A 138749-nucleotide genomic window follows, 5' to 3' on the forward strand; every position below is an offset into this window, starting at 1 on the left:
AGTGGAGATGACACACACAGACTTTCAAGGGCTACCCCGTCCTGCACTATGTTGTTCAGAATGCCTGGCAGCCTTATAGCACCTGGCTCAGGATTACTGGGTCAGTGGGTGAGGCACGTCTTCCTTTGCTTCAGTGGTGAGGGTCCTGCCTTTGTTTTGGGGTTATTTTGTTCTTTTCCGTCCCTTCCTGTTTTTCTGTTCTGCATTGTTGATTCTGTTACCTATCACCTACTCCTCAGAGAGCCCAGCACAGGAAGAAATCTCAGACATGGCCTGGTCCAGAGGTTCTGAAACATGTCTGAGCTCACTGGAGAGCATTTACAAATGCAGATTCCTGGACACAGAGATTTAGATTCTGTAGATCTGAGGGGAGGTACCCAGGAATGTGCATATTATGGAGGCCCTGGTGGTTGGGAGGCAGAGCCAGGTTTGAGAACCTGAGTCTGGTCCAACCCCTTCACTCAACAGTCAAGAGAACTAGATCGTGGATGAGGGCAAGCGTCCTGCCTGCAGTTACGCAGGAAGGAACTGGCAGAGTGGGGATTAGAGCCAGGTGAACCTAGCTGCCACCCTTGGACTGCGTCTCCTGGGAGAAGAAAGCCAACTTGAAAGGTGACCGAATCTCTGGAGCCTGGAACTGATAAGAAAAGTCACAAGACAAAAGGTGGTTTCAAGATATAAGTATTTGAAATTTCTAAAAAATTCACTTCCAAAAAAGTAAAAGTCCATTAACGATGAGAAGTATAGCATAGTGGAGGCAATACTTAGAGCAAATAAGACAGCAAGTCAATATGCTTGTAACATTTATCTCATCTATCCATCTACCCATCCAGTTCATTCAAGTTAATCACGAAATCACCAAGGCTTTAATTGAGTAAATAAAGAGCTTAAATGTGTACACAATACAATTATTAGCAAACATATATTTAACGGAAACTGTGTAATCTGGTTGGTAAACTTGAAAATGTAAATTGAAAAAAGGTACCATTTATACATTAGACTTTTTCCAAACTATATTTTTATATACGTACATATGTGTACATTTATAGAAAAGGACTAGGAAGGATACACACAGTCTGATTGCCTCTTCATATCTATTCTCTCCCCTTTTAATGAACTGTCCCTTCTATTATGGGAGACTGGGGTGGGGGAAACCAGCAGCGTGCTCAGTTTAGAAACGATGCTTCCCAGCCTCCCTTATGGAAAAGGGTGGCCAATTAGAAGCAAGCTGATGTCATGGGGCAGGGAGACTTTAGAAGAAGCTCTTTAGATGAGGCTGATTCACTGGGAAAAACACACGGTTGCCCCTCCAGCCTTTCCCCTTCCTGTTGCCTGGAATGCAGCATGATGGTTGGAGCTCCAGGGACTGTATTAGCCCAAATGGAAACTGAGGATGGAGAGCATAAAGAGATGGAAGCCTGGGTTCTGTGTGACCAATGAGCGTGGGTCTATCGTGCTAGTTCTGAAATGCTTTGTCCAGACTTTTTCTATGTGGAACAAGAGTAAATGTATTTGTTTAAGCTCATAGTACTTGGATTTTGTCATATGCAGTTAAACCTAAACTTAACTGCTGCATCAAACGTCTGTGGAAGTGGAACTTTCAAACTTTGCTTTCTGTGCTGTGGTATTGCCTGCAGTATCATTACTTCTTACAATAAGAATGCATTGGGGTATTGTTTGTATAAGCATCTGTTTTGGAGCCCCAGATAGCTCAAGTTGAGTGTCAGCCCCCCACTTCCTAGCTACGTGACCTTGAGCAGTCAACTTCTCTGAGCCTGTTTCCTCAGCTGCAAAAATGGGCATGATAATAATCAAACTTACATCATTGGGTTGTCGTGGAGCTTAAATGAGCTAATGCAGATAACATTCCTCGTACGTGTCTGGCTTACAGCTATTATTGTTTGCACTACATTATGCTACCACCCCTGGCTGGTTTGGCTCAGTGGATTGAGCGTCGGCCTGCGAGCTAAGTGTCGCTGGTTCCATCTTCCAGTCAGGGCACATCAGAGAAGGAAAACTCTGACTCCAAAAAACCTCCGCTGCCTTGTGGCATACCTCTTCAGGGGAAAGGCTAAGGGAGTAAACCCCGACAGAAAATCCGGAGCCGGAGTCCCTAAGGCGGTTTGACGTTGTAGTCAACACCGGCAACTCCTGCGGCGCACCTGAAGCCAAGCTGTATTGACTCCGTCTTTCCCTTGGACCCTTCAGCTGCGAAGAGAGGGGGGGTCTGCTGCATGGGCAACAGCAGACCCTCCATATCACCCTGCCCAGGCTCTGTAGCTTCAGCTTCACTGGAGAGGACACTTCAGCGTCATCGCAAGATGTCGATTCAACACGGGAGGAGACAGATACCGTGTCACTCCCGAGTTGGACTGCACAGCCATTCTCGGCGGTGCAGATAGACTCTTAAGAAGCTACACCATCGTCTCTCGAGACGGACGGCTGCCGACGACGACATTATGCTACCACATGGGCACCAGTGGTGGCAGAACCAATTTAAAAAGCCCAGCACATGTTGTTGAATGGAAGAAAAAAAAAAAACAGGTTGCAAAACTGGAACATAAGTATGATCCCTTTTGTAAAAAATTATTTTTATTTCTACATCTATATGTATATTTAGGCATGAAGAGATGTCTGGAGGGATGGTTATCCAAATGTTAGGAATAGTAATTTCTAGGTAGTGGAATTTTTCTTTCTTCTATACAGTTGTAAAAGAGCAAAAACATTATAAGTTTTGAGCAGAAAAAGAAAAAAAGAAAAACCCTTTGTTAAACAATATTACAATTCACACCAAGAATTATTAAAGCATCCATGCCCTTTGACCTAGCTATCTCACTCTTGGGAACCAACCTGAGGACATAACTCAAGTGAAGGAAGGCGCTATGTCCATAAAAACATGCACTGCAGCATTATTTAGAAAGAGGAGAACGGAACCACTTACGCGACTTACACAAGGGTAATGACTATCAAATGATACTCATTGGAACCCTGTGCAACAATGTAAATGAGAAAGATGATGGCCGTCTGACAACATGGAAGATTGCTCATGGCAGGATGAGGAGCAGAAAGGCCAGGGTGCAAGATGAGACCTGTGCTGGGAGCACTGCTGGGCCAAGATTCTTCGTGTGCTTGGACGAGGACTGGGAGGGAGCACGAGGAAATAAAAACAGTTTAATTTGTTGGGGCCACTGACAGTGGGTGATTTTCTTTTCATTTAGAATTCTAATGTTTATATAACATTGTTCGTATAATAAAAAAAATTGACTTTAAAAATCCCTGCAGGGAAAAGAAGGGGGAGCAGGGAGAGAAAAATAGAAGGGCGGTCTGGGACTCTCCCAGAAGTGGGGGCGTCCGGATAAGAGAGGTTCAGAGGCAACACACTGGCAAATATTTCGAGTTCAGTCTTCTACCTGGGTGGCCTCAGAGGCTGCATCCCCTTTGCTTTCTGACTTGAGTGATCAAGTTAGGGAGGCAGTATGTGAGCTGATGATAAAGCTAGGGTTAAGAGTGCTTTTCAGATTGGAATCATTTGGAAAGATGGGTCATACTTGCTGTTGACAAAATTATAGAGAAATGAGAACACTAGCAAGAAAATTATAGAGAAATGAGAACACTAGCAAGCTGACAAGAGGGTGAACTATTTCCAGGGTAGTCTGGTATTGAGTGTCCAACTGAAGGGTTTGTATCCTCAGTCAGCAACCCTCCTTCTCGGGATTTATCCTACACCCACAGAAATGATCAAGCCAGTGCATAAAAATATTTACATAAGGTGTTCATCACAGAGTTTGTAAAAATAAAAACTTAAACCCTCAGTTTTCACAAAAAAGGAAACTGGTAAACTAAATGTTGGCATACCATGCCATGGTACCCTGTGAAGCTACACTAAAATAATAGAGTACAGACAGGGGGTGGAGGTTATAAGGGGACTAAAAGGTAATGTAAAAAAATATGTACAATAAAAAAAAAATTTTTAAGTAAATTAAAAAATAGGATGTAGATATAAATTTGATGCTCACCACATATTAGCTAGAACGAGAAGGGTCCAAAGAAAGATGTGTATTATCTCCTTTTTGTAAGACTGTATATCTAAATATGTTCATTTGCACATAAGAACTTTTGCCAGTACATACACCAGACTCTTAACAGTGATTAATCTTTGAATGGCGGGATTACAAATTGTATCAGTCAGTTTAGTCTCAGTTATGCTGCAATAATAAGGACCCCCCAAATGTACTGGTTTACAACAGTGAATGTGAATTTCTCACCCCCGCTCATGGCGCTATGGTTGGCTGCTCCTCTGCCCAATATCTTTACTCTAGGACCCAGGCTGATGACACAATCTCTATCTGTACATTGCAGGTCTCTGTGGAAGAAAGAGAAAATGGTGGACCGCCTACTGGCTCTTACAATTAGTGTAGGCAAGCCTCTTGGTCCTTCCCAGATTCAACAAGGCAGGGATAGATAATCCTCCACAGGCCTTCAGGAAGGGGCACTTGAGGAAGGTGGGAAACATTTTGAACAATAATACAATCTACTACACAAGTTACTCATCCTTGTCTTAGTCCGTTTGAGCTGCTATAACAAAAGTACCAGAGACTGGGTTACTTAAACAACAAACATTTATTTCTCATAGTTCTAGAGGCTGGGATGTTCAAGAGCAAGGTACCAGCAGATTCAGTGTCTTCTTTGTCCTCACATGAGGTGAGGGAGATCTCCGAGGTCTTTTTAAAAAGGGCACTAATCCCATTCATGAGGGCTCCATCCTCATGACCTAATCAACAGCCAATGCTCCACCTCCCAGTACATCAGCTTGGGTATGCAGTCTCCACATATGAATTCTGGGGGCACAAACAATTTTATTATTTAAGTCCTTCTCTTTGCAGAACGCAGTTCTGTCCTGGCTACCCAGCACCAGGTCAAAATGGCAGCTTCAAGCCTGAGGCATAGGGGCCAGAGAGAGGTCAGGATTCTGCCTAACTTAAGAGACCCACAGTAAGTATAATGATGTAACAGAAAGTTCTGGATGCCCATAAATGGAGTCAAGTTAGAGAGCCTCTTTAGAATGTAAAATGAAAATTATAATAGCTGCCCTGCCTCCTGTACACTACTTGGTGGTGGTGGGGTTCAATCATGGGGCTCTAAAATTGTTAATGTTCCTGTAGGAGGAAGGTTTGGTCTGTCAGGCTGTAACCACACACTCAACATATTACATTTTCCCAACTCCTCTCATTACCAAAGTAATTTATTCACCCCTTAATTATGTTCCTGTGCTTTTTAGTAGGGCAGATGAAAAACGTCAATTAAAGTCTCAATATGAAGGATCCCTTTGAAGGATGAGCTGTGGAAGAAGGCTTGGGTGCATAGGGAAGTAGCTATGTCTCTGTGCACACTGATGTTTCTCTCCCTCTCTTTCTCCCACCCTTCCCCTCTCTCTGAAAGTAAATAAAATATTTTTTTAAAAAAATTAGATTCCTGGGTCCTGATGGGTGTGGCTCAGTTGGTTCAGTGCTGTCCTGCAAAGCAAAAGGTCACTGGTTCGATTCCAGGTCAGGGCACAAGCCTGGGTTGTGAGTTTGGTCCCCAGTAGGGGCATGTACGAGAAGCAACCAATCAATGCGTCTCTCTCACATTGACGTTTCTTTCCCTCTCTTTCTCCCACCTCTTCACCCCACTAAAAATAAATAAATAAAATCTTAAAAAAAAAATTAGATTCCTGGCCTCCACCTTCAGGAGATTCTGATTCACCTGGAGAGGGTGGGACCAGGCTGAGTCACAGAAGTTGATCCGTGCCACCCCCACCTGGCCCTGGCTCCTGTCCAGGCTGTCTGCACAGGCCTAGTGAGCAGGGAGCCTGGGTGTCTCAGGTGGCATGAGCCCTGGTCGCTGGGAGAAACCTGAGCAGGCCCAGGTTATCTGATGGCGCACTCGCTCTGGCCCCATGCTCACTTCTTGAATATCAAGATCAGGGGAAGGCTTGGGGAGAGGCTCCCCTGGGCAGCACAGGTCACCCTGCAAGCTGCCGCAGGGCCAAGGAGGTAGTAAGAAAAACACATTTCTTCTTTCGTCTCCCAGCCCCTCAGAACCAGGTGTGTTGCAGCCTTCCACAGTCCGCCTGCACATCCTCACTGAGAACCCTGAAATGTATCTCTTTACACATCTATCAACTTGGTGGTGAGTTCCTCGAGGGCTGGGACAGGTCTTATTCCTCTGTGCGTGCCCAGCACAGTGCCTGGCACACCAGCAGGGCTTGCTGAATATTTCATGAATAAATGAGAGGTAGTAACACTTACCACGTTACCTTGGGTCACAGAAGGACTGATATTCACACCGACTAGGCACACGGGAAATACACGTGCTCACTTCTAAGGGGCGGGGAACCCCATCCTTAGTCACCCAGCCAGAGGCTGAGCTGACCACACCCCGATTTGCAGCTGTACTAAATTTCTTTTAGTATCCCGGTGCCCTCTGATATGAAAAATTATGAATTTTCATAGGAAAATGGCTTTCTGTCACATACATATACATAGATTCTGCACACTATTTCTGGGTTAAGAGGATCAGCCCTACAGAAAGGGAAAGCTGGGCGGGGCAGGGGAAAGCAATGGGGGGAAAATGGGACAACTGTAACAGAACAATAAAAAAATGGGGAAGAAAAAAGGGAAAGCTCTTTTTACATGGATGAATGCCAGTTAATGAATGTAGCTGGAATGATAGAAACTAACATTTTGTAATCCTCAATCTAATCATTGATTTAGGCAAGGATCAGTGATAGATGCTAAAATCATTGGGTAAATAATCGTCAGGGAACGAGAAGAAACCTCAGCCTAAACCAAGCCTCTTATTCCCAAATCAGGATTCCACGCTCCATGAAGGAGCCCAAAGGAGAAGACCACAGTCAAGACAGGCTCCAGACAGTCTTATTAGGCTATTTAAATAAAACCAGGTGACCATTTCTGCAAGTAAAAGGCCAGGGGAGAATTACCAGGCTCTGGGTCTTCTCCAGATTCTTTTCCCCTCCCCTTTCCCTGCTTGCCCTGCCCCCCACTTTCACTCTCTCAAGGAAAAGGCTGCAGGGAGAGGGGGCTGGGGAAGGAAACTCAGGAGGATCTGTGAGGCTCCTGACACCCCAAACATATCCTGGTTGCCATCAGGGGTAAGAGTTGCTCTGACCTTTCCCACTGTTCTCAGAGTCTAGCAGGCCACTGTGCTGGACACACACGTGGGTCCACCAGCATTCTTCAGTCTCGTCTGTCCTGCCCTGTGTTCTATGTCCTGGAAGCCTGACAGCTAGATTCCTGAGAATCTCTTGCCAGCCAGGATTTGCTTTAGAGGCCACGAGAGAGGCACTTGCAGAAACCACTACTCCTTCTCTGGCAGCGGAGGGCGCACTTGATGCCAGTTCCCAGACCAGAAAGGTCCTCCCATCCACTTCACCGTGGGTGGTCCCCTGAGGATGCCAAGGAAGCAAAGACCAGAACTGAGATAGCGCGCCTGCCAGGGGAGAGGACTATAGTGTCAGCCCAGCCCCAAGCCCACCTGGGATGCAGGGACATCTGTCACCCTCCTGGCGCAGGGGAGGGCGTTTTCAGCTGCCAAGCCTCTTGAAGTCGAGGTAGAAGGGTCAGCAACAGAGAGTCCAGCACAGCCAGACCTTCCCAGGAACACCGAAGGCCCCTGGAAAACCAAGAGGCCTGGATGTGACTGCCTCATCTTACCAATTTCAATGCCCACCATCTACCAATGCCACGGGCACCCACAGGCCCCTCCTCATTGGTCTTTCTCGCTTCTCCCTGGTGTGTAATCTGTAGCCAGGGCTCCCGGGATTCCTAACCACCCCTCCTCACCGCCGACGCACCTGCGATCCAGCAGCAACAGGCCCTGCTCCAGCAGCGCGTCCACCTCCTTGCTTGCTCCAAACACGTCCCACAGGGTCAGCTGGGGCTCAAACTGCTGCCAGTGCTGCAGTGACCAGAAGGGTCAGAGGTACAGGGACCACAGGATGGGTAGCTGGTGGGGCTGCTCTGGGCCATGTGTCTGGGGTGTGGTGAGGGGTGAGGGAGGGTTCAGTCCAGTCCAGGGACCTCAGCCAACTGACTCATGCACACCAGGCCTAGGCCAGTGGGTCAGCAGGGACGTGGGCCCCTTCACTCCACATTCAGGCTGAAACCCAACTCCCAGCCAAGCCAGATATCCCTCAGCCCCGCCTCCCACCCCATGTGCTCAGGGTATGGCCAGGACTTTACAGCCCTGACTTCATCCAGAGAAGCTCTAAGTTTGATTGATCATCTACTGCTTTTCCTACTTGGGCTTTCAGTGCTACTTAAAAACATTTGAAAACCCTTAATCTAGTCTCTTCCCCCACACAGCTGAGAAGACTGAAGTTCAGAGAGGTGAAAGGACGTGTGCCCAAGGTTGCGGTAGAAGGGCACTAGAGCCTGGGTCTCTGCAGCCTTAGTCTAGGATTCTCACCATTGCATCACACTGCCCTGGCTGGACTAAAGCCCACCCTCCAGCTACCATCACCAGAGGAACAGGAGGGTGAGGGTGTGTGTGTGTGTGTGTGTGTGTGTGTGTAAGGAGAAAGAGAAAGATAAAAGGATTATGCATGGCTTAGGAGGAAGCAGTGTGCCAGAGCCCCTTGACCCCTTACCTGGTGAGTGATCCCCACGTCTGTGCGTAGCCCCATTGCCAAAACTTCCTCCAGCCTGAAAGGAAAACCATCGAGGAATCTTAAAGAAGAAACTTGTGCCTCTCCTAGTCTTCAAATCCTATGCTGGGGTGTGTGTATGGGGGGCTTATGAGGATCATGCAGTATGGGGCAGGGCAAGGCAAGAAATAAAAAGGTGCACATGCCTTGGCTGGATTGAGTGCCAGCCTGCGAACCAAAAGGTCGCTGGTTCGATTCCCAGTCAGGGCACATGCCTGGATTGTGGGCCCGGTACCCCAGTTGGGGGTGTGAGAGGCAACTGATGGATGTTCCTCTCACACATTGATGTTTCTCTCCCCCTCTTTCTCCTTCCTTTCCCTTCTCTAAAATTTAAATAAATAAAACTTTTTTAAAAAAGAGTGAACATGGAGGTGGTTTGGGGGGTGCAGGGGAACCCCAGGGGAACAAGGGGAAGAGTCCTGTGCCCTCAGATGCTCACAGCTCCAGGTCGCTCAGGGGGAGGCACTTCCGGGTAGCGTGACCAAACAGCATCACCTCTTTCATCCAGTTGTCAGGCTCCAGGGTCTGGATCCGAGCCTCCCGAGCAAGGCCCCCGGCCCCCTGGGGTACAAACCGCCCATGGGCCCCTGGTAACATCAACAACCATACCCACTTTAATATCAGCTAACACTGTGTGCCTGTCAAATGTTCAGTGAGTGGTTCTCAAAGGGTGGCCCCTGGACCAACAGCACCTAATGAGCTAGAAAGATAAATTATTGGGCCCTACTCCCGCCCTGTACAATCAGAAATTCTGGAGGTGGGGCCCAGCCATCTGGGTTTGAACAAGCCCTCCAGGTAATTCTGATGCATGCTAAAGGCTGAGAACCACAGTGCCAGGCATTACCAAGCACCTCAAAATACATATTCAACGGCTCTAAGGCATATTTTTTTTTTTTTTTTTTTGTCACATTTTAATTATGAGGAAGCAGAGGCCTGGAGAGGTTAATAAGTGGCTCAAGATCACACAGCCATGACATTCCACTCCTGAGTCATCCCTTCTTTGGTTCACAAGGGACTCACCAGGCCCAATGCCAATGTACTGACCGCACTGCCAGTAAGTCCAGTTGTGGGTACTAAGCGCCCCCTGTGGGAAGGGAGGAAATAGTGAGTGCACAGCAAAGCTGGTAGCCCTGTTGCTGCTCAGGTAAAGGGCACCGGTTAGAACGTCCCCCACCTCAGGCCTCAGAGCACCCACTGGAGACCCTTCTCCCCATGGGGCCACTTTCCCAGGTCACACCTTAGCCAGCCCACTCCCTTCCTTCAGCCACTAGCCCCAGGACTTACATTTCGGGCGAAGTTGGAGACCTCATACTGGCGGAAGCCAGCCTCCCGAAGAACTGCCCGTCCCTCCTGGTACATCTCAGCAGCGAGCTCGGGGTCTGGGGCAGGAAGGGCACCCTGCTGCACCTGGGTGAAGAGGGCAGTGCCCCGCTCCAGGGACAGCTGATAGAGGGAGATGTGGTTGTCACAATGACGCAGCAGGTCCTCCAGCTGCCTGAGCCATGGCCCCACCTGCTGTGCCGGCAGCCCCAGCATCAGGTCCACAGACACACGCCCGGGGAATAGGCACCGGGCCTCTGCCAGGGTCCGCAGCGCATCGCTGGCCGAGCGTGTCCGCCCCAGCAGCTGGAGCTCCGTGTCATCCAGGGACTGGGGAGAGAGGGCCCGGTGTAAGCACACAGGCCAGCTCAGAGGGAAACAAAAACATTTGACTGACCTTATGTAGACACAGATACAAGTGAAAACGCAGAACAAGGCAGGCAACTGGAGGGCAGATGGTCAAGCCAATAGCAAGGATCTACCCTTCACTGCAGGGTCACGATGTGCCAAGCATTTTTATGCAGCGCCTAATTCATCCTCATAACCCCCCAACATTCACACCATTTTACAGATGAGAAAACTGACTTCCAGAGATGTTATGTAACTTGCCCAAGGTCATACAGTGGCAAAGTCAGACCTGGAATTTAGGACTGTCTGGCTCCAGAGCCAAGAGCCTTTTAAAATTTTACTTTTATTTTGAAATATTTCAAGTTTATAGAAAATTTAAAAAAAAATTCAATAAACACCTTCATTTAGATTCATCAACTAACATTTTGCCACATTTGCTTTGTCTCTATAAATATATACATGCATTAGTATGATGTTGAATCACTTGAGAGTAAGTTATAGACCAGCACTGTCCAAAAGGACTTTCTGCAATGATGGAAATGTTCTACATCTGCACTGTCCAATACAGTAGACATTAACCACATTTAAGATAATTAAGCTTAAATAATCACCTTCCAAGTGTTCACTGGCATGTGGTCAGTGCCAATATTGAATGTTTTAAGAGAACAGAATTAGCCACTGGGTCACATTTGCAAACTTGTTTAAATTTAATTAACTTAAATATCGTATCCTTTCACCCCTAAATACTGAAGTGTGTATTTCCTAACAATAAGGACATTCTCTTACATAACCACTGCCCAATTACAGAGTTCAGGAAATGTAACACTGATACAATGCCATTATCTAATACATAGTCATATTCAAATCTGGCCAACTGTCCCAATAATGTTGACTGTAGTAATTTCCTCTTCCCACTCCACTCCAGGATCCAACCAGGGGTCACACATTGCTCTCAGCTGTCATTGTGTCTTTAGTCTCCTTTAGTCTAGATCCTTAGCCTTTCTTTGTCTTTCATGACATTGACATTTTTTAACATACCAGTTGTTTCCAAAATGTCTCTCAATGAAGAAATTCTAGAGATCTGCTGTGATCATTGTCCTTATAGTTAACAAATGTTTGGTGTATACTGTATACTAAAAATTTGTTAAGAGCTTAGATCAATCTCATGTTATCTGTTCTTACCACACACACAAAGTCTCTTAATTTAGGCTTTCCTGAGGTTTCTTCGCAATTAGATTCAAGATAGATATGCATTTGGGGCCAGACCATCTCAGAAATGATGTGTCCCTTTCAGTATGTCCCATCAGGACAAGGCTCTGACCCCAAATTCTACGGTAAGTGGTACATATATCAGAAGTGGGGGAAGCAACACTGGATATGAAAACACAAAGGGTCAACCTGAGAGGAATATTCTCTGTCACCAATAGGCAAAACCGAAACTACCTAGTATGGTGCTGAAGTCTTCCCTGCCTCCAGCCTCCCTAGTCATAAGGAATGACTCACAGCTCCCCCAAAACATGCAAGGCTCTTCCTTATCTTGTGTCTTTTCCTCCCACGCCCTCTCCTCTGGTGAACTCCTTCAAACATCACCTCTCCAGGAAGGTTTCCATGATTTCATCAGACTGAGCTGTCCTTCAGTCTATACTCTGAAGGCCTTTCGTAGAGACCCCCTTTATCATGCTGCAATGATCTGACCACCTGTTTGCCTCCTCCTGTATCTCCAATCACGTAACAAGTCCTTTTTGAGCATCTATTGTGTGCCAGGCACTAGGGTGGGTGCTTGGAATACTGTGATGAACAAAAACGCATGCATGCTCCCTGCCTCACAGAGCTTGTGGTCTAGCACAGGGGCAGACAATTACATAGTTACAAAAGTGTTACCATACACCTTTCAGTACCTACTAGGCCCTAGCACCCAGAAGGAGCTCAGTGAATGTTTGCCTAATAAATGAATGTGACCAGAGGAGAGACAGTACTGAAGGTATGGGGTGGCTAAGATCAGTTACCTGGAGGCCAATGGACAACCTGTTGACACCTGCTGCCTCAAATGCTGCCAGCCTGGAGGCTGGGGCAGAAGTGGGGTTGGCTTCCAATGTGACTTCGGTGTCTGCAGGCAGATGAGTTGCCTGGGCCACTGCCTCTAGGATGGCAGCCACAGTGCTGGGACTGGCCAGACTGGGGGTACCCCCACCAAAGAACACAGACTCCACCCTGGGTAAAAAAGATGGAGAGGATGACACCTGGGCGAGCCGTCCCGGATACCTGAGGTACCTGTCCTACCCACTCCCTCCAAGCCCTGCCTCTAGCACCCTAGTACCCACCGCTGCACCCCGCTGAGCCGCAGCAGCGTCTGAGCCTCAGTCACCAGGCAGCTCCGAACAGCAGCCTCCTCCACGCCGCGGGGGATGTACTTATTGAAGTTGCAGTAACTGCAGCGCTTCTCGCAGTAGGGCCACTGCGGGCAAAGTGTGTTTGAGGGGGGCGAGGGGACTCCAGGCTGCCCTGGGTTCACTCGCAAGGCTCAGTCTCACACATCCCCATCCCCATTCCAGGTCTGTCAACAACGCCTCCGTCATCTGAGCCACACAACAGTCCCCCCGCCCCGCCCCCAGGCAGGTCGGACTGGGATTATTATGCGCACTCCAATAATACAAAACTGAGTTCAGAAGGGAAATCACATGGTCAAGGGCCACCGAGGTGGTGAGTACCAGAGACTTCTGGTCCCCAGACCCAGACGTTTCCCTGCCAGGGCACAGGATTCCATCTAAGGCCTCGCCTACGGGGCAGGGAAAGTCGGCATGTGGGCTCACGAGTGGCAAGTCACTATGTGGGTTCCGGCCTGCGTGGCCGCGCCCCCTAAGCTCATCCTCCTCCTTCCTACTCACGTGGACGTAAAGCGCCGCGCACTGGCTCGGGGTCACAGGACTCAGTGATCTTCCCACGCCCTCCGCGCGGCGCCGCCTCTGGGCCACTTTGACCGCTGCCGCCCAGGCACCCGCCCGCGCACCCGCCCGCGCACCCGCCCGGGCCCCGGGAAGCGCCATGGTGCGCAATGCGCCGGGACAACCTGGTGCACGGAATTGGATCCGAGCCCGAGACGCATCCGGGGCGCACAGTGTGCCAGAGCCAAACTGGTTGGGCCGCCCCAGCGGAAGGAAGAGGGGCCGCGTGACCCAGCGCGGAGTCAGACGACGCTCCGGTAGAACCCGGGGCCTCGGGTCTGCGGCGCCACCTGCCGGGCACCTATACACTCGCCGCAGTCACCCGGCCTTTCCCTGGCGTCTGGGAGAAGGTTATGGGGTGAGCTGCCCGCCTTTGGCACCTTGTCCCGGGGCGAGTTCCCTGACCCATCTGGGAATTCTTATTTCGTTCAGTGAATTCCGTCACATTTTATGTGCCTGGCGGAGAGCTGGGCGTTGGGGACGTCAGAGGCGTAAGACCAGGTCGCAATACAGGTGCATAAGACAGGAGAAGCAAACCAAGAAGAGACAACAGGCAACCGATATTAATTCAGCATGTGCTGGATACCAGGGCAGTCTTCTCTGTGTTGTGGGGCAGTACGTTACAAGGGCCTCAGAGTCAGCATGGTAGGAGAGGACATTGGGCTGGATGTTGAAGGGGCAGAAAGCCCCAGGGAAAGCCACTAGGCCAGGAGATTAGGCTGTCATCTCCTGGGTCAGACCACTTCCGCCCCTACACTTGCTGGTGGGAGAGTCAGGGATGGTATCTGTGAGAGAAACAGAGTTCAGGTGAAGGGCTGGGAAAACAGGCACCTAAACTGTCCCATGATGTTGAGAGCTCATGGGCTTTGGAGTCAGACAACTAGGTTCTAATTCCACCTTTGGCAAGACATGGAGCCACCCTGAGTTTCTGTTTCATCATTTGTGAAATCAGACTAATGTCTACTTGACAGGGTTGTTGGGAAGATTTCAAGAAAGTGCCTGGCACTCAGAGTATCCTAAACTTATGTTCATTTTCTAAAAAGTAAAGAGCCCTGACCAGAATGGCTTAGTGGGTTGGTCATCATTCTGGTCAGGGCACATGCCTGGGTTGTGGGCCAGGCCCCCAGTTGGGGGCATGGGAGAGGCAGCCAATTGATGTTTCTCCCTCACAAGAGGAGCAGACACACTAGGGGGTGAGGACTGCAAGCAGGAAGAACTATTTTTATTTCTTGGGTCAAGTTATAGCCTCTTTATCTGGCTCTGCCCATCAGAGAAGCTCAGGTCCATTAATAAGAAAAATAATAAAAATTGGGTTGTTTGAGGGGGTGGTGAGAGGAGGAGAGAGTAGAGAGATGTGAGATGACAGCAAAAGAGTGTGGAGTTTCTTTTCTTTTTTTTTTTAAATATGAAGGATTTTTTTTCCCATCACCATTTATCCCCCTGTACCCTCTTACACATTCACCCTCCACCCCTGTCCACCCTGGAGTTTCTTTTTAAGGAGATGAAAAGTTTTAAAATTGACTGTGATGACAGTGGTACATATCTGTGAATATGCTAAACACCAATGAATTGTACACTTTATTTGTTTTAAAAAAAGGGTAAGATTTTTTAAGTTGATTTCTAAATTTTTTAAAAATGTATGTATTGATTTGAGAGAGAGAGGAAAGGAAAGAGAGGGAGGGAAAGAGAGAGAGAAACATCAAGTTGTTGTTGCACTTATTGATGCATTCATTGGTTGGTTCTTATATGTACCCTGACTAGGGACTGAACCCACAACCTTGGCATATCAAGATGATGCTCTAACTGAGCTACCGGGCCAGGGTTTTATTTATTTTTAGAGAGAGAGAGGGAGGGGGAGAGAGACACAGAGAGAGAAACATAGATTTGTTGTTACAGCTATCCATGCATTCATTGGTTGATTCATAGATGTGTCCTGACTGGGGAATCAAACCTACAACCTTGGTGTATTGGGACAACGCTCCAACCAACTAAGCTACTCATCCAGGGAGAATAGTACACTTTAAACACATAATTTAGAGGGTATGTGAATTATATCTCAATGAAGCTGTCATAAAAGAGAACAACACTTCTTGCTGGACTAGTCTGGTGACAATGTGAAAAAGAAATAAGTATAGTTTTTTAAAATATGAGCTATCAAAGAGATTGAATGAGGATTAAATTAAGTAGACAATGCCCACCAAAGTGCTTAACACCATCATTGATAAGGAATAGGTCTGAAAGCGCTAGTTTCCCTTTGGCTTCTTCCCTTCTCCTTCCCATAGTAGCTGCCAAGAGATCACACCAGCAAGAGATCAGCCAAAGAAAACAGAAGCTCTTTATGTCAAATCACAAAGACAGAGGAGGGGAATGTGGCGAAAGGGCAGGGAGGGCCTGGGAGGACCCCCTCCCCTTTATTCACAGGTTTAGATGCCGTTCCATCTGCTCTCGAAGCTTGAATTTCTGGACCTGGAGGAAAGAGAAAGGGGTGAGCCAGGCTTGTGGCTTCTGCCAGCTAGGGAGACCAACCATCTTGGTTTGCCTGGGACTGAGGAGTTTCTTAGGCTAAAGCTGGGGAAACTTTGGGGCAAACCAGGATAAGTTGACTAGTTGGTCATCATACTGCCGGACTCTTACCTATTGCTGAGGGGAGCAGAGGTGGGGCTGCCTGGCCTCCTGCACTTGGGCCCCAAGCTACCCTGCCCCTCCCTCATCTTCTTCACCTTACACACCTTTCCTGAGACAGTGAGGGGGTAGTCAGTGACAAACACAATGTATCGGGGAATCTTGAAGTGGGAGATCTGCAGACCAGAGGGAGATAAAGGATGAGGCTGGGTGAAGGTCATAGGGCTGGGGACGGGGACAGTGGGCTGAGTGGTTGGCAGGGAGAGGGGGTTGAAGAAACAAGCACCATCATTTGGGGGTGCACTGAGTCTCCCACCTTCCCTTTGCAGAAAGCCTTCATCTCTTCTGGTGTGGTCTCCTCCCCACTCTTCAGCCGAATGCAGGCGCAGATTTCCTCCCCCATCCGGTTGTCCTTCACTCCCACCACCTTCCAGCGTCACAGACAGATATCAGACATCCCCATCCCCATCCGTGTTTCCTGCTCCTGGGCGCTCACCTGGACTGGGTACCTCACCTGCGCTTCCTGCACCTGTGGGTGGGTGTGAAAGAAGTTCTCGAGCTCTGCAGGGTAGATGTTCTCGCCACCCCGGATGATCATATCCTTGGAGCGGCCCACGATTTTGCAGAAGCCCTGCTCATCCATGGTGGCAATGTCTCTGTAAGGAAAGGCCAGAAATGGCCTCTTGCCTCTTTGCCTCAGCCATCTGGCTTGCTCACTCATTCATAAGACATTTATTGAGCACCTAATACGTGTCTTGCACTGCTCTAGACTCTGGAGGATACAACATGAACAAGACATTCCCTGGGACTTACAGTCTAGTGGGGAGGCAGAAAAAACAAACAAACCAATACCTATAATACACTCTCTCAACATATCTATACATATGCTTTTCATGGTTGGCTTCTTTCCTATCAGTCAGGTCCCAACTCAAACACTTCCACCTTAAGGAGGCCTTCCAAACTAAGAGAAGCTCCCCTCCCTATTAGTGGCACTTTCTTTCCTCTCACCCTATTTTATTTTCTTCATTTGTATCCATGTCTGAAATTATCTTATTTGTATCTGCCTCGCTCCACCAGACAAGTGAGAAGTAAGAGTAGGATCCTTCTCATCTTGCTTTGCCCTGGGCTGCCAGCATCTGGAACAGTGCTGGCACATGACAGGTGCATAAGAAGAATTTGTTGAATTAACAAATGAGGGGCTAAATCTTGGCTCTGATTTTGCCGACACTGGTGTAGTGCACTGTCCTGGGTACTCTCATCAGTACCACGTTTGATCCTTCCAGGAGCCCTGTGCGCTGATTGTGATCATTCCCAGTTTACACATTGTGAAAATTAAGACTGTGAAGGGACCATCTTGACACACACATTCTCCCTCTTCTAGTCTCATGTTCCCAGCTCAGCCTCAGGACCCCCAGCTTCCCCTTAGCAGCCAAACCCTCCGCCCTGCCCTGCACTCTCACCCTGTCCGATACCACTTGTCGAGTCTAATTACTTCCTCAGTCCTCTGGGGCTCATCCCAGTAGCCCAGCATGACGCAGTACCCTCGGGTCCACAGCTCTCCGGGTGTGTTCAGCTCTGCTGTGGTCCCCGTCTCCATGTTCACGATCTGGGCCTGGGACAGGGCAGCTTTAGGCTGGGGTCTCCCACCCTCTCATTTCAGGGTGGAGTGGGGGTACTCAGGAATGGGTGAGAGCTTTGCCTTTCCTCTCCCCAGTAATGATGCCCCTCTGGCTCTGCCCAGCATGATCCAGGGAAGAGAGGCAAAGACCAGAGTGGATCCTTCAGTCAGACACCCAAGCTGGGCATGCAAGAACAGGTGAGGCCCATACCAGGCGTGCTAAGGAAACAGAGTGAACAGGAGCTGCCACAGAGAAGGCCTATGGAGGGCCAGGCAGGCAAAAGAATTATAGACTGTGCAGAAGAAAAGGGACTGTTCTCTTATTTCCCATTGAGCAGCAAATAGAGAAGCCAAAGAGGGTGGTGTGGCCAGGTCATGTGAACAGGAGAGGCAGCAGAGAGGCAGAGTATGAAAGCCTAGTGGAGAAATAAGCCACAGCCAACGTGAAAGGGAGGCTTAGCCTGTGTGTGCCTCAGTGTCTGCATCTGTGAGATGGGGAGAACTGTGCTGGCCCTGTCAACCTCACAGGTGGGCATCCCACAGAGAGTGGCAGCAAGGCTGTCGGGTGCATGGGAGGGGCTAACGCCACCACACACTCACTCCAGGGAAGAGGGCAGGAAAGGTCTGCACCAGGATGGCACTGGCTCTAGGGGAAGCAGCTGCTTGGGCACACTAGCAGTGACCCCAAGGATGCAATGGCACAAGAGGGCACGGGAAACCAGGTATGGGCTGGCATAAAGCACCAGTGTTGAAGCTGTTGGGAACCTGAGAGTGGGAGAGGATCTGGGTCTGCCTTGAGGTGCAAGGGACCCCGAAAGGGACAGGCTGCTTAGGAAATTCAGTGTTTATGCCAAATGAAAAGAGGAACTCTGTTGAAATGAGGGTAGGGGGTCTGCAGGAGAAAAAGAGCTGTGTAGGAAAAATCTCTGTGCTTTGGCTCCTCTTTGAGGCTGTCCTGGCTGCCCCGAGACAGACAGTGGGGCTTGGCAAAAACACACCTCAGACAGGAAGGGAGGCTGTGGAGAAGTTCCGCTGGCATCTGCTCATGGCCACAGCTCAGCTCTTCCTCCCAGGCCTCAGCCCACAGAGAAAGCCCCAGGCCAGGCCCAGGGAAGACCCTGCTGCAGGGAAGCAGGGGTACTCTCTGTGGGATGTGGGGCCTGGGGGTCCTGTTCTGGGGCTCACCTCTGTGTGAGGCATGATTCTGCCCACACTTTGTGCCTTCTGTTCCACGGTGTCCTCAGGAAAGTTCATGAAGGTCACAGGACTGTTCTCTGTGGTTCCATAGGCAACCTAGAGAGTCCAGGAAGAATGTTTGGAGGGAGCTGGCAGATGGCAGAGGGATGGGGTGAGCAACTCTGGGGGACTGGAAGGAACTCAAAGGAAAGGGGAGGGCAGCTGAATGGTGGGGAGAGGCACAGTTGGTAGAGGTCAGGGGTCAAGAGGCAGAGGTGCTTGGACATTGAGCTGATAACAAACAGGGACCCCAGATGTGAAATGGATAGCAGGGAAGCCATGCTCTTCTAGCCAGGGTTCTCTCAGTCTCTCTGTTTCCCTAGAGCAGCCACACGCTACAGTCTGTGGCTCTCAGAGTTACCCATGCCCAGCCTCCTCCCCCCATCCCCAGGCTGCCTTAACCATCCACCCTGATTTCCCCCTCTTCCAGGCCAAAGGTCCCCTAAACGTGAGTGATAAGAAAGCCAGCCTGCCTTGGTCCAGCTGGGAGCTGCAAATACATACCCCCCACCCCCACCCCATCCACTGAAATTCAGGACGAGTGCCTGGCCTTGGGGTGGGTGCCCCCAAGTTCTGGAGAGTTTCCTGTGAATTTTAGTTCCATCCAAATAAAAATACAGCCAAAGCAAGGATTTCAGAAGCCAGTAGCCCCCTGTCTCCCCCCCCCCCCCCCCCAACCTCTAGTGGTTGGAACATCCTGAGCAACAGAAAACCAGAAACCAGCCTTAGTGGAGCCTAAATACCATCAGGGAATGTTCTGGGCCAAGTATGACCCTCATCTAGAGGCAACTGGGTGAAAGGGACTTAAATGAAGGGCAGGCCTCCACACCTGGGCACTGGGTGAGGGGAGGGCTAGCCACTCCATATGCTGTCTTCTTTCCAGTCAGCAAAGACACCAGACCTTTGTCCTCTATGATCCCCCGCCCCACCCCTATTTCCTCTGTCAGCTGGCATAGCTCAGGCACAGCTGGGATCTGGAGAGACCTGGGGTCCAGTTCCTCCCTCACCCCCCAACACAGACAACATTCCCTGCCAGGCAGCCCAGAGCTGAGCTCCGGATTGCCCACCCTCCCCTTTCCACAGGAATCCGGACATGGTGGCTGGCAAGTAGACACAGAGAGGCCTGGCAGGGCTGCCCACAGGACCTGAGCTGTCCAGGGCTGGTCCCTTGTAGCCAGGACCTGGCCCCCTTACCCACTCCCCGCCCCGCCCTCCCAGTCCTGGGGCCACTGCCCAGGTGTGGCTTCTGCCAAGTACATCTTGGCGCCTCTCTGGCCACCACCTTGCGGATGGGAATGAGGGGATGGGATATTTTAAGGAGATTAAAAAGGGGTAGGGGTGAGGTGTGACTGTGCTTGTTTAGTTGCCCGGACACCCCTGCCTGTGGTCTTCAGGTGTGTTTGTGAATCCTGCGGGTCACTCCCCACCACCACCGCGCGCGCGCATACACACATTTTTCTAATTAGTCTTCAGCCATGGCAAAAGGAGCGTGGTTGTAGGAGAAACTCATGCTTCGGGCTGGTAGAGAGGACCCCGAGGCAAGTCAAGGGTGAGAAAGGAGCTCCCATCTCCCCGGCTGGCTGCGTGTCTAGCCAGAAGAGGGAGCCCGACGCCAGGGCGGCTTGCTCGCTCCGCCAGCGCTGCACAAGAGCCCCATTAAAGCGCCGCCGGCTGGCCAACCGCGGCGCGACTCGCGTCCGGCTGTCCGGCCCCGCTTCCTCCCTCCCCGGGTGCAGGGCACCCGGCCCAGTGTGCATGGGTGGGGGCTTGGGGGTGGGCATGGAGGCTCGAACTTGAGCAAACAAATACGTTCACGGAACGCCTCCATCCCTGCGGTGTAATCACAGGGCTCTAAACACTCCTCTGTCTCCCCCCACTCCCCCCCTATCCTCCCCCCACCCCCCAAAAAAAGCATGGGGAAAGGAGCTAGTAGCTCTGGAAAGAAACAGGATCTGAGAGCAGGGGATGAGGTTGAGGGCCACGGTCCCAGCCTTGCACGGCTGCCAGCTGAGGGAGGGGCCCCGCCCCGCCCCCTCCCAGTGGAGGGCGGGGGCGCATCACCGGGTGGGAGGGAGTTAAGCCCGGTGGCCTCGACACTCCACGTAGGAGCTGGCTCCGCTGTCGGTTGCGGTCAGAGCCACCGTATAAATAGGGCGGGAGACCCGAGCGTCGAGGACTTCCCGCTCGCTGCCCGTGCCCCGCCATCGTCGCCGCAGCTGCCCCCAGCCCGGCTCCAGGCGTCTGGCCATGGCCACTGCCTGTCCCATGCTCTTGCTCAGCCTCGGCCTCCTGGCCGGCCTGCTGCCGGCGCTGGCCGCCTGCCCCCAGAACTGCCACTGTCACGGCGACCTGCAGCATGTCATCTGTGACAAGGTGGGACTGCAGAAGATCCCCAAGGTATCAGAGAAGACCAAACTGCTCAACCTACAGCGCAACAACTTCCCCGTGCTGGCTGCCAACTCGTTTCGGGCCATGCCCAACCTCGTGTCGCTGCACCTGCAGCACTGCCAGATCCGAGAGGTGAACGCCGGGGCCTTCCGCGGCCTCAAGCAGCTCATCTACCTGTACCTGTCCCACAACGACATCCGTGTGCTGCACGCTGGTGCCTTCGATGACCTGACAGAGCTCACCTACCTCTACCTGGACCACAACAGGGTGACCGAGCTGCCCCGAGGACTGCTCTCCCCTCTGGTCAACCTCTTCATCCTGCAACTTAACAACAACAAGATCCGCGAGCTGCGCGCTGGCGCCTTCCAGGGAGCCAAGGATCTGCGCTGGCTCTACCTGTCGGAAAACGCGCTCAGCTCCCTGCAGCCGGGAGCTCTAGACGATGTGGAGAACCTGGCCAAGTTCCACCTGGACAGGAACCAGCTGTCCAGCTACCCCTCGGCTGCACTGAGCAAGCTGAGGGTGGTGGAGGAGCTGAAGTTGTCCCACAACCCCCTGAAGAGCATTCCTGACCATGCCTTCCAGTCTTTCGGCAGATACCTGGAGACCCTCTGGCTGGACAATACCAACCTGGAGAAGGTGAGCTCCCGGCTGCAGAGCTCTGCCCTGGCTCCTTCTTCTCTGCCTCCAGGCCCAGGAATCCAGGGCCTCGACTGGGCACCATTCCCTCTCCCCGAAAATAGCCTCTGGCTATCTCTGAACCTCTGGCTATCCCCAAGGTGAAGAGCTCTGTCCCTCATCTTGTCACATCTTCACCTTGCCCAGCTGCCCCTGTCCCTAATCTCAACCACTGCCCTTCTAGCATTTCTACTTATAAACGGAGCTGGGACTGCTCTGGCCCCACCAATGGCCCCTAGGAGGTATGTCCAATGCTCCCAAACCCCCTGCTGTGGGCAGCAGCCACCTCTTCCTGTTGGGCCTTCTGCCCCTCCTCTGCTGTTTTTCCCGTCTCCAGTAAACCTACCACCCCATAAAGGAAGGTTTGTTTATTGAGGAGACTTCCAGAGGAGCTGAGCAAATCAGGCCCACAAAGAGACCCTGTTCCTGGAGGGGGGCGTGCATGCGTGCTGTGGTGGTGGGGGGGGGTGGGGAGTTAGGGGGAATAAATGCCTGAGGAAGACCTCCTCCACGCCCCCTAGAGGCCCTGGTGGATTCCAGCCCCCACCACCACCACACACACACATATTCAACTGCATTCTCAGGTCCATTTCAGCTGAATGGGGACCAGGGGATCAGAGGCTTCCCTAGATTGCAGCCATGGCACCCAAGAACTCCGTGAAGGACAAAGGCAAGAACCACACAGGTCCCCAGGTGTCTCCCTACAGGGAAGACTAAATGTGCCTCACTGTCCCCCAGACTACTGACTGCTCTTTGCCCACCCCAGTCACCAGGCCCATCTCCTGGCTGCAGCCTCACTGAATCCTCCCTCCCTTGTGATGCTCGGCGCCTGGCCAGATGGGGCTGCCTTGTGCCTGGGTGGAATCTCTTCTTGGAGCTGGAAAAATTGCTCTGGCACAAGGGTTTCAGCCAGGAGGTTTGGGCAGACACCAGGGCAAGGTGGGGGAGACCGTCATCAGAACAGTCTGGTTAGCAGAGAACTTGACACCCCTCCCTGGCCCCTGGCATGGAGATGAGGACAGAATCATACCTTGAAAGCAGCCAACCTTTGTCTTCATGGATGGAGCCTGCCCTTCTATAGCCTGGCTGCTCCCCAGCTGAAGTCAGAGTCTCCTGTGCCCCCCACCCCCAGTGCCAGAACAGCCTTTCAGTGGGCAGCCCAGCAAGGGCAACAGGGACGGATCTGGGGCAGGGGAGGCCAGGCAGGATCTGTGACGCCTGGGCCAAGACGTGGGCACCAATAGAACGTTTCCTCTGGCGCTGTCCAACCTGGCCAAAGGCTCCACCAAGGAGGCTCCACAAATAGCTTCTGGCAGGCAGTGAGGGCGCAGTGAGGACAGAGCTGGGGGAAGTCCCAGAACCTTGAGGCCGTGGGGAGCCTGGGCCCACTGCCCATCCCACCAAACACTGACCAGCTTCACCATGTGCCAGCTTGGGCCACTGAGGCCAAATTCTGGCTGCCTCCCCAGTGGCAGTGTTTGTGCAGAAAGTGTGGTGCCAGGGGCAGAGGAGCTGGGTGTGGTCCTGCAGCTACTGTTTATTCCCTAGGGTGACCCTGGGCAAGGGACTTAACTTTCGTCCCATCTGCATATGGGAAATAACCCCAGCTACCTCAAAAGGTGGTTTCATGTATCAAATCACCAGAGACAACTTAGTCACATTGTGACACTCCTCAAGGGGCTACTGCTTATGTCCAGGGAAGGACCCTGCCCCTCTGGGGCCACAGAGCTGGGAGAGGCTGGACACCGGGGCTAGGGTATTCACTCATGCCTGCCTTGCTCCCCAGTTCTCCGACGGTGCCTTCTTGGGTGTGACCACGCTGAAAAATGTCCATCTGGAGAACAACCGCCTGACCCAGCTGCCCTCTAACTTCCCCTTTGACAACCTGGAGACCCTCACTCTCACCAACAACCCCTGGAAGTGCACCTGCCAGCTCCGGGGCCTCCGGAGGTGAGAGCACCCCCATGCCCAACCCCAGAACTCGCCCTCATGGGATGCAGTGGAGACATGCTGGTCCTTCACTAAGAGATCCTGCACATGTGACCTATATCTGCTATCTGATGGGGATGGGGTTCTGCGAGTCCTTACTCTCGTAAAATGAAGATGACTGTTCCCAGACTGCCTGGAGCCAAGTCAGTCCTGGCCCCAGAGCTCACTTGTCCCTTCCCCCATCATTGCCACATCTCTTCCCCAGCCCCAGCATCTCTCTGTCCCTCCAGGTGGCTGGAAGCCAAGACTTCCCGCCCGGATGCCACTTGCGCCTCGCCCGCCAAGTTCAGGGGCCAGCACATCCGTGACACAGATGCCTTCCGCAGCTGCAAGTTTCCCACTAAAAGGTCCAAGAAAGCTGGTCGCCATTAAACAGGTGGGAACAGGGCAGGCAGATTCTCATTCCCCTCTCCGGAGATTCTGAAAAGTAGGAGGGTGTCCCAGGGTACTCCCTCACCGTAGAGGGTCATGCAGACCCTCCAGTTTTGCAGGGAGAGGAGGGGGATACTGGGACTCCCTTTTAAAGAGGAAAATGATGCTGCCCAGGGCTCCCACCATTCTCTCCAAGCACCATCCAGGCTGCTGGAGTCCTGACACCGATCCTTGCCTCACCGCAGGTCCTGATCCAGCCAGTCCTGGTGACTGGTTTTTGCCTTCCTCTGGAGAAACTACTGACCTCCCACCTCTGACCCCACCTTCTTCCACAGCCTCTGCTGATGCACAGAGCTGTCCATACCTAGACACGTCCTGGCAGGGGGATGTGGGACTCCAGCATGAACCCAACTCCACCATCTCCACCTGACAGTGAGGGATCCATCACAGCTGGTCCCTCCACCATGGTTTCTCTCAAAGAAGCTGTTGCCAAGACCCGCAAGTCCTTCAGAACCAGAACTGGGTGGTCATCAGGATGGCCACCCTTCCAGAATCCTCCTTCTGTCTGCACCCTTGACCCTTCCACTTGGAAACAAATGTCAGGTCCTTGCCCCATCCCTTGTCTCCAGAAAGGGTCTTAAGCCTGTACTCCAACTCTGCCAGCCCCTGCCTGCCAGGATGCTCTCGCAGGATACTGGTGCTTTGCCAAACATCCCCCATGCTGCATTTCCTCCTCAGATTTCTATAAGTATAAATTTATGTATGTATAATATTCACTCCCCGTTGTTCCCTTATCTCCATGACTCACCAACTGCTGATGAGGTCAGATTGCATTTTCTCACATCTGCTTTCTGCAAGGAGGGTGGGCTGAAAGGGTCTACCCTGGAGACCTGACCTGGGCTCATCCTCACTCCCGTACATCTATTCTCATCCCAGGCTGGCCTGCCTCCCGACCCCAGCCCCAGCTCCGGCCATCACTCACCACCAGCTCCCTTGCATTCAGCTTGTTGACGATGGCTCGGATCAGCTCTGGGGGTGCAGGGGACCCAGCAATAAAACCTGAATCAAAGAGAGGGCTGACACAGTTCCCCCCTTTTCCAGGCCCAATGAACCCCCTTGCCTGCAGCTCTTTCTAAGGAAGAACATTCCCCATCTTCCCTGACCCTGGACCTGTTCCTACACTTGGCAGCTGGCCTTGGGCTGGTGTCCAGCATTGCTGGGAATTTGCCTCCCTCCCATCCATGTTTCTACAATGACCTTCTCAGCCCCTCAATAAAGGACTGGGTGTACATCTAGCTCACCCGGGCCAATCCTGGCCTGGCCCCCCTTGGCCCCATCCCACCTCCACACATGGCTGAGATGTCGTAACTGAAGAAGTCTGGCTGGTTCAGAATGTCCACATACATCGTGGGGGTGCCATACAGGAAGGTGCCTCTGTATAAGGGGGGTGGTGGCATCTCAAAATCAGGCTTGGGAGTGAAATTTAACTCCCTCTTCTCACCCACCCCACCTTGAAGTAAGGGCCAAGGCCACAACTGTGGGAAATGGGCAGGAGAAGCTCTTTGGAAAAAGGAATTGGTGCTCTCCTGGGGTCCACCACTACCCTGTCTCCATTTCTCCTGGCTGGAGGGAGGAGACATCCTGGAGAGGGATCAGGTCCCAGGAGTGAGGAATAGGGGGGTCTCATGAGCCCACAGGTAGCTGCCCACTGATGCCCACCTCTCTCTGCTGATGGCCTCCAGTGCCTTCTTGCCATTAAAAATCGGAGAAGACAGGATGAGGGTGAGACCGTGTAGCACGCTCACCATTGTGCCCCCCACAGAACCCATGCAGTGGTACAGGGGGGCAGGCAGGATGATCCGCGACTGCTCTGGTGTCTGGAGATGGAGGCAGGAGACTAGGTCTATCCTGGAGCCAGAGGCCCCAGAAGCTAGTTCTTCTAGAAAGGAGGGAGAGCCCAGCAAGATCCTCACCCATGCGGGGTGCCAGTAAGTCTTAGCCAGCACACTCCTCACCTTCAAGTGCAATTTCAAGCGCTCCCCTATGATGTTGGAGTTGTTGACAATGTTGTAGTGGGAAAGGGTGGCCCCCTTGGGGTTGCCTGATGTCCCCTGATAAGACAAACAGGTGACATTTTGCCTCTTTCTCCTTCATGCCCTGGGCCACTGCATGGAAGAGCACTGGACTGGGAATCAGGAGACTGAACTGTTGCCCCAGATCCATGCATTCATTCAGTATGTGTTCACAAAGGTTTACCACATGCCTGCACGGTGCCAGGTGTTAAGATCTAGAAATGCGGAAGATAAGGTCTTATAAAGTGGCTCAGAGAACTCTGTGGCTCAGGAGCAGAGTCCCCTTCTGACCCTCAGTTTCCCTATCTGCTCAATGAGGGGGCAGGCTCTACTAGCTCTGACCTGTGGTGGCACAGTGCATTTGCCCCTGTGTTGGGGACAAGGGAGCCAGGGGAGGGCGGCATCTGTAAGGATACCAGTTGCTGATGTTTTCCAGGGCAGAGGGAACAGCTAGGGCCAGCCCCAGGAGAAGTGTCTACACTCCTGACCTCATTAGCTGTGTCCGCACTTGTGGGGAAGGGTCACAGAGGCAGGCGGGGTTAGCATGCCAGCTGGGCCTTGGGTCCTGAAGACCTTTGCCTTACTGAGGTAAACTGGATGTTGACAGGGTCATGGCAGGACAGGAACTGCTGGGCGTGCCGGAGCTGGGCCAGATGCTGCTCTCTGCTTCCGGCTGCCACCACATCATCCAGGAGCAGTGTCCCTGGCAGAGGGGTGTCCACTGAGATGAGTGTGGTCAGATCTGGGAGCCTGGGGGTAAGGAGGATGGAGGAAGTCAGGGACTGAGGGAGGGTGCGCGGAGACAGCAGCCTCCTCCCTGGGGGTAGGTAGGGGCTGAGGGGGCCAGGATGCCAACCCGGGACATCCCCACCTGTGACTCTTCAAGGCCCCCGGCTGGGCCTTCTCCAACTCTGGACAGATCTGCTTCAGGATGTTATAGTATTGCTGGGTCTTGAATTGCTTGGGGAACACGAGGGCTTTGCAGCCCACCTGTGGAAGGGGAGTCCCCCCACCCCAACCAGTCAGCAGAAAGCCCCACACTGGAGATCTGGTGGAGTCCACACTAAAAGTTTCTCTCTCTCATACACACACACCACTACCCCAATATACACATGCACCAGCCTCTAATATACCCACACTGACTCACACACTACTGCATGACACATGTATGTAGCACCACCTCGAAACACATATCAGCTTTGTATCTGCCCAACTACCTGTTCCTCCCACCCACTCAGAGCCTAAGGAAGGACTGACTCTGGGTATCACCCAGCTGCACATGCCCCCCCCTCCACCTCATCAGCCCTCTATGATCACTGAAAGCCCCCTGCTCCAGACACCTGCCCAGCCCTGCCCTCAGGAACAGATCCTACCTTCTTGAGGGTATACTCCAGCTCCATGGCCTGGTAGGCTGGGTTCACAGATACCTGGTAGAGACAGCAAGGGTACATCAGTGTCCTGGGCAGACCCTGTCCGTCTCGTTGCCCCTCTACCCTCAGGAGGCACAGAAACATGGTGTAGACAGAGGTAGCACCCTGTCCCTTCGGACCTCCTTGGTGGCTTTAGGAGAAAGTTACCCAAATACTCATCCAGCACTGATTTGGTTCTGAGGCCAAGGGGCCAGCAGGTTTCCTCTGAATGATGCCCTCCTGCTTACCCAGCTGTGCCAGGCCAGCCCCTCCTCACCAGAATGATGCCCGCCTGAGCTGTGGCCAGCTGCATGAGCACCCATGCAAAGGAGTTAGGTCCCCACATGCCCAGCCGGTCACCCTTGCGAAGGCCAATACTCAGGAGCCCAGAAGCAGCTTTGTCCACCTGGTGTAAACAGACAGGGCACAAAGGGCAAGGTGTGGGCAAGCAGGAAGGGGCCATGACTCCCACCTCAGCCCTTGGCCCAAGGGTTCACATCAGGACCACCCAGATACAAGGGACAGGCCTCAATGGATCTGGAGTGGGACACAGATTATACAGATTTAGTCAGCACCCCAGGAGCAACTGATGCAGGAGGCATCCAGGCCACCTCTGCCTCAGCCCCTTCCCCATCTCCTGATGTCCCTTGGGGTTTCCAGGCAGCCTCAGCACCCTGCCCCAGTCAGGTACTGCTCTTGTGGCTCCACTCAGCCAGGGAAGACTGGAGACTAGCGCCCGCTCACTTGAAGGGTTCAAGGTCAGGACCCACCTCTTCCTTGAGCTGGGCAAAGGTCAACCTGATGTTTTCATGGAGGATGACCAAGGCCTCTCGGTCTGGGAACCTCTGTGCTGTGGTATCCAGGCAATGTCCTACGGTCTTGTTGATAAGACGAGTTTTGGTGCAGCCCTGGACGTAGCTAAGGCCTCCGATGGGCAGGGTGGCAGAGCGCTCCACCTCTCCGGAACTGTGGGGAGAGGCACCATGGGCTCCACTGCCCTAGGTCAGGCCTCCCAGGCACCAAGGGAGGTACCTGTTTACAATGTGTTAGGGGCCACTGACGATACTGTGGGACCCACCCCACCCCCAGGGACCATTGTCATTGAACTGAAGGGCTGCTTCATACTTGGGAGATCCAGACCAGAATCTGACTTCTTGTCCTTAATCAGAGAAAAGGTTCTTTTCTCCAACCTACTCCGCAATTTCCACTCAGTGCCAGTGGCCTTGGAGCCCTGGTGCAAAAACACTGGAAAAGGAAACTGGACCGTGGCTGGTGTGGCTCAGTGGCTTGAGTGCCAGCCAGCCTGTGGACTGAAAGCTTGCTGCTGGTTCAGTTCCCAGTCAGGGCACGTGCCTGGGTTACAGGCCAGATCCCCAGTTGGGGGCGTGAGAGAGGCAACCAGTAGATTCTCTTGCACCGATGTTTCTCTCCCTCTTTTTCTCCCTCCCCCTCTCTAAAAACAAACAAACAAACAAACAAACAAATAAATAGATAGATAAAATATTTAAAAGAAAAGAACACTGGCACAAATCACATTGCTTTGACTCAACAGAGATTTTGCCTGAGAGGGCTAAGAACGATGGCCTCATCCTAGACACAACACCCTCCTGACAAAAAAAGCCCCTGGGCATTTGTCAAAACCCATAGAATAGTCCAACTCAGGGACTAAACCTTAATGTAAACTATGGACTATAGTCCATAATAATGTATCAATGGCGGTGCACTGATTGTAACATACTAATGCAATGTTAATAACAGGGAAATTGTGTCAGGTGGGGTAAGTATATGAAACTTTAATTTGACCTGCTCAATTATTCTGTAACTCTAAAACTGTACTAAAAAAGTTAAGTCTATTAATTATTAAAGAAACAAAACCCAAAAACGGCCTCCCAAAGTCCAAGTATCACATGCCTAGGCCTGCGTGTGCTCACTTGCCCACCCTGGAGACAGCTGCTGGGCTCCCAGCCAGACCTAAGTAGGAGCGTAATGGGTTTCAGGCCCTGTTCCCATCAGAGAGGGCAAGCTCCAGGTTCCAGTTGCCTAGGACACCTCTGGGCCACCACTGGGTGGCATGGGCCCTGAGGGCCAATCCCAATGACTCAGTTTTGCAGCTGCTAAAAATATTATGGCTCTCTTTTATTGGTTGATTGTTTATGGTTTGTGGAGGAGAATTTCTGGGAAGAATAAGGTTTGCAAGGCAGGGGAGAGCAAAACTGGGTTACCCTGTCAATGGAAGAAGAAGCCGCTGCCATCTCACAGAAGGGTGGGTCACAATGCTGCCTGATGAGAAGGTGGCCCTGACTTGACTCCTAGACTAGAGCTGGGGGTGAGGATGAGTCACTCAGTGGGACGGCTGAAGTCTGCATGGAGCAAGCCAGCACTAGGCTGGGGTTGGAGGCCCGAGGTCCCATCCCAGGTGTGCTGCTGGCTGGGCCAGTGACTGCAACAGACTTCTTTGGCATCCCATGTCATGCATCTCTGGTTTCAACTCCTGGAACAGTTCCTTGCGGGGGGGGGGGGGTGTCTGTCTGCTCAGCGACTTCCTCAAGACTCCCCTTCTGTAGCTGGACAGTTCTGGGAGGCAGCTGTGCCCTCTCAGAGGTCCTGGTGAGCAAAAAAACCCTGGTGGCCTGGGGTGAGGACGTCAGGAAGACAGCTGATACTGGCTTCTCTTCCTCACTCCTCCTCCCACTCCCTCACTCCTGTTTCCTAGGATCACAAACAAACCATCTGCACCCAAGTCCTTGTTCTCAGGGGAATCCTAATTAAGGCATAGGAGCTATGCTCTCTAGGCCTCAGCTTCCCCACCTATAAAGTCTGGGGACTGAATCAGTGGTCATTCTTAAGGGAATGTTATCTAAATTACCCAGACATGTGGCGAGCCACCTAAGCCAGGTGGTTCCTGCAGGTATGCTGAGCAGAAAACAGCCAAGACCTACAGGGCTTTAAGGTCCTGTGAGTCTGCACTCATTACTGTCCATAGGTTGACAGACCTAAAGAATGCTGAGGTGGTTCCCAGTGGGCACCATGACACCCCTCAAGAGAGGCTGTGTACTCCAAATCCGCACCTCCCAGGCATACTGTGGAGGGTGAGGGATAGAGTGAAGAAATAAAATGGAGTCAATACAGTCAAGCTGCTAAATTACTGAAATCAAGTAGTTGAGGCATGAGGAAATGATTTATTCTTTTTTTAAAAGATTTTACTTATTTATTTTTATTTATGTTTTACTTTATTTTTTAGAGAGAAGGGAAGGGAGGGAGAGAAACATCGATGTGAGAGAGAAACATCAACCAGTTGCCTCCTGTACGGGCCTCCACCGGGGGGATCAAACCTGCAAGCCGGGAATGTGCGCTGACCAGGAATCAAACTGGTGACCTTTTGTTTTGTGGGACGATGTCTATCCAACTAAGCTACACTGGTTAGGGCAAAATGATTCTATTCTTGCTTTAACTCGCCCAGGAACTTCAAGTTTTATGTAGATATCCCTATTGATAATGCTCCGGTTACCCCCTAAAGGACTAAGGAAAGAATGTTCATGTGTCCACTGGATACCTTGAAGATTACTATTTTGGGACAACCCAGAGGCTAAGAATGCAGGACTGGTTCTTCTCAAGAAGGTAATTTTTACTACAGGAACTCTTAGTTTTTCATTCTTTAGAACACTCTGTGTATTGCCTAGTTGTGTTTCCAGTTTGCAAACCCTAAGGGCCTTGAATAAAACTTTATCATTTATTTCTAGCCAAAGCCTCCTGACTCGTTTATGCTAGGTCAATAAAGGCTCTCATTTTTGCCCTCTGGGAAACAGAGATGCTCATTTCTTTGGGTTTGCAAAAGTGATAGTTGCAAAAGCAAGCATGTGCAGAGAGCCTGCTTAAGAAGACAGCCAACACAGGGAAAAACAGGACAAAAAAACAATGGAGAGAGAGAGAGACAGAGACAGAAACAGGAAGTCACTGTGGCCAAGTTAATCCTGAGGCTGTGGAATCCCTACACAGCCCTGTAAGTCTACCTACCTCTGGACTTTTCACAGTCAAAAGCCAATAAATTCCCTCTCTAAATTTAACCCAGTTTTGGGGGAAATTTAGCCAAACTCAATTTGTAACAACATGGATGAACCCTGAAGGACATTATGTTAAGTAAAATAAACCACACACACCCCTGACTGGTGTGGCTCAGTGGATTGAGCACCAGGTTCAATTCTTGGTCAGGGCACATGCTTGGGTTTGTGGGCCAGGTCCCTGGTTGAGGGTGTGTGAGAGGCAATCGATTGATGCATATCTATTGCACGTGGCGGTTTCTCTCCCTCCCTTCCCATCTCTCTAAAAATAAATAATATCTTTAAAATAAACCAGCCATAAAAGACAGATATTGCACAATCTCACTTATATGTGGAATCTAAGCTATTAATTAAGGAATGCCAGTTTAAGTTGGGTTTCTGCTGCTTACAGCAGGTAAATCCTAACTACACCTACATTTTCCACAGTCAGTGGCTAAGCACCACCTCACACAGCCCAGCACAGTGCAAATCTCTGCCAGTTTAATGAGCTCATTGTCAACAAAGCAGTGAAGGTGGTGGTGGGGGTTCTGCTTCACAACAGTCATCCGCCTATTCTCACAATGACCCAGAGTCCTGTTTGGTTTGGAACTCGGTTTTCTCCTCTTTCATCACAGTTTTCAGACTAGACAGTGGCCTAGTTGGCAAAATGAACAGGATGATTTACATGCGAAAAACAAAAACAAAAACAAAACACCAGTTCAATTGTCACATGTGTTATCTCCTTTATCTTTATAGCAGTTCTGATAGGTGCTGTGACAGAGACCCCCAATAACCCCTTCCTCCTTAATAATACACTCTCAGATGTTTTGCTGGCCATGCGGAATAAAGAACACATGGTCATGCTTCCCCAGCAGGTGATCTGGCCCACAGGTGGATTTTTGGCCAATGGGATTTAAAGAGAGGTAGTGGGTGCAACTTCTAAAAAGAATCCTCAGAAAATAAGGCTCATCTTGTCTTTCTTCTGGCCAGCTGGAATGCAGCTTGTGACAGGAAACGGCAGGCAGCTCTCTTGGACCACCTGGTGAGCTTGGTTACTACAGAAGGGAGCTGGAGTCTGGCAGCAGGATGCGCCATGCCAGCTACAGACTAGCTGTTTCCCAGAAAAAGTAATTCTCATCTCCTTTGAGCCACGGTTTTCTCTCCCCACCTTGCTTTCTCCCCGCTCCATGTAATCTCCCTTATATTCCCTCCTTAATTTCAAATGCATAAGAGAAACTGCAAACTGTTATTCTCTGAAGCTTTTATTCAGTCTGATGAGATCTTGCTTTCAGGCATATCCTCTTTTTGGATCAAATACATTTTTATAAAAATTCCCTACAGGTTTGGATGTTCTTACATCGACAATGCTACACAAATCTTAAAAAACAAAGGTAGGAATTAATGATCTCTTTATTGTGTAGGTAGGGAAAGTGAAGTTCAAAGAGGCCACGTGGACTACCCAGCTGGTAAACAGTTGAGCCCAGAGTGAGGAATCCAGGATAACCACCACACATTCCACCGGCTCCGGAAGAAAGGAGTGGGATAGGTTTTCCTGTTCTTCAGGTTTTGGATTTGCCTGCTGCCTGATCACTAGAGATTGTCTAATCTCAATTTTATTTCTCCCACAATTGTTTACTAATTGAACCCAAGAAACTGAGCCTGGAGTATGGTGCGACTGGGGTGGGAACGGGTGGCTCCTTCAAAAGAATTAAGTTTTAGAAACTCATATCAATGCAATTTGCTCATAAGCTTCAGAACCACTCATTTCAAAAGTCCAAGCAGAAGTAGAACTGATTCCACTTCCCTCCTTTCTCTAACACACCCCGAAGGCTTGGGCAAAAAGGGTGACTACTTCTTTCTCTACTCTTACAGTGGCAGCTCTTCTATTTTAACCTTAAAACAATTTGGTTTTTAGGAAAAGTTTTTTGTTTGTTTAAATGTATTGGAGTTGGAGGAAGACAGCCAACAGCCCCAGTTGCTCCCAATTCAAAGAACTAAAGTAAATACAGGTAGGTTTATAGTTGTTTGTATGGAAAATAACACAATAAATTCATAAATAATAATATTGGAATAAACTGTGTTTCCAGTACTCACAACTGTGAACCTACTTTTGCGCCACCCTGTATTCATTGAGGCCTCAGCTACTAGGATGCTTCCTACAAAATACAAGGCACCAGGTGGAATTGAAGCTGTGAGGGAACTGGAGGAAAAGCACAGCCCCGCCTCATTGAGTTGGCACAGGAGAACTCAGGCCCAGATCTGCTGCCAAACCTGATTTCATAAGAAAAATCAGAAAACAAGCTTTTTTTTTTTCTTAAAGAACTCTCTTGAATTCTCATTGTTTTATTCCCAGTGCTTCACAGTACCTGGAATGTAAGAGATGTTTAACAGAATGACAAAATGAATGGGTTATAATAATGCACATAACAACCCAATTAAAAAAATTAGCAAAGAACTCAAATAGACAGTTTTCCAAAAAATAAAATAAAATGTACAAATGGCCATGAAGCACGTGAAATGCAAACTAAAACCACAATGAGATAATACTACACACCCACTTGGAAAGCTATGATTAAAAAACAAAACAAAAAACAAGTACTGGCCAGCATGTAGAGAAATTGAAATCCTTGTGCCCTGTTAGAGGGAATGTAAAATGGGGCAGCCACTGTGGAAACAGTTAGGTGGTGGTTATCCAAAACATTAAACATAAAATTACCACATGACCCAGCGATTCCATTCCTAGGTATATACTCAAAAGAATTGAAAACAGGTGTTCGAACAAAGACTTGTACACAAAGTTCATAGCAGTACCGTTCACAATCGCCAAAAGGTAGAAACAACCCAAATGTCAGCAATGAATGATGGATAAACAAAATGTGAAATACCTATATCATGGAATATTATTTGGCCATAAAAAGGAAAGACGTAATGAGACATTCCAAAACGTGGATGAATCTTGAAATAATTATGCTAAGTGAAAGAAGCTAGACACAGAAAGCTACATATTGTATAATTTCATGTAGATGAAGTGTTGAGAATAGGAAAATCTATAGAAACAGAAATAAATGAGGTAGTTGCTTAGGAAGGATAGGAAGATAGAGAGATGACAGCTAAGAGTACGGGGTTTCTCTTTAAGGTGATGAAAGTGTTCTAAAATTGACTGTAGTGGTGGCTTCACATATGATAATAATTACTGAGTTCTACACTTTAAAAACAATGCACATAATTCCACTTCTAGGCATATATCCAACAGAAATCATACATGTGCTCACCAAAAGACAGGTACAAGAATACTTGTTTCATCTTGAATATATAAACTACCCAGATACCCATCAACAGTAGAATAGATAAGTAAATGATATTTGTTATTTGCAAGTGTTATACAGTAATGGAAGCAAATGAACTATGGCTTCTCCCAAAAATATAACTGAAATTCATTAATGTTAAATGAAAGAAGCCAGACAGAAAACTTTATATATTGTCTTATTCCATTTATATGTACCAAACAGGCAAAACTAATCTAGGCTGTTAAGAATCAGGAAGGCAGCCAACTGAGTGCTGGTTATATGCGTGTGTACAGTTTATAAAAAATTTATCAAGTGAGCACCTAAAATATGTCCCCTTTTCTGAATCCATGGTAAACTTTAATACAAAGTTTAAAAGAAAACCCTTCTAGGGCTTAACCTAGAATTGATATAGTCATATTTATAAATAAAATCTTGTGACAGATTGAGGCATGTATTTACCATTCTACCAGGAACATAAAAGCAATGGTATCACTTCAGTGCAAAATTCATATATACATTAGTCAATAATGCTAGACAAGCCTAGCCAACACATCTGTTTGTGATCTCTGCCTTGGAAATTACTCAAGAAAAGGAATCATCTCTGGCTATTATCAATAAGACAAGTAATAACAAATGTTGGAGAGGATGGAGAAAGACAAGAACCCTCGTACACTGCTGGTGGGAATGTAAATTGGTGCAGTCTTTGTGAAGAACAGTATGGAAGTTCCTCAAAAAATTAAGAATAGAGCTAAAATATGACCTAGCAATCCCTCTTCTGGGTACCTACCTGAAAAATTTGAAAAAGTTTGTTTGTAAATATATATGTACCCCTAGGTGTATTGCAGCATTATTCACAATAACCAAGACATGGAAACAACCTAAGTGTTCTTTGACTGATGATTGGATAAAGAAGATGTGGCACATATTGTCGTCGTCGGCAGCCGTCCGTCTCGAGAGACGATGGTGTAGCTTCTTAAGAGTCTATCTGCACTGCCGAGAATGGCTGTGCAGTCCGACTCGGGAGTGACACGGTATCTGTCTCCTTCCGTGTTAAGTCGACATCTTGCGATGACGCTGGAGTGTCCTCTCCAGTGAAGCTGAAGCTACAGAGCCTGGGCAGGGTGATATGGAGGGTCTGCTGTTGCCCATGCAGCAGACCCCCCCTCTCTTCGCAGCTGAAGGGTCCAAGGGAAAGACGGAGTCAATACAGCTTGGCTTCAGGTGCGCCGCAGGAGTTGCCGGTGTTGACTACAACGTCAAACCGCCTTAGGGACTCCGGCTCCGGATTTTCTGTCGGGGTTTACTCCCTTAGCCTTTCCCCTGAAGAGGTATGCCACAAGGCAGCGGAGGTTTTTTGGAGTCAGAGTTTTCCTTCTCTGATGTGCCCTGACTGGAAGATGGAACCAGCGACACTTAGCTCACAGGCCGACGCTCAATCCACTGAGCCAAACCAGCCAGGGGTTGTGGCACATATATACACTGAAATACTACTCAGCTATAAAAAAATTAAAATATTGCCATTTGTGACAACACAGATCAATCTTGAGAGTATCACATTAGGTAAAATAAGTCAGCTGGAAAAGGACAAGAACTATATGATTGCACACATATTGGTATATAAAACAAAAAGCAACAAATGAACAAACAAAGCAAATAAACTCATAGACACGAACAACAGTATAGTGTTGTGGTTCTCACAAGAGAAAAGGGGTTGGGGAGGATGAAGAGGGGAAAGGGGCCAACTATATGGTAATGGAAGAAGACTAGACTTTGGGTGGCGAGCACACAGTGGGCTATACAGGTGATGTGTTATAAAACTGTACACCTGAAACTTATATAATGTTATTAACTTATATATATAATGTTACCCTAATAAATGTAATTAAAATGAAAAGAAATAATCTCCATTTTCCTTCCTGGAGTATCAACGAATAAAATAGTTTATGTACCCTCTGCCCCTCTGTACAGTTCAAAGTACGCTGTGACTATTGACTCAACCTATCTGTTTCATATACAGATGCATGTTTTCCAAGTTCAAGAGCATAGAGCAATTTGCTTTTTGTTTAGAATATGGCTTTGGTCCAGAAGGCAGCCCCCAATTGGAATGTTGCTTCAGTGGGGAGCTAGAGTCCACCTGATGACTATCTGCTTTACAATGTCATTTCCAGGAAGGTCTATAGAGACTTTTCTTTTTATTTTTTTAATTAATTATTTATTTATTTTTAGAGAGGGGATAGGAGAAAGAGAGGGAGAGAAATATCTCTGTGTGGTTGCCTCTCACTTGCGCCCCCAACTGGGGACCTGATGTGCAACCTAGTCATGTGCCCTGACTGGGAATCAAACCAACGACACTTGGCTTGCAGGCCTGTAGAGACTTATAATGACAAGTTGTGAATGTAATGACTCTGATTTATGAAAAAGGTGGGCACTCTCAGCGGGAAAGGGCAGAGATGGGTAAATCTTCTGCAGTGTATGTAAATTGCAAGGAATATTGAGCAGCTCCTCTGTAATGCTGTCATACGGTTTTTCTCAGGCAAGTTGTTCCAAGGGCTTTTATTCCTGTCTTACTGGTGGTGAAAAGAGACAGAGAAGTTAAGCGACTTGTCCAAGACGCCGCAATCAAAGCTGATTAGGTTCTTTGAGGAAGACACGGTGGCAGCTGCAGCAGAGCTCTGTCCCTCTTGTGCCTGCTCCTGACTCACTGATGTTTGATGTTCGTTCTCAGAGGAGGAAGTCGCTCAGGAAGCCGTGGCTTTTAAAGATGCCAGAGAGACACCCCTGGAACCAGAGGTGGTGATTCACCGAATCAGAATAATGCTAACCAGCCACAAGGTAAAGTCTTTGGAGAAGGTGTGTGCTGATGTGATCAGAAGCACAAAGGAAAAGAATCTCAAAGTGAAAGGACCAGTTCAGATGCCTACGAAGACTCTGAGAATCACTACAAGAAACACTCCCTGTGGGGAGGGTTCTAAAACTTGGGATTGGTTTCAGATGGGGATCCACAGGACTCATTGACTTGCATAGCCCTTCTGAGATTGTTAAACAGATTACTTCCATCACTATTGAGCCAGGGGTTGAGGCTGAAGACACCATTGCAGATGCTTAAATCAACCTTTTGAATAAATTGATTACTTGTTAAAAAAAAGTTGATTGAAGCATGCTTATCAATTGGATGACAAATAGCTTTCCAGTAAAACAGACCAAGTGACACTAACACATGAAACACAATGATGACCAGATCTGCCACAAAGTCACAGAAGAAGAAAGACAAATGGCCAGTCAGCATAAGAAAAGATGTTCATGCCACAAATCAAAGCAAAACAACCATGAGGCATTTGTTCCCCAAGAGAGATCAGCAAAGATGAAACATTCTGATATTATGATGTTTGAAACTTACCTTCAAATGGTAGGGGAAAAAAAAGTGTATGTATATTTCAAAAAGAGGAAAAGGTGAAAGAGACCTATTCCCCAACCCTCAGCAGCTGATATTTTAAACTCTATCTTTTCGGTGATTCATCTGGGTTATTATGCCATTGGGTCCAAAAAGCTGTACTTCAAAAATCATCTACAGATATATATTGAAACAAAATTAATCTGCCTAATACTGTGATAAGTGAAAAGTCATAAGAGGGGAAAATATGACAAATCATTTATTTTTTGCCCAAAGTGAAGATTTCTGTCTTTCTAGAGGAGTCCACATTTAATTTCAAAATTCCATGGCAGGTATTCTTGCCAAAGACTGTTCATAGGCAACACAGAAAACTAAATAAGAGTTTGTCCTTGCCACCAGAACTGGTTTGTGTTTTCCTTGGCTTTAGGCAATCAGCGCAAGAACTTATCCTAGGATCGGAGGAGAGGACTCAGCAGAGAGCACATGGATTATATTGCCTAAATAAACCTCCCTAACTGGAGAAGATTAATAAAATGGCTATTCGTTTCAACAAAAAACAAGAATGAATGGTAACACCAAACGTTTGTAAGGATGTGGAGAAATCGGCTAGAGTGCAAATCAGTACAATATTTCTGAAGGGCATTAAGTACAGAAGCCATTGAAGCCTAGGAAGCTGATGCTTCAGAACCCTTCACCTCCCCCAAGTGCTGGGATCTCCTGGGAATTGGAGAGGGGAGGCTGACTGCAGGTCAAGAAGTATCTATAGATCAGTATTTCTGGCAGATTGCCTAAAGAGATCTCGAAAAAAAGAGATTGGATGCTCTCTCTGCCTATGGAGTGGTCTGCTCTCAGTCTCTGCTTCATTGATAAACTTTCACTTTAAACTCTAAAAAAAGAAAAAGAAAAAAAAGAGACCTGGCCTACCAACTTGTTGCAAATTCTTTTCTTATTCCAAATTAATATTCAACTTGCACTAAATTTGGTATTTGTAATTTTGTATTCTTTTTTTATAAAGAGGGTGCCCCAAATTGGATAAGTCTCAGAACCCAAAATTCTAGTTCTCTTCTTATTTAGTAATAACTAATAATGTTTGAATATGCATACTCTTTGACCAGCAATTCCACTTTTAAGGATCTATTCTTTAAAAAACAAAACAAAAAAACCCCAATGAATGTTTAAAAGTATGAATAAGGGCATATATTTCTGCTTAGCAAAGAATTGGGGGAAATTTTTTATTTCTATGGGGAAGGGATTAGATACCTAGATGATGAGACATCTGTACAACAGAACACTAAACCGTCGATAAAAATGAAGACACTCTTTGTATATTTAATGATATGAAATATGTCTAATATATTTTAGGTGAAAAAGCACATTTCTGAATAATGTAAGCTGACATTTAATAGTGTATCCTCATGCCAGCTCTTCCAAAACCTCCTGTGATCTTCATAACCACTCCCTGACCAAGAATCGTACTCACTTTACAGATGAGGAAATGAGGCTCAAGGAAATGTAGGTAAGCAGCTAATCTGCAATTCGATCCCAGGACTATCTGGTTCCCAAAGCCTTGATACAATATGAAATGAATCTCTGCAGAGCCTTAGGGCTTAAAGGGGGCTTCCATGTATGTCTCATTTGAACCATCTATAAAGAGGATTATCTCTTTCCGTGGATGAAAAGGCTCCAGCTCTGGTGGGTGGCAGCCCTGGCCCCGTCCTTTGTGTCCTGCTCTTTATGCTGCAGCCCATCCACAGCCACCCGTGGGGGCCCTGCAGTGGCTGCAGCAGCCCACCTGAGATTGATGGGGCCCTCTGATTGCCACAGGCTCCCCCCACTCCCCACCTATGAGCCCTCAAGTGCATGGTAGCCCTTTTTGTTTTATTGTGGTATCTGATTCATTCCCTTCACTGCCTCTGATCTTATTGTCCTGCTCTCCTGGTTCCAGCTTACCTCTCCTAGAACAAACTGTAATAACTTTGCGTCCTAACGGCACAGCTGTTTGGGTTCCACGAGCCCAAAAAGCTTTGTGTCCCAGCATCAGCTCTGCCCAGTCCAGCCTGGCCTTCAGCAGGAGCTGGACAGATTTTATGGCTGGCTGGTTCAGGGAACTCCAGTGGAACAGTTGTTACATTCTATGAGCTGATTAAACTAAAGTCCAGGCTGGCGGCCTCTCTGGCCACCAAGGATCATACAGTCCTGACAGTGTCAAGCAGAGACCACAGGCAGAGGTGGGCCCTGAGTTGCCATGGGAGGCAGGGACAATCAGGACCTCTGCTGGGCCAGAAGCTTATAGGTAGATTCTGCCCCTGCTGGAGGCTGGAATTACCCCTTTTTAGAAATGCTGGGGTCCCACCAAAGTCTGGGTATGTATCAGTAAAGCAAGGCATTCTGGGATTATGCAAGACTTATTATGAGATGCAGGAAGGGACTTTGCCAACCAGGTACTGAGTCTGTCCATGGGGTTTGTCTTTAGATATGAAAAAGAAACTTAAAAGATGTCAGGGTAGTTCCTGGACCATTCTTTTACATAGCTAACCTATTGATAATTGCCATAATTCTGGTAGGGCTTAACTCATTGGAACAATTTGTTCTGGTAGGGCTTAACTCGATGGAGCTGTTTTGGGGACCATTTTATTCTACCTATTTCATAGAATACATAAAGAACTCTGAAAACTCAACAGTAATAAAACAAACAATCCAACTAGAAAATGGACAAAAGACATGAGGAGACATTTCACCGAAGAGGATAAACAGATGTAGAAAAAGCACATGAAGAGATATTCAACATCATTAACCATTAGGAAAATGCATATTAAAACCACAGTAAGATATTATTATAGACCTATCACTATAAAAGTAAAAAATAGTGACAATACCAAATACTGGCAAGGATGATGATCACTCATACATTGTAGGAGAAAATGTAAAAATGGTATAGTCATTCTGAAAAATCAGGCAATTTCTTTAAAAACTAAACATGCAACTACCAGATGAACCAGGAATTGCCCTTCTGAGCAATTATCCCAAAGAAATAAAGAATTGTGTTTCCAAAAAAATAAAGACATATTCATATAAAAACCTGTACATTAATGCATATAGCAGCCGTATTTGAAAGAACTGGGAACAGCCCAAATGTCCTTCAGCGGTAAATGGTTAAACCAACTACACATCCATATCAAGGGATACTGTCTAGCAATAAAAAGAAAGAAACTATTGATACACAAAACAACCTAGATGAAACCCCATAGAATTATACTGAATGAAGAAAAAACAATCCTAAAAGGTAAACTGTCTGACTCTATTTACATAACATCTTTTTAAAAAGATTTATTCATTTTTAGAGACAAGGGAAGAGAGAGAGTAGCATCAATTGGTTGCCTCTCTTGTGCCCCGAAGCCGGGATCTGGCCTGCAACCCAGATGTGTTCCCTGACTGGGAATCGAACCAGTGACCCTTTGGTTTGCAGAATGACACCCAATCCACTGAGCAAGACCAGTCAGGACTACTTATATAACATCTTGAAATGAAATGACAAAATCATGTAAGTGGAGAACAAATAACAAACTGTTAGAGGTTATGGAGGGAGGGAGGTTGGAGAGAAGTGGGTGAGCCTATAAAAGGGAAACCTGAAGCATCCTTGTGGTGATAGAAATGTTCTTATCTTGTCTGTATCAGTGTCAATACCCTGGACGTAATTCTTTGTTATAGTTTTGCAAGACGTTACTATTAGGGGGAAACTGGATAAAAGCTATATGGAATCTGTTTCTATTACTTCTTACAACTAGCCCTGGCTGGTTTAGCTCAGTGGATTGAGCGTCGGCCTGCGAGCTAAGTGTCGCTGGTTCGATCTTCCAGTCAGGGTACATCAGAGAAGGAAAACTCTGACTCCAAAAAACCTCCGCTGCCTTGCGGCATACCTCTTCAGGGGAAAGGCTAAGGGAGTAAACCCCGACAGAAAATCCGGAGCCGGAGTCCCTAAGGTGGTTCGACGTTGTAGTCAACACCGGCAACTCCTGCGGCGCACCTGAACCCAAGCTGTATTGACTCCGTCTTTCCCTTGGATCCTTCAGCTGCGAAGAGAGGGGGGGTCTGCTGCATGGGCAACAGCTGGCCCTCCATATCACCCTGCCCAGGCTCTGTAGCTTCAGCATCATCGCAAGATGTCGATTCAACACGGGAGGAGACAGATACCATGTCACTCCCGAGTCGGACTGCACAGCCATTCTCGGCCGTGCAGATAGACTCTTAAGAAGCTACACCATCGTCTCTCGAGACGGACGGCTGCCGACGACGACTTCTTACAACTGCATGTAAATGTTCATATCTCAAAATAAAAAATTTAATTAAAAAATTTCTTAGATTATATAATATTGGGGACTACAAGGTGTAACGGGGCTGCCCAGTTCAGTGGACATGAAAGCCAAACTGTCCCATTGCTTTATGCTGAGATGGCCCCTTGACACATTTTTAAGACCTATTCTGGGGCCCCCACTTCTCAGCTTGCTTTTTGCTGCCATATCCAAGAAGTGAAATATTGGGCAGATAAGACCATGTCCTTTGTCCTATGGCTATCCAAGAAAGCTAAACTGTTTAATGTACAACATACACTTTCATGAATTTTTGCCAAGGTCATTGCTCCTTCCAAAAGCATCTCTTGGTTTTTGAGCAGAAGAAGCCAGACACAAGAGTATATACTCTAAAATTTGAGAACAGGCAAAATTAACCTGTGGAGATTATAAATGAACAGTGGTAGCCTCTGGCTGGGGAAGGGAATGGACTGGAAAAGGGCATGAGAGAAATTTCTAGAAGTGTGCCATTTATCATAAATGGTAGCTACTAGTCACATGTGGCTCTGGAACACTAGTCTGAATTGAGGTGTCCTGTAAGTGTTATAAGATTTCATGAAAAAAAAAAAAGAAAAATATTGAACTAGCAATTTTTAGAATATTGATTACATGCTGAAATGATATTGTGGTTACACTAAGTTAAAGAAAATATATCATTAAAATTAATATCACCTACTACTTAATACTTGTTAAATACAGCTGCTAGAAATTTTTAGATAATATATGTGGCTCACATTGTATTTCTATTGAATGACACAGTTTTAGAATGGTGGACAAGCTCTATATCTTGGAATGTTGAGTAATGGGTGTATACATTTGTTAAAATTCACTGAATTGTCCATTTAAGATTTGTACATTTTACTATGTGTAATTATACCATAAAGTCTAATATCTTTCCACCACCCAACATAGCCTCCCTGAAGGAGTCTACAGCCTGCAAAGGACACACAATACAAAGAACTACCAAGTGGTAAGAGCTACAATAAGGTTTGAGCAAGGTACTCTACATTGATGGAAACTTCCATTTTAGCATCTCGAACAAAATTGCTGGTATATGTGTGTTTGTGAGTATGGAGAGAGAGCACACAGAAAATATTTTGAGTCCAGTAGACAAGAAGACAGAGGACATTTTCAAAAGCCTGAACTACTTGGGGACAGGAGACATTCATGCTGCAGATTTTCCCTTGGGCCACTTGTATGGGACCCCCAGGGAAAGCGCACAGAAATCAGGATTGGGGGCTGATTCAGGACACTTGCCCCTTGATGGGGTCACTAAGCTACATACAAAGTCTGGATCTTAGCTGTCTAGGATCAAAACCCTTGACGTTTTCTGTTCACTCACAGAGGACTAGGGAGAAGCACAGAGTAACACTTCACCTAAGTATGAAGGCTGCATACATCATCCACAGCCCTCTTGGATTCATGGATTAGGTTCAAAGCCCAGTCTCCTTAGGAACCACAGAATGTCTACAGAAATGTAGAGTGCTTCTTGTCAAAGTGGCCTACTTTACAAAGATACTAAGGCCCAGAAAAGCTGAGTGACTTGCCTAAGCCAGACTGAGTTAGAAGTGGTAGGGCTCAGACTTGTGGTCACCTGACTCCAAGCTGAGAAACACACGCACGCCAACCAGTTTCAAAAAACATGCTTTGTAAGCTAGAAACACAACTTGTTTATTTAGGAAGGGGAGCAACCAGCAGGATTGCTGGTACTTGTCATTTATAAGACATTCCCCTAGCAAGGCCAACTCAAGAGATGAAATGACATCTTGTGCTTTTGGTTTGTGTAGCAAGAATCAGAAGAAAAAGAAAAAAAAACAAAAACAAAAACAAAAACAAACATATCCCTTAATCCAAACACAGCATAAGCACAGGCTTTCCTATCAACACACTGCGAGCAGCTCCACCTTGGTTTAGGCAGCTGCTCCTGCCAGAAAGTATCCCTCCTCCTCTTCAGGCAAGGTTATTACACTGTGGGCCTTGGGGTCATTGCAGGAATGTGCAAAGTCATTGTTTCACAAGCAGTACCTGTATCATAACTCATCACTACAATGAGTTGAAGCTCTCCTAGGCACCAGGCTGTGGGTTAAGAATTTTCTTACGTAACTTCATTAAATCCTCACAACAACAGGACACATGAGAAAAGTCAAGTTCAACTTCAGTGCCAAAGTTACCAGCTAGAAAGTGGTTCATTTGAACCCAGATCTGTCTGACTCTAAAGTTTCTCTCTGTAGATTGAATAAATAAAATAATATCAGGGAGCTTAGCAGGGCCTCATTCCCAGATTCAAAAGAGTTCAAGAATAAGCAAGATTACATACAAGTCTATAGACTTCGTACTGCAGGCCTCTTTAGGAAAACTTTTCTAAGCCTATTTCTACAAATCAAATTCTATCCTGCTTCAGTTGACATCATCCCTGGTGTAGCACACTTTCTGCCTTAAGTCAGTGAATCTACAGTCTTCCCCTGCAGGTGCCTTTTAGACAAAGAACTCAGTGAAACCAAGTTTGTATCCCCAACCACACCCTCTACTGTAGACTGTACACCTACTTGGTGCAAAGCACTTAAGAGTAACTAAAACTGATGTGTACTGTTCACTGACTGCAATGTCCAAATTTATCATTTACTTTCTATAGTTACGTTTAGAGTGGAGAACCTCCCTTGTATAACGCATAGGGATAGCATTACCAAATCACTTGTCAATCATTTTTTGGGAATTGAGAAGAGTCTACTTTTTGCAATTATTATGGTTTCCATCCAAAACACTTCCTGTCTTCATACAATTCCCTCATACATGGATAGTATTTTATAGTTTCCGATAATGGTCCCACCTAATTACAGCCACCCACTGGAGGGTAGTCCATGAAGGCCACTTACTCCTCTGCCCCAACCATTAGCATCAAGTCTCTGGTGCCCCAGGTCTGAGCATCACACCTAATTCTGAGAGGCTTAAGTCACTGTTCTCTCTGTCTTTCCCAGCTCCAAGTGCTCCCAATGCCCTAGATCAGTGATTTTCAACCTTTTTCATTCCATGGCACACATAAACTAACTACTAAAATTCTGCAGGACACCAAAAAATACATGATCATTTTGCCAATCTGACAAAAAAATAGGTATAATTTTGATTCATTCACACCTGATAGCTATTGTTGTGTTGGTGATTGTCATTTTTTCACTTGACAATCTAAGGGAAAAGATGTCAGTGTCTCTGACTGAATAGTCATATATTGCTTGTTTTAGAAATTCTTGTGGCAGACTGGTTGAAAATCACTGCCCTAGATGGATGCAACTAGTCCCCCTTTAGAGATCTGGAGGAAGCCTGTTCATCTCAGGTTCATTGAGGAATCATTTGGATTGCTCCCTCCAGGACTCTCTGAAGCCCCAGATTAGGGACTTCCTAGGGGAAGGGGATGTGGTTGCAAGGGGAAGTTGCTGGTGGTTCAGGAGATCTGGAGAGCCATGGCCAGCTTCTTATTTCCTTCTGGGGAAAAGGCTCCAGACAGCCCTGACTTTGATGGAGAGAGGAGTGGCCAGAAGATCCAAGGACTAGACTTGTGGCTAGGTAGAGACTACCATCTTGGCAACTGGCCAGGAGAGAGACCCAGGTACAAGAAAGAGGCCACTGAGAAGGGGATCCTCTCCTACTTTCAAATCAGTTGGAATTTCTACCCAGATATCATTTGAAGGTCCTCAGGGACCAGCCCTGCCCCAAAGGAAAGACCAAGAAGAGCAAGCCTTTGTCAATCCAGCAAGCAGGTAGCATTAGTGACATATTCGCTATGCTTAGAAGTTAAGTAATGAGCCAAAGGTCGTATAGTAAATAGATGGAGTGCCACGGCTGTAACCCAAGAGCAGTCTTGATCTTTCCTAACAGGTGAAACTGGAAATCTGATAAATAACAGGCTTGGGTGTTGGGCAGCAAGAAATTGGGCTGTATGGGACCAGATCAGAAAGAGCAAAGGACAGAAGTCCAGGAGATTTGCATACCATTTGACTTGGAACACTGAGTCATGATCGTCTTGATTTATGTTTTTCCCCACTAGACTACAAGTTCCTGGAGGACTGGGTCCAATGGCTTCTGCAGCCACAGCACCCACCAGGTGCTTGATTTGACATATGTCTTAAGAATGTCTATTGAATGCTTGAGACTCTTGAGGGTTTCTGAATGGGAAAGTAGGAGTGGAAGGGATGGGGAGAAATTAGGCCAAAAGATTAGGAAATCTTATCTCTCTGGAAAAATAGGTCTTTTCATGACACAGAATTTCTCTGAGGCCTGGTGCCCCTACCCTGAAATTGCAGGCCGGTAGCAGGACAGTGACCTGTGTGGTTTACACACACACAAAGTTAAAGGTTGGAAATGTTGCCAGGTGTCTAGAGATGGCCTGATTTAGCATCATGAAACATGTATACTTTGGGGGGTAACTTTCCTTAGAGCTCTCACAGTATAAGAGGGCACCCAGGGGTCCAGAGGTGGGGCCTGGAGGCCAATGGGCAGCACAATGGCTGAGCTTGTCTAGGGAGGCACTTGGAAATTGTGAGGGACAGACTGGGAGAGAACCCAGCTCTCTGCACCAGAATCCCATCTACTGACCAGGCTTGAATCTCGGTTTCCCCAGAAAGTTAGGCGTAGTGATCTCAAAGCAAGTTCAAAACATTGTGATCTTGGAATTCTAGCCAAAAGAGGAGTTTGTATCTCCCACTAACTCCCACCATTTAAATTTTTTTTAAAAAACCAAACAGTTCTCTCAGATGAGAAGCCTCTTTGGGCTTCTCTTCCCTTTTTCATGCCCACACTCTGAGATCTGGTGTCCAAAACTGTGTGCTGACCCCAGACTTAGTACCTTGCCCAGCTGAGTGGCTGGGCAGGCTCAGTGGTGTCCAGGCCTATGAGGTGGTAAAGGTAAACATCACCACTGATAACACCCGTGGGAGCCCAGCTCTGCTTAAGCAACACACTTTCATATTCGTAATCTGACAGAAGGGCAGCATTACTTATTATACTGCTATAGAGGCAGCTGAGAGTCCCCCATCTCCCAGCCCCCAGCCCCCCCTTTACGCTGAGGACAGAAGAAAATAGGCCCAGGATATAGCAAGGACCAAAAGCAGCGTTTGTCAGTAAGTAATGAGGAGAGAAGAGGCTGCTGAGTTTAGTGGCCTGAGATGGGCGAGATGGGACTGAAAAGCCCCAAGTTTATCACTGAAGAGGGTCCAGCTCAGAGGCAGTGCCCTGGGGACAGAGCCAAGGCCTTGCCCCTGCCCTTCTCCCTCAAGCTAGACTGCTAAAGGCCCACGCTTCTGGCCCTTTGCGTGCCCATGAACCTAAGACTTAAAGAGTCCTGCACCAGAACCCGGAGTCAGTGCAGACTCACTGCCAGCCACCAGCCAAGTCCCAATCTGCAATAGCCAGGCCATTATTTCCTGTTGCCTCTGTGGTAGGTGCGGGGTACCTACTCCCCTCTAGCGCCATCCAGAGGTGCAGCAGCTGCAGGCCTTCCAACCCGAGTGGGATCGGCCCCCATCGAAGCCCTGCAGGAACCCCACACCCCCTTCCGGAGACTGGCCCGCCCCCTCTCTTCCCCAGCGCCGTACCTGAGGGGACGGACGCCCCACAACCTTGCTTCCTGCCAACCCCGAGAGAGGACGGTGCGGATCCCTAGCACTCCCGGGGTCCCGGCGCACAGCCTCCCGAGGCGCAGCATCCCGATGCAGACTGCCATGGCTCGCTATGCCAGTGTCCCGGCCGGAGAAAACTTTTAAAGAGAGCCGAGGCGGGGCGAGCGCGGGCACGCGGGGAGGGTCGCCTCTGCCTATGGGGTGCGGAAGACTCGGCCCGGCCTGGAGGGGCGGGGAGGGGAGGGGCGGGGCGAGGCGTGGAGTGGAGAAAACGGCTCCGCGTCCCGCCACCTTCCTCTGGGACCCGCGTCCCTCCCCCTCCCCCTCTCCAAGGGTTGCCCTGATTTCCCTTTGAACCCGAGGGCCCCTGGTTGCAATCCAAGGCAGGTTCCCCTCTCAGCCACCAGGGACCTGGGTTCTGGAGCGCAAGATCTTGCAGACTTCTGTAGAGGGGAGCTAGCAGTGCATGAACGCGCGGTGGGTGGTGAGGCACCCCTTCGTGGGACCGAGATCGGTTTAGCGAGCGGGTCACGTGCTGTCACTTCCCCCACACCCTCAGGGTTGTGCTCCCAAGGCCTTCCAGCTAAATCAGAGGGCGGAGAAGGGGGTGGGGATGGAAGGGCGCCCGGACAACAGCAGAGGCCACACATGAGCTTCAGAAGAGAGGCCAGTTAGTACCCTCGTCTCCCATAGGGCAGCCTCCCATCCCTCTCCCTGGGCCTCTGCCTTCATCCCCCCACCCGTACAGTAAGGTGGTCTCCAGGCATACTGCAACCTGTGTTTCACCGTTCCTCATCTGCCCACTGGGGCATAGTCCCCAGGAGCTGCCCCAGGTGTAAATGAAAAGCAAGCTATCTCCAGACTCTTTATGGTCCTCTGAGGCTCAGGTGTGGCTGCAGGATGGAGAGGTGGCTGCCCATCTCTGGTCCTGGCTGGAAAAGGTGGCACTGGGCACCGAAGTGGCACACGTGCCAAGTCCACACTGTCTGTCTCCAGCCTTGACCCTTCCTCCAGAGGAGAAGAGGGAGAGCAATAGGGGGAAGGAAAAGCCCTGGCAGGGTGACATGTCTTCCCATGACCCAGAGGTGGTGATAAAAGCTGGACTAGACAGAAAGGACAGTTCAGCATGGGGTCTGGCCTGAAAAGACCTTTGCCCTTGTCTGGGAACTTTGGATCCAATGAGAAGGAGACTCTGCTGCTCCTCTTCATGATCCTGAGCGTGACCTCTGATCACCTGGCTCCTGGGGAGAGTCTCCACACTTCAAATTGTGTGGGGAGGGAGCAGAGAGGAAGACGGAGGAGCAGAGTAATTGTGAGGAGCTCGCTTGCAAGGGGTACGCCTTCCTGACGAGCCTAACTCACTGACTCTGATTGTCCAGCCCAAGCATGTGGGGTGAGGGCCAGTACCCCAAGTCTGGGATATCAACCTGCCTGGCAGGCTCTGCCACTAGCTTGCTGGGTGACCCTGCGTAAGCCGTTGCCCCTCACTGGGCCTGTGAAGTGAGGGGTGGATACTGATCTTGCAGGCCCTTCCATGCACCTTGCTAGTTTGAGGGTCAGTCTTGGGGAAAGGGAAGGATGAGTTCATCCTTGAACTTTGCTTCACTGTTGGCTCTTCACATACTGGGTTTTTTCTGCTTTCCCAGAAACACATGTCATGGAATCACAGCTGCTGGTTTCAGGATACCTCCCACAAGTCAGACTCTTCAAGGATGTTATTTCTGGCCCACACAATCATTCTGCAAGGAACAGGCATGTCTTGGAGTTTGTATCTGTTTCAATGGGTGAAGAAACTGAGACTCAGAGAGGTTCTGCTACTTGTCCAATACCGAGGTGAGCACAGTGAGCACAGGCCAAGGCTCTGCACATACTCACGTTGTGACTTTGGGGAAATCGTGCAGTCTCAGCAGCCTTAGCTGTCATCTTTAAGACAGGAGTAGTAATATCAGCCGCATGCAGAGGGTTGGGGTAAGGATTGAGTACCGTGGTACTGTACTGGTGATACTCGACCAGTTTTTGTTACAGAAACAGGGGAGTCCAAAAATCCCCGGAGTTTGCGGCTGGGGGATGGGGAGAAGGAAGCAGCTTTCAGAATGCCTCCACACACCCGAGGCTGGTGGCTGGTGTCTTTCATTATGCAAAATTGCTTGGATGCTTCCAAGGCCTCAGGTGGTTGGGAGGAGTCTTGAACCAGGGGACTGGTATGGAAAGCACACAGAGCCTACGTGGGGTTCTGTGAATGGTCAGAACTGTTGGCAACACTCATGCGTCAGAGGACGCAGTCAGGGATATATAGGCAGCTGCGAACACTTGAGGGGACGGCGCGCTCTGGGGCTGTCTCCCTCGCTGGCGGGTGTTCGCAGGGGTGCTCTGAAGAAGGAGAGGAGATCCACTGGGTTTACAGAAAGAAGACAGTTTGCAAGGAGGCTGAGAATCCCGGCAGTTTTGTATTGAGAGCTGAAGGGCACCATAGCACAGAAAGGACCTCCCCAATCAGATTGAATGATTGGCAGCCGCTGGTAAAGCTGAACTGTGTTTGGGAAGTAGGGAAACGGTGTTTCTGACCTTCCTAAAACTGGCTAGATTTGGTAAGGGGAAGGCAAGGATATGTGTAACTGTTAAATAAACAATTTTCTTTTCACTCAACTAAAGTATTAAGAGTTGTAATTCTGGCGACAGGCAATCGGACCCCTAACTAAAGAGCCCGTGGGTTTGTTTTCAATTGGAGCAGCCCAGGGGTTCTGTAACATTTTCAGTGATAGTTTCTTTTGCCATCCTCTCCTTCTTCCTATGTCTATACTTAGAAACATTTCTCTGTTAGGTGCTGCAAACCTTTTTTAGGAGAAATTATTTTTCATCTCTGCAAAGCTGTGAGAGTCCTTGTAGACACTGGTTCCGTGGGAGGGGAGGAAGGCTGGGAGAAAGGACAGTGAAGATACCTGATGTATAAGTCCCTGAGTCTTTGTTTTGGATCATGTTGAACAGAATTCTTGGGTCACTTTGTGGGAATGGGAAATAGGGCATATGAATCATCTAGGCCCTTCAACTTTTCTCCCTCTTCCTTCAACCATCTCCATTCCTCATAGCTCCCCAGGGATCTTTGTGCCTGAACCCAGCACATCTGTTGTGTGCTGGACAGGACTTGCACAGTTCATGGTCCCTATGATTTTGCGAGAGACAAACATCGATTGGTTGCCTCTCGCACACACGCTGATGAGTATTGAACCCACAACCCAGGCATGTGCCCTGATCAGGAATCAAATCTGTAACCCTCCAGTCCATGGGACGATGCTTCAACCAACTGAGCTACACTGGCCAGGCCTGATTTTTTGAACTTCTTATTACCAACCTATGAAAAAAGTTCAGAAGATTTAGTTGTACAATAGGAAACAATGTAAATGCTATGAACCCAGAAGCCACACCTGGCTGCAGCTGAGAGAGAAGGGGCAGGAGATAGGGAGTGGAGACAAATATCCTTACCTTAAAAATCAAGGTGTCAAGAGATTCTGTCTACCCATGATAGAACATGAAATAAAGGAGTCCGTTATTCAACATTACAAAGGCAACCAGTGTGTATACACAAAATAACAATGGAACTAATTACGAGGACTTGGGGAGGAGAGATGAAAGTGCAAATCTTTACCTATCAAACAGAAAACCAAGAAATGGCTGAATAAGTATATTGTTTAGAAGTAAATAACAGAAGAAGAAGATAAAAACAGAAATGGCTAAAATAGTTCAAAATGGTTCCCTTGGGACTTGAATAAACATTTTTCCAAAGAAGAGATACAAATGGCCAATAAGAACATGAAAAGATACTCAACATTACCAGTCATTAGGGACATGCAAATCCAAACCATAGATACCACCTCACACCCATTAGAACGGCTATTCAAAAGAACAGAAAACCACAAGTGTGGGCGAGGATGTGGAGAAATTGGAACACTTGTGCACTGTTGGTAGGAATGTAATTGGTGCAGCTGCTGTGGAAAACAGTATGGCAATTCCTCAAAAAATTAAAAACAATTCGTCACATGATCTAGCAATTCCACTTTGGAGTATGGACTCAAAAGAATTGAAAGTAGGAATTCAGTCAGACATTTGTATAGCAATGTTCATAGCAGTATTATTAATAACAAAAGACAAGAAGCCCTGGCCAGGTAGCTCAGTTGGTTAGAGCATCATCCGCACAAGCCAAGGTTGCGTTTCAGCCTCCCATCAGGGCACATACAGGTGAATGCAGTGTTTCTCTCTTTGTCTCCTTTCCTCTCTCCAAAATCAATACAATAAGATAAAAAGAAGTAAAAGACAAACAACCCAGATGTTCTTCAATGAATGGATAAACAAAATATGGTATACAGGGTGGGGCAAAAGTAGGTTTATAGTTGTATGTGAAACAGTTTATTCTTGTATTATTATTTATTAATAATTGTACCAGTTTCCATATGAAAAACTGTAAACCTACCCTGTATATATACAATAGAATATTATTCAGCCTTATAAAGGAAGGAAGTCCTGACACACGCCACAACAGGAATGAACATTGAAAGCATTACATGAAAGTGAAATGAGCCAGTTAGAAGGGGACAAAAATTGTATGATTCCACTTATATGAGGTACCTAGAGCAGTCACATTCATAGAGACAGGAAGTAGGGGTTGCGGGGAGGAGGCATGGGGACTTATTAGTGTTGTATGTGGACAGAGTTTTAGTTTGGGAAGATGAAAACGGTCTGGAGATGGCTGGTTACACAACCATGTGAATGTACTGACTGCCACTGAACTGTACACCTAAAACGTTTTAAATGATAAATTTTACTTATGCCTGTTTTACAACAATCACAGAAAATGGTTCTCTAAATAGGTCTAGGAAGGGATCCTGACTAGCACCACCGATCACGTACAGGGACTAGTTTTGTGAGGTTTTCACCCCGACGCAATGAGTGCAAAGGGCTTACATAGGCCGGCAGTCAGCCTCAGAGTTAGACCTGGGAAGAACCCAGCTCTGCTTCTTTTCCTCTCAATGACCTTGAGCAAACGTCTTCTCTCTGATGTAATTTTTCATAGCTCTGTTGTGACTGACTGTTTCTAAGTAGTATAGGAAAAACATACCTTTTTTTAAATCAGTTTTTTAATTGATTTTGAGAGCGAGAGAGAAACATTGATTTGTTGTCCCACTTATTTGTGCATTCACTGATTGATTCTTGCATGTGCTCTGACCAGGGATTGAACCTGAAACCTTGGTGTATTGAAATGAAGCTCTAATCACACGAGCTACCTGGCTAGGGTGAAAAACGTCCCTTTTAAAGAATTTCCTGCACTGTATGTCTGAGAAGTGAGTGGTGTAGTAAGAAACATGGCAGTCATGAAGAAGAGGTGGGAAGAAAGGAGAGACTGGTGGCAGCCACATACAAAAGAGAGCAGAGTAAGATGAGGAAGAGAGTTTTAATTTTGAAAGGAGAGATGACAGTGACTTGGAACATAATGCTTATACTTTGCCAATTAGATCCAATACCAAAATAAAATCAAACAGTAGCCAATACCCCCCAAAAAAAGACTAATAAAAATTGTTTTAAAAAAGAATGTTTCTGATTTTCAAATGGAAAGTGAAAATAAGGAACTTGTTCTGAACTGCTGTGCAGAGTAAAATTATTTTGATCACAACTAATAATTGATGGCAGACACAGGCATATGTGGTCTTAAACAATTAGTATTTTCTTGCTGACAGCCCCAAACTGAAAAACTAAATAAGCTGCAATCCCAGCAGCTGCCAAAAGTTGTGAAAGCCTTGCTTTCAGAAAGAATGTAGGACAAAAATCTTTCTTTGAATGATTTCATTTCTAACTTGAGTCAAAGTCAAGAGCTAAAGTTAACTGTAAAGTCTTGGCTAAAGACCCCAGTGTCTTGATAAATTAGAACAGACCTTATTTATTTTCCTTTCCTTATTCATGGTTTAACAGATATTCATTGAGTGCTGACTTAATACCAGGCACAATGCTGGGCGCTTAGGCTGGAGATATGAACGAGACAGGACATCTGTCCTCAGGGAGCTCACTGTCTAGTAAAGGACACCAACTCTGAGACTGACAATGCAGGCGGTATGGCCAGTGCTGTGGGAGTGGGGGCACAGGGGACAGGCACCTACCTCAGGCATGTCGCAGTTCTCCCAGTCCGGAGAAAGGAGTAGTGTATTAGTTTCCTATTACTGCTGCAATAAATTACACAAATTTAGTGGCTTACCCAGCAAAAGTTTATTCTCTTACAGTTCTAGAGATCAGAAGTCTGAAGTGAGTCTTATGGGACCAAAATCAAAGCATTGACAGGGCTGGTTTCTTCTAGAGACTCCAGAGGAGAATCGTTCTTTGTCTCTTTCAGGTCCAGGTGGTCCTTGGCTTGTGGCTACAGCACTCTCATCTCTGCCTCCGTGGTCACATTGCCTCCTCTTCGATGTCCGGTCTCTCTCTGCCTTTCTTATAAGGACACTTGTGATTGCACGTAGAGCCCAGCTGGATAATACTGGGCAATCTCTCCATCTCAAGATCCTTAATTTAATCACATTTTAATTTATTCAGTCAGTCCCTTCTGATGGATTCAGCTTTAAATGCAATCTTAATCATATATTGAGGACTCATATTCGTTTGTATCTCTTTCCAGAATGTCTATGTTGTTCCATTGATACCTGTCTATGACAATGTTAGACTCTTTTGAGTTTTATTATAAAGTCTAATATTTGGTTAGGCAGGAGGACTGTTGTGGCAATTTTTCTGCTTAATGAAGTGTTCTTGACAATTCTTGTACATTTATCCTTCCATATTAATTTGATTTCCTCCTCTTATAACTTGCATGCATTTAAAGATCATTTTTACCTAGTTCTAAAAACAAAACCAGGAGCACTGGAGATCTTGTTTCCCAGCATTTGCCATCAGTTTTAGCTCAAATGCATTTTTTAAAAAAAGAGCAAAACACAAATATTGTTAGGATTTCTAATTGTAATTGCTTTAAATTTGAAGCTTATTTGGGGACTGGCTGATTTCCAGGAACATGGTGTATATCGCTCCACATGCGAAAGTATTTAAAGCAAATACATAAATTTGCTTTAAGTAAACAAGTAAACTATCTAAATAGAGATCATTTGTTTTAAAAAGTGCTTTGGGGACTCCAATCTTCAAGGGTACCTGAGTCTGTCTTTACTTCAATCCACCTTTGGCTGTGATGACAAACCATGAATGGGGCCCAGCTGCCCTCAGAAAAGTGGACTCATGCTGCCCAGTGCTATTTGGTTTCTTCTCATGTGTCTCTCTGTGGGTCCTTCACACACACTCTCATTTTATTATCCCCATTATACAGAGGGAGAAACAAGTTTGGAGAGGTGGAGTGACTTGCCAAGATCACACTAGAGCTAGCAGTCACAATGCTGGCCCCGTGCCCAACGTTTTACCAATAACAACTGCCTCTTACCCTGGCCCTGATCTTTGGCTTCCTGAGCTCCCCAAACAGCATTCAGACACAAGGTGGTGCTTGGCTTGGGGGCCAGTCTATTATTCCAGAGAAAAAAGCTGCCAACAGATGACAGGTTTCACTTTCTCATGACTATGCAAGTTGACAGCCTTAGGGGCACAAAAAATCTTTCTCTAATTGAACAGCTGTTGTCAGTTCCTCATTTTGCTGCCTCACTTCTCTGGGCTGTGTGTCTTTTCTGGTCTGAAACTGAGGCACTCTTCAAAGCCCAACTTAAATGCCACCTCCTTCGTGGAACCTGTTCTGATTTCTTCTTTCTTCCTAGGCTCCTCCTTCTTTCCATGGTGGGTATGACCCATCTTTTTGAAATGGATTTACTTACTTGCTGTGACTGTCCTTAACAGTTAAGTAGATGACTTTTCTGAGTCTCAATTACTTCCTTTGTAAAACTGAAACAATATCTGCCATATACGGCTGTTGCGAGTTAAGAGAAACAATATATGTAAGTCACAGTCCTAGAACACAGAATGATGTTATCACTTATATCCCCACAGCCCTGAACATTCACACACAGATTTTCTCTATGTGTGCTAGAACCCTTATTATTTCTACCTATAAAAGTTATTTGTGTTGACTGTGGGCTCCTGTGAGAGGGTCTTAGGGAAAATAGGGTGTAGTGAAAAGAAAGAGGATTTGGAATAAAAGGATTTGGGTCTTCTCCTCAACCAGCTATGTGACTGAGGTACTTCTCCTCCCTGACTTTCTTTCTTCGTAAAAAGGAGGTACGCAATAAAATGTCCCATAGTTTTTTAATGTACATTATCAGAGTAATGGATGCTACAGGGCTTTAGAGATTGCCAAGTGCTACTGTCTTACTACCCAACTGCCCTTGTCTATTTCCCAAAGCTCAGCACAGTGACTCTCTGGGAGCAGGAGGAGTATGCACGAGGATTTATTGAACGAGTGGACCATTGCACTGACTTCATTTGGTCTTCACACTTCCCCTCTGAGATAAGTCTTAATATCCCCTTTTCAAAGATGAGCAAACTGAGGTTTGGAGTGGGCAACGGGCTTCATTCATGCATTCAACAGACACCTGAATGAGCAACTACCATGCATCAGACACTCAGATACTGCGGATACAAAGACAAAAGCCCTGCTCCTCACAGTCCACCGTGGAGGGCAGGCACATAACGATAAACATAACACAGGACAGATTATGAATTATAGTTAACATTTATTGGGTTCTTACTAAGTGCCAGTTAGCGCGCAAGCTGTTTCTGTGTTTCACTCGTTCAGTCCTTTCCAAACTCTAGCAGCGAGATAACCATTATTATGCCTGTTTCACATGTAGTTACAGATTAGCCATGGTGATTGCTTAAAGGTTTCGCAAGTAGCAAGACGCAGAGCCAAGATTATTACCCAATTGGTCTAGTGCCAGAAACCCCGCCTTAGTCACCAAGCTCTACCACCTCTGACACCAAGGCAGCATATGGGGCATCGGCAGAGCCCCAGGGAGGGACCCCTCACTCAGTCTGGGCTTCACTGGGTGGTTGGGGAGATTTCCTGAAGGACTGAGGGTGTAACTAAGCAGAGGTGCGTGGGGAAAGCGGGTCCCTTCCTGAAGAGGAAAAGGAGGCCACCTGCTGGAGCTCTACGCGGCATACCAGGCGGGCACGGGCTTATGGGGAGGCTGCATGAGAAAGCAGGGCACAGCCTAGAAGGGAGAGTGACCCATAGCTTAGAGGTAGCTGAGGTTTAAAGGGCTCTGGCTAGATTTTTAGAAACGTCATCCGGGCAACTGGGTAGAGTGCATGAGAAGAAGAGACACTCAGAGTAATCCCAGGCGCAAGCTGATGGCGGCCTGAACAAGGTCTGGGGCTGTGAGGAGGGAATAAGAGACATTCAGAGGTTGAATTTTCCGGATGATAATTTGGGGATTATTAAATAGAGGACAGGGAGAATTTTTCAAAGGACACGGTTTCTGCTCCTAATCCAGGGGAATGGGGTGATCTCATGAGGTCAGCTTTGGATGCAGCCCAGGTCTTCTGGGTCCCATTCCCGTGCCCTTTGGCCTCCTGGCGTGGTCAGCTACAATGCCCGCGGGCATGTCACCGAGTCAACAGGGAACACGGATGCCCCACCTCTCTGGCGTTGATGGCGACTGCAGTGCATTACCCTAGGCGTCAGAGGGCGCTCCCGCACCTGCTAGGGCCACTCTGGCCCAGCCCGTCTCAGTGGTCGCGGAAGGTGACGTGGACACGGAAGTGGTCGTCGTCGGGGCGGCACCGGTGGGAGCAGGGCGCGGGGATCAGAGTACGTCGGCGGGCAGTAGGGCGGCGGACGCTTCGCACCTAGACCGGCGGAGGACGCAGACGTTGTCGTTTGGGTGCGAGTCCGCTGCGCCCAGGATCAGCTTCTCAGGCATCTCCTGTAGGTCGGAGCCCCGGAGCCAGGACCCGCTCAGCCGGCGTCACCATGACCAAGGCCGGTAACAAGGGCGGGAATCTCCGCGACAAGCTGGACGGCAACGAGCTGGACCTAAGCCTCAGCGACCTGAATGAGGTCCCGGTCAAGGAGCTGGTCAGTACAGTCGCGCGAGGCCCAGGCGTCCACCCGCGACTGGTGCAGGCCCTTGCGTGGGCTGCCTCCTTTCTCATGCCTGTTTTCAAGTCATAAAATAAGGTGGGGAGGGTGGAACTGTGTCCCCGGGGAGGCCTCGTCCGGCCCCAGTGTTCTTCCTCGGATGTACACGTGTCACTTTGGCGCAGTTCCAGAAGAGGGGGACGGCGCGGGGAGCTGATTGTCTGGGACTGGGATTTGTACAGGTCAAGAGTGATCTCCCCCCATCCCATTTAGGGTTTTTTCACAGCGCCCAGCTTGGCGTTCGACCCCAGGTAGGCGCCCACGGGGCGGTTGCTGGATGTATTCAGAGAATGAATGAATAAATGAATGAATGACTAGGTCTGAGAAGGAGGCCTCCGGGTAAACCGGGGTGTGGCCCAGAACCGGGCTTTCCTAGGAAGCCTCCAATCCCAGTTGGCCGCCTCAGCCTTGAGGCGTCCGTCCTTGAAAAGGTCTCAGTGCTTGGTTGGCAAGATCTCTTGCTTACTGGGCTGGAACTGACGGGAACCCTGGGGCCCGTCCCTCCACAGTCCCACCCAGGAAACTGGCCTGAGGCTCCTGGGAGATTACGCAACTAGTTGCCAAAGTGGAGTGAGATCGTTCATCCCTGCTTTTCCCGCCTGGCTCCCCACCTGCGCCCCCTCGCTGGCCTCACTTTGGGTGAGATGGACTCTTCTCACTGCCTTTGGCACTTGACCCAGCCTTCCCTCTGCCTTGGCTGTGTAGTATGGAGGTTAGCCTGGGGTTCCCAGTTAATATGTCAGCTCCGTTCCTTAGGAGCTGCGTGTCCTTGGCAAGCTAGTTAACTTTGACAACTAGATTTCCTCATTTGTAAAATGGTGGTAATAGTTCCCGTCTCATGGAGGTTGTGAGGATTCAGTGAGATTGTAATGTGAACTGTTCGGCAGGTAGCAAATGGTGATATTTGTAGCTGTCACAACGGCTTTTTCCCCCGCTGTGATATCTAAAACGTTTCTAGATGGTCAGGCTTTATTCCTGAGACTTTCTGACAACTGGGAAATAGAGGTTGGCCCAGGGTCCTTAACTGAGTACTTGGCTTCTTCCCCACCCCAGGTTTCCACCTGGCCTGTGGATTGCTGTCTGAAACCGTTTGCTCCAGGCATCTGGTTGGTGCAGCATTGCCCTTAGGGAGAAAGAGTCAGTTTTGCTGAGCTTCTCCAGTCCTGAACACCAGGGAAAATGGAGATGGGCCGAGAGGGCCTCGCCTTCACTCTGATATTTACTCATTTATTCATTCAGTCATGAATCAGCCAACCTGTATATTGAGTGCCTACAAGGCCTGAACTAGGGCATATGGAAATTGCAAAACTGTATTAGACACAGTCCCTGCTTTGAAACCTAATAAGGAAGGATACTAAAGAAAATATTAGAAGTGCTAGGGAGAATTTCTAAGAATCTGTTTACTTCCTCCTTGGATGTTCCACAACCAAGCCCCTATTTGCATTCTTCCCTCCGTTGTGGTTGACCAGCTCATTTTCCCTCTCCTGTCTCTAGGAACATTATACTTTAGTGCTTTTTAAATTTTTTTAAAGGCCTTTCCTAATCATGGGAACTGGTAAATGCTTCTTTAGCAGATGTCACTGAATCACTCCATGTGTTGATTTGACATTTTGTTCTCATTCCCTTTCCTAGGCTGCCCTTCCGAAGGCCACCATACTGGATCTGTCCTGCAATAAGCTGACTACTCTACCGGTAAGACTGGCAAGCAAGCACGATTCCTTCTAGAGCCCTGATACTTCATCTTCCTGTTTGGGGGAGTTGTGTCATAAGGCATAATTTTAGGATAGGCCTGCAGGCAGGCTTTAATTATATCTGAATGTGTTGGGGGTGGAGTGGGGTGGTTCGTCTCAGTGGGAAGGGAAGCAAAGGTAGGGGCCTCATTCTTTAGAATAGTGGGAAGGTCAGGTAATAAAACCAAGGTCAACGACGGGATGCTGGCCGAGTCACTTATGGGCTCATCTTTTTTCTGCCTTTTTTCTTTTTAAAAAAAAAATAATTTACTTATTTGTTTATTTATTTTTAGAGAGGGGGGAAAGGAGAAAGAGAGGGAGAGAAACATCACTGTGTGGTTGCCTCTCACTCGAGCCCCCAACTGGGGACCTGACGTGCGACCTAGTCATGTGCCCTGACTGGGAATCGAACCAGCGACACTTGGTTCACAGGCCGACAATCCACTGAGCCACAGCAGCCAGGGTTTTTTCTGTCTTATTTTATTAGTTGAAAGCTAGTTTACCTCCCTCTGGCATAGAGGAGGCTGGAGACCTTCATAAACTGCATTTCAGGGAGAAAGCTGTTTATAAACAGCCTCCCTCTACATAATTTGATGGAGAACAGGAAAAAGTGTGGTTTTATGGGGCTTCTGTATCATTATTCTTTTGATCTTTAATTACTTGTGATACTTTTTTGTTCAGCACATTCAGCCTATGGTCAGATCCTTTTGATTTTTCTTGTTCTCCTTTTACCAGTTCTCCTTTTGCTCCACCTGTGTAGGCACTGGAGTCATTCACCCCTTCAGCCTCTCCTGGGTAATGGATGCTCTCTCCTCCATAGCGTTGCTCCTTCACAGTCAGGCCTACGTCTGTTGTCATTGTTGCCTTTCCCATTCATTATCCTGGCCAGGTCACTTCTTACCATTCTCTGTTGGGCTGTGGCACAGGAATTGAGTTCCAGAAGTTGGTAGTTTCTTCACTGGGTCATTAGACCATTCTCAGTATTCACCTGGACCTCACTCACTGCCTTAGCGTCGTCCCGCAGCTCATCAGGACCTTTTCTAACACTGAAGAAGGCATCTGAGGTCCCAATTCTTCCAGGAAGTATTTTGTGCCTAATTAGAGAAGGGCAGCAATTCCTTGCAACCTGACACCTGCTGTACACTTTGTCTGATGGTCACTCAGCACTCCTAAGTGTACTCTTCAGTCTGAGTTCAGTTGTCTTGCCTTCCTCTGCAGTGCCCATATCCTGGTGTAGGTCCCTGGCATTTATAAGTCCCCAGAGAACACGAATAGTGCCTTGTTAGCTGAAGTTGGAACATCACTTCAGATTGGTGCTGAGAAGGGCTTAGCTGATCTGTGCTGAAGAAGAGCCAGGATATGGATAGGGTGGGGCCTCAGCCCATTCAGTCAGTCATTTAAAGAACATTCATGGGCACCTGTGTTATGTGCTATAAAAATAAGAATAACACTGGTTATACAAGGGGTGCTTGATCTTTTTAGAAAAATGGCTGGTCTCACTGTTTTGACAGCTCCTATGGAAGGGTGTCGTGGGAGAACAGAATGGTTCCCCAGTAACTCCAATAGCATTGTGGAGGACAGGTTAGAGGGAGAATCGAGGGTGAAGGAACCCACTCTTATTTTGTGCCTGCTTTGTGCTCAGCCCTCTTACATACCCATTTCACTACTTACCACCAGGAGTGATGCTTGTTATGTCTGTTTTCATTTGAGGTAGAATAGTTTGTAAAAGGGAGAGTCAGGATTTACATATAGGAGCCTCTGTCTTGAAGGCTCCTGTACTGTTCCCTCAAGGAGTGTGAGCCCCAGGGTTAGGTGTTCTCTCTTTGGGTCCTAGTCGGATTTCTGTGGCCTCACACACCTGGTGAAGCTGGACCTGAGCAAGAACAAACTACAGCAACTGCCAGCTGACTTTGGCCGTCTGGTCAACCTCCAGCACCTGGACCTTCTCAACAACAAACTGGTCACCCTGCCTGTCAGCTTTGCTCAGCTCAAGGTAACCAACCATTCATGAACTAATGTTTCACGGTCAGGTGTGACAAAGGGCTCAGGGACGCATGGAGCATGGCCTTCAAGAAGGCTAACTGATGTAGGTGCTGCTACATGGCTTTCCCTACAGCTGAGACATGGGGGGCTCTTTTCCTCCTCATTTTGTTTCACTTTGAGGGACTCTGTGTGTGAACTTAGGCTTAGCCAGCCTCTCTGTCCTATCTCTTAGAGCCTGAAGTGGCTAGACCTGAAGGATAACCCCCTGGATCCTGTCCTGGCCAAAGTGGCAGGGGATTGCTTGGACGAAAAGCAGTGTAAGCAGTGTGCCAGCAAGGTAAGCACAGAGCTCCCTGGGGTCTCCTTCATGTACTCTCCTGGCACTTGCCTCTGCCTCCTCTTGTTTTCCCTCTGCAGGTACCTGTACCTGTGTGCTGATTAAAGCACTCAGGTCTCAGTGATATATGTCTACCATGAACCTGGCAAGCAAAGGGACTTTTGTTTTTATGTTTACTTTACAAGAAGTAGAACAAAACTATCTCTGCTCTACTGCAGGACTTCAGTTCTTAAGAAACCAGGACCTTCCATGATCCAACATTTTGCTATCAAGTATTATTTGAATGGGACAAGAGGGTTGTGGGTGGTGGCCTTTCTGAGTCACAGTTATTGTAGGAATTTTGATAATGAAGGTATGGTTAATATTTGTGAGTTTATAGCTATAAACAGACATATCCTTTGCAAATCTTGCATTTGATTTCAGTAGAGTCATCTGACATAGGAAGTAAAGGCAGCATGGAAGGCAAACATAGCCAATCACCCTGAAGATGCCTCACATGGCTCTTAAGAACAGCACTATACCCATCTCTGAAAAACTCCCAACTATAGTCTTTTTTTTTTTTCCCCCACCAGCTTGATTTTATTTTATTTACTTTTTTTTAGAGAGAGGGTAAGGGAGGGAAAAAGAGGAAGAGAAACATCTATCGGCTGCCTCTCGCACTGCCCCCAGATGGGGACCTGGCCCACAACCCAGGCATGTGCCCTGACTGGGAAGTGAACTGGCAACCTTTTGATTCTCAGGCTGGCACTCAATCCATTGAGCTACACCAGCCGGGGCCCCACCAACTTTAGAATGGATTGCTGCTGCTTCAACTGAGCACTGGATGACTTTGGCTATGTTTAGGGGGCATGGTGAAAAAAAAAAGACAACTTTAAATGCTAGAATTAATGTAAGTGAAATGAGTGTATGACTCAAGAGTAATGTCTTTTCCTATCACTAGCTTAGGGCTTCTAGCTGAGAACTGTACAGTGATCAGTAAAACCTGTTTTGAAGACATGGTGCTTTAGAGTGACATTTGTTTCAAAGACCAATAGTAGCTGCCGCGGACTGCTCTCCCTTTGTCCTGCATGCTTCATGTGGTTCATAATCCTCATAACCCTGCGAAGTAGGTATTCATATCTCTGACATGAGAAACCATTGTGTACATGCCTTTCATTTGCCCGTTTATTCATTCAACAAGTAATGCATTGAACCATGAAATTGCTAATATTTTATAGTTTGTGACTTATAAAAATAATCTTTATTGAGTGCACAAGTCTCCAGTAGTGCTCACACATATCCAGACAAAGCTCCGGGTAGCACAGTGCACCGTGGATGCGGTAACCAAAGCCACGCTCCCGGTGCTGCTGCGCCCGAGCTGTCTCCGGCGGCGCACCTTCAGGCGTTGCAGGGGACTGGCGTGGGTCAGTCAGAATGAGGTCACTTGTCTCCGGGAGTTAGTTTCGGTCTCATCTCATGTGCTCATGGGTCAGTCATAGTAACTGATCAGCGTGGTACATAGTAAAGCACCTTATAAAGACAACTTGTTCAGCAGTATTCATCAAGCACTTACTGTTTGCTGCGGACTGGGATAGGTAGACAAAATCTGCCCTTTGGGCTTACAGGCTAGACTAGAGGAGTCTCTCCCATTTCTGAACTTGCTGTGTTTTCAAATGATGAACCTCTGATATAGGGGTAAAAGCGACATCTCTCAAACCCCTCAGTTTGTTATGTAGCCAGCTGTACACTTCCTAACCAGCTGAATGGTTGGTGCTTATTTAAATTCAGAGTTCAGAGTGACACGGACTTGGAACTCGGGCTCCCTGTGTGCATCATGCTTTATCTTCCTCCAGGTCCTGTCATTCCTTGTTGAGAAGCCAGTTTTTAGGAAGCTTGATTCCCTTCGGAGAGGTTAGAACCTGAGTTGCACAGGACAGGGTTCCTTGTGGCTTCAAACCAGGCTCTTGGAGTGTGCTACTTTTGCAAGTCTGCCCCAAGCCCTCTCGTGATGGGTGTGTGCGTGCCTGAAGTTTCCACCAAGTAAAATAATTACATTTGAATACCTGTCTGTCCTGTAGGGTGTCTAGTGTGGTAGCAAAACAGGCCATTTGCTGTCGTAATTTAGAATAGTTTAGGTTTTCCTCTCTTTTTCATTGATGCAGTAAAGAAGATGAAGTAAAAAAGCAGTAGTATTTATTGAGTACATATAATGTGTGGGGTTATGTTGGCAGCTAGAATAAGTTACATAATTTAATCTTTGCAACAGGCCAGAGAAGTCTTATCTCCATTTTCCAGATGAGAAATCAGCTCAGAAAGGTTAAGCCACTTGCTAAGGTCACACTGTTAGTAAGTAAGTGGTAGAGTCAGAATTGTGTTTAGCTCCAAGCTTACACTGTCCCCTACATCCAAGGAATGCCAGCTTCTAAAAATTACAAACAGACCTAAAAAAAAGTCCTTCACCCCTTCCCCTAACCATGCCCATTGTGAGAATCTCTGAGGTTGTTTTAGAGGTCAACCATGCCCGAGATGATGAGGCTTCGAGGGGCTCAGGGCACCTGTGTGTCGAATGGCGTTTGGGCAGAATGGCCCCTTCCCTTTCTCCCAGAGCTCTCCAGCCTCTGTGTGAGGGAGCGGAACAGGCTGTCTGGGACTGCGGAAGATCTGAACTGCCAGCAGGGCTGCTTTCTAGCCATGCAACTGGGAGAAATCGCCCAGTCGGAATCTCGGTTTTCTTTCTTTCGAAATGGGAATCCAGTTAGTTGTTTATCAAACATGTATTGAGTGCCTGTAATGAGCTAAGCTCTGTGCTTGCCTGCAGACAGGACAGTAGCCTCTACACTTAGGAACTCACAGTCTTATGACTGAGCTAGATGAGAACAATCCCCAGGGCTGGGGGGAGGGGAACCTGAGGTAGCCAAAGGAGGAATGTCAGGAAAGCATCTTGGGGGAACTGGTGTCCCTGCTCGTCACAGAGTTGCTGGGAGAATTATATGAAATTATGCACGTCAGAGACTATAAGTGGCAGGGTTTTTACAGATTCCAGTTGTCATTGTGTTCACAAACTTTTTCCTGAGAGGTATAGTGAACTGGCTCATAGACTCTTCTCCAAGGGTTGGCACTAAGTTAGGCTACACAGAGGATTAACTCAGTTAACTCTGCATTGCTTCCAGCGCCTGCGGTGATCTGGGATCCTGGGAATAGCAGCCTTTTGAGACTTGCCCTGAGTAAACTTGTAATTTCACACTACTGCGTGGAGTAGTTGAGCGCCCTCCTCTGCCTTTGCAGGTGTTACAGCACATGAAGTCCATGCAGGCGGATCAGGAGCGAGAGAGGCAGCGGCGGCTGGAAGTAGAACGAGGTAGGTGGCCATCCCCGCTCTAGTCCTCTGCCAGGTCCTGACCCCAGCAGCTGGCTCTGCTTCAGCAGCTGGAGCTCAGCAGAGGAGCTGTGCAGAGCAGTGGGGAGCAGTGTGGGGGTGAACAGCATTATCTTTGTCTCACGAACCTCTCTCCAGTCATCAGTGGTTTCTCCACTGAGCTCCAAAGTCACGTTCAACTGCTTGTCTCTGTGTTTGGAGGATTAATAGGCATCTCAAATTAAGCATGGCTAAAACAGATCCCCTTGAGCCCTTTGCAGTGCTCCTCCAGAGTAGAAAGTCACTATCTCTGCAGTCATTCCAGCCAGAAATTAGAAAGCTGTCCATGATTCCTTTCTCCTGGTACCCTACATCCAGTGTGTGACTTTCTTCACCTCCAGTGCCACCACCGTAATCAAGCCTCTATGCCGTGGATTGCCATAGTACCTCCCAGCCCTGTCCTTTCTCCGTGCTTGTGCCCTCTGCAAAATCATTCTCCACACAGCAGCCAGAGAGAGCTTTTTAAAACAAATCAGTTATGCTGCTATTTTCTTAAAACCTTTTAATGGCTTCCAGTTGAACTTAGAATGAAATTCAAACTCGGTAGCATGGCTGACCAGGCCTGCCATGGACCAGGCCTGCTTATTTCTCTAGTCTTGACACACACACACACACACACACACACACACACACACACACACGGACCAGGCCTGCTTATTTCTCTAGTCTTGACACACACACACACACACACACACACACACGGACCAGGCCTGCTTATTTCTCTAGTCTTGACACACACACACACACACACACACACACACATACACACACACACCACCACCACCACCCCCCAGGCCTGCTTACTTCTTCAGTCTTGACACACATACCAAGCCTGCTTATTTCTCCAGTCTACACACACACACACTGCAGTTTACTTCAACCACACAAGCCTCTGCTGTCTCTCAAACACACCAAGCACAGTCTCACCGTTGAGGCTTTGCTTGCTTTCCCCATCTTTCCATGGTTGGTTTTGGGTAATTCCTCATGTCTCTGCTCAGATGTTGCCTTAGGTTAACCTTAACCCTTTCCGAACCACCCAAACTAGAATAGCCATCCCGCCTGTCACTCTCCATCACATCTTGTTATTTCCTTTGGCACACATCACTGTCTTTTTTGGTATTTGTTCACTTGTTTATTGTTTGTCTCTTTTTCTAGAAAGTAGATGACTTAGGCACTAGAACCTGGCTTGTCTTCACCGCTCTATCTTGAGCACTTAGAACAAGGCCTAGCACACAGGCGCTCTGTCGCTGGGCTGGCTGAGTCCTGAGCCCCTTACTGGAGGACTCCTGTGGTTAGAGGAGGGATGTATGTGGCACTGATTGCAGGCAGTCCCTTAGATCAGAACTCCCAAGTTGCGACTGTCCCTGAGACGTGATGGCTACTGGGACGCCTGTGTTGACTCTGACCACTGCTGCTTTCATTTCTTGATGGCATGTTCTCGTGTGGCTGAGTGTAGTGTGTTCTTGGCCTTCACAGTGCCCAGCTGGAACTAGAGCTTGTTTGTTCATGGAGAAGCAGTGGAAAGCTACAGTACTTATAGTACTCCTATTCAGCTTCATGATGGTTCAAATAGGCTTTTAAGCCTTAAAAGGACATTTAGCCACCATTTGTGGCCTTCTGGCTTTGGAAAAATGTACTTCAGATTTCCAAATAACTCATTTGGAAATGCATTTTTAGAACCCAATGATTTGTACATTGGGTGCTGCATATAAACATCCTTGAGCTGTGAAATAAAACAGAATGAGTTAAGTCTAGACATGACAAACTATTAGTGTCGTTTTTTCAGAAAAACATTTCTGTCATCTCTAACCCTGAACCTGAGGGCTCACTTTCTCTTCTTACTTGCCCTCCTCAAGCCACATTCCTTTCGGAAGCTTGGAGAAATAGGAATCCCATACTCAACGCCTCCATTGTTTCTTCTCTGAGCTGAGTTGTATGAGGCTGGCATTGCTGTGCTTTCTGAATCAGTACGTAGTTCTGGAGGAGCACCCAGCTCGTCACCTGTGCCTTTCTTATGCCCCTCTTGTTACGTCACCCTAATCTCTCTGCAGCTTGTGGCCAGAAACCTCTTAATGAGTCCTTTCAACAAACTGAGAGCAGCTTATTATTTTGCAGGGAGGGCAGAAATACCTGTTTCCTCTTATGCATTGTTTGTGACCCGTGGCATAGGGAGAGGGAGGCTGAAACTATACTTTGACTCAAGAGAGTATAATTCCCCACACTGGAAGGTGTGGAGAGAGAAGCCATTTTGGGGTATATTTTCATGTAGAGGCTGAGAAGAAGCGGGAGGCCAAGCAGCGAGCCAAGGAGGCGCAGGAGCGGGAAGTGCGGAAGCGGGAGAAGGCGGAAGAGAAGGAGCGCCGGAGAAAGGAGTATGATGCCCTCAAAGCTCCCAAACGGGAGCAGGAGAAGAAACCGAAGAAGGAAACGAATCAGGCCCCGAGTAAGTTTTCCCTCTGTTGTAAAGCTACGGCAGGGTGCAGTGGGGAGACTCATGTTTGTGTTCAGGCGTGGATGAGCGAGCTGGCGAGCGAGCTCGCAAACCTGAGTCAGGTACAGTAAACCCTACGGCCTGGAAGGACCTCAGAGGGTTTGCTTACAAGGAATCTCAGAATCCTCAGGAGCAAGTGGCCAGCTGGCTTGTTTCCCCAGAGCCAGAGGTGTTTTGGTCAGGTGTGGCTGAGAGCATTATCAGAACGGGGAGTTGCACTGTTTTGTAAGAGAGATTCTAAAGTCATCGAGAATGGTGAAGGTTGAATTTGGTCACATGACCCTTCAAAGCCTGTCACCTCACCCGTGAAGTACACTGGGTATGTTTTGAGTGCATAGTGCCGTCTTAGTAAGGCCAGCACTGCCTATGGTTTCCTTTCCAAGTTGGAACAGATCACTCTTTCTGCCTGAACTCCAGGGGAATCCTTTGGCCCAAGTTCAGAGAGCCATGTCGTATAAAGACACACGTTAGTGTTTTGCCTGAGTGTGTCCAGTTACACTGTGTAGTAATGTGGCTCCCTGTACTAGGGAGGATCGGACACCCTGTGGGCCCAAGGGCTCCCCAGAGGGAGAGTCCCCTGAGAGGGAGGAGCTCTGAGGACCTGTGGCCCTGGCCCTGCTTACCCTCGCTGGCCTTGAGCAAGTTGCCTAACCTCACCACCTTTTTGTTTTCCTTGTGTAAAATGAGGATCTTATCTCCTCACAGAGTAGTGATAAGATTAAGTGACAAAATCTGTGTGACAGGATCATGAGTTCTTGGCATGTAGGTGCTCAGTCAGGTTTTTAAAAATTTTGCCTAAAAATCTCAAAACTATTTCTTTCTAATTATAAATGTAATAAATGTGTTCACTGCAGAGAATTTAGAAGTTCTATCTGTATCGGAAAATGGCAATCCCCTCTAATCCCTCATTCTCAGCAGTAATCACTGTTAATAACATAGTGTGTAACCTTCCAGGCCTTCTTTTTATATGCATCTTATACAGAGTGCGGCAAAAGTAGGTTTACAGTTCTTCATATGGAAAATAATACCATAATTAATAAATAGCAATACAAGAATAAATTTTTGCATACTCACAACTGTAAACCTATTTTGCCCCACCCTGTATAATTATATTAACAATATTAGTATATCTCAGAAGTGTTCCCCAAGTGGGCAGCACTCTGTCCATGCTTGATGCTGCCTGACAAGCCCCTCCCCTGATCCCGAGGGGCCTGGATCATTGCCACGTTTTTGAGAACTTAGGACCCTGGGGACTGTATGCTATGTGAGACATCCAGAATGAGTTCCAGTTTTGAATGTCTCCCTTGAGGTCCAAGGAGAAGGCATTTGTATTTGTCTCTGCATAGCACAGTTTTTCAGAGCTCAGATGTTCTTAAAACAGTTTTCTCTTCAGGCCTGAGGAGTTTTCATTAAAGAAGAGGGGTGTACGTGAATGTACGTGGAGGAGACTAACATCAGTTGGTAGACTGTGGGTCTCCTCAGACTGACTGAATTTTTTTGTCTACTGTGACTCTTGTCACTCCAGAATCCAAGTCTGGCTCTCGGTCCCGTAAGCCACCACCCCGGAAACAGACCCGGTCCTGGGCAGTGCTGAAGCTGCTGCTGCTGCTGCTGCTGTGTGTGGCTGGTGGGCTGCTGGTCTGCCGGGTGACAGAGCTGCAGCAGCAGCCCCTCTGCACCAGCGTGAACACCATCTACGACAATGCAGTTCGGGGTCTGCGCAGCCACCACATCCTCCAGTGGGTCCTGCAGACCGACTCTCAGCAGTGAGCTTGTCCTTGACACCTGCTGCCTCCCGGCCCTGGAGCTTGGATTCCTATGGAATTGGGTTCTGCTGGACACAACCTCTTTTTAGCATCAGACCTACCTGCCGTCATTAAATGGCTGCTGATTGGTACTTGAGACCTCCTCTTTGCAGGACTTCTTTGTTCCTTAGTCAGGATTCCCTGGTGGAATGAGAAGTGGAAGGTGGGGAGAAAAAAACCTGCATGCCTAAAGGAATAGGCTGGGGGGTGGGGAGGGGAAAAAAAACAGAGCCTTTCTAGTTGTTACACAAAGCTATGTAAAGGCAAGGCTCATTTCTGTCACTACATTTATACTTTTGTATGTCACAGACCCTTTCTTTCATTCCTCCCTGGGCAGCCAGGGCAGATCAGGAGGCAGTAGGTTGTTGTTGGGGACCAGGGGAACACCATACTCAGCATATCTAGCTAAATTGGAGGGGAGGGGCATACCTATTTTCTTAAGGATCTCAGGCATTCAGACATTTTAGTAACCATACAAAACCTCAGGCTGAGAAAGGGACTAAGACTATTCAGGCAAAAAGAACACTTGCTGATAAGGAACTTGAGGCCTTCCATGACTTGCTACAGTATCACAGTTAGTTTGAGAGCTGGACCTCCACTTTGGTATCCTTTTTCCCTTTCCCATCATTTTGCCTTCCTTATAATGTCCTGATAGACCAGAACTCACACCAGAACTGAGTATTTCAGCCAGAGTATGGAATCTTTCATGTAGATAGACCCACAAATAGAAATTTCATAGCTATGATGGTCTTGGACAGCTCCTGTGGAGTCCTGCCCCTAGTTATGTGGCTTCCATAAAATGCTTCGATTTTAGAGCATTAACTCACCCCAATTGCCAGTAAACAAGAAGGTAGGCCTTTGCAAAGCCACACTGTCTGTGACAGCTGTTAGTAGTCAGTGTGACTAAATACCTCAAAGGCAACCTGAAAACGCAAGTGTCCTAGACTAAGGTTTAGAATTATTTGATTCTAGACCTAGAGCTATACTTATGCAGTGAAGGGAAGGAATCAGGTAGCATCATGGCATTTAAGTGGCCAGGAACTGTGATGACTGGTGTGAATAAGGGCAGGACTGCCAATCTCTTGTCTGCCAGAGTTTTCTTGCTCAGTGACCTCCTTTGCTTCATCTTTGACAAGAGCCGGATGAAGGGACCAGAAATGGCCATGTCATGGTGCTCATTCATTGAAATCTGATTGCAAGCTCCTTGCCTCTCCCCCAGGAGAGCAAGAACCTGTTATAATCCAGAGATGAAGAGGATGAGGTCTAAGCCATAGTGGCCCAGTTGGATAGGACTGCCACTTGTGATTGTCCCGATATTGGAAGAAATGACTTTTCTCCCCAAAGGATAGCTCTGCTGCGTAGGCCCACACCTTACTTGAGATCACTACACACTCCTTTAGTCTTCCTCCAAGCTCCAGAGCCATTGGTACAAATGCTTTATTGAAACTAACCACATAGTACATAAAATAAGACTGAGGATACAGAAGTCGGCATAGTGATCAGACCCGTTCCCTGGCTGGCGAGGCAGCGTCAGTGGGTCAGAGAAAGGCTAGAGCACACTGAGCCTAGTGAAACCAATCCACTGAGGGCAGTTCGTTCATGATCTCTACATATGATGATGAGGTTTTTTTGGATTTCTACAACTATTAAATGTGTCTGAGTGGTCTGTCTGTGTTCCTTTGTGTTTTGAGGGCTGGCTGGGGCAGGGGTGGCTCGTACATGGCAGTTAATTTTTGCAAGGAGAGGGGCACTGAATGCTGGTAAAGGTAAATGCACATACCTCAGCCAGTTGACAGGAAGGGGGACTTTCAAAGATGACACCTAGGAGTCTGTTGTGGACCTGACCCAGGCTTATGCTACAGGAAGCACTTCCAATCTCTTCATTGCAGTCATGTCCCCAGGTAGGTGAGTTGGGAAACTCCAGCTTTTCCTGTCCCTGAGGGCTAGCTTTAGTCTGCACTGTCTAAAGAGAGATCTGGCTGCAACGTGGTCATCTGAAGATAGATACGCCTAGACAGCTCTGGTCCAACACGGCGGGAGGTAGATGTCACACCTTCCCCACGGCGTACCTGTATGTCTGCAAGCAGATTCTGGCATTCTTGCTCTGAACAACACCGCCTATAAGCCTGAAAGTGGAGAATAATCTTAATGCCACTCCATCTAGTCACCCCCTCATCTATGAACAAGGGTGTGGTGAGCTTGGGTCAGGGAATGAGAATCTGTCCTTCCTCCTGGGCCAGTGTTAACTTGGATCTCCGCAGACCTGCACTACTGACCTACAAGGCCTTCTTGGGCCCTCAAATGCTACCTCTGAAAACCCTATGGGAGTCCCACTAAGGCATACCTGCACCAGGAGCTGTGGGGAGGGATAGGCGGCCACAATAGCACTGGCCATGTCCAGGCTGACACGGTTTAGCTGCTGAATCTGTCTCCTCCAGACCTGAGCAAGTCCCCTGCCAGCACGGTCCACCTTTGCCCCTCCAGCCCAGTCGCTCTCCAGGCAGAAGGAGAAACTAGTTTGATCTCGGAGTTTCCTGAAAACAGCACAGATGAAGAGCTGTGAGTCATTGGTTACTTTCCTGCACCTGTCCCCTTAACTGGGAACTTAAATCCCTCCCTCCAGTGACCTCAGAAGAGGTGGACACAATGTTATATCTTGCTCACTTTAATCCCAGGCAGTGCTAGTTGTGGAGTCCCCTAAAAATGTTTAGTCCTTTTCATGAAAAGAGAAGGTACCAGGAAAGTATGAGAATATTTTATGTTGAGATGGGTTGCATTGACCAGAGGCAGCGCACAGGGCAAACATGAGGGACTGGACATCAGGCAACGTGCAATCTAGTTTCAGCTCTAACTTGCTAAGAGCTTGGTTATGTAGGTCTCTTCAGGCCTCAGTTCCCTCAGGTAGAAAATGAGGGCTTACACTAGATCGTCTTGAGGTCTCATTAATTTTAAATTCTGACTGAATACTCCTTGAGCTAAGTAGGCTAAAAATTTTACTTTATGAGAGCCTATCACGTGACCTGGCCTATAATGAATCCTGGTAACTTGGCCTACTGGTGAACCACCAACCTGCAGAACACAGACACATAGGCTAAAGCAGAATACTTGAAAGGGACTGGGCTTGAGGGCTCTCCTAGAATTGTCAGCATGAGGTCAGCTCCTGCATCAAGCTTGAGGGACGATGGACTGACAGCGGAGTTCAGGGGAAGGGACATCTTTGGATACTAGAGCCACCGTAAAGGACCAGACCCAGCAGAGGGGACGGGATTTGCCGGGGCACTTACTTGAAAGGCGCCTCAGCCACAGCCTTTGTGAACGCACACACAAAGTCGGCCAGCTCTTTCCAGCTCTGCAGAAGTCGAGCCTGGGCGTGTGTGTGTAGCTGCAGATCCACCAATGCCTAAACCCAAAGGCAGATAGACTGGAATGGCGGCAAGACTAGTCTGAAGTCGTTCTCCCCTCCCTGTTCACTGAGGCTGCACCCCTTGGCTCCTCTTTGGCCCCTTCTCTCCTACTCAGTACCAAGGCAGAGTACTGGCTGGCAGGCATTTCAGTGTTTCTTAATAGCAAATTGGGTTACATCAGAGTGGGTGCACAGCCTGACTCAGGCAACAGGACATTCTTACCTTCTCCATGTCTACCCTGGACACCATGGGTGCTGTGTTGGCCTGTGGTGGTTTATTTTTCTTCTTGGCCTGTTCCCTGTTTGCCGCTCCCTGCTTCTTTCTCCTTGGAGGATTAGGAGCACTGGAGCAGGGGAGGAAATCAAAGAAGGACGGTGCCTTCAGGCTGAGCTGAAGCAGAAGAGTGTGAGAAGACTGGACCAGAGCATCCCACAGGGCTTGGCAGGGATGCTCTTAGCCAGAGGGACTGAGAACTGGGATGACATTCACCCCAGTTGGCCCAAGAGCTGCCCCTTTTGATACTAAGTCTTGAGGACAAATCCAAACCTAAAGCATTTCTCCAGATCCACCATCACCAGTGACAGAGCTTTCCCTGCTGTCCTTGCTGTGATGTCAGTTACAAAGCTCTGAAGTGTTTCCTTTCCTTTCTCGGTGCTGCCTATACTTTCCTGCATAAAGGGGCAAAGACTGCATTAATGCTCGCTCCCTCGATTACGCCCCCTGTCCCATGCCTCAGTACCCACCCACCCTCGCCCCCCAGCTCTGCCCACCTGCTTGAGGTTGTGGATCATCAACACAAATGCCTCTGCAAGAAGCAGCACCAGGACTATCGGCTCTTCCACCCAGCTCTCCTCTCCATCCTGCCAAAGCACATAGGAACCAGCAGAGGCAGGCAAGTGAGCAGGTGCTCACCACCTGTGAAGCCCAGGCCTTCTGGGTGAAGGAACTCAACCCCACCAGCCTAGCCCATGTTGCTTTATTCCTTCCCTTCTGGAATGAAATCACAATGGCAAGAACCAATAACCTAAGATCCTGTCCTTTCCCAGTCCTCAACAATTCAGCCTTGGTATATTATACTTCAAAGGCAGTGGATAACAAAGGAACACTAGTGAGGTGAAATAGGTTGAGAAAATTATGAGATAAAACAAGAGAGTAAAAAATTAATGTTCAAAAGAAAAAATGTGTCATTGTAGACTCTTGAAAATGTGGGGTAGAGTATTTTGGATTAGCAGATGAGAGGAATGGAAGGTACAGGAGCTATAGTAACTTGGGGTGCCTGGGCCAGGAAGGAACATGTACTATGTGTCTACTTATGTGCTCAGTGCCTGGTCATCTCACTTAGTCCCCACAGTAGGGGTGGGGGTGCTGAAAGGGACATAATAGTGTCCTCATTTCCTCATTTTATATATGAGGCACAAAGTGATGAAATAATTTGCCCAGAGTCATAGCAATCAAGCCACAAGGCTGTTACGCAAACACAAGCCCACCTATTCCTAAAGCCCACTTAGAATCAGGAATCCTGTGCAGATTACATTCCCTCTGTCCCACAGATCCACTCTCCACCTTCCCCACTCTGCTCTCTGCCCTAAGAGATCTCTACAGACCTCACAATGTCTGCACACCCTCTGGCTGGGTAAGGCCAGTGGCAAATCCAGCAGGAGATTAGAGGGAAGGAGGAGTGAAGTCAGGGTATTTCTTCCTTTGGCTCCCTCCCAATAGGGTCACCTAGGATTTTCTACACTCCTCTACTGGAGGTCAAGCTGCTTTCAAGGTGGTCCTCTCCACATTTCTCTGCTTTAGGATTCTGGTAACCACTTCCTCCCCTCATCCCTTCAGGCCTAGGCATAGAAAGAGCTATGGTAACCTGGTGGTACCCAACTAGAGCGATTTTTCCCCACACGGAACATTTGCAATATCTGGAGACATTTTTGATTGTCACAACTGGGAGGGGTTCCACTGGCATCTAGTGGGGAGATGCCAGGGAGGCAGCTAAACGTTCTACAATGCACAGGACAGCCCAGCACAAGAGGATTACCCAAAATGGCAACAGTACCTGAAGTGCAGAAACCCCGAGTTAATGCTGTTATTACCCTGAAGAACTGCATTATCCTTTGTAGTTTCCTTGTACCCTGCCCATGCCTTGGAAAACAGTCCCCTTATTAAATCCTCCTCAGATTCTCCTGAGTGTACCATCTATTTTCCCACTGGGGCCTTGACTGATGTGTATAAGGGGGTGGGGGTGGGGGGGACACAGCCAGGAAACCCCTACCGCAGCCGGCCCAGCCTTTCTCCTCCAGGTGACGCTGCACGGCACGGCCTGTGCCTCAATCACACAGCAGCACTCCATGGCCTGCAGTGCTCCGAGGAGCTGCCCCCCGCCTTCCATCTGTAAAAGCACTGCAACAACAGGAAGGGGCTGTCAGTGGGTGGCCCAGGAAGCAGAAAACTCAGCACAGAGTGAAGACAGATGCTAGAAAGACCTGGATCCAGCACCACAGTGAGGTGTTTTAAGCACTCCTCCGGCCTCTGGGCTCTTGGCCTGTTAACCAGTGCTGCCTCCTTTTTCCTTTGCGATTGCCTCAGGATGTTTTCCTTCTCACTTGCTTGTCCCCATGGCTGGCATCCCTTTGAACCTCTCCTCTGGACCTTCTGACTGTGCTTGGTTCTCTTCTGAGGTGGGGGAACCTCAGCATTTGTTTTTGTTACTGTCAAGTTGTAGCTCTGGAGAGGGCAGGTAGCTTGGTTGGCTGGAAGCCGATGGCATAGATTGTCTATCACAGGGTCCTTGTCATTTGATGTACACCTCTCTGAGATGGAATGGAGGGGAGCATCAGGGATCTTTGGAAACGGCTGTTTTTTCCAGTCATGTGATGCTCCTTTGTTATTTTTATGATCCAAAATGCTTTTAACTGGGGAGCTAGAGTCCTCAGGGCTCAGCTGCTTGTGGGTCAAAAACTTACATGTAAGCCTCTCAGCCAGGGGAATAAGTTCCTCGTCATCCTCACTTCCACTGCTTTGCACCCCGACTGACTGCGTTTGTGTGATAGTTTCAGCTGTGTCTGGGACAGGTGGTGGATCTTTCAACCTTGGTGATGGAGGAGAGGAGCCCTCAGAATCTGAGGTATCAAGCACCACAATCTTCTCTTCCCTCTGAGGCTGTTTTCTCTTTGTTGAAGATGGTTCCTTCTTCAGAAAGGCAAATACCGGCAACTCCTCAGAATCGCTCTCAATGGATTCCGGTGACAGTGCTGAGTTCTTAAGAGCCATCGATACGTGCTATCAGATTAATTCTCTACAAGACAAAGAAAGGTGAGACACAGACTGTGGCATTCAATTCAGTCCACTAGACGTGTTCTATGAACAAGCTGTATGGAGATAAATATCATATAGCAAAGCAGAGAAATAAGGCATGTCCCTAACACATTCCACCTGGAACTCAGGACAGCTATGCCTGTAGTCTCAAAGCCTTTCAGTCAAGGTGAGATATAAGCAACGTGGAGATTAATAAATACAAAATATTAATGGGGTAGTACCACGATTCACCCCACCTCCTTACACTGACCTTTGCATTTGAAATGGAGATTACAAAAGCCATTCTTTTCTAAAAAATTGAGATGCTGTAAAATCTATCCATTTAAAGTGCACAGATCAGTGGTTTTTTGTATATTCACAAGGTTGTGCAACCATCACTACTAATTCCAGAATATTTTCATCAACCCCAAAATAAATCCCATCGCCATTAAGCACTCATCCATTTCCCCTTTCCTTCAGTCCTTGGCCACCACAAATCTATTTTTGCCTGTTTCAGATATTTCATATAAATGGAATCATACAATATGTGGTCTTTTGTGACTGGCTTCTTTCACTTCGCATGCAAGGTTCACTTATGTTGTAACATGTTTCAGTACTTCATTGCTTTTTATGGCTAAATAATATTCCACTGTATAGATGTGACACATTTTATCTTTCCATCACTTAATGGACATTTGTTTTTTTTCTGATTTTTTGGCTATTATGAATAATGCTGTCATTGAACATTCGTGTAAAAGTTTTTGTGTGGACATGTTTTCAATTCTCTTGCATATGTACCTAGGTGTGCAATTGCTGTGTTGTGATCAAGTCATTCTTTGAACAAATATATACGTATACTAACACTGGAGGTATGAGCCAAGATGAGCCCTGTAGTCTTTCTGGGCCTCACTTTCTTCTTTAGTAAAAACAACAACAACAACAAAACAGGGATAATGACAATACCTACTTCATAAGGTCGTGAGAAGCAAAAAAAGAACCGCTCGTCTTCTACAGCGCTCAGCACAGTATCTGGCACACAGTATGAGCTCTGTAAAGTAAGCTCAATGACTAGGGAGGAACCTCATCCCCGGCCCTCGCAGGCTCCTGCAAAATGAGGGTGTGGAACACTTGAGCCCTGCAGGGCACGTTCCTCTTCTAAGAACGCTCCTCAGTTCATCCATACGCCATGGCAAAGGCCCAGGACGCCCAGGCCACCAAGCCCCTGGGGAGCAGTGCTCAGGAGGAAAGCCCAGCCTTGCCCGCTCAGCCTTACCCACCGCGTCCACAACCGCAGCCGCACCAGGAGACTCAGCGCACCTGCGACTTTTCCCGCTGCTCTTTCAACTGCCACGCAGGACCCGGAAGTAGATCTCCCGGTAGCGGAAGTAGAAGGTGTCTGAGCCTGGAAGGGTGTTTAGGGCAAATATGGCGGCCGCGGCGGCACCGTTGGCGCTGAGGACGCGGGCAGCTGGTAAAGAGGCGCGTGGCTATTACCGGGCGAGTGGTGGAGGTGGAGCGGAGACCTTGCAGGCAGCCTGGGGTCAGGGGTGGAGGTCTCTCCCTACGTGGGACCCTGGTGCAGGGGCGTGGAGAGGAGTGTGCGGGGCCCACGAGGTTTCAGGGGCAGCTGTCGCCGATCACGTGACATCCAGGGCGCAGAGCTGTTGGTGGGTGTTGGAGGAACTCCTGTCCTTTCCCAGCCTTGCTGCAAACCACAGCTTCCTTAGCGATTGGTGACATGGGCTCGCCGCTTCCCCTCTCTGGTTTTGTTTGGACACTTTGAGTTACTAACATTGGCACACGAGCTCAAAACGTTCATCTGTTCGCTCAACAGATTGAGGTTTGACTTTGTGCCAGACACTGTGGGAATTTCAGCAGAAGAGAAGACATAGTCTCTATCTCCAGGACGGTTTTTTCTAGTGGATAAACCAATAAATGAGCACGTAAATAAAATGGTGCTGTGAAAGAAAGCGCACGCGCACGTTTGTGTGTGTCTTTGTTGAGACTGGTGGTCAAGAGAGCCGTCTAAGGAGGTAACATCTAAGACCTGAAGGATGACAGGAAGCTTAGCTCTGTAAGAGAGTGAAGGGCAAATGAGTGACCTGACCCACATTTTGAGGAGCAAACTGTTGTTCTTATGTGAATCTACAGAGTAGGGGAATGGAAATGAGGAGACCAGATGGGAAGCTGTAATAGCAGCCCTTATGAGAGATGATTAGCCAAGATGTTAGTGTCAGTGAACTTGGAGGGAAACGGATGGATTTGAGATCTGCTTTGGAGGTAGACTCCACAGAGCTTGTTGGTGAACTGGATATCTGAGGTGAGCAAAGGGAAGGAATAGGCAGTGGCTCCTTGATTTCTGCCTGAGCGACTGCATAGGTGGTAGCATCACTTACCTTGAGGAGAAGGCTGAGGAGTAAGGTGAATGGCAAAGATTTGTGAATGAGATATGTGGGTAACGCAAAAGCCCGGTTGCTGCCCTGGCCGGTGTGGCTCAGTGGATTGAGCGCTGGCCTGTGAACCAAAGGGTCGCCGGTTAGGTTTCCAGTCAGGGCACACGCCTGGGTTGCGCCAGGTCCCCAGTTGGGGGCGCATGAGAGGCAACCACTCATTGATGTTTCTCTCCTCTCCCCTCCCTTCCCCTCTCTCTAAAAAAAAAAAAAGAACAAGAAAAGAAAAACAATTTCAACACCCAGTTCCTGAGCTTAATATGTGAGTGAGTGAATAAATGAATAGGTATTTAAATATAGGTAGACTGTGGTACTGGGCATTTAATATGTTGTCTGCCTCAGTCCTTATCTCTGGTCCTTTGCCCCAGTTAGTCTCTGTTCTCATTAAAACTTCAGAAACTTAGGCTTTAGGAACTCTGAGCTTATAGGCTCCAGACAGCCACAAGCTTTCTTATACCTGGCATGGCCCTGATTAACCATGGCTGTGGACTTCCATCTTGGCTATCATGAATTTTAGTTCACTTTCCCTTTTAAAACAAATGCTGTTGAGCACTTTGGAATGAGTATAGAGAGGTCAGATTAACAGGGCAGAGTGTCAGTCTTCTTGGTTGGACTTGTGCTTGGTGGGCTTGCTGAAGAAAGAGTCCAGCCTTCTGAAATGGCCAGGATCCTGTGGGAACCATCCTTAGAGAAGCTTCCCTTTTTGTTTACAAGTATCTGGTGCGCAGTGCACGGGTGGATGGCTAAGGTGGTGGGTGAAGCCAAAGCAGGAGTCTCTCTCTTGGGTGTCCTGTTGCTGGGCTCTGCAGTCTGGCCCCTCCACAGTGCAAGGAGCCCTGAGGGCATGATGGTCAGTGAGGCTGAAATGGGCAGTTCTGTGGCGTCTTCTTGCTGACTTCTAACTCTGTGTTGTTCGTGCCTTCTCTACGGGGCTGAGTGCGTGGAGGCCCAGGGCACATGGTGTTTGGGGTGATTTTTCCCCCATTGATATTTTACTGCCCTTGCCTCATGCCCTGGCCACACACAGCACACATACACACATCTCATGCCGTGCTTACACTCTGGACAATTCAAGGAATGACATGTCTCAGCTATGGGAGAAGGCCAAGGGCTTCAGACACTCCCTGAAAACCAACACAGTCAAGTGGTATTTCTGTCCACGTGTCTTCCTCACCTTCCCTGCCACTGCTGCCTCCCACCTCTCAAACTAGCAAATGGCCCACCGAGGCAGAGAAAGAGCCTGTCTGAACAATATTTCTGTTCTCTCCGCAGTGACAGCCCTGCTGAAGCCCCCTCAGGCTGCAGCTCTTGCTGTCAGATACGCATCCAAGAAGACAGGTGGTAGCTCCAAAAACCTTGGTGGAAAGTCACCGGGCAAACGCTTTGGCATCAAGAAAATGGAGGGTGAGGGTATCCCCTGACTTCCATTTCCCAGCGGTACCCTACCCGATTCCCCTGGCCTTCTTTTGAAAAGCAGGAAAAGCGTGCAAGAGCCTGGCCCGGTGCTCTCAGCTTAGTTCACCAGAGCAGTTGGCTCCAGATTAAAGAGTCATATAAAACCGAGGCAGGGTGAGGGTGGGGCCTGAGGAAGAGCAGATAGTGTGAACCTGGGGCATACAACTCAAGAGAAGAGGCTGCTGGTTGGGGGACAGGGATCTGCTTACGCTGGGCCATCTGGGAGTTGGTTTTTTCCAGGGGCAGCCTTAGAGGTTGGTGTGCAACATTTGGGCCAGGACAGTGTGGGCGCCATCATGTTTTCTTAGCAGTTTGCTGTGCTGCCCCATAGTCAGCACACTTGTGGACTTCTCTTTTAGGTCACTATGTTCATGCCGGCAACATCCTTGGGACTCAGCGCCACTTCCGCTGGCACCCAGGTGCCCATGTGAGTTATTTTGTGTCACGCCCCCCTCCTCTACCCCCACCCCGCTTTTTTTTTCTGGGACCACCTCTCCATGCTTCTAAGCACAATAATAATAATAAAACAGTTGCTTTTTTTTTTTTTTTTTTTTGGTGCTTACCAAATGCCAAGCATTGTTCTGATTCCTGGACCTACATCATCTCATTTACTCCTTCCCCCTTCCTGTGAAGTAGATAGTTCTCTCCTTTTTACAGGTAAGATGCCAGAGATTCAGAAAGTGGAGGGACCCATGTAACAGAGCTGGGATTTGAACCTTGTCTGCCTGACTCTCAGATCATTGTGTTTTGGCTTGGTATAGCACTGGGTTCCTTTCTAATCCCCAGTTCTTGGAGAAAAAGATGCCTAGTGATTTAAGTTATTTTTCTGAATCTTCAGAAACTAATTTTAATTTATTCATTTTTCTTTATTTCTAAGAATTCCTCCTTTGCATAAAGTTGTTCCTAGATGGCTGAAAGATAGCTTGAATTTGATACAATAGAATTGAATGTGTATATCAGAAACCAGGTCCATACCAGGCAGGGATTTCAGTTCAGCAAGCTGAGATTACTTTCTGAGGTAGGAAAGTTCTTTGGTAACAGAGGTCTATAGTGTATTCTTCACATTATTTTAAAATTAATTTAGTTTCTTTTTGTAATTAGTGCTCCCACACCTCACCCCTTTTTGGGCAGTTTTAGTAGGAACAGAAAGACTAATAGTAACCTATAATTTCAGAAATACTAATCTATGTGGGAATTGTTTGTATTTATGTAGCTTTATCTTTTAGAACTTGAGAAATTGACTATGTTAACTCTTGGTACTGGCTAAAATAATGGCAACAATAATAAAAGCCAACATGTTTTGAGCTAAGGTGTTCTAAGCTCTTTCTGACTGCTGACTCATTTAATCCTTGAGGTAACCCGATTAAGTAGTTAATATTATCCCTGTTTTGCAGATGAAAAAACTGAGACTCACTAAAGTAACTTGCCCAGATCAAACATAATAAGTAGTAGTGCTGGGATTTGAATCAAGCATCCTGGCTCCAGAGTCTGTTCTTTTAATCAAATAAATAATAAATAATGCTGGACTGCCTGGGTGAAAATTGTCACACATCCAGTCTCAAATTTTAAAAGAAAAAAGCTAAAATGTATACAGTTAAAAAAACTATGTCCAACACACAGTTTATTTAATCTTTTTGCTTATTTCTTATCTGAAAAACAGAGTTAGAAAGAGTACCTACTAAACAGGTGAGAACTAAGTGAGTTGATGGATATAAAAGGGCTTTATTATTATATATTAGTATTATAAAAGGGCTTGGAACAGTGCTTACCCATGGTAAGCACTATATATAAGTATTATTTGATATCATTATTGTTTCATTAGCATATACATTGTCCCTATAGCTTTGGTGTATTCTTTCCTTAAAGCCTAAACTTGATAGATCACTATACTAATGAAAACGTATGTCAAACTAGTGTTTAATATAAGAATTCCAATATTTTTGAGGTCTATCTGAAACAAGCTCCCAGGGGCAGTGAGTAGAGTAGGGGCATTTTCCTGGGCCTGTTTTGGGGGTCTGTCCAGCATGACTTCTGGCCAGTTGCACAGACATGGGTCTAGGTTAACAGCCGTTGGAGACTGAGCAGCCACCCAGATTGGCTGTTGTTTTCTTTTCCTCCTCTGTTATGGAGTCAGCGAAGAAGTAGAAGGCAGGGCAGTGTCAAGCAGTAGGAAAGGGACCTGAGATGGAGCTTTCTGAACCCTTCCCTTTGGCCCCAGATCTTGACCATTTGTCTGAAGTCTGTTCTGCAGCCCCAAGATGGACCACCTACCTGGCTTCCCCCGTAGCTGAGCAGGTCTGTTTTGCAGGTGGGATTAGGAAAGAAGAAGTATCTGTATGCTCTGGAGGAGGGGGTCGTCCGCTATACTAAAGATGTCTACGTGCCCCACCCCAACAACTCGGAGGCTGTGGATCTGGTCACCCGGCTGCCCAAGGGTGCTGTGCTCTATAAGACCTTTGTCCACGTGGTTCCTGCCAAGCCTGAGGGCACCTTCAAGCTAGTAGCTATGCTTTAAACTCCTAGTCGAGGCTGGTGGACAGCTGGAGCCCAGGTGACAGAAGCAGGTGGTACCAGAAGTCAAGAGTTGGGGTGACGACAAGGCCTCCTAAGGAAAAAGTCTATGAAGGGACTGGCTGGGAAACCCTTTGGAGACCTGACCTCAGGCCAGAAATAAAGTTAACTGGAGTCATGAGTCGACGCTATTTGGGGACAAACCTGGAAGGAGCTGCTTATTGATCTGTTGGTCTTCCTGCGTATTCTCTACTGCACACCAAGGGGGAACCTCCAAACTAGAAAGAGGCCTGTCAGAGTGAACAAGTGATGAGAGGGGACTTTCTTTGAGGAAGGGGTTGCTTTAGCACCATCCCCCAGAGGGGAAGAAAAAGGAGAGCTTGTGCTTGAGGGTATCACTGCTACTTCCCCTCCTGGATCCCACAAAAGTTGGGCTGGGCCTTGGGAGGAGTGGGTAGGAGGGGCCAACAGAGGAAGCACCTGGATCATGTTCCTTTTCTGGAGCCACATTCAGAGGGAGCTGGGTTAGCAGTCCCAGAAATGGCCACATGGCAGACCTCTTCCTTTCTCTGCTGTCCAGGGCAGAAAGGCGCCATCTACCCTGGAAAACTAAGATCCTTCTAATGATGAGGTGGAGTGAGTGACAAATGGGCTACTTCCTGCTCACCTGGAGAGACACACCAAGCTCATATTCTTTTCTGGTTCTTGGCTCATCACAAACCATAAACAGCAGCAAAGAATCTGGCTTCAGGAATATTAAGTCTGGGTTTGGAGCGGCCTGGGGACAATCTTTCATGGTCAACCCTACCCAAGACCGTTAGAGGTTTGGCTTCAAGTGAAAGGGTCAGGAAGTCTCAGCTGGCGCCAGTGATCATCCTGGTTGTTGGAAGAGCTGAAATAGGGCGGGGGGAGGTCCTGGGGATCATGAAGGATGACTCAAAATGGAGCTCAGGATTTAGTCAGAGAGCAGAGCCCAAACTTCCTGTCCCCATGTCCTTCTCCCCATCCCTTTAGTTCTCTCCACCGAGTCCAAGGCCCAAAGCTCAGACCCTCAGCATTTCTGAAATGCACTGGGGTATGAAGAGATTCCACTCCTTTCTGAACACTAGCTCATTCTCTCGTCATTTGGCAGCCATCTCTGATGATCTTGGGAGGGAGAATCAGAGAAGACCTCCTCCTGTCCCCACCTCTCCATACTCCTGTCTGGTGCCCAGAGTTGGAGTGGGTAGGAAGGGGAAGAGGGTGGTCAAAGCCTGAGGAGGCTGCAGGCCAGAGAGTTTATTTTGCTTTCTGTACCCAGGATCCCATATGGTGCTCCATCCCTGGGGAAAGGACTGACAGTACTTTAGTTGCCACCTTCCCCTCTCACAGAAGCCATGGCTCTGGACTGTCCCCTGGGAGCTAGGGAGAAAGGGTGGGCCTCCAGTTGCTTAGAGAGCTAGGAAAAGACCATTGTCTTCATCAGCAGCTCCCAGCACTGGGTCCTGTTTAACATTTGCCAGGAGGAGATTGGCTAGTATATTGTTAACCCTTTCCACACTGTTGCCATGGCCCGGAGGGAATCCATGCTGGGAAATGCAGAGTCCAGAGAGTAGATTCCAAAGGCCCCGCTATACTGAACAGAAAGCCGGTGCCCTTTTGTGGAGATTGGGGTAGAGGGCATGGAGGGAAAGGGTTATTGGGTCGGGGTGCTTGCGTGTTGGCTGGGGCTCTGGGAGAAGTGGCAGGAGCAGAGGATCTGGCAGCACTGGGGCTCATGCCGGTACAGTAGCAGCACCAGGGAGGAAACTGTACTCCCTCCAGAAGCTTCAGCCTGGACCCAGCTGCACGGGTTCATCTCACCACCCAGACTAGAACTCTGCTCCAGAAGTTGGGTAGAAATGACCTGGCAGGGTCTAGTATCAGCTTGACATGCAGGGGAAACTGAGGTGCGGGCAGCTCCCTTTTTCCTGCAGCATGAACTCCCTGAGGCAGAGATCTTTGAGGGAGAGCAGGGTAGCTGTTCCTTGTCTCTTCAGCCCAGGAAAGGAGTGATGTGTGCTAGGGAGTTTACAGAGGGACAGGCTTAGGGAAGGACCTTGTGGCAGAGGCAGGCACCCTTAGAAACGATCTAAGGAGGCAGGGAGGGCTCAAGAATCTGAACTAAGATTCCTGGTGCAAGCCCCTCTTCCATGGTCGTATACTCTGGCATCACAGAAATGGGCACCAACATGGCAGGGACCTCAGAGATCACAGGCCATACACAGCATTCTTCCCAAGTGGCTGGCTCTAGGTGACCCTGTAGATGAAACAGCTGGGCCTCTGGCCTAGGTGAGGGGCCAAGTGTGCATCTGCCCCAACTGTGGGATGCAGGACAGTAGTAGGTCCTCACCAGTGGCCACAGCTGTGGCTAGGACACTGCTCATGATGATCTCTGCATGGGAAGCAGCAATAGCAGACGGGTGCCAAGAAAGAGCATCGGCCTTGAGTGACCTCAAGAACAGCCAGCAGGGCTATAGGACTGGCTCTCTTCCCCACCCTACTCCTGAACACCCTGCCCAGGGCTACCTCCCAACCCAGGAACCCTGGCACTGAGGAGCAGCTTCATTCAGAGCTGGGCTATCTGCGACCAGCTCTCCAGCTTCTTGGCTTGTGCCCCAGCTTGTCCCAGTCAATAGCATGCCATGACCTAGTGTCCCATAGGTGGTAGCCACGAGGGTCCTTTAAAACTTTCAGGAGAAGGAGTTGGCTGGGAACAGGCTTGGCTTCTGCTAAGCTTGACAGCCAGCCAGGGGAGCTCCAACTTGTCCAGATATTTGTACTTCTCATCCCAGATCCCATCCCAGCTAACTCAGCCCCACTTCCCATTGGCCCAGGTAACTAGGCTACAGATGCCACTTGGCTGTCCTCTGGTTTTGGCTTCCACTGCTTACGGAACTGAAATTTCCATGGTTGCTCTGGAAGTCAGGCACGCAGGCCACAGAATACAAACGCCTATCCGCCCTGGCTCTCCCTCTCCTTCTGAAGTAATTGTGCAGCTCTGAGGCCCAGCCTTCTCCACCTATAACACCCACCACCACCACCACCCCACTTCACCTCCCTGGAGTCCTGATCTTGACCCCCGGGGCCCAGCCTGGGGAGGATTTCAGAGAAGCCTCAAAAAGCCCAAGCTTCTAGGCTGAGATAACCCTACAGAACAATTGGGGTGGAAAACACTGTCAGCAGAGAAAGCTGTACTCAACACTTGCCTCAGTGACTGGACAAGGGAAGAGGGCCTCCACCCCCAAGCCTGCCCTCAACCTGTCAGGAGTCAGTGGAGCCTGGTTTCTTGGTCTGCAGTTAATTCTAACTCATGGGACATGCTGCCAGAGCAATGGGGGTGAGGCCTGCAAATTAGAATCCCCTGGGAGAACTTTGCACTTAGACCACTATTGGGCTTTCAGCTTAGGCCTATTAACTCAGAACCCTCAGTCAAGACCATGATCCACTGGGCTGAAAGTGCAAATACAAATGTTCCAGCAGGTGACAATACGCAACTAGGACCTGGTGTGACAGGGTAGGAGTGGCAGGGACTGAACCAGAGAGCACTCATCCCTCCCAAGGTAAAAAAAATAAGATGGAAAATGTGTGCTAGCCTGACAATAGGACAGCCACAGCCCGGGCGAAACCTGCAGACAGTTGAGTCCTTAGCTAGCAACCCGAATGTTCAGATATTTACTTCCTGGGTCTAATACGCTGAACCCAGTTAATATTTTTTACTTGCCTAGGATTTGATGTTAAAAATAGTTCTAGGGAACCAGAGTAGTTTCCTGATGTTCACTAAAATAGGGGCCAGCAAAAAGTAGTTACCTTAGCCCCTGAACCCAAACACTGCTTTCTTGGAGTTCTTGCTGTTTAGGTCCCTGCCCTTAGGAGCAGAATGTAGTGACAGTGACATGGAGGCCTGCTCCATCTGAAAACTGTTGCCACCATTTGATAGTTCTGACTCTGTGCTCATCATTTCAGTTTCCTGAGGTGCTAAAGGAAGGTAATAAGTGTCAGCCTCAAAGGATCCTGAGGGTTAAAGGAGATACTGCACTCAGGGTCAGCATAGTGGCTAAACAAACAGAAAACCCCAGTGCCGTTATGGTGGTCAGGGGTGCCCTCTCCTGGCAACTAGGAAAACTTGACATGTGGCAGCCAGGGCAGGAACTGAGCCCTTTGTTCCCCAAGCTGAGCTGAGCAGGGCAGTGTGACTGGCTGATAAATGTCTGAGAATCCTTCTCTCACTCCCATGTGAGATAAGGTTGAAGGGCCGATACTGAGAACCCTGGCTGACAATGGCAAAGAGTAGGAGGGGAAAGGGCCTTGAGGAAAGGTGGGAAGCTGGATGACCCTTTCCAACATGGCCCTCCCAGGTCTTAGGGCAGTGGCCAGGGACCCAAGCTGCTGCTGCCCCTGCCCCTAAAGGGACAAGCTCCAAAGGTACTCCGTAGGCTGTGGCTGGGGTTGCCTCTGTTCTTGAGGGTGCTCCACACTCAAGAGCTGGGTGGGAAGCAGAGTGAGGAGTGATTCTAGGATGGGCCCTGGGGACACCAGAGCAGCCAACATATGCCTTGGCCTGGCGGCAGGGGAGGAACTGCTGAATCAGGACTCAAGAACTGAACTGGCTCTCACACTGGCTACTGGGTGGCAGCAGCAGGAAAGTCTCTGAGCCTCTCTGGGCCTCTTTACCCCTTTGAAAAAGACAGAGCTGTATTAGAGGGGTTCTTGCATCCCTTCTGGTTTTTGGGTAGAGTCTAAGCTGTTGCCACTCTTTGGAATGAGACCTCCACCTCATGGCTGCCAAAGTACCAGCCAAGACTTTTAGGAGAAGAAGGCCTAAGAATGATGGCTTCCCAACCCCCACGAGGGAAAACACAGAGGCTTGGCTTAGAGAGAGATATATTTCTTCTGTTGCATATTTCAGACTTCACACTGAGCTTCAGGCACAATGCTGCTCCAGGTTCTTCTGAGAACCCTAACAGAGTCTTCTTCCCACGCTGCTCACGAGGCCTTGCCCCTACAGGGCAGGAGCTCAGGCTCTGCTTGCAGTTCTGGGCACCTGGGAGACTCTGCACTGGTCTCAGTAGGCACTGTGCCCTGCTTCTCCCATCAAGGAGCAGGGCACGCTGGAAAGCCCTAGAGCCAGCCCCACCCCCTCTTCTACAGTCCCCTGGCTACAGGAGGAGAGGCTGTCCCACTAGAGTCCAGCTATGCAGTGCTCCTCCAAGTCACCTGTTCTCTGGGCCTCAAGGCCTGGCATGGCACTTACAGAGCCTCAGCTATGAGCACCACAGGCCTAGGCTCGGGGATGAAGCCCTGGAGAGTGAGGCAGGCCCCACTCCAGAGCAACAGCAGACGGGCTCATCAGGCCCCTGCTCCCCAGAGCCATGGCCCACTTCCTGGGGCTGCTCGGAGCCCTATTGCACATCTTTTGTTTCCAATCCCTCCCCCTGCTACCCATTTTCCTTAAAAAACAAACAGACAGACAGACAAACAAACAACCTAGGGAAGGCCTGGAAGAGCGGGTGTGGAAGCTGGAGCCGTTCTCCTTATGGTCACTCCTGCCAGCTTCTGGTCCCCAGCAGAGCCGTTAGCAGCAGTAAATACTACGCCCACCTTCCTCGCCATCTGTGCAAGTTCTTGATGGCTGACATGGGTGTGTTGCCTGGGCCTCTGGTCCTTGCCCATTTGGGGTCGGGGGGGTCATCCCTCCTTTGTAAGTGCAATTGCCCGGGTATTCCGGAGGTGCTGGCTGGGGCCCTGCTACCTGAGTCGCCCGTCTGCTTTGACAGGCCCCAGCTCTGATTTGGGGTCAGGGAACAGAGAGCTCCAGCTGGTCAGTCTGCAGAGCTCCAGGGAAGGGCAGGTGGTGGGGCCTGTGGCACACAGTCCAGCCACAGACCAGAAGCCACTCAGTTCCCCATCTGTCCAGGCCTCGAGCGCAGGGCCTATGAGCAACGTGTGCTGCCTGGCGGCCTCCTCCATGGGCTCTGGCTGAGGCAGGTTCAGGATGCCACTCAGGCCCTGGAAACTCTGCTCCATATACTCATTGTGGGGGGGCCCGGCATGCAGCCAGCTGGCATCATCTGGGGGGGGCAAGATCATGCAGTCAGCACACAGGGCCCAACTGAATTCATGAAGGCCAGACCCCAGAAGTCAGGTCTGTGCACCCCAGTTCCTGTCCCAACTCTACTACTGAGTCACATCTTGCTGAGTGACCTGGGTTTTGGGCTAATCCACAGAACTTCCTGTGTCTGTAAAACCATTAATTTTATAAAATCAAGACAGTCCTCCCTGAATCCTCAACCTGAGGAGTAAGTAAAATAGTGGGTTTGAGACACTTGAAAATAAGGTAGCTTTTCCGTAATGGTCTAGCTTGGGTCACCCCGCCCATTCTCAGCCATGCCCGGCAGTTCCCGGAGCCACAGAAGCCTCATATTCAGGCCCTCTGCTGTGGGGCCCTGCCTGCTTCGCCAGTCTTCTTTCCTGCCACCCCCCGCATCCTATTCCCCCATCCTCACTCTGTTTCACTCATGCACCAGACACCTGCCGACTTTGTTCCCTCATCTTAGAATACCCTTCTGCCTATGGAAATCCAGCTTATTCAAGGTTCAGCTCCAATGCGCACCTGCTGTCAAGCTGGCCTCATTCTTCCCTCATCCCTTCCATCAGGTGTGAGTCCTGGGAAAGCCAGGGTGCAGCTGCCTGCTCTGGGTCTGCCACAGCCCACCCACTCCTCCCCCTCCTCTGGGTTACCCCCACTCAAACCCACCTTCTGTGTGATAGGATGTGGCCAGAGGATGGAAAGAGGTACCTACCAACAGAGCATCTACTGCATAACCAGCCACTTTTACCCACATGATCATCCCAAATGTCTCCCAGGGGCTAGTTACTTGGGGGATATAGGCCCCCCCTTGAGGGAACCTGCTGCCTACACCCGTGTTCAGTCTGCTGCCTTAGCCTCAGCCAAGGGGGTGGAGGGCCATGTGACCCTGTCCACTAGACCATACAGTCTGATTTGCTGTCCTAACTAAGTATGTGGAACTTGGGGACCAGGAGGCCCTGGTCGGTCTCTGTTGTCCTAAAAGGCCATGCACCATGTATCAAGCCAGAGCCTGAGGCTAACACACAGACAGAAGACACGATGGTGCACAAGAAGGCCCCCAGAAAGACTGAGAAAGCAGCTCTGGTTCCCAGGGAGACTTGAGACATTTCCTGGGATCTGTGGGCACAGCCCTGCATTCTCTAGGAACTCCCTTTTCTATTTGAGCTAGTCTGAGAGGATTTGTGTTCCACGCACCCAGGAGGTCTCCAGTAGTCCTATTACTCCTACTTTACATGTAATAAGACTGAGGCTCAGGGAATGGACTGCCAAGGATAAAAGTCCAGTTATCAAAGCTATGTCCCAAAGCCAAGTCTACCTGACTCCAAAGCTTCCCCTTCATACCACAGCAGAACCCTAGGACGCTAAGGGGCAGATGGTCAAGTTCCCAACCTTCCCCTTCCCCTTCCCCTTCCCCTTCCCCTTCTCTAGTGATGGGGGTCAGCTTCTTGGGGTCACCTCCGGGCTTCTGGGCATCATTTGGGAACTGGATCCTTACCTTTCCTGAGAGGTAGTTTGCGGTTGAAGGTCAAGGGCAGCACGAGGAAGCGGGTCTCACCCAGGGGTTCCCAAAACTGAAGCAGTCGAACTGTCCAGGCCCCTGGCCGCAGGGGCCGGCTCAGTGGGGGCTTGTACTGCGTGACCTCAGTCTCTGTGTCTACCACAATGTCATAAGAGGTGGCCACCACATAGGTGGGGTCGATCCATACCACAGTGGCTGTGAGGTTGGGGCCCCGGGCCCAGCGCTGCATGGCCACAGGCTCATCCAATGGCCCCAGCAACCCCCCAAAGTTCCGGAAAAGACGCTCTTTGGGGTCCCACTCGGTGCCAACCTGTAAGGAGGGAGGCAGGCTGGGCAGGAGCCTGGGGGGAAATCCTTCTCTCTACTCTAATGCTACCTCTGACTCACTGTGTGACCTTGAGCTAGTCACTATCTCCTTCAGGGTCTCAGTTTCCCCATCTGCAAGATGAAGGTCTTGGACTAGAATTCATTCTAGGCTCCCATTCTGACCTGGTCTGCAATGGTGGGGTGGGAAAGCAGAGATCAGGTTTAAAGTTCTGCCCAAACAACATCCTCACGCGAAGCCAGGGCCTCTGGGAAAGATCTAGAGGCACCAATAGCCTGAATGGAATGTCCAAGTCCCCCTAGAAGATCCTTGCAGTTTAGAAAATGAGGTTGCAGTATAGCGGAACTGAAGTCTCCTCTCTGATCACTGCATGTCCTCTGTGCACCCCAGGTGGGAGGCCATCCTCCAAGTGTGCATGCAGGGGTGACCCAGTGATGTGCACAAGGCATCGCCAAGGCTGCTGTCACTGGGAAAGAAGAGCCCACAAACCCGGTCCTGAAAGGCCTAACCCAGTCCTTGCCCCTCCCTCAGTGTCTGTCCCTGTCTTCCCACTACCCTGGGTCTTGCTGGGGGACAGGAGGAAGCAAGGGGAGGACCTGTCCCACCTCCAAACTCTGGAGCCGGCTGGCCTGGTCACTGCGCCCCAACAGCTTCAGCGACCCCTGGGGCATCAGCCACATCTCAAGCGTCTCTGCCGGCCCCTGGACTGAGGGCTGCACCACCTGCGTCACCAGGTAGCCCTGGAAATGGTCGTCATAGAAATACAGGTGCACACTGGACGGCAAGCCCCTGGGCTCAAACCTAAGAAGGTTCCAGCAGGGAGAAAGGGAGATGCCATCAGCATATCCAACTTGGTCTGGAGTCCCAGGGAGGGGGTTCTGGGGAGTCCCATTCCCAGGCACTTCCTTTGCCCCAAATCTCACACCCATAGCACCTATGTGCCTGACTCTTGCCGTTTCTGTTTTATTTTGCATTTTGCTTTGCCTTAGACTGGGGACTCCCTGGTGGCAGGGGATGTCTCTTTCTGATTGGCTTCCTCCTAAGTCAGCACACCCTGAGGGCCTGCAATATGTCAAAGGTCTCACCTGCACAGTGGGGTGGCTGGCGGGGGCGCGACAGAGGCGGCATGGCGCAGGCCGAGGCGGGCAAAGGAGGTGTAAGCGGTGAGCATGACATCACTGAGCCCACTGGGGCCATCGGCCACGTCATAGACATTCTCCCAGTAGGCCTTGAGGGCTGGCGTGCCGGGGGGGTAGTTGCCATACAGGTGAAAGTCCAGAATCTCCAGCACCTCCTGGTTCACAGTGGATTCAAACTTCCGGGCAAAGAAGGTGGGTCTGGAGACTTGCTGGAGCAGGAGAGGCAAGCAGGGTGAAAGGGTCTGGGGGGCCCAGAACACATGGCAGGGGAGGACCCCTCGGCCCCTCCCAGCACTGCCCAGGGATCGTCCTCTGGGGCTTTTCCTGCTACCACAGTAGCCCCACAAGCCCCGAGTGCTACTCTAGGTGAAGACCCCAATTCTGATTGGCCCACCCTGAATCCCTTCTGGCCCTGGTGAAAGGCCGGGGTGAGGCCCTAGCAAGGGGCAGCACCCAGAAGCCCTGGGGACGCACCTGCAGCCGTAGGAAGTCCTGCGGCTTAAAGTCATTGGGGGAACAGCCACACCAGTCCACGATATGCTTGTACTGGCACTTGCAGCCCAGCTTGCGGTTCCAGTTGGTGACCCGCAGGTTGTTGTCCACCAGGGTCTCGCAGGCCGGGCTATTCTCCAGCACCGTGTGGAAGAAGGACTGCGGGTGGCAGGACAGGGTGGACAGTGAGCTGTGGGCACCCCACCCAGCTCCCTCCTGGGCCTGGGGAAGGGCCCCGGTCACCCACCTCCGCTGGGAGCAGCGTGTAGGTGTAGAACTGGCGCAGCTGAGCTACAAGCGGGTCATCCGTGTACACCACGTACTCCACGAAGCTGCGCGTCAGCACGAACCAGTCGGAGCCACCGTCCACCACAATGCCCGCCGGGATCTGGCGTTCGCCCAGGCGCCACATGTGTGAGTCACATTCATGGAAGAGCCGATCCAGGCCCTGTTTCTTGATGAACCTGTGGGTAGCAGACCGGCCAAGGCCAGAGGTTGTGTAGGCAGAGTCCAGGCTGTCCCATCCGCCTAGGAACCAGCACTCCTCCACCTGCGATCGGTGTGGGCACTCTGTAACCCAGGGTGGGGCCCCCGTATCCCCTGTGTGGGAGGGGTTGTGATGAGACCCCAGGGCCAGGGCCTCTTCTCCCATCCCCTCACCTGGAGTTGTCCCTGCCATGTGACTTAAGGAAATTCTTGTCCCGGTTCTTGGACAGGAACGCCACCAGCTCCTCGTTGGTCCTGGAGAGGGAATGGGGTGCGGGCACTGGGTGTGAGGGGTTGCTCAGTCACTAGCTCAGGACTCTTCACCTTCACCTCGTGGCCTTCTGGCCATGTGCCCTACCCCGGTTGACGCGCTGGGGTGGTGGGCACCTAAGGGCATCCTTTTCTCACCCTTGGCTGGTTGACCCAGCACCCTGGCATGCACTTCTGGCTCCTCCTCCTCCTCCTCCCATCTCTGTCACTCTCAATCCTCACATCATTATTCACCATTCCCTCCCCTAAAACATGGCTGGGGCCAGGGACCACGTCTGGACTTCATGGATCCCAGAGTAAGGCCTGCAGGAGAGGAAGGGGCCTATCAGGATCCTCCAGTTCCCTGTGCCCAGATGGGCCCCCTCCCGTCTGGAGGGTACAGAGCCCCACCCCACACCTGGTTGGGTAGTCAGTGGCACTGAGGTTGATGAAGAAGTCCCAGGACCAGCCAGGCACCTCCAGCAGGTCCTGCATGCTCCGTAGGTACATCCTCAGCAGACTGGCCCCACCCCAGATGGTAACCATGCGCCAGGGTGTCACCTGAATGTTGTCATACTGCCGGGCCAGCTCCACCACCTCCCGGTGCAGGTAGTTGGAGCGCTAGGGGAGAAGGGGAGGGGAGACACTCAGCAGCCACAGGTGGGCCCTCAGCATTATGACTTCCAGGCCCCGCCCCAACCCCAGGACAGAGGACAAGTAGCATGGAATGGAGAGCGCACATGCCATCTTGTGCTGGCTGTTCCCCTATTCTAGGCCTGTTTCCCTAACTGGGGGCCACCTGAGTGGGTCAGAAGCCCTGTCTGTGACCTTCTGGGTCTCTGCTCTGCTCACTCAGAACCCCTTGGTCTTCCCCCACAGTACCTTGTCCACGTGGATATAAAAGAAGTGCTGCTCATGGTAGACAGCCTTGAGGAGACGCTTCAGCTGGCGGATGGCGCGGCCATGAACCACCAGCATGTAGGCGATTCTCACTGGGGTGCCATCCACGGGCTGCTGGGCCCGGGCCTCATCCCACTGGATGCCAGGGCTCATCTTACCTGAGCAGAGAGCAGGGGCATCAGGGAGGCCCCTCCCTAGGTCACAGGGTGGAGGTCAGATGGGCAGAGGGAGCTGCCTGCTTTCCAAAGGAAGAATCCTAGACTTGGAGCCCCTGCCACTTAGTGGACTTATCGCTGGCTTGGCAAGGGAGGTAGGTCCCTCCGAGCTTTCTTCCTCTGAGGAATGGGGCTGGGATCCCTGCCACATCACTGCCCGGAGCCGCCACCTCACCACCCACACCGGTCTCTTACCGGCCAGCTGGCAGTGCCGAGGCACAGCCTTAGGCATGAGGCTCCCGGCCTGGTGCAGGCACACCACGTTGGCGATCTCTTGCTGGCACTGCTTGGTGCTGGCCCGGGCCAGTGCAGACAGCGCGTCTTTGCCCAAAATCTCGCACTTGGGGGTGAAGCCATTGTCTGTGGGCTGGGGGGCGCCCTCCACACTCCCAGTGTCTCCGTGTGGCAGGAAGCCAGCTGCCCCAACCAGCGCCTCCCCAGCTGCCGCCCCACTCAGGTTCTGGCGGCCAGGGACTTCTGGGGGTGGGGCAGGAGGGACCCTTCGGCTAGCTCTGTGCCGGCTGGTAACTGCCCGCACCACTTTGGCCACGGGCACACCTGGGCTCTCCACACGGCCCCGCCAGCGCCCATGCCTTCTGCCAGCACTGCCCCGCCGTCCCGCTGAACTGTCTGTGTCCTTGGAGCCCTCGCCGGGGTCCAATGGCCGTGGCTTCCTCTGCCTTCCTTTCTGTAAAAGACAGGCAACACAGGTCACTGGGACAGTCACTCTCCTCCTGCTCCTTTAGCTCCCTGCTAGCCTCAGGCCTAGAAGCCCTGCAATCCTTTACCTAGAGAAGTTCTGTTCACCTGGGGACTCTGCACTTGTGCCCAGAGTTCTCCCGGTCCTCCCTCATGGTGCCATTGCACTGACATCCTCACTACGACACAGATCACAGGGCGCTGCATCGCCTCTGTGCTTTGGAGTCAGTACTGCTTTCTTGTTCAGCAGATGTGAAAATGAATGTCCACATATGTCACAGGAGAAGGTGTGGAGACCCTGCACAGGACATGCGTGTCCACCGCCACCCCGGCTTAGCTGGGGAGAGACAGAAGGAAAGCATTCTTCTGTCTATAGCATTTCCATGAGGCTGCACCACCGAGGCCCACAACAGAGAGAAGGGGTCTTTCCTGGCGGAGTAGAGGTTAAACCTGAGACCCCCATATTGGTTGGGTTCTCTCGGGAACAGAGACCACCAAGACAGAGTAAGAATGTGAGATTTTCAGTGGCAGTAACACCTGTGGACCACGGGAAACAGAAGCAGGAGTTGGCAAGCCAAGCCGGCCTGACACCCATGCAGGAGGGGAGGCAGGAAGAGCTTCAGACGACAGTTCAGCTCGGAGGGAACCTCGACTAGCTAATGGTAACACCAGTGCAAAGGCTGCCTGTAGATGTGAGCCCAGGTACCACTGCCACACTCGGTCACTGGCTGGGGCTGGAAGGCCAGGCAGAGCATGAAGACACCGCAGCTGGAGGCTGGCAACTAAATGCTTCTCACAGCATGTCCTCTGGGAGGGAAACCGGGTGGGGGGCCTTTGTGGGTGCCACACCTGTTTCCTGGCATCTGCTGCCTCTTCTTGAAGGTGGCCCAGTCCCACCTGAAAGGCATGTATACCCACCCTCTTCCCCAGCTCTCCCTGTCCCCCTCTCTTGATACCCTCTTCCCTGACTGACCAAATCCCATCCACCCTTCAAGATCCCCTCCCATCTGTCCCTGAGTTGAATGTTCCTTTAGAGGATGAAGCCGCCAGGGGAGACACTGTCATAGCAGCCCCATCTCCCCAGTGCCCAGCAGAGTGACTGGCACACAGGGGACATGTGGTTGGTGTCTGGTGGATGAGACACGGAAGAGGAAGAGAAGCAAGAGGCACCATGCGACTACTCCGGGCTCCACGCCTAGCTCGGCCACTCCCCCAGTCACCTACCTTCTCTGAGCACGTTCCCGAGGCTATAAAATACGGGGGAAGTTTGTCAAATGAGACAGGGCACAAGATAATGCAGTTAGAAAAAGTTGTTGCCATTAGAGGCTCCCACTTTTCTCTCGCCATTCTGCCAGCCCCCCACTCACCTCCCCCTCCACTCCACGAGTGCCACAAGTCCGTTCCAGCGTGGCCTTTCAGTAGCATGACATACTGGAACCCAGCCTCTACTTGAAGCAGCCTCCTCACCTGGATTCCAGGATGCCCTCCCAGTGCTTCCCCTGCCTCGTGACCACTCATCAGCCTTCCTGGCTGAGCCTTCTTTATCTCCCAAGGCTACCCTGTGCCTTTCCCTGTCCTAGCTCCATAAGGGCTCCTCTCCAGTCTCTGAACTCCATCCACTCCCAGGTTTCTCCATCTGGCCTGGATTGCTCCCTTGAACCTTCAGGTTTTTAATTGCTCACCCTCTTGACATCTCCCCAGGGAGATTCCTATCCCTGTCAACCCCACAAGTCCAAAGGCCAACTCCTGCTCTTCCTCCCCAGCCAGCTCCTACTCTACCAGCTCAGTGAATGGCGACTCCATCCTTCAAGTTGCTCAGGCCAAAACCTTTCAGGAGTCACCTTTGAGTTTTCTTTCCCTCACACCCTGCATCTGATCAATCATCAGTAAATCCTGTGGGGGTTACCTTCAAGAATCAGATCACTTCTCACTGCCTCCATCATTGGCCACTCCTGCCTGTCCCGTGCCTGGAGTGCTCCCCACCCAGGTGTCCCCACAGCCCACTCCGGCCTCCTACAATTCTTTGTTCAGATGGTATCTTCTCAGTATGGCCTACCTTAACTTGTATTTAAAGCCCCAGCCCTTCCTCATCCTCTGCTTTTTTCCCCCCATGGCACTTACTACCTTCTCTCATCCCATAATGTATTACTCTGTGTCCTTCCCTTTCCAAGAATGTAAGCTTCACGAGGACAGGGTTCCTTGTTGTTTTGTTCACTGATGGATTCTGAGAACCCATAAGAATGTCTGGCAATAGTAGACATTAAATAAATATTTGCTGAATGAATGAATGAATGCAAAGCTCTTGGCACAGGCTAGGATTTGATAATTATTATAACTGGAAGGGGAGTAGTCAAATACAATGTCAGGAGAGAGCCCAAGGGCCTCAGACACTTAAGACCTTCTTCCTGTTGGAGCATGGCACCTCACATGTCAGGCTGACAGCCATCCTGGGGTCAGAGCCCCATCCCTCCACCCTAGTACCTATGACCTTTGTGCCCAGCACCCAGCTAGCCCTATGACCTATTGAGAGGCACCCAATGAGAGCTGGGAGTGGGTTTTCCTATCTAAGAGATGCCTGCAAGAGGGAGGCCAGAGTAGGGAGATGGCAGCAGACCCCATGCTGTGCCCACAGTAGATAAGACACCCAGAACTGGGCAGCCCCTGGGAGAGGCGAATGCAGCTCCACTGAGCTGTGTGTACGTCAGCCTGGCAATGTCTGACCTGGCCACACAACAGAAAAAGACATCCTCAAGCTGAGGTGGGCAGAGATGGCAGAGGAGCTGCGGGCTCTCGGGGTGGAAGCCAGTATCAGCAAGTCAGGAAGCTGGTCAGGAGGGCAGGGTCCAGGGCACAGGGCCAGGCTGGCTGCAGTGGGAGGCAGGATGTGGGGAGAGATGGGCATGCTGGTGCCGTGCACTGCAGCAGGGAGCTGGCTGACCCTGAGAAGGACAATCCCAGAGGAGGCTGGGGGGCCAGGAGGCAGCAGTGAGAAATCGAGGGGAGAAGAGGGTCCCTGGTGGACAGCCAGTCCCCAGCCCTGCCCCCTCTCAGGCACAATCATATAGGCTGCAGCAGGGCTGATATAGGAGCTGTCCCCAGTTGTCCCTGAGGTCAGAGTTCCTGAGGTCAGGCTCCCCTCTGATTACTGAGGGTGGGTACTGGCCCCCTGACTTGGATATCTTCTGGCCTGTGAGACCCCTTCCTCCCCACTGAGGAGGCATTTGGAGTCCTCTCCTCAGAATCCTCTGAGCAGGGGAAACAACACAGAACCACTCACCCCAGACCCCACCTCCTTTGGACCTCGCAGACTGAGTTTAAAATAAGTGGTGAGGCAGTGTTTGTGAAAGATTTGAAAACGATAATGTGGCTCTCTGGATGCTAATGATCATCCCTGGCCTCCACTCCAGCCCCCTCCAGAGATGGGCAGAGTGTGCGTCGTAAATGCACATCTGAACCCATCGCTGTGTAACCCCGTGGGGGGCTTTCCCACTGCACTTACAATAAAACCCCCACCCCTCACTGTGCCTGCACGAACTCTTAAACCTTCCAGGGAACATACCACACCCTCCTTCCATTCCCCAAAGGCAGCTGAGTCTATACAACTCAGGGCCTTCTGCCCAAACTCTGCCCACCTCTCCCCCAGGCTGACTGGCTCCTTCAGCTCACATGCTGCTTCTTGCAGAAGCCTTCCCCGACCCGCTGACCCCCTGATCTAAACCAGCCCCCATGAGGGCTGAGACCCTGTCTGTTTTGTTTATTTCTGTATCTGCAGTACTAGCATACTGCCTGGTACCAAGTAGAACTTAATAAATAAATATTTGTTGAATGAATAAATGAATGAATCCCTACTCCCAATGTGCAGTGCTGAGATAGCAATGAGTTATTTATTGATGGCTTAGCATATGCCAGGAGCTCCCGCAAATACTTCACAGGCATCATTCATTTCATCTTTACAATCAACCAAGGAGAGAGATACTATTACTATCCCCATCACGAGCAGAGATACTGACGAGAACACCAAGAGGTTAGATGATTTCCCAGTGGTCACACCATTACTTAGCAGGAGTGCAGGAGTAGGACACAGGACAGTGAAGTGGGACAATCCAACTTCAGTGCCTACCTTCCTTAGCACGAGGTTATGCTACCTGGCAACCCTGAAGTCCAGTGATGTGGCTACTGAGGGGGCCCAAGCACTGATGGCTGCTTGGACTACGGAGCCTTTCAGTCATTAAGGACAGTGTTCCACTCCAGTCCAGTATTCTACCAGCTTCTGTCAGGAGGACATGAGAAGGTGGAATCCCAACCACTCCACTTGCCCCAGTTTTCCGTCCCAGGGCAGCAGAGACCTCCAAGCCTGAACACTCTCTCAGCCTTTCCAGACTCAAGAGTCATGCAGCAGCTCAGGGCCATTTGCTTCTGAAAAGCCTCAGATGTTCTGCAATGCCCCTCTTCAGAGGTCACTGCCTCTGCTCACACACCCAGGGGCAGAGGGCTCCCTAACTGCCTGGGCAGCTCATTCCATCTCAGACCATCTCAACTGCCCACAGTCTTCTTACTCTGGGCCCAAAACATTCTTTTCCTCCTACTTACTGGTCTACACAGAACAAGCTCACTCCCTTCCGATGTCACAGAGCCAGGCTCCCACACCCCCACCCTCAGTGCTTTTATAAGTTATGGTCTCCTGTGACTATGTTTCATCTCCCCTCACTATCCCAGCCTCTTGGTTCTCCCAAAAAAAGCAAAGCTGGCTCTTTCCCAGTCTCCACACCAGGCCTTTCAGACTGCCCAGATGCACGAAGGGAAAGCGGACATCGGGGTTCCTTTGGACTTCACCCTGCTAAGTGGAGAGGCCCAAGAGGACATGGCAAGCAGAGTGCCTGCCTCAGAGCCCTAGAGGCACCAGAACCCAGGGGGTAGGGTGGGCACAGGGAAGCTCTGCCCCCCAGCCCACAGCTGAGGACCAGGATTTGGCCTGTCCTTCTGACCTCCCAGGATGGCCCCAGACCCTACTAGACTCTTCCTGACCATATTGAGGAGGACATATCTGGGACTCTAGCTGAAACCATGGTCAGCCTAGAGTGACAGAACCTCAGACCCTGGGCCTCTGCTAAACCAGCCGCCGCTGACCTCATCCCCTTGGAGTCAGAGGGGGCCCCATCCCCAATTCCCTAATTCCCTGAGGTCCGCGCGCCAACTCACTTCCCTCTGGCATCTCCTCCTGAAGACTCATGCAGGTTCTTCAGACCCCTGGCGTGGCTTGACTAAGGAAGCCACTTCTGGGGCCACTACAGGTCTTTCCCTGAGGTTCAATCCCTGTTCCCTCAGTTGCCAGACTTAGTTCCAACCCCCAGCCTTCACTTCCCCACCGACCGCTACCCGTCACGCGCTTCTGGACGCGGATGCCCAGGGTCCCTTGGACTCACGCCTCCACCCGTAGCGCGCGCCCCCCCGCCCCCTCCCAACTTCAGAAAGTTTGGCCTGGGGCTCCCAACACGGAGCAGGATCCGGAGCACGCTAGGGCCTTGGCCCGCCTCCCGGCCCCGCTCCCCGCTCCTGACCTTCATTGCTCCAGGGGCAGGAGACCACCCGACTAAGACCCGCTCCTCCTGCTCCGGGCCCCTGCCTGCCTGTCGCCCGGGCCTCCGGTCACGTACCACCCCGCACGCAGCTCCCTGGGTCCGCCTGGGAAGGGAAGCCAGGAATCGGATGCCCAGTTCCAGGCGGCCACCCGCGTGTGGCACGCTTGCGGCCCATGCCCCACTTCCCTAGCTTGGGCAGCCTTTAGCCCTGCCAGGACCCCGCGCGCCCCCGCGCCCGGCCTGTCCGCCTGCCTGCCCGGCCGTCAGTGCACCTCGCCCGGCTCGTCCTCCTCCAGGCCGCTGAAGCTCCACACCACCAGGCCCTGCAGCAGCAGGATAGCGAGCGCTGTGGCGATCTCCAGCTTGTAGCGCCGCACCAGTTTCTGCACCCGCGCGCTCGCCACCATCTTCCTGCCCCAGACTCGGGGCGCGCGCCTAGCCCTGCAACCCGGCCGCGGGCGCGCGCAGGGGCGCGGGCCGAGACCGCTCCCCCCCGGGAGGCGGGCCTGGCGCGCACTGGGCCGGGCGGGGCGAGACGGGGCTGGGGTCGGGATCCGCTGTCCCAAATCGCCCCGCCCCTCAGGGTAGGGGCGGGGCTTGGGCCCGCAGGGCCGCTGCTGGGCCACGTGTGGCTTGGGGCTGGGTGCCGGAGCCTCCCGTGCCCTGGCTCCGTTCAGTTCCAGTTAGCTCCTTCCGTCTTCGCCGGTTACCCAGCTCCTGTGTGTGCTCATCTTCTCTTGAACCGCAAATCCATGGCTCCACGGTGGGGAGAGATCTGTAGCCCAACCTCTCTTCTGCTCGCCGCCTGGTGTTTGCGGGGGTGGGAAAACTCAGTACCGTCCTAGGCCCCAGGTTGCACAGAGAATGCCAGAGCTCCCAGAAAGGCCGAGTTGGGAGAGATTGTGTAAGAGACACAGGCTCCTGTTTTTGTCGCGACCCTGGAGGCAACACCTACGGGGTAAAGTCGAACCTCCTTGACTGGCATCAGAGGCCCTCACAAAGCCTCTTTCCTTTCTCCTCGCCCTCAACTCAAGGTGCTCACTCAGGCCTCTACTAGAGCCGAGGTTCTCAAATTCTAGGGTGAGTCAGAATCACCTGGAGGACTTGATAAAACATTCTGGGTCTCAACGACCGGAGTTTCAGCTTTGCTAGGTCGGCAGTGGGGCCCGAGAATTAGAATATTTAGCAAGTCCACAGGTGATGCCGATTCTGCTCATCTCGGACCATACTCTTCTCCGCCAAATTCTAGCAGCTGTCTCCCCACCCCTGTCCTTACCAATGGCATCCTCCCCAAATACTTCCCCAGCACTGTCAGTCCAGTCGAGCACTGATCACATGTACGGTTGTGATCTCTCCAGGATCATGTGTTATTCACTGCTGAATCAGTCCTTAACCGGGCATTGGACCCCCAGCAATACTCAATAAAAGTTGTGAAAGAAAGAGCAGGTGAAGTCCAACTTCCTGTTTAACCAGGTGATGCTATGCTTATTTGAGAGCCTGGCATGTTCAAGCTCTGCATAGACGACGTCTGAGCACATGCAGCCCTCCTCTGAACCCGGCAGGTGCGTGGAGAGAAGGCAGGGGAGACGAGGGAGAGCAGGGCCCACCAAAAGCAAGGTGCACGCCCAGCTGGGAGAAGCCAACCAGCGAGAAGGAAATAAAAAGATGAGCAAAACCAAAATCAAAGATTTAAAATGAAGACTTTAAGAACCATTCCAGAGAGGTCTGGGAAAAGAAATGGTTAAAAAAAAAAAATCGAAAGCAATGATGAAGGGGTTTGGAAGTTAGGTTGGTGAGGGAATTCTGAGCTGTGATGACTACAGAGACCCAGTTATTTGTACAGAGACCCAGTTATTTGATGGGGCACTTAAATAAAAGTTCCTTAAATGTCTCCTGCCCCTTTGGTATTTGTAATCATTCCATTCTTCAGTCTTGGTTCAATGGAAGAATTGTAAACTATGTTTCAGATGACAGTTTGACTACTTAAGATAACCTACACTTTTCAGGGTTATGGAAAACATCAGTTGACATGCCAGCAACTGATATGTTAATTAAATATTGATCTTCGATTTTCTGTGCTCTTTAAGCCAGGTCCCTTAGGGACCTCTACGTGTTAATACCCTCCTCCACCATGAAAATAGTGTTATTTTCCACTGATTATGTAAATATTATATATACTCATTGTATAACATTTAAAACATAGAAATAATATAAGGAAAAAAGTAAGTTACCTGCAATCCCACTCCCTGAGATAATCATCATTAATATTCTGGTGACCACCCTTTCCCTCATCACTATATATTCACATAATTTTGCATGGATGGGGTCACATTACACACATAGTTTTTAAATATAGAGACTCGTTTTTAAGTATTTCTCTCCCCTCCTCTTCCATGTTAACAGACTGTCTAACTTGCTTGCTTCCTTACTAACCTCCTTCCTTCCACCACTCTCTCTAACAATTCACACACACATACACATACACATACACATACACACACAAACAAGGTGTTGTTTTTTTTAATTTTGAGGGGAGGTGTGTCATTCTATTTAAAAAGTTGAATCCTATTTACATACACTACTCTCCATTCTGCTTAGGAATTCCCCAAAGTTGGATAGTGCGGTTCACTTGGTTTCCAGTTTGCCACCACTACAAGGTCCCTATGCACTGTTGCCTTTATTTCTAGGCTATTGTCCCAGAAAAGAGATTACTATGGAAAAGGGGATTTTTTATTTTAATAGCTATTGCCACATTGCTGTCCCAAAATGCTGTGACAATTCACATTTTCAACGGCAATGCATGAGAGTATTGTTTTCCTGCATCCCTTTCATCATCAGGTGTTCTCGCTGTTTTTAATTTTTGCTCATCTGATAAGTGAGAAGTGACCTCCTTGGTTTTTTAATTTGCGGTTCTCTGCTGGGGAGTGTCTGTTAATTGGTTTCTTAACTGGATTTGCTCTTGCCAAAATTGTCTCTTTACCAGCTTCATGAATTTACCTATTGATGTTATATTATTTGTTTTTATCTTATTGATTTTGAGAGTTTTTCATTCTTTTAAAATTCACCTCAATTTATCACTGCACTTTGACATAAGACCTTTCTAAAAATTCCAACTTCAGGGAGAATCAAATATGTTCCTTTTGTTTTATGACTTCTCATTTTCTGTTCCAGTTAGATCTCCCCATCTTGGGTGAAATCTATGGTCTCATATGTTTTCTCCCACAATTTTTATTTTACAGTTTTACATTTAAGTCTTTAATCCATCTGGAATTTGTTTTTGTATACGGTATGAAGTAGAGGTGCAGGAGTCTTTATCGAGCACTTAATCCCAGCCACTCTATCAGTATCCATTTAGATTTAACTATTTTTAAAAAACAAACCTGTTATTGAGGTATAACATAAATAGATTGATTTAGATTTGACTATATAAAATACAATGTTCATTGCTACCCCCCCCTTCTCCTCTTCAGTTTTCTCTGTAATTTTCATTGTGCTCCCTCCCACCTTGTATTGTAGAAAGTCTTGAAAATACAAAATGGCTCCTCAGAAAATCAGAACAGGAAAACATGTTTTTAGTTTTAAGTAAGCTGCTTTGTTTGATATGTCCTTTCTCATGTGAAGGTATTGCCCTTCAAGTCTTGGTTTTAAGGGCTGTTTTATGAGGCATTCATGCCAAAGGTTTTCAAATGCATTTTCAGCACTCAGAGTTTAAACCTGGCTCAGGACCAGAGGACATGGAGGCCCCTGCAGCAAAGCCCCAAGTCTGTGCCTCCAAGCATCTCCTCAGGCTCTGTCTTCTCACCTCACCTGGTTTCTTCTTCTCAGTTGAGTTCCTTGGATCGACACTTTACTGGGCTGTCTGCTGGACCTGGTGCTGCCTTTACCCCTAGATGCTACCTTTGGGGCACCCTCTGCCGACCCACACGCAACCCAGCTCTGGATCCCTGCACCTCTGCTGTTCAGGAAGAAAGTTCCAGCATCTATTGAAATGATCATATGGGTTTTTCTAGTGTGACCTATTGAGATAATGGGTTCTTTTAAAAATAATTTTTATATATTTAAACATTTTTGCAACCTTCATAGGAAATGTAACTTGGTCATAGTAGATTTTTTAAAATTGTAGTATAGGTTGAATTGGACTTGCTAGTATTGTATTTAGGATTTTTATGTGTATGTTTATAGTAGAGATCAATCTACACCAGAGGCTGCAAATTGGTGACTCATGGGACTTGTTTATTGACCAGCCCGGGGTGTTGAAGCATTTGATTGGGAATTCCTGATTAAGGGCTACACTCTCCAGTTCTTGTAGCTTGCACTTTCCCCTGAAATTTTATACCAAACAGCTCCATCCTTTTATATTACTTTCTGGCTCTTTTATACAATCGTGTTTGCAAACCCTGGTCTATCGTTTCCTTTGTTCTTTTTTTATTTTTTTCCCCTTTTTTGTATATTTGAGAATTAGACTCGTACTAGTTTACAACCCAAATTGAGCATTCTTTTTTATTCTGTGTTTTGAAATAATTTATTCAATCGTAGGCACTGCTGTTCCTTAAACATTAGTTTAGCCTTGCTAGCAAAAGCATCTAACCCCAAAGTCCTTCAGGGAGCTGATTTTTTGGTAACTCCTTTTTGTCCCCCTTCTTGGTTGTTGGTCTATTCAGAAGTGTGCTTTTTTCTTTCCTTCTTTCTTTCTTTCTATTTTTTTTTGAGTCAGTATTAAAATTTATGGCTCTTTTTATGGAGAATTTAAACACTCAACTACATCTTTCTTATTTTTCTTTCTGTTATTTGTTTATATCATATGTCAACAGTATGAATTGTTCCCAAAGGGTCACATCTTGTTTATTTTCCTGTTTAGCCGGCCAAGAGCCCTTATGCCGTATTAGCTTTCCCTTTGGTCCCTTGCGTTGTATAAAATGTATGTGGTGGGCACAGGCATTTCACGAAGCGGGCGTCAGCAAAGCTTCCAATAGAACTGCAGGAGAGCACGCGGGGTGCAACATTCTGCTCCTGCAAATCATGTTACTGCCACAAGGGGTCGCTGTAGAGAGATGGTTCATAATTAGAAGTTGACTTGATAGGCTGATTTTACTGGTCTGGTCCTCATCCCTGCCTCGCCCACTAAGCCCAGACAAAATGTCCAGTATTCGAACTCTCAGCATTGCAGGCTCGGTGCTCAGCTCGTTCACGGAGGCCCTCTCCAATTCTACCTACTAGTATGCTTCCACTGTGAAACATAGAAGTGATGTAAACACTAAGGAGAGGAAGGTTGGAAGTTCATGCTTTGACAAGCCCTCATTGCTCCAAATACATAACAATGAGAAGACAAGTTTTAAAACACATTAATATGACATAAACAGGCTAAAAAACAGGATGAACATTTCAGGGGACAAGAAAGAGAACTAACTGAAAAGCAGATTGGTGGGTAGGGCCAAAGCCACGGGCCTGTGGAGTAGTGGGAACTAAAATATTGCATGTGAAATAGAGAATGGAGTGGACTCTCTGGCTGAATCCAGGGATTGGAGTGAGGCCGCCTCTCACTTGAAAAAGAAGGCTGGGGAAAAAATGGCAACTGACCAGTTCTCAGGAGCTATGGCCCAAACTGTGGACTTAAGAGGCAGCAGAGGAAAGAGCCTTGCAATCAAGAACTGGGGCGCGCCATCTTCTAATGTTATGGCTGGGTCTGCCAGACCCCCAAATCTGCAAAGAGCACAAGTTCACAGCTGTCATCACAAGACCAGTCTGGACTAGGGCACAGTGGATGCCACACGAAACTAAATCCACCAGACAAGAAAGGAGAAAGAGAAACACAGAGCACAAAGCAAAAGCATCAACTTCCAGCCATAATGAGCCCATAAAGCAAAAGTCTAAAGCACATGAAGAAATCAAATGCTAAAAAAGACAACCAACCAACTTAACAACTGAAATATGAACTCACAGATGAAATTAATTTTTTCAACTAATATGTCAAACACTTGAGAATAAGGAAGCTCAAAAAGATAAATGAAGACATTGTTTGACAAACAAGAAATTATGAAACAATGCAGATGAAAACAAAATGAAGGTATAGCTATGAAATATGAATACTATACTTATAGCTGCAAGAATCATCTTAGTTCACATATCCTTAGGTACTGGTTTCTTTATTTTGTATGATAAATTCCTAAGAGTAAGATAAAAATGTATACTTCAATTTTTAAAAGATATCGACAGAAGATTTTTTTAAAAGCTAGTAATTCGCATTATTTTATGAATACATGAAAGTTTTTTTTTCCCTAAATTACCAAGTAAGTGCTGCAAGCTGAATTTTTTCCTCATACTTGAGTTCTTTTGCATCTGTTTTTTCCTATATATTAGCAGACATTTTTAAGTGATATATTCAAGAACAGTACTTGAGAGGGATTTTTTAAAAAGATCTTATTTATTCATTTTCTGAGAAGGTAAGGGACAGAGAAAGAGAGGGAGAGAAACATCCATGTGTCAGAGAAACAACAGCCAGTTGTCTCTCGCACGCCCCCAACTGGGGACCTGGCCCACAACCCAGGCCTGTGCCCTGACTGGGAATGGAACTGGCGACATTTTGTTTTGCAGGTCGACGCTCAATCCACTGAGCCATACAAGCCAGGGCCACAGGGTTTATTGTTCCAAACAACATCCACACCTGAGAAGATCTTTCTGTTGCCTTCATCCATGATGACACAATATGGCTTTTCCTTATGTTTTTGTAATTCAGTGTATTTCAAAGTGAGGGTCACAACCCATTCAACTTAATAGACTGTGAGTGCATTTTAAAAGGTAATTAATTATTGAATCATGAATGTCTGGAGATCTAAGTAAGAGTAGATATAATTTTTATTTTTATCCTTTATCCTGTTTAAATATACACTTACAAAGAAAAATGTATTTTTTTTTCAAAGTAAAATATGTTTTTAACTGTGAGTTGAGGTAAAATAAATTGACATTTACTTCTCTGTGAGAGGCCTAAAATTATTTTAATTTTAGACTAGTTGTTCTTTTATGTCTGTAAGACCCTTATTTATCATCCCTCCCACCAATTTAAGCTTGTTTTTAAAATTATAAAGGAAATAAATGCATGTGTATTTTTAAACAACAGAGCAAAGTATATGAAAAGAAAAGTAAAATCTTTCTCTTCCTTCAGTTCCCTGTTTGCAAGGGTTTATGTATGTGTGTGTTTGCAAGGGTGTTTGTGTGTTTCAGAAATTTTAACTGCTTTTACTTTGAAAATTCCACCATAGTATGTCTAAATGTGGTCCTCTTTCCAACAACTTTGCTTGGGACTCAGAACATACTTTCAATTTCAAACCGAGTTCTTTCAGTATATCAGAAAAGTTTTCTCCTTCCATGTCTTTGATGACCACTTTCACTGTATCTATTCTTTCTTCTCCAGAATTCCAGTTATTCCCTGGTTATATCCCCTGTGCCCGACTACCTGCCTCTTTCCTTTTCTTCTCTTGATCAGTTTTTACCCTTGACCATGTTCGTTTTATTTCCTCCAGTGTCCTCTCTGCTATTTACAGCCAACATTATGGCTTCTAACCCAGCTATTGTGGTTTCTGTCTCCCTGCTATACTTCTTGCTCTCAGATTTCTGCCTCCTTATTATGATTTTCTCTAGTTTCTAGATCTTTTCCAGAGTCCCCTGGAATTTTATTGAGAATTTGAATCAGATGTTTAGATTAAAAAACAAAACAAAAACTTGTGCTGCAGTAAATCTCCCCCCACCCCACCCCACCCCCAAGAGAGGCAGCTTCCTCAGAAGTGGGCGGGAATGTTTAGGTTCTGAGCTGCAGCATCTTCCCATATCCTATGAGCTTTCCTTTGCCTCAACCTCCCAGAGGGAAGTCTAAGTCAGCCCAGTATGGCTGTTGGGGTAGAATCTTTATTTCCTTGGTTTCCTTTTCCCATGTTGGGGTGGGACTGGAGGTGGCACTGACTTAGGCCACAGAAACTCTGGAGGCCTCTCTGTTACCCGCTCCTCTGAAGAATGTCTTACTTGGTCCATGAATCGGGGCTCAGCCCCTCGCAAAGTGTTTTCTGGACTGCTCTTTGCCTGGCAATGATGGGCCTGACCCTGCAAGGGGCAGTGAGTGTATCAGGGGCTGATGGCAAAATCTGTCTAGTTTAAGTGTAAAGCGTAAGGGAGCCCATTTGTCTAGGGACTAAAGCCACACTCTCCAGTCCCCTTTGCTGGCGATACACCTGACATGGTCATCTCCAGTTGCCTAATTCCTGTGACCTGTTCCTTGCACTTGGTGGGAGGAAGGGATACCATATTTTCTCTATTCCTTAAGGACTCAAGCCAGACAAACCCAAGCCACTGTTCAGTGGGAGGTGGAAAGAGCTCCTGCCTGAGTCTTTCTCCGCCGTGCAGGTTCAGACCAAAGGACTGGAGGAACATTGACAGAGAACACAGCAGGAAACAATCACTTCAACATCCCGCAGCCAAGCGGGGTGGGAGAAAGCAGGAGCTAAGCAGCCCCTGCTGGGAGATTTAGTGCCACCTCCATGGATGAATTTTTAGAAAGGAAAAAAATATAGTTTTATTATTTTTAAATTCCCAAGAAGACTTATTGCAAATAAAGTACTAAAAGGTTTGGGAGGAATTCCGGGCAGGATGGTGGCATGCTTTTCTGCTTCACACTCCACCAGCTGCTTCTTAGGGCTTCCCAATGGCTGTGCCCACAGTGCACTTGGGGTGGTCTGAATGCTACAGGTATGCAGAGGTGGGAGGGAAGCTTGGGGTGCACCCTCACCCCATCATCCCCTGGGCCACCCTGACCTCCAGGCCTTGCCTGCTGAGTGATGGGGGCTCTCCCAGTGTGGGCCACAACCCTGGCCTGGAGCTGCCCAGCTGAAATCTAAAACCCACTCTGGTAGGCGGAGGGCAGAGAGACACCGAAGAAAGAGGCAGCCACCCCAGATTGGTAGGTGGAAGGTTCAATAAGCCACGGAACTCATAAATAAGCCTTGGGCGACTGCAAGTCAAGACATTTTCTCACACCCACCCACCACATCTTTGAAGTTTATATAGAGCTTTTAGCTGGGTTGAGTCATGTACACAGGGACCTTAATTGAGTCATAACTAGTCCAGATAGTCTCATCACCACATTACAATCTCAAGGGTGCATCTTTGGCAGCTTCCGGCAGTGGGGAAGGCAAACGGAGCACACATTCCAAAGACGGGAGGGGTGGGGAGGCTCCGACCATCATGTCTTCCTTTTTTTCTCTTTTAATTTTTTAAAATTGATTATAGAGAGAGAGGGAGGGAGGGAGAGAGGAAGAGAGAGAGAGAAGCATCGATTTGTTATTTCACTTATTTATGCACTCATTAGTTGATTCTTGCATGTGCCCTGACCTGGGATCAAACCCAAAACTTTGGCGTATGGGGATGATGCTCTAACCAGCTGAGCTACCTGGCTGGGGCCCCACATCTTCTTGATGACCTTTTGAATCACCTGGGGAGCCAGCATCTCCTACTTGGTCCCGAGCACATGGCCCCTGTCCGGTGGGGTAGCAGCCTGCCTTTTCTCAGTGATGCCTCTGTTTGGTCCCACAGTGCGCAGTCTGGCAGAAAGTGCTGTCTCCCTGGTGTAGATGGCTGGTTTCCGGGGCTGATGCAAGTCGTAGCCTTTTTCCTACAGCCATTTTAGGGGTGTTCTGTTGGGCCAGGAGGGAGGGGAGGCCGAGCACGAGATCCAAAGAGCAGTGTCTATGTCACTATCTCGCCAGGAATTCCCAACTAAGTTTTGCTCGCTTATTCACAATTCTTATGTCTACTTGAACACTTGGAAACAATAAAACTCTATTTTTTCCCCATTCTTAACATTCTACATTTCAGGCTTTTGGATGCCCTTTTCCCCCAATTACCATGATATGGTTTTCTGATAATTAAAGACAGAAGCTTCTGCATGAAAATAGTGTCAGGTTGAAGAGACACAAAGTGGGATAACCTCTAAGCCGCTCACCAGCTGTTGACTAGTAAGCACTACCTCATCTTTAAATTCAGCTTGAAGTCCCCCCTCAGGCACCCTTCTCCTGCCCCCCCGCCCCATCTCCAGGCAGCAGTAACACCACGAGTCTGCCACAATCCCCAGCACTTCCCTGCCCCCACCCTTGTGTGCTTGTGCATTGGCTGGGCACGTCTTCCACTTTTGCTTGATTGAGGCTTTAAAAGGTTTCCTCCTCCCCTCTGATTTCTGATGGTGAAAACACTTAAAGAGGCATCTTCCAAGCTTTTAACATTTAAAAAATTATCATAGAAAGGCTAAAACAGCGAGCGCCATTCCCAGTCAATCAAGCCTCCCCGGGTGTTTGTGCACCAGAGGATATAACGCAGGTGGAAGGCACTTTGCAGACAGGATGGCAGGCCGAGGCGGTGCTGTGAGAGGGTGTCGTGCGGAGCCCAGGGGCCTTCTGAAACCCTCATGGCTGGGCCTGAAAAAGCCGCCTTTTGCAAAGTGAAAGCAGTTGTGGTGGGTGCTCGAATTCCTTTGTACCAAGGCTGATTCTTATTGTGGGTAAAACGCCAGGAGGGGTCATTAGTTTCAGGAATGATCAGCCAGTTCCCATTTGTCCTTCCTGAGGAGGACCCTTGAATCACTGGCCACCCTGTGCCCAGAGATGCGATAAGCAGTCTGCTTCCAAATGATAATAGGTGCACATTTGCATGGATCTGGACCTTCGTCTACAGACTCAGGAGCTTCTCAGGACAGACTTCAATGGCCGGTGTCACATGATGTGTGTGTGTGTGTGTGTGTGTGTGTGTGTGTGCTGTTCACACACTCGCAGGTCAGGAATGCCAAAGCTCTGACAAAGCTCACACAGGCCTGACCCTGTCTTCACGCTCCTGCTGACTGACTAAAAAGGAAGTGTCCTGGATTTGGCAGCTTAACCTTGACCAGACCACTGATGCCCTCACAGAATGGTCTTCTACCATATATGACCATCATTAAGAAAGGTCCCAATGTTGGGAAATTCTGTCAGGGTTGGTTTGGGCCAAGAACTAGACTGTCCCCTTTAGGGGGAGGGGCGCTGTCCCCTGAGGAGAGTCAGTAGTCCCACCAGCAGGCAGGTTGGGAAGGGCTAGGTCTGAATAGAAGACCAGAGTCTCAGGGGGCCTCAAGCTGGGAAGAGGGAAACCTTTCCTCTCTCTGGGTTGTTGAACCAGGACTCCAAGTAGAGAGGATATTCAACATTCAACATCCAGTGGATTTTAATCGAGCATCTACTATGTGCCAGGCACATTTTAAGCATTGAGATACAGTAATGAGTGGAACAAAGACCTTGCTCACATGGGACTAACAGTCCACTGAAGAGAGATGATACACAAGCAAAAATAAATGAATAAGAGTGATTTATATAGTGATAGAAGCTATAAGGGCCATAAAACAGGCTGAAGTGACAGCGAGGGGCTCGGTGGCTATTGTAGAAGGCCTCCTGGAGCAACAGTAGGGGAGCAAGTAAAGACTAGAAGAAGCCAGCCAGGCAAAGGTCCTGGGGGCAGGGAGGGGGGTGTCCCAGAACAAGCAAAAGTTCTGTAGCAGGAGAGAGCTGGATGCATCCTTGGAGCAGAAAAAAGGATCTAGGGCCTTCAGACTGATGAACAGGAGGGAGTAGGAGGAAATGAGGTAGGATAGGAGGCCAAGGTCAGATCATGCACTTGAGGGCACTCGTTGTACTGCCCGCAGCACCAGCTGGGGTGGTCAAGAGATGTCCGAGGTCCTGGAGAATGGGCCCAGGGCCCTCTAGAGGCAGTAGGAAGTGTTTGTTTTCTGCTTTCTCCCTCTCCGTTCGAAGGTCCAGTAAAATCTTTAGTAGTAGGAACTCAGTCACTTACTGAGGGGATGAGGAGGGTCAGCCTGAGGGAGGCTGGGGACAGGCTGTGATGGAGTGGGCAGTGGGTGGGTGGAGACCACAGAGCAGTGGTAGGGGCGAGGCGCCGGGCACGGGATGGGAGCAGGCCCACATTCTCTGAGGGGGATCCCAGGAGTGCTTGAGGGGGTTGGGTGGGATGGGAACTGAAGCCCCTGTGACTTGGGCCCATTTTGTAGGCCCAGGCTGCTGAGGCCAGGGCATGCTGATAACACAACTATGACAACAATGTCTTAGTAGAGGTCACTGGGTTTCCTGGCTGAGCCTAGCTGAGCTCTAGAATTGGTGGCCTAGGACTGTGCAGGCTCTCTTTACATGAAATGAGGCGCATGGAAGCATGGGCTTTGGTGCTGAAGGAGGAGGCACGATGATCTCTTGGATTCACTTCTTTTTAATTCATTATACAAAATTCCTTGAGCAGTTATTGTGTGTTAGGCTCTGTTCTGGGCACAAAAGATACAATGGTGAACCCTGCTGATACCTTGCTCTTGGACATCTAATTTCCAGAACTTAGAGGAAATAAATTTGTGTTGTTTAAGTGAAAAAAAAAGTTTTAAATAATTAAAATAAAGATGCAATGGTGAATAAAATGGGCAAAAACTCTCTGCCCTCAGGGAACTTATATTCGTGTATGGCTGTGCATGTATATGCATTCACACACATGCACATGTAAACACACACGCACACACTAGCCAGAAGGAAAATCTGGGAGAGGGAGGAAGTGAGAAAGGAGCAGGAAGGGAATGCAGTGGCCCGTGTCACCTGTCCCTGCCTGAGGAACTGCTTTAGAACCGTGACGGGACAGGCGCAGAGCCAGAGGCTGAAGGATGTGGGAACACTGAACATCTCTCTGCCCCCTTGAAGGCCAGGTGACCCGAGTGCCACCAGTGAAGACCAGCTGGCCCAGCAGCATCAGGAGAAGCCACAGTCACCACACAGCTCCTGGCGCAGCGGCCATGCTGGAGGCGTGTGGGCCGTGGTCGCCTGGGGAGGAGGCTCCTACAGGGAAGCTTGCCCTTGGGTCCAGAGAGGCCCCTTATGCAGAGAGGCTGGGAGGGGGTGGCTGAGTCCCAGCGGTCCTTCAGGCCAGAGCAAAGAGCACTTGTGGTTTGGGCATTAATGACCACGTGGCCTCATTTGTACCCACAGGTTTTAGAGGCCAGGGGCCTGTCGGACTGAGAGAAATGGGCACCCCTTTCAACCAACATTCTGTAAACACTTGTAAACTGTAGGTAGAGAGAAACAGACGCTCTGTTAATAATATCTGTATATAGATCTACTTAAACACAAAGGATTTATTGCATATCTTTGTTACATGCTCTTTTCTGAACCATTCAGACAATTTATTGGGAGGCATATTAAACTGCTTAAGTATTAGACAATAAAATAAATCTCACCTTCTGGGTAAGCGGTCTTCCCCTTGTGCGACTTGGTTTCAGGATTCCAGCTGACCGCAGCTGCCATCTTCAGAGAAACGTACCAGAGCTGCGGCTGGTCTCCAAGCCGGTGCCGTGCGCGTGGCTACACCAAGTGATTCCCGTGCTGGTGGAAATACTCAGCGGAAGTTGTTTGGGGCTGATGAGCAGTATTTTAAAATTTGCACCCGCAAGGCCATTGTCCATGCTGGCAGGAGTGGGGATAATTCCCATCTTGCTCCTTATGTAAGGAGTCGCTCATGGAAACCTGGGTTAACCTGCTCCCCCTTTTGGTTAACTCCGACGATTGACCACAGCCAACCGCCATGCTGGCTTGCCTCTTAACCTGAATCTACGAAAGACGTTTGGGTTATACAGTCAGAAGAAATTAGCTAAAGGTAAATGTAACCCTTCAAATTTAAAAGAGTGGGAAGGTAAAACCTTATCATTAGACAAGCAACCCTACAGCCAGAACCTCTAGAATAGAGACCTTGACTCCTTTCTCCCATTGAACCCAACCCAGCAGCACCAGAAAGCTCCCTCTCTGGTTTCTTCCGTTCTCTTCCTCTTCCCCATGCCCCCCACTCCCACCCGCTGCCAGGTTCTTGGTGGCGTCTTTTGAGCTGCGGAATGAAACCTTGCCTGAAGCCACATTTCCTTCGTACTTTCATTTAAGCATGCAAGCAAATTCTCCTTTTCATTCAAGCCAGGTGAGCGGGGCTTTCTATCACTTGCATGATAAAGACTGTCCATGATCTGTGAATCTAAGTGCAAACATTAATGATTTATTGTCTTTTTGAAAACCAGAAGCTAAGATTAAATTTGTGAATTGAAAAATTTTTAAATAAAAACAAGGTTTCTATGTAAATTAATGATGATTCTTTTTTTTTTTTCTTTTGGACTGTAGTATTACCTGAATAAGGAGTGAGAATTACTTATGGAAATATTTACAAGCTTATACTGCAGTATAATTGGTGCTTGTTTGAGCATTTTATTAATATTTAATTTTGCATCATTTCTTGAACTAATTTATTGGCACATTTTTAGCATTCCACCAAGAGACTTAACATACATCACATTCATAATAAAAGGTACAGGAGTTTTTATATTTATTTCCTGAGCTATCATTTGAAGATAATTTTCTGTGACAGGGCGTTCTAAGTGTACTATTGTCGATGATTTTAATTATATTCATGTCTTAGATTTTGACACAGTGCTTTCTGTTACTAACTCTTGGGAAGCGTACCTCTTCGTAAAGTGTTCTCAGCCATCCACAGCTTGCCCAGACAGGTGCTGGAAACTAAGGTGGAACTACCGAAGCAAGGTCATCAGATGAAGCAAGAAGTTTTCTTGTGGGAACCGGGTCAGGACAAGTCTGTCAGAGGGGCAATGACCTAAATTCTTCAGGTGGCCAATGTTTCTGTCATCAGGCAGTCATGCCCCATTTACCTCCTGAAAAAACCACAAAATTAACTCTTTAAACAAGTCACATTTACTAATAAGTAATTCAAAAGTTTTATGTGGAAGACAGAAAATATGATAAGCCACTGAAAGCTTATCTTTAAATGCATGTCAAATTAAGATTAACCTGCAAAATAAATAAACCCTAAAATAGCTTAAAATTCCTAAAAACTTTTTTAGCAAAATACGTGGATACTAAAAATAAATGCAAAAATGATTTCCTGCTCCCCCACCCCCATCTCCCTGCAATGCTTCTGTAACAGTCAAGATTCTTTTGATTGCAAATGACAGAATCCCTTATAGAGGGCAATGCAGGATTAAAATAACCAAAACTGTTTGTTTTGTTACAAAGTAAAAAGGGCAATTCTTCCTCCCCTCCCCCATATCTTTTTCAACCCTCAAGGGCTGGGGTAACTTTCGTTCTTCGAGTCCAGCAGCCCTCTCCTGATAATAGCACCTCTTCCTTTCTTTTTTATCTTCTTTTTTTTTTTTTAGGGTAAAATGTCTTTATTGTTATTTTAATTCTTTTTTATTTTACTTTTTTTTTTTACAGTTGTCTCAGTTTTTCCCCAGTTGCTCTCCACTGCCCCACTTACCCTCCCACAGTCAGTCCCCACCCTGGGGTCCATGTCTTTGGGTCACTTATACCTGTTCCTTGCCTAGAAACTTCCCCTTCTTTCCCTCGATCTTCCCCTCTCCTTTCCTCTCTGGTCACTGTCAGTCTGTTCCTTGTTTCAATGCCTCTGGGTCTATTTTGCTCATTTGTTTGTTTTGTTCATTAGTTTCCTGTATTAGGTGAGATCATATGGTGTTTGTCTTTCGTGCCTGGCTTAATTCACTAAGCAAAATGCTCTCCAGTTCCATCCATGCTGTCATGAAAGGTAGGAGTTCCTTCTTTCTTTCTGCTGCGTAGTATTCCATCGTGTAAACGTACCACAGGTTTTTGATCCACCCATCTACTGATGGGCATTTAGGCTGTTTCATGCACTTGGCTATTATAAATAGTGCTGCTATGACCATAGGTTCTTCTGAATTGGTGTTTCAGGATTCTTAGTATATAATCCCAGCAATGGAATTGCTGGTTCAAAAGGCAGTTCCATTTTTAGTTTTTTGAGGAAATTCCATGTTTTTCACAGTGGCTACACCAGTCTGCATTCCCACCAACAGTGCACTAGGGTACAGTTTTCTCCACATCCTCGCCAGCACTTGTTGTTTGCTGATTTGTTGATGACGGCCATTCTGACCATGTGAGGTGGCATCTCACTGTGGTTTTTATTTGCATCTCTCAGATGGCTAGTGATGTTGAGCATCCTTTCATACGCCTATGGGGCATCTATATGTCTTCCTTGGAGAGGTATCTGTTTAGGCCTTTTGCCCATTTTTAAATTAGATTGTTTGTCTTCCTGGCGTTGAGTCTTTTTCTTTTCTCTCTTTCTTTCTTTCTTTTTGTAGAGAATAAAGTTTTTATTCACTCTCCAAGAAAGGAGAATAGCCTGGTGTGAACAGACACACCAGCTATCTCTTTCTTTTGAAGCAAATGTACCCAACTCCCTGTAGTCCTGCTGGGGATGCTGTCAATCATAGTACCCATGGCACTGCAATGGGGGTGGTGGGGTGGGGTGGTGGTGGTCATGTGACTCAGGCTGGGCCTCACTTAGCAGCACATTCTGTGATTGTTCCAAAAGGTGGCCACATGAGAACGACAGACCAATCAGAGGTCTTCCGTGTGAAGGCCTAAGGGCTGGTCTTGGTAAGTGTGGCTTACTAAGCAATGTGGTGGGAATGGGAGTGTGCAGGATTGTGGTTAGAAGCCCCAAGAGAAGCCAAACCATTCCACAAAAGGAAGGAAGCCATGGAGGGAGGCCCAGGGGTAGTCAGGACCGAGGCAGCAGAAGTGGGGAGCTGAGCAATGCCAGGGGCTGCCTGGGGAGGGTCAGAAGAGAATCCTGGGGGACTAAGAATAAGACATGTGTGACAGAAGAACCTGAAGAGTTTGCGATGGAGCGAGCAAGTGATGTAAAAACCTCCTGCTCAGTTTTCTCTACGAAACAGTCAGTAAAATCTACATTGCTCAAGAATGCCAGAGAATGCAAGATTGGTGTGGGGCAGCAAGGGAGACTGCATCCAAGGACAGGTGACATCAGTGCAGTGACCTCTCACAGTCACACACTAAGAACAGAAGGCTCCTTCCTTAATATTCTAAATCTCATCCATTTGCAAACCATAGCCAAAACCATATTTAAAGGGCACAAGTTTCACTGTTATGACTTAACATGGTTCTGGAAGTTCTATCCTTAGCCCTTAAGGAGGGTGACACAGATGGCAGGGTTCAAAGCTCCTCAAGCCCCGTGCCCCTCTGGGGAGTGTCTGCCTTTTGTTTCCGTGCTGTACCCACCAGGAAGACTAGTGGGAAGGTCACTGATTGCCAAGTTACCCTGGACATTGTTGGACAAAATGATCACCGCCATTGGTTCTATCACATTTGCTTTATTCTACTTTTCTCCTTCTCTTGGAGACTTAGAGGAGAGTATTTGAATAAGAATCAATAAAATCTGACCATTTACTAATATGAAACATTAGATGGAATAGTCTGGTTCTAGTCTATAGGGGGCTACAGTAGAAGGGCCTGGCCACTAAGCTCTGCTCTTGAACAGGAACCAGGAGGAAGATGCACTTGTGAGACTTGGGCCAGAGGCAGGAGGCCATGGCACGTGGCCATCAGTGGTGCTGTCTGTCCCCTCAAGCACCTTGTACTAACTGGGTCTCCAGAGGAGTGGCTTGGGCAACATCACTTATGAGGTGTTCTAGCATGTGGCACAGGACTAATGCAGAGTGATGCCTAATAAATTAAGGTTCACTATCTCTATCACGTGTTTCCTGGGAGGGCACAAAGCCCCAGTGGCAGCCAGCCACGCATAAGAAAATAGCCATGTGCAAAAGGACAGCCAGTTGGCCCTGGATGAGCTAATAATGGCTGAGCCACAAACTACCCAATCAATGCCTTCATATTGGATAGTGATGGAACCATCTCCTTGGGAAAGTCAAAGATGGAGAAGCAGAGACAGAAGAGGGTCTTGGGAAAGCTGTGAGAGACCTGGGGGTGGGAAGAGAAGCTGAGCTAGACCCCAGACTCTGCTTTCCTATTCTGCCAATTTCTGCTTCCCCCTACCCCCAGCCCCTTGCCATATCACTCAAATTTTCAGAGTCCCTGTGGCCAGAAAGAGCAGAACTCACACATTCCCTGTGTCTCAGCCCCTTTCGGAGAGGGCAGAAGGCAGCTTAGCTTGGCAGGGCTCACCTTGGGAGCCTCTTTAGCTGAGGGCTCGCTGGGCTCACTTCTAAATGAGCACCCACCATCTGTTGGATGATTCATGCCCCGCTGGATGCAAAGCTGGGGCTCTATTTGGGTCTTTGGACTTGAATTCATTCCAAAATCAAAGGTGTCAAGTTTAGTGGCCTTGAAATTCTGGACTCTCTTTGGGAAATGGGAACTTGTACAATCTCTTGATGGGTCTACTATTTTTATAAAAATCTGAAGAAAGTTCTGAGAAGCCCCTGAGATGACTCCTTCCCCAAATGGCTGGGCGGGCCCCTGGACCGGAGACTGGGCTCTCCTGAGCAGCTCTTGTCCACAGACTCACTTGTCCCCTTCCTGGATCAGCTTTCTTCCAACCTTTCCTCCTTCCTCCCTCTTCTTATTTTTCTCCCTGTTTTTCAACTTCAGGTGTAGAAATCTGAGTTAACCATATGCCCTAGTTCAGAACACTCTGGCATCTCTAGTCCATGCAGGGTTCCTGTCTTGCTTGTAATTATTTATTCTCTTTATCTACACCCTCCTTTGCCATTCTCTACCCCCTCCCCACTATAGACAAATATGCTAGTAAGTCAGTCTTCTAAAAAACATTTTTTAAAAAGTTTATTGATTTTAGAGCGAAAAAGGGAGAGAGAGGGAGGGAGGGAAGAAGGAAAAGAGAGAGAGAGAGAAACATTGATGTGAGAGAGAAACATTGATTGGTCGCCTCCCATATACGTCCTAAACAGGAATCGAACCCACAACCATTTGGTGTGAGGAATGACACTCCAACCAACTGAGCCACAACGGCCAGGGCTAGTAAGTGAATCTTTTGCTTAAAGAGTATTGCTATTTTGTATTTTGAATTCTACATATGCATACATTTTAAATGTTATAAATGGTATTGGATTGTATCTCTCATTCTGGTTTTCATTTGTCTCACCCAGTACTAAGTTTTTGAGATCCATCCATGTGGCTCTGTGTGCATCTAACCCACTGCTTCTACCTCTGCAAAGTTCTCTGTGGTGTGGTGTGTGTGCTGGGCACTCCCCACTTGCCCCTCAGACCCACTTTCCACCTTGCTTTGTGCTCTGGGACGCTGAACTCTGTGGACTGTATCTACCAGCTTCCCTTGCCTTTCATCTTCCAGTTGGGTTTGGCCTTCAGAAGGCGCCATCAGGAGATCAGCGGGTGAGGTCAGATGTCTATCTGATCTGACGGAACAGGGGACCAGTGGCTGCATCCCTCTACCAATGGCCGCAGGCCACAGCTGAAGTCTGGAGGCCATTTCCTGCCCTTGCCCCTTCGGACACATGGGCTTCGCTGTCCCTTGTTGGTGTCTCTAGAGCTGCCCCTGCCTTGTACATGACCCCTGCACAGAACCGCCCAGCTGCCTGTTGAACCAGTATCCTGACTGATTCCACAGGTGCCCACCGTATCTGCTCCCCTCGCTCACCCAGTGGGGACTCTGCATCACCTCTAACTCCTCACCACCACAAATGTCTCTGGGACAGACCTCCTCACTCTCTGTTTGCCTCTGGTCCTTTGCTTTCCAATTGCAGTGCATTCTTCTAGCTCCCGAAGCTGGCGCATCTAGGATAACAGTTTTGTTTTGTTTTTGTTTTTTTGTATTTCTGATTCATTAACACCTCAGTTCTTAACCTGCGGTGATTTCACCCCCAGAGGACTTTTGGCAATGTTAGGAACCATTTTTAGTTGTAGTGATTGGAGGTGGAGGTGGCCAGGTGCTAGGGACAGTGTACATAGATTTCTTTCCATGCACAGGACAGCCCCACAACAAGGAATGATCTGGTCCCACACATTAGTAGTGCCGAAGTTGAGAAACTCTGAGTTTGCGTAACCCCACTTTGGACTTTAGACTTAATCCTTCCTTGGCATTTTTATTTGTTCCAGGGGAGGTAGTGGGAGAGCTCCTTAGAAACCGGTGCTTCTGTGTGAAAGGAGCTTTGTTGGAGAGGACCTCCTGGCCTCCCTCCATCCTCTCCCTCACTCCTCCTAAGGGAGAGGCCGGCACCCAGGGAAGCCCACGGTTGGCTTAGATCCTCCAGACCCTACACTAAAGGCTCTGTCTCTGGCAGGGGTGGACGGTGTCTAGCACCGCCTATGACGGGGGGTTAAGTTGACCTGATTCTGGGGTGCCGTATTATGAAACTGCTCTCATTGCTTACCTCAGCATGTGCTCCTCAGCTGCCACAGTAGTGAAGCTGATGTTTTCAGAGCCATCTGCCTAACTTCTGTGCCAATCTATCATTTCGTTCATTCAGAACCCAGGGAGGGAGGGTCATGGAGTGTAATTTATTGGGGCCCTTTAAATCTCAATAGCCACTTTCACACGCCTGAAGCCTCCGCTCTGCTTCCGACCAGTCCAGACAAATGCCCAGTAAGGCTATGGGACTGAGAGCACTGGCCCACTGGTAGGGCCCCAGAAGAGAAAACATCACTCAGTTGGGTTTCGGTGGAGAAGGAGAGTGTGGGTTCAGTAAGGGTGGAGCTGAACACGGGGGCTCAGGGACTGTGGTGGGGACTAGTGTCTCTCTTCCCATGGCTGGGCTCCTATTTTCTCTGCTGACCAGACTCAGGCAGGCCGTCCCTTCAGGTGGTCACCAGCAGCAACCAGGCTCTGTTGCAAGTTCGAATCCTGCTGAAAACAGAGGGTGCTCTTGTCCAGCATCCCTGGCAGTGCTCTGATTCTGTGGCCTTAGACGTATGTGTTTCTTGAACCAGTGATTGAAATCTGGAAAGTGTACTTTGCTGGTTACAGGTCCGCCCCTGGCGCTGGTGGTGGAGACCCCAGGACTAAGAAGGCTGACAGTGAGGGAGGGATGGATCCCCAAATAAAAATAGGGGCTTCAGGTGGAAGAAGAGAGAAACGGATACCAGGGAGCAAGTCCATTACCATCCCATGGGCCTACTTCTTCTCCTGACCTCCTAGTTACTGGCTGTGTGACCTTAAGAAAGTTACTTAAGCTGTCTGGGTTTCCTGTTTCCTTCCCAGTAAAATGAGGATAATAACAGCACCTATCTCAGAGGGTTGCTATGAAGACTATTTAAAATGATGAAATGATACATATAAAATACTTAGCATGATGTCTTGCACATAGTAAATGCTTAAGAATGGTCAACATTATAAATATATCTTCTAGACCCTGCTTCTGGTGGTCCTGTGAGTGTGGGTGTCAGGGTGAGGGAGGACTAAGAGCGTTTGTTGTCAGTTGGGCTGAGAGGCCTTCAAGAACACCCCAAAAAAATTGCTATGAGTTTAACGTCACTTAAATAGGAGGTCCTGGTGCCATTTAAAGGATACAAAAAGAGAAGTTCTGGTTGAAGCATAGTTAATAAATGCTTCACTTCAAAGTTAGGTGTTTGACCAAGATATGAACATGGTGACATGATTCCTAAGGGTATATACAAACAGGCAGGAAGCTGGACAAGAAAGGCTTTTTAGAGAAAGTTTCAGTGGGCTGGAAGTCCCACTCTCCCTCCCTTGCTCACCCTGTGTGGGGGTCCCTGCTCCTTGTCTTAAGCTCAGCAACCCACTGCTTTGAATGTTTACTATGTGACCCCTGGAGGAATTGGGGATCCAGAGCATTAGATTCCTGGAAGGAGGGTCTAAAGGGCTGATCAAGGCAAAGTGGCAGTGAAACTGGAAAAGTTGACATTCATCTTGCCTGTCACTACCAGAATCAATAAGTAGAGACAAGGATTGACTATGGGCACTTTATTCAGATGCCGAAGATCTGGACGATGGTGGGTTATGGACCCTAAAAACCATCATAACATCTCATCTTAAACTGACCTTTTTAAAAGGAGAAGAAAAGGGTAGGTAAGGGGTTTGGAAAAAAAGGTTAATCAGAGAAGAATTGCCATCCTGTGTGACTTTCTTAGTATTTTTTTAATCTGTGGATCCACAATTCTTTATCTGCATCACAGATGTTTCCTCCCTGGAACACAGGTGACTCAGACACCTTTTTGATGGCTTGCAGACCTCCTGGGGCACAGGTGGGGGCTGACCTTGGCCTGTACCACCCAGGAAACCCCAGGGCCAGCACACCCAGTGGACAGCTACAGACTACATTGGAGCACCACCACCTTGTCCCTGCACACCCGATCTTACACAGAGGGCAGATGTTGGTGGTCAGTGGTCACAGCCAATACTTGAAGCTGACTGGCATGGATAAATCCCTCCCATTGATCTTTCAACAGCAACCAAGGCTCAGCTACAAGAGGGGGGGCTTACTCAACCCACACAAAGGGCGCACCTTGAGTACCCAGCTTGGGTGATAGGAAAGACTGTACCACTGGACCCTACTGAACACTTACTACATTAGGGAGTCACAGCAGTTCTACCTTATATGTAGAAACAAACACAGGGAGGCTGCCAAAATTAGGAGACAAATAAACGTGGCCCAAATGAAAGAACAGATCAAAACTGCAGAAAAATAGCTAAAGTGAAATGGAGATAAGCAATCTATCAGATGCAGAGTTCAAAACACTGGTTATAAGGATGCTCAAGGAACTTAGTGAGAACTCAACAGCATAAAATAGATCCAGGCAGAAACTAAGGATACACTAATTAAAATAAAGAACAATTTACGGAGAAACAATAGTAGAGTGGATGAAGCCAAGAATCAAATCAATGATTTACAGCATAAGGAAGCAAAAAAACCAACCAATCAGACAAGAAGAAGAAAGAAGAATCCAAAATAAATGAGGATAGTATAAGCATCCTCTGGGACAACTTCAAGAGGTCCAACATTCACATCATAACAGTGCCAGAAGGAGAAGAAAAAGCAAGAAATTGGAAATCTCTTTGAAAAAATAATAACAGAAAATTTCCCTAATTTAGTGAAGGAAATAGACATACAACTTCAGGAAGCACAGAGTCCCAAACAAGATGGATGCAAAGAAACCCACTCCACGACACATTATAATTAAAATGACAAAGATTAAAGATAAAGAGAGAATCTTAAAAGCAGCAAGAGAAAATAAATTGGTTAGCTACAGGGGAGTTCCCATAAGACTGTCAGCTGATTTCTCAAAAGAAACTTTGCAGGCTAGAAGGGATTAGCAAGAAATATTCAAAATCATGAAAAGCAGGGGCCTACAACCAAGATTACTCTATCCAGCAAAGCTATCATTTAGAATCAAAGGGTGGATAAAGAGCTTCCCAGACAAGAAAAAACTAAAGGAGTTCATTATCACCAAACTATTATATGAAATGTTAAAGGGACTTATTTAAGAAAAAGAAGAAGATCAAAACTATGAACAATAAAATGACAAAAATACTTACCTATCAACAATCAAATCTAAAAAACAAACTAAGCAAACAAGAAGGACAGGGACAGAATCATGGATACAGAGAGCATTTTGATGGTTGCCAGTTGGGGTGAAGGTATGAGGGAAAAGGTGAAGAGGTGAGGGGATTAAGAAGTACAAATAGGTAGTTACAGAATAGCCACGGGGATGTAAAGTACAGTATAGGAAATGGAGTAGCCAAAGAACTTATACACAGAACCCATGGACATGAACAATGGTGGGGGGATTGCCTGAGGGAGTGGGGGTTGCTGGGCGGGGGAGGGGGCAAGGGGGGAAAATCAGGACAACTGTAATAGCATAATCAATAAAATATGATTTAAAAAAATCAGTTATATATACACAGTCGTGAACTGACAGACACACACCCCTTTATTTACAAGCTAAGAATGATCCAAAGTTTGCACAAGCACTCATTTTCACAGTTTCAACAATTCAGTTATTATCTTAGAAAAATACCAGAGCCTTGGACAAACAAGCCATATCAAGAACTCTGAGAAACAAATTCACCTACTTGTTCCCATCTGGGTCTCCTTGTCCAGGAAAACATTCTTTGCCAAATAAGTCTTGATTCCAACTCAGAAGTATGGAAGTTTATAAACGCACAGAAACACGCAGATGCACAAATGCTTCCTGGAATCGTACAGTTAGGCAGTTTACAAGCAGAGGCCTTGCGGCTACTCCCAGTTCCCTCCCTGAGTTGCCTCACCCCACTCCTTTCCCCACTTGTCTCTAGTCCACATTCCAGGACACCTCCTCCAGGCAGGCAGCAGGAATTTTGAAGCAATGGGAGGCGGTCCTCTCTGTCCTTTGTCAGCATGACAGTCCCTCTCACAGCCACTGCCGCTCTGCCTGGTCTTACCCACCTTGTCCTGGGTCCTCCTGGGGGACAGTCTGCTGCTCCCAGCTGTCACACATACAGTTTCAGTGTTTCCCGAGCTCTGTCCATTCCTAGCTTGCTGGCTCCCTGCCATTCACTTGGGGCCCACACAGTTCTGCTGTTACCAGTATTGCCCTTTCCCAGCTCTGCAAAGGGGCGGAGGAGGTACTTGTCTTCTGAGAAAGATCTGAGCAGCTGCATCAGCCTCCCTGCACTCCCAAGAAGTTCTTCCTTTTTAGAGTCAAATTCCCTGATGTCAGGCCCCTCTCCCAGGTACCAGATATTGAGGTCCCAGTTCTGCCTCATGCGTGCCCACCACCTGTCCATGGACACCTTTCTTCCACTGGGGTCCGGGAGGCCGCAAAGCATCTCAGTTCCCCTCATGGGCTCTAGGGCCAGGCACCTTGGTCCTGATTCTGGATCTTCCCGAGTACAGTGGAGTGACCCTGGACAAATTGCAGAACCTCTTAGAGCCTGGGGTTCTTATCTGTAAGGTGGGGAAAGTGCACATCTACCACCTAAGGTTAAGCAAGTGCTTGCTCAGTACATGGCCTGGCTCATGCCAACAACTGGGAGTCATAATAATACTGTTCTGTATTCTGACTTGTCCTTCTCTCCCAATGTCACCTTGCTGGGCTGAGGGCTGGGCAGGCCTGAGCTGCACCTTTATTGACATTCCTACTTCATTAGCTTACATGCTGTACTCTGCCCTTGAACTTCTGCAGTTTACAGAACACTAAACAGCTGAACACTAAAAGGCTGCCGCTTCTCACAGCCCAGATGAAGCCATCAGCCAGCAAGCCAAGGATGCCTGTGGATGGGCTTGCTGGGACAACTCTGGTGTCGTACCCATGATTTGCGCATATTCTCATGACAGGGGTGTGGAGGGCATGGTAGGACCAGAGCTGGCTGCTCCTGCCCTCCATGGAGACTGGGACTGGGCTGAAACCCTCAAGAACACGTCCACTCATCTCCATTGGGAACCGCCTCTCATTGACCCATCCGTGGGTTTTGGATGAGAGAGCAGGTGATTGCAGCCTCTTTGGGGACTTAGTGCAGACCACCTGAGCACACCCCACCCTAGGCTCTTCACAGATACAGTATTCCCTCACTTATCATGGGTATTACATTCCAGACCCCCCCACCCCCCGTGAAGTAGGAACCTTACACTTATTCTACACTCTTAAACCTACGTAACTTTAACAACATACATATACAGTACTGCAAAATCCCACAATACAGCGAAAAATCTGTGATAAATAATTAAATATAATATTTTTTAAAATCCTGTGATACAGTGAGGCCATGATAAGTGAACCACAATATAGAGAGGGACTACTGTACTGCCCCCTCTGTCTGAAACCTCTCCTAGACATGTTTATGCGTGTGTGTATACACAGAACCTGGATTTAATAAAAGTACCACTCCATCCTTCAACTTTGACCTTAAAAGCCAGTGTCTGGCAAATGGTAGACTCTGACCTGTTTTCCCTTGGCCTATCCTAGGGTGTTCAAATTCTCCTGGCCCCTTAGGAAGGTGGTGAACCCCGGGAGAAAAACAGTAGGACAAGAATACCACGCTTCCTATACCACACCTCCGCCACTGCCGCTCTGCCTGGTCTTACCCACCTGTGTAACTCCTTTGGTTTCCATCAAGGTCATCAGCTTCCTGTTCCTTCTAATTTGAATTCCTCACACGTGGGCACTTGTGAGTCACCTGCCCTTCTTATAAAAGCTCTGGAACTTTCTGTGCGTAAAGTAACAGAGGACTCTCCAAAGAACGATAGACTGATTTGACTACTTGTGAAGTATTTAAACTTGTGAAGTTTAAATAAACAATAAACAAAGAGGCAAACTACAATCCAAGGAAAGTATTTGCCACTCATACGAGGGATAAAAGACAACATGTTCAACAAATATTTATTGAGGGCCTACCATTCTCTGGGCCCTGGGGAAGGGAACCGAAGGCTAGAGGAGCAGTTTATTAAGTAGTCTTGTGTGTGCACATGTGCATGCACCTAAGTGCGTGTGGTGATGGTGTCTGGGTGGACTTCCAGCAGAAGGAGCCCTGTAAAGAACTCCAGGTGGGACAGAGTTTAGAACACGGGAGGAGCTGAGAGAAGTGGCTGGACCACAGATAGTAAGGGGAAAAAAACAGGAGGTGAGGGCGGGGATGTCAGCAGTAGCCAGAGCACCAGGGCCTATAGACCTTCTTCTGTTTTATTTTTTTATACTTTATTCTAAGGGCTATGGGAAACCGCAGATGGATTTTAAGTAGGGGCGACTGGGTTGAACTTGCTGTTTGGCAAGGTCAACCTGGATGGTAAATGGGTGAATGGCTGAAGGAGGGTAGGGATAGCTGTGAGGAGACCTGATAGGACAAAGAGCTCTTGTATGAGGTCAGATGAAACATGGAGATGGCTTAGAGTAGGACGTGACTCAGCCTTCAGGTGACCATACCTGGTCAACAGGTTAACTGCGATGTCATGAGAGACACTGGACACTGGCCAGAATCACCCGTCTAAGCCACTCCCAGCTTCTGATCCTCAGAAACAGTGTGGAATAATAAAGATTTGTTCTTTAAAACTGCTAAGCTTTGGGATAATTTGTAATGCAGCAGCAGATAACTAATACACATTCACGACTTCTTTCACTCAATGTTTTCATCTAGTAAATACTCATTGAGCAACTATTATCTCAAAAGAGAAATCATCCATAAGAATCCTAAGTAAAAAGCAAAAGCTACAAGAGAGTATGGAGAATCCAACCTGATATTTGTAAAAAAGAAAAAAAAAATGTGCACATGGAAAATGTTTAGAAAGATGTTTAGACACCATAATGTTTATTGCTTTCATCTTTAACTTTTCCTGTGTTGTCTGAATTTTTTTACAGTGAGCATATAGAACCATTCTAAGCAGGGAAAAGAATGTGTTATGGTTTTCATTTGGGGAAATACTGTAAACGCATTTTAATGAGCCCTCCTAGGAAAGTGGGAAGTTGGAAGGCAGTATGTTTCAGGGCTTCACAGGCTCTGATACACATACCAGTTGCCTGGGGATCTGATAAAATGCTGGGCCCGAAGCAGCAGGTTTCCCCTGGGGCCTGCGGGCCTGCATTTTTCTAACAGCTCCCAGGTGACACGGAGGCTGCTGCTCCAAGGGCTGCACTCTGAGTACCCAGTCTCTAAAGCAAACCCGAATTGAGAGCTCAGGGCTCTGGGTTCAAATCCAGACACCGTAGTTCCGCCTTGGGAAAAATTAACAGCTGCCTTGCTTTTGATTTTCCCTTTTGTAGAAGATGAGGCTAGATCTGTTGTGGTCACTACTCTCTTTTTTGACATTGAGCCCCATTAGGGTGCTGAAATGGGCCTGGAAACCAGCTTTGCAAGCCACGCCACCTGCCTGTTCATGGGGTAGGCCAGGGTCTCCTCGTCAGCAGGAAAGAGACTGAGTCCCTGCTGTTTACACCCATCCCTGGGCCTCTGTGCCACCGTGTCCCTGCAGTCCCTCTTTTCTCCAGTAGATGGCGGCAGAGGACAAGGAGTCTCAGAGGGTGGCCCCCTGCCAACTGAGGGTGACAAGTGGGCATTTGTATGTTTTTTCATGTCCTTTCAAATGGTTACAAGATGAACTGTACCAGTTCAAATTCACACAGTTTTATTTGTTTAGGATTTAGGCTCCAGCTTTTTCCTCCCCAAGAAAATATTATACTAAGTGGAAGAATTCTGGATTAAAGATATGACAGAAACCATGCAGAGATCTTACTGGTACCTGAGCTGAACATCAAGTCTTAAAGTTAGTCTTGAGTTTCAAGACAAGGGAAGTCAAAGGAGAACAGCGTGGCACTCACGGCCAGGAGAGGAGGGGGTGACCGCAGGCTGTGCAGGCCTGCGGGCCAGGTTCACGGTGGCTGGCGGCATTCTGGCCTCACGATCCTGGGAGTTATCACCCCATTTTACATATGTGGGAATAGATTCAGTGAGACCCAGCATGATGACCTCTGTCCCTCAGCTTAAGTGACAGAGCTGGGACCTTTTCCCTAAATCCCTCTGCTTTCCTTGGGTGACCCAATTTTCATTTTCTGGCTCAGCTGCCATACACGACTCCGTAGAGAAGATTTTCCTTTTTTCCTCGAGATTAAATTCATCAGAATGCATTAACGTGACCTGGACCACAGCGGGCAATGGTTTCTGGGACAGTGGTCCAGGCTCCAGACTCTGCGTCACAGACTGGTGTGTGTTAAACCACGTCCAAGGCTGAGGGAAACAGGAAGCTTGGAAGTCATCGAGACTGAGAGAAGCGCGTTCAGTTCTGTTGTTTCTTGACCCTTTTCCTCCTTTCCAGCCACACTGACCTCCTGGAAGTTCCTCTAACACACCAGACACCCTCGTACCTCCGGGCTTTGCACCTGTTCTTCTCTCTGTCTATAATGCATTTCCCTGACATCAGAGCTCACTTAATCGCTTACTTCAAGTCTTTGCTCAAATGGCTCCTGAAGTGCCACCCTGGCCCCTTACATACAATCGAATCTGCTCCACAGCCCTGATCCCCCTCCCTTTGCCCTGTTTTCTCCCATAGCACTCATCACCTTCTAGCATGCTATATGATTTAGTTATGTATTATGCTTATTGATTTATTTATATGCATACTATGTTATTATTGTACTGAATAACAATAACATTCAATTAAATATTGACGTATGATTATTACATTTGTGGTCTTGCCTTCACGAAGGCAGGGCATTTTGTTAGTTCATGGTCATGTCCACAGAGCCTAAAATAGTGACTCATGAGATGGGGATTTAATAATGCATGCATGGGTTACCCTGATGGTTACATGTCAAACACATCTGGGCCTATGAGAGAAATAATACTCAATGGACAAGTAACAGACATGTGAAATTTATGTGTAGACATGCTGCTGACGTGTGGGAGACATGTGACCTATGACACACACTGGACTAAAGTGGGACAGAGCCTAGAAGGAAATGTGCAATGCATGTATAGACACATGTACGCCAAGTGACAGGATGTAACAGACAAGGGATCGGAATGTGACAGCACTGGCTGAGTGCACTGAGGGCCACGTGACAGCTCAGGCGGTGCAGGTGGCGAACACATGGAAAGGGAGGCTTGTCACAACTCGCTGGAATGCTCCTGCATGGGCCTCCTGGGCCTTCTTTGTTACAACGCAGAGGTGTCTGTGCATAAACAGAAACCCCTTCCCAACAAACAACTTTTGCTTTTAAAAAAAAGGAGGTATTTTCCCCCCAGAAATATCCTTATGCCTGCACCCTTTCCCCAGAGTTCGGAGATACTTTTACCATTATTACTTTTCTTACTTTGCCCTGAGCTCCTTTGGCCATCTGGTGATATCTACAGACCCTTCTCAGAATAATGCATAAATGCACTTTAAATGTATAAAATAAAAGACATCAGAATAAAGGAAACTTTTAAAATGCAAAGATCAAAATATTTGGGGAAGTTGTGATAAAATAATGCATGTCCTTCTTCATAAAAATACTAAATAATGAGATCTAGCAGTGAGTTGAATAATTAACTGTATTTTAAAGTAGTTCTGAATGTAAGTGGTATTTCAAGATATTTGCAATGACTGTAAGGTGATAAACAACATCTGTGGCTTCTGTGTGACAAGTCACTGTGATTCTAACATTGTCATGGCTTGTTGCTCCCTTCATGATGAAGAAAAGCCAACTTTCAGTTAGTGTCTTGTGAAAGTCAAGATGTAATACCTTCCCAATTTCAGTTCACGGACTCCCTGAATTCTGTACAGGAAACTCTCGGGAGTCCATGGACCTCATGTTTCGAGCTTGCCCTTCACCCATGTTGCAAAACTATAGGCAGTTTATGAAAATAGTCTATCCTGGTTACAGAAATTCAGCTTTATGATTCTTCTCTATCAAGGAGGTAAATATTTAAACCTTAGTGAAGAAGAACAGCGGACCAGCAAGGCTCAATTTTGGTTGGATCAGGAAGGAGGGATAAACAGAAGGTCTTCATCACCTGACACTGATTATTGCAGGAGGTCAGAGCCAGCCTGGGCATCCCCCCCCCCCCCCCCGACCAGGATTGGAACGGGCCCACCATGAGCCTGTGGGTCAATCCAGAGGACCTGGTGGAGCTGGTACCAAATAGGAGCTAGAAAGGAAAGAAGCCCACAAGAAGAATGTGGTCTGCCATACAGCTTGTGTTGGGGAGCTCTGAAGAACCTGGTTAGGACAAAGCATAGTCACTGAGACATTCTAAGGGATTGCTATTTACTCCTGAAATTAAACATATGATTTTCACGGCTTATTCTTAGGATTCTAAGGATTCTAAGGGCTCCCCGGTACTTGCTTATGCAACTGAGACTGTGAGAAGCTACTCTGGGAGTTCTGATGTTTCCCAGGTGAAGGAGACTCAAGGAATAGATCAATTTCAGGTGTGAGCAGTAGATATATGGGAACAGATTTGATATCAGTCCATTGTGGTGTGTTTTAGGATAATTCTGATCTTGAAGATTCTGTGCCATTAGCAGACTATATGTCCTGATTTGGGATCTGGGCAATAGAGTAACCATCATGCATGGATCAAGTTAATATTTTAGAGCCAGGGGAACATTTTCTGCTATCTGAAAGCTTTTGCTAGTGTTTCTGAATTGCATGTGTTGGTCCAGACTCAGGCAGACAATCACTCGTCAGATTAGGAAAAGCACCTTGAAGATCACATCTATTCATGGAAGGCAGGACCTCAGAGGAATGGAAAGTCTTAGATAAAAAGAACTAAAATGCTCTTCAGAGTGGGCTGCGGGCTGGAGTTTGGGGTTCTTCGGGGAACTCACAGGAGGAGGAGAAACCCAGCTGCAGGCAGGGCCCAGGGAAACACCAGGCGAGGCAGGTGCAGCCGAGGCAGAGGGCTGCAGGGAAGACTCCTACACAGCACATATGTGCGTGAGGTGTAACCCTCTGGACAGGTTCTGCAGAGGGTGGGGTTTGGGACGACTTAAAAGCTGCCCACACCATTTGCCTGTGGGAGGCCCTGAGGGTACCTGAGGAAAATGAGCTGGGAGATGTCAGCGATTGTGGCTTCTTTTGGGTCCCCTGAGGTTCTTGGGTGATGGCCAAGGGATTCTGCTTATTCTGGGTAAAGATATGCCACGCCCTGGGACTCACCTAACCACTTACTCCCCAGCCACCAATTCCTGAAAGCCCGTCACAGTTCCCTCACTTGAGTTGTAAAACCTGCTTTGAATGAGGCAGGTCCCTGGGATCCAACTAACGCTGTCATTCTGGAGACAAGTGTTTGCTTGGCTACAGATACCATCTTGCTACACATTTCCAGTTCAGGCTGTTGAGTCATGTATTTATCTATTTATTTCTAGACAGAGGGGAAGGGAGGGAGGAAGAGAGGGAGAGAAACATAGATCGGCTGTTTCTTGCCCGCCCCCATCCGGGAACCCAGCCCGCATTCCAGGCATGTGCCCTGACCAGGAATGGAACCAGCGACCTTTTGGTCTGCGGCAGACAACGCCACACCCACTGAGCCACACCAATTGGGGCTGTTGAGTCATCTACTTAGCAGTGACCACTCTTTTACCCTTATATGTCATTTGGCCCAGAAGGAACCAAGACTCCTGCAGATCTGCCAGGCCCATCACCCCTCTCTATTACTCCAGACCTTTGGGGGGAGTCAGAAACACACGCTTTGTCACTGGTGAGTGAGAGGAGGGGGAAAGGTAGAAGGACTGTGTCTAGAGTGAAGTGAGGGAACGGGAGATTGGCAGTTGCAGGACCCTTAACTACACAACTGTGCAGAAGGGGCATCTGGAGTCCCCTTCAAACCATCTTATTTTGTATTAAAGGTAAGGGGGAGGTCTCAGTAGGCTTGGGGACCCACGGCCAGCTGACACTTGAGTGGGTCTCTCATCTCCCTTTAGCTTTGGCTGGGAGGATATTTATTGGCTCAGTTTAACCCAAATCCAGCATAAGAGTTTTGCAAAGAGGCGAAAGTCTCCTTTGATCTTGTCTGCCTTGTGTGAGAGCTCAGCCACAAAGAATGTGGTGTCCTTTTAGTTTTCACCTCTGACGAGTCTGACTTTGTTCTTCCCATTCTCCACTTCCTGTGCCAACCTCCCACACCCCAGGTCTCCAGTTATCTTTTGATGGTCTTCTATTTTTGTCCTGCCCCTTTGTTTTGTAGATAGAGGGAGGTACAGATGCATTTCCCTCCGACTGAGGACTTTGGAAACCGCTGACAGGCTTTGGAAATGTCACAGGGCACTGTAGTAGCAGCAGCTGTGCAGAAACACATGGGAGCTACAATCGGGAAAGTTGAGATTTAATTCTAGCCTAGCCACTCACTAACCCTGCAGCCCGAGGGAAGTCATAGCCTTTCTCGGAATCTGTTTCTTCATTGTCAAGTGAGGGAGTTGGTCTAGTAGGTTTCTCTGGGCTCTTTTGATTGCAAGTGACAATAAATCAACTCACAGTAGCTTGAGCAAAACGGGGGATGTATTAGATTTTAGTTGCCAAAGAAGGGTGGAGTAGCCACGCTAGGGGAAGGCAGCCGGGCCTCAGGGACAAATGGAGTCAGGCATTTGACAGTCATCAGGACTTTCTCTCTGTCTCCTCTCTCCACTTCCCTCTGAATGTTGGTTTCTTTCTTTCTCACTCACCCAGGTGTTTTCACGTAGAGCCAGCATGAGCCCCAGTGGCTCCAGGCTCTCCATCTGACAGTCTTGCTACCTGAGCAATCTAGATATTGGACAGATTCACTAAGTTCCAAATCCAAAATTCTCATGGAAGGGCTCTGATTGGCCCACATTGGATCATTGCCCACCCCTGAACTAGCCAGCTGTGGCTAGAGAGGCAGAGTCACTTCATGAAAAATGACTGCTCCCCAGTCTCAGTCTTTAGGTGAATGGGGGTGAGAGGCAGGCAGAGACGATTCCAAGAAAATCCAGGAGGCTCGGCAAATGGAAAAAAATGTGCGATATAACAAATGTGGAGTTTAATTGTTGGTGTAGGTTCTGCTATTGCTGTGTCAAATTGTGAAATTGTCTTCTTGAGCCTCTGATCAAAGTTCTTAACATCCTTTGTTCTGATGAAATGTTGGCAAGAAACTAAAACAAGTTTTTGAATAAGTTGTTGAACAAATCTCAGCCAACACAATTGAGTTTTCTCAAAGAAATACAATTAAAATATAATCTGTAGAGAGAATTCTGGGAAGGTCATGGAATAAGAAGCACGATGAACCAGTCTCTCTACCCACACAACAATTGCACTGGCAGAATCTGTCTGATATAACTATTTTGGAACTCTGGGGTCTGTTAAAGGCTTGCAACTTTGAGAAGAAGGCTTGGACAGTAAATTGCAGTTAATTTCAGTCAAGCTCAGCTCTTAGCACAGTAGCAGCAACCCATCCCCCACTCTCAGCCAGGTGGCGAGCAGCTGTGCACGTGTTCCTGGAGCAGCTTGCACACAGCTTTCCAGAACCGCAGTAGGCAAAAAGGACCCTGTCATCCAAATATCGGGGGTCTGTTCTGATGGCTGACTGCTGCTCTGATCTCACAGGTGTAGACCAAGAGGAGGGGAGCCATTTTTATTGCCCCCTTTCTCCACCCTGCTATCACTGATGTGACTTTCAGAGCATGTAAAGGCCCAGTACCCTTTCCCCCCTCATCATTTTTCTCTTTTTGCCCTTTTGAGAGGCGGGAATCAAAGACTAGGACATTCAAAACCAACTGCATTCACAGAGAAAATTAGAAAGTGACCACACAAGCGCAGGGAAAAGCACAGACTCAGAAAATATTTGAGAAGACCTTAGGTCTCCCCTTAGTCTGATCCTTGGCACGGAGATAGCCTACGATGAAAAAAAAAAAAAAAAACAATAACAAAAAATAGCAAACCCTGGAGAAGGAGGAGAATCTGATTTCCAGTGTTATCACATATTCAATTCAAATGTTCAGTTTTCAACAAAAATTTACCAGGCATACAAAGAAACGGGAAAGTATGGCCCATTCTGGGGTAGGTGGGCGGGGATAACAACAGAAACTGTGCGTGAAAAAGACCTAATGGCAGATCTACTAGACAAAGATTTTAAACAATTGTCTTAAAGACGCTCAAAGAGCTAAAGGAAGATGTGGAGAAAGTCAAGAAAATGAGGTATGAACATAAAGAGACAGGAAATTTAAAAAAACTTAAAAAGAAATTCTAGAGCTGAAAACTACAATAATTAAAATGAAAATTTTACTAAAGGAATTCAAAAACAAATTTGAGCAGGCAAAAAAAGAAAGAATCAGTGAACAAAGAATCAGTAGGACAATGAAAGTTATTGAGTCTGAGGAACAGAAAGAAAAAGACTGAAAGGCGATGGGAGCATAAGAGACCTATGGAGCGCCATCAAGTGGACTTAACAGATGCACTGTGGGCATCTACAGGGAGGAGCGAGAAAGGGGCAGAAAGAATATTTGAAGAAATACTGTCTGGAAACTCCACAATGTGAAGAAATGCACAAATATAAATATCCAAGAGGCTCAATGAACTCCAAGTAAGATGCCAAAAAATTCTACACCCGGGGTGATTTATAATCAAATGTTTGAAAGACAATGACCAAGACAAAATCCTTAAAGCCGCAAGAGAGAAGTGACTTGATATTGTACAATGGATTCTCAATAATATTCAGCAGATACCATTAGAAACTCTGAAAGCCAGAAGGTAGTGGGCTGATATACTCAAAGTGCTAAAAAAAAAAAAAAAAAAAAAAAAGGCTGTTCACCAGGAATCATATATCTGGCAAAACCGTCTTTTGAAAGTGAGGAAGAAATTAAGACATTCTCAGATGAACCAAAGCTGAGAGAATTCATTACCACTAACCTGCCTTGCAAAAAAGCTCAAGGTCATCCTCCAGGGTGAAATGAGAGGACACTAGACAGTAATTCAAAGCCATATAGAAGAATGATGATCCTAATAAAGTTAAATACATGGGCAATTATAAAAGTTAATAATATTGTAACAATGGTTTTATTACACTCTTGTTTTCTATGATTTAAGAAACTAATACATTAAAATATTATTAGTCTAAAAGCAGAATGTTTCCACCTACGTGAGGTACTTAGAGTAGTCAAAATCACAGACAGAAGGTAGAGGGGTGGGTTGCCGGAGCCTGGGGTGGGGGTGGGGAAGGGGAGAGAATGGAGAGTTATTACCAATGGGTACCGTTTTACAAGATGAAGAGTATGGTGGTGATGGTTGCACCGCATCATGAATGTATCTGATAGCGCTGAATTGTACACTTAAAAATGGTCAAGATGGTAAACTTTATGTTATGTATATTTTACCACAATAAAAAAACAAAACAAAACAACCACAAAAACAATCAACTGTACAAGCAAGCTGGGTAGGCGATAAGTGGTGGAAAATAAACTTTATTTGTATGTTTTAGTTCACAAGTCAACAAACTAGGGCTCCTCAGCCAAATTCAGCCAGTCACCTGTTTCTGTACAGAAATTTTACATTTGGTCAGAAAATATAAATATAAAATCCTGCCCCCACAGAGTCACATTTAGATGACTATGAAACTCATTTCGAAGCCAAGGTCCTCTTTCTCTTGTCTCGTTGTGGTCAGGAGCCACACACACGGCTACAGGCCACTGCCAGGTGTGAAGGAAGAAGATGCATCCAACCTTGCATTTGCCGCTGCAGCAGAATGTATGCAAATCACAGCCCTCTACACCCAAATTACTGCAGCTTAAATAAACTGTAAACCACAAAAGACAACAAACTGTGCTTTGTATTGGGTCCTGGGCACATAAACTGAACCTAAATGTGCTCTGTTGACCTTTAACCACATAAAAGAGCTCTTGAACCTGGAGGCAGGAAACCACGTTTTAAAAACTCACTTTGTTTTGGAGTAATTATAGACTGACAGGAAGTTGCAAAGACCACACAGAGGTCCCAAGTTCCCTTTGTCCAGTTTCTCCCAAAGGTTGAATCTTATGCAATGCCCAAATCACATATCTGATAAACGATTAATATCTGGAATATATAAAGAACACCTGACATCAACAACAAAAAAGCAAACAACTGAACACTTAAAAATGGTTAAGATGGTAAATTTTATGTTACATAAGTTTTACCACAATAAAAAAAAAAATTGGGAGAACTACATTACATAAGATGCAACTATTAAGAGAAACAGAATCAAAATCCCCAAACTGACATTGGTACAAGGGGGGTGTATAAGTCTATGTCCTTTTTATCCCCTGTGTAGATTTGCAGAACCACCACACAATCAGGATACAGAACAACCTCCATCACCACAAAGCCCTCCCTCCAGCTACTCTCTAGTCACACTCAGTCCCTTCCCACATCATTCCAACCCCAGATGCTCCCTAATTTGTTCTCCATCTCTAGCTTCTTGCCGAAACTGAGTTTTAAAACCCAAATTCTGACCCTGCCAATTTTTTGTGACCTTGGATGAGTCACTTCTCTCTTATGGACTTTGTCGTCTCATCTATAATAAGACAAAGCTCATCTCTCAGATTTCTACATGATGATAGGGTCTCCCGCAGGGATTATGAGAAGGAAACTGGTGACATAATGGTCAGGTGGCTTCTTTTTGATGAAAGCTCAGCCCTTTAATACGCTAAGGTGAGCTGTGACTCTTCCACTGGCAGATGTGTATGCAGCATTTTCCACATTTATTTGAACATTCCCCTTTCAAAATCTCCTAGAAGTTGCTTAGGAATTACCCTTTAAGATATGCTGTTTCAGAGGGTCTTTGAGGTAACTTCCAGATGAGACTGTCTAAGGCCATATCCTCTATAGCAGATTGACTTGTGTCCCCCAAAAGATACGTTCACTCAGAACCTCAGAATGTGACCTTCTTTGGACTAAGGGCCTTTGCAGATGTCATTAAGGTAACAATCTTGAGGTGAGACCATCCTGGATTAGGGTGAGCCCTAAATACCCTGAAGAGCACCCTCAGAACACACACAGACACAGAGCAAGAGGCCGTGTGGAAGTGGAGGCAGCCAGGAACCCAGGAGCACCAAGGAGCTCGAGCAGCCTTCAGAAGAGAAGGGACAAGAAGGCACAGGATGGAATTTCCCTCCGAGCCTCCAGAAGGAACGAAGCTGTCAACACCTTGATTCAGACTTCTGGCCCCCAGAACTGTGAGAAAATACTTTCTGTTGTTTTAAGCCAGCCAGTTTGTGGTTCTTTGTTATGATGGCCTGAGGAGATGAATACACCCTTGTTAAGAATCTTAGGGATTTTGAAGCAGGGAGGCGTCTCCTTTAAGTCTTCTGAGCCTCCAAGCTCCTTCCATACTCAGGGTCTTTGCACATGCTGGCCTGCTCCGCCATGAGCTCTCTTCTCCCTGTGCTTTCATGTCTGTCTACTTCTCTTCCTTCTGGAACTAGTCCAATGTCACCTCCTTAGA

At 48.2% G+C, this 138749-nt stretch overlaps 7 protein-coding genes, 1 long non-coding RNA gene and 1 pseudogene across 14 annotated transcripts; 4 read left to right on the plus strand and 5 right to left on the minus strand.

Annotated features, from left to right (window-relative positions):
* Positions 1-4601: 4601 nt before the first annotated feature.
* RSAD1 (radical S-adenosyl methionine domain containing 1) lies at positions 4602-13568 on the minus strand. Of its 2 annotated transcripts, XM_090291751.1 has the most exons (10): positions 13261-13565; positions 12697-12830; positions 12382-12586; positions 9992-10357; positions 9728-9791; positions 9147-9294; positions 8651-8705; positions 7856-7959; positions 7537-7674; positions 4602-4838 (listed from the first exon to the last, which is right to left on the minus strand). In XM_090291751.1, the coding sequence occupies exons 1-9, from the start codon at positions 13417-13419 to the stop codon at positions 7557-7559; spliced, it is 1353 nt and encodes a 450-aa protein (XP_090147877.1). In that variant the 5' UTR covers positions 13420-13565; the 3' UTR covers positions 4602-4838; positions 7537-7556. The 2 variants fall into 2 exon arrangements, with proteins under 2 accessions (XP_090147877.1, XP_090147878.1); XM_090291752.1 differs by lacking the exons at positions 4602-4838; positions 7537-7674; positions 7856-7959 and adding an exon at positions 7966-8034 and having other exon boundaries at positions 13261-13568.
* A 2066-nt stretch (positions 13569-15634) lies between these two features.
* ACSF2 (acyl-CoA synthetase family member 2) lies at positions 15635-48582 on the minus strand. Of its 2 annotated transcripts, XM_090257274.1 has the most exons (16): positions 48348-48550; positions 28472-28667; positions 27979-28107; positions 27666-27719; positions 27164-27282; positions 26877-27042; positions 26236-26331; positions 25940-26097; positions 25563-25654; positions 25203-25279; positions 18743-18850; positions 17400-17551; positions 16454-16595; positions 16256-16366; positions 16047-16115; positions 15635-15783 (listed from the first exon to the last, which is right to left on the minus strand). In XM_090257274.1, exons 1-16 carry the CDS (start codon positions 48473-48475, stop codon positions 15733-15735), a joined length of 1848 nt encoding a protein of 615 aa, XP_090113400.1. In that variant the 5' UTR covers positions 48476-48550; the 3' UTR covers positions 15635-15732. The 2 variants fall into 2 exon arrangements, with proteins under 2 accessions (XP_090113400.1, XP_090113401.1); XM_090257275.1 differs by lacking the exons at positions 27979-28107; positions 28472-28667 and having other exon boundaries at positions 48348-48582.
* On the plus strand, positions 20907-25267 carry CHAD (chondroadherin). Of its 2 annotated transcripts, none has more exons than XM_090257276.1 (4): positions 20907-21820; positions 23646-23809; positions 24079-24224; positions 24466-25267. In XM_090257276.1, the coding sequence occupies exons 1-3, from the start codon at positions 21041-21043 to the stop codon at positions 24218-24220; spliced, it is 1086 nt and encodes a 361-aa protein (XP_090113402.1). In that variant the 5' UTR covers positions 20907-21040; the 3' UTR covers positions 24221-24224; positions 24466-25267. The 2 variants fall into 2 exon arrangements, with proteins under 2 accessions (XP_090113402.1, XP_090113403.1); XM_090257277.1 differs by having other exon boundaries at positions 24556-25267.
* Positions 28685-38131, plus strand: LOC149998251 (small ribosomal subunit protein uS10 pseudogene; annotated as a pseudogene).
* A 9492-nt stretch (positions 48583-58074) lies between the features above and the next one.
* On the plus strand, positions 58075-71879 carry LRRC59 (leucine rich repeat containing 59). Its single transcript, XM_090292356.1, has 7 exons — positions 58075-58410; positions 60106-60165; positions 62038-62196; positions 62419-62523; positions 65788-65860; positions 68187-68360; positions 69934-71879. Exons 1-7 carry the CDS (start codon positions 58306-58308, stop codon positions 70176-70178), a joined length of 921 nt encoding a protein of 306 aa, XP_090148482.1. The 5' UTR covers positions 58075-58305; the 3' UTR covers positions 70179-71879.
* On the minus strand, positions 71627-78547 carry EME1 (essential meiotic structure-specific endonuclease 1). The gene is made up of 9 exons (XM_090292358.1): positions 77876-78547; positions 76098-76909; positions 75887-76014; positions 74388-74477; positions 74164-74285; positions 73840-73960; positions 73498-73613; positions 72558-72747; positions 71627-72339 (listed from the first exon to the last, which is right to left on the minus strand). The coding sequence occupies exons 2-9, from the start codon at positions 76882-76884 to the stop codon at positions 72163-72165; spliced, it is 1731 nt and encodes a 576-aa protein (XP_090148484.1). The 5' UTR covers positions 76885-76909; positions 77876-78547; the 3' UTR covers positions 71627-72162.
* Positions 78295-83505, plus strand: MRPL27 (mitochondrial ribosomal protein L27). Its single transcript, XM_090292357.1, has 4 exons — positions 78295-78379; positions 80631-80762; positions 81173-81240; positions 83122-83505. Exons 1-4 carry the CDS (start codon positions 78334-78336, stop codon positions 83326-83328), a joined length of 453 nt encoding a protein of 150 aa, XP_090148483.1. The 5' UTR covers positions 78295-78333; the 3' UTR covers positions 83329-83505.
* A 5534-nt stretch (positions 83506-89039) lies between these two features.
* Positions 89040-101512, minus strand: XYLT2 (xylosyltransferase 2). Of its 2 annotated transcripts, XM_090291217.1 has the most exons (11): positions 101309-101507; positions 94954-95446; positions 94526-94701; positions 94062-94264; positions 93569-93649; positions 93156-93372; positions 92891-93067; positions 92363-92625; positions 91883-92078; positions 90929-91262; positions 89040-89413 (listed from the first exon to the last, which is right to left on the minus strand). In XM_090291217.1, exons 1-11 carry the CDS (start codon positions 101441-101443, stop codon positions 89091-89093), a joined length of 2598 nt encoding a protein of 865 aa, XP_090147343.1. In that variant the 5' UTR covers positions 101444-101507; the 3' UTR covers positions 89040-89090. The 2 variants fall into 2 exon arrangements, with proteins under 2 accessions (XP_090147343.1, XP_090147344.1); XM_090291218.1 differs by lacking the exon at positions 90929-91262 and having other exon boundaries at positions 89279-89413; positions 101309-101512.
* Positions 101513-115324: 13812 nt separating this feature from the next.
* LOC149998256 (uncharacterized) lies at positions 115325-127020 on the minus strand. Of its 3 annotated transcripts, XR_016514221.1 has the most exons (5): positions 126938-127020; positions 125643-125755; positions 125296-125518; positions 124944-125062; positions 115325-115794 (listed from the first exon to the last, which is right to left on the minus strand). It is a non-coding gene; the product is annotated as an uncharacterized LOC149998256 (long non-coding RNA). The 3 variants fall into 3 exon arrangements; XR_016514219.1 differs by having other exon boundaries at positions 125296-125755; XR_016514220.1 differs by lacking the exon at positions 125296-125518 and having other exon boundaries at positions 126938-127016.
* Between the last annotated feature and the right edge of the window lie 11729 nt (positions 127021-138749).

This window comes from Furipterus horrens, unplaced genomic scaffold (assembly GCF_987537825.1).
Source record: "Furipterus horrens unplaced genomic scaffold, mFurHor1.1.pri manual_scaffold_11, whole genome shotgun sequence".
Taxonomy (NCBI): domain Eukaryota; kingdom Metazoa; phylum Chordata; class Mammalia; order Chiroptera; family Furipteridae; genus Furipterus; species Furipterus horrens.

Bases quoted from the DNA above. Each gene is read 5' to 3' on its own strand.
- RSAD1 (XM_090291751.1), bottom strand. From the start codon at position 13,419: ATGGCGCTTCCCGGGGCCCGGGCGGGTGCGCGGGCGGGTGCGCGGGCG. The intron at 9,792-9,991 runs GTAAGTCCTGGG...CCCTTCCCACAG, and splicing joins TCTCCAACTTCGCCCGAAAT to GGGGCGCTTAGTACCCACAA. The intron at 9,295-9,727 runs GTGAGTCCCTTG...TGATGTTACCAG, and splicing joins GTACATTGGCATTGGGCCTG to GGGCCCATGGGCGGTTTGTA.
- CHAD (XM_090257276.1), top strand. From the start codon at position 21,041: ATGGCCACTGCCTGTCCCATGCTCTTGCTCAGCCTCGGCCTCCTGGCC. The intron at 21,821-23,645 runs GTGAGCTCCCGG...CTTGCTCCCCAG, and splicing joins ACAATACCAACCTGGAGAAG to TTCTCCGACGGTGCCTTCTT. The intron at 23,810-24,078 runs GTGAGAGCACCC...CTGTCCCTCCAG, and splicing joins CAGCTCCGGGGCCTCCGGAG to GTGGCTGGAAGCCAAGACTT.
- ACSF2 (XM_090257274.1), bottom strand. From the start codon at position 48,475: ATGGCAGTCTGCATCGGGATGCTGCGCCTCGGGAGGCTGTGCGCCGGG. The intron at 26,332-26,876 runs GTAAGGCAAAGG...TTGTCTTATCAG, and splicing joins TCAACATCCAGTTTACCTCA to GGGACATCAGGCAACCCCAA. The intron at 26,098-26,235 runs GTGAGGAGTGTG...CTCCATCTCCAG, and splicing joins GCTTGAAATTGCACTTGAAG to ACACCAGAGCAGTCGCGGAT.
- LRRC59 (XM_090292356.1), top strand. From the start codon at position 58,306: ATGACCAAGGCCGGTAACAAGGGCGGGAATCTCCGCGACAAGCTGGAC. The intron at 60,166-62,037 runs GTAAGACTGGCA...TTTGGGTCCTAG, and splicing joins ATAAGCTGACTACTCTACCG to TCGGATTTCTGTGGCCTCAC. The intron at 62,524-65,787 runs GTAAGCACAGAG...CTGCCTTTGCAG, and splicing joins GTAAGCAGTGTGCCAGCAAG to GTGTTACAGCACATGAAGTC.
- EME1 (XM_090292358.1), bottom strand. From the start codon at position 76,884: ATGGCTCTTAAGAACTCAGCACTGTCACCGGAATCCATTGAGAGCGAT. The intron at 74,286-74,387 runs GTGGGCAGAGCT...CCCTTTATGCAG, and splicing joins TGATCCACAACCTCAAGCAG to GAAAGTATAGGCAGCACCGA. The intron at 72,340-72,557 runs GTATGCCTTAGT...CTCCACTTTCAG, and splicing joins CCCCACAGCTCCTGGTGCAG to GCTTATAGGCGGTGTTGTTC.
- MRPL27 (XM_090292357.1), top strand. From the start codon at position 78,334: ATGGCGGCCGCGGCGGCACCGTTGGCGCTGAGGACGCGGGCAGCTG. The intron at 80,763-81,172 runs GTGAGGGTATCC...CTTCTCTTTTAG, and splicing joins TGGCATCAAGAAAATGGAGG to GTCACTATGTTCATGCCGGC. The intron at 81,241-83,121 runs GTGAGTTATTTT...TCTGTTTTGCAG, and splicing joins GCTGGCACCCAGGTGCCCAT to GTGGGATTAGGAAAGAAGAA.
- XYLT2 (XM_090291217.1), bottom strand. From the start codon at position 101,443: ATGGTGGCGAGCGCGCGGGTGCAGAAACTGGTGCGGCGCTACAAGCTG. The intron at 94,702-94,953 runs GTAAGAGACCGG...CTCTCTGCTCAG, and splicing joins TCGGCACTGCCAGCTGGCCG to GTAAGATGAGCCCTGGCATC. The intron at 93,650-94,061 runs GTGTGGGGTGGG...TTCCCTCTCCAG, and splicing joins GCCACTGACTACCCAACCAG to GACCAACGAGGAGCTGGTGG.